At 43.8% G+C, this 122505-nt stretch overlaps 1 protein-coding gene across 2 annotated transcripts; it reads left to right on the top strand.

The window, feature by feature from the left end:
• The first annotated feature begins 25833 nt into the window (after nt 1–25833).
• ASMTL (acetylserotonin O-methyltransferase like) lies at nt 25834–120675 on the top strand. Of its 2 annotated transcripts, none has more exons than XM_029603637.1 (14): nt 25834–26099; nt 31465–31597; nt 40501–40632; nt 41837–41884; nt 42606–42670; nt 43607–43671; nt 46869–46977; nt 62225–62645; nt 77704–77866; nt 90193–90377; nt 104778–104904; nt 107701–107844; nt 112181–112303; nt 119686–120675. In XM_029603637.1, the coding sequence occupies exons 1-14, from the start codon at nt 26032–26034 to the stop codon at nt 119886–119888; spliced, it is 1986 nt and encodes a 661-aa protein (XP_029459497.1). In that variant the 5' UTR covers nt 25834–26031; the 3' UTR covers nt 119889–120675. The 2 variants fall into 2 exon arrangements, with proteins under 2 accessions (XP_029459497.1, XP_029459498.1); XM_029603638.1 differs by lacking the exon at nt 25834–26099 and adding an exon at nt 26124–26431.
• Nucleotides 120676–122505: the final 1830 nt, after the last annotated feature.

The following is a 122505-nucleotide window of genomic DNA, read 5'->3' as shown; positions in this document are numbered from 1 at the left end:
GGAAGGGCTTCTGGTGCGCGCGGCCCGCTTCAAAGGCTGCACTGGTGGCACCAAGAAGCAGGGCACTTTGGCAGCTTGGGGAAGGAGGAGGAGGGCGGGACTTAAAATGCTGCAGGTGCTGTGGCCTACACTGGCTTCCAGCAAAAGCCTGCAGCTCTGAGCTGCTCCTCAGTCTAATATTAGTGTGAAAATCGGTTTAAACCGATTGTCGCTTTTAGAGAATTCCGTGAATGTACGGGTGAAAATTGGTTTAAATGAAAACAAAGGACCTGTACCCATATCTTTTTCTGAGTTATTCAACAGTGCTTCAAGTGTTAAGGAAGGTCTTTATCAGTCTCACCACACATTATTATGAACAAAAGCAAAAAAAAAAAAAAAAAATTATATATATATATATATATATATATTTATATAGTGAAACCTAGGGATAGCATTGATTATGGGCTTGGTTAATGTGTGAGCCCACAGTTTTATGGTAACCTCTTTTTGGAGCAACATTCTTCAACACTGAAATAATGTGATGAACTTGGAAAGAAATATGGGATTACGAAATTGTTTTCAGAGTTACTTGCCTTAACAGCAGCAGCAGCAGGAAAGAAGAGGCAGCCAGTCAAAGTTAACCCTAATTGCAACATCTTAGGCACCCTGGAATTTTAGGTTTAGATTTTAAAATGGCTGCGTGCAAATGATTTCTTGTACTGTTACAAGCACCCGAAATGCAAGTGCTGAATCCATCAGCAACTGAAGAACTCAAAGAGGAGTGGAGTCCTTCTTCTGGTCATGTGACAAAATATGTTTTTCCGCAGCACCAGGAAAGATCTATAAAGGGCTCAGTCAGTTTTTCTCACGAATAGGCTTGACACCCTACTGAAAAGCATTTTCTCAATATACTTAAGGTTCAGGTACCAGCCCAGCCTCCCCAGTGCTGGTCTGCACTGTGGGCGGCTGGGCCAGGCTGGTGACTTCAGGTTTGAGTATGTAGAGTTTGTCAACTCACACCCTTTCATCTGGACAGCCTGAGCCAATCCAGGCGTTACACCCCCCCCACACACACACACACTTCATCTATGGCCCTGTCCTCGTGCTTTACCTGCAAGTTCATACATGGAGCACACTAACGCCAGGACTAGCTCATCTTGTTCAGGATGGCACGCAGCCAGGTAATAACCCTATCTGCTGGTAAAAATACACAGAGTCTGATTTGTCAGAGGCTTTCTCCTATTCTCTGCCTTGGGGGAAAGACCTTGGATGCATCAAATGTCTAGTGCAGCCCTGGGGATGCCAGGGACTATATCCTTCCACTCAGGTGTCCTGGAAGCTTACTCTGCTTGAAGGAAGAGGGAACTGTAATGCCCGCTGCATGATTCTGAATCATATTGGCAGAGGTTGAATCAGGCAGCCCCGAGTACTAATTTCATACAACCGCTTGTCCTCATTCTGGAGGGGACTGCTCTGGAAAGCACCTAGAATAATGAGTGCAGGGTGGGTGAAAATTTGATTAAAAGAAAGTTCTAGCCGGACCCCCTTGCGCTGCATCAGAGTAGGTCAAAGGGCAATTATGTCACAGTGACTAATGGATCTAGTCCGGCTGCATGGAGTATTAAACCAATTATCAGGACTTTTGAGTTTTGAGCTGCTAAACTAATTGTATCCTGTTTAAAACACACACTGCATGCCATGAGTACAATAGGATGTCGCCATGCTTTTATGGCTGTAAAACTGTACTCTGATGTTGTCAATAGTAGAAACCATGTTATTATTTTAATAAACATACAAGGAGAGCGGAGTAAAGAGCACTCACATGTAGAAATATAGCAACAAAGTATTAATGTGCGGCAAATAACTTAGGCTGAACAATACCACTTGAAACAACATGTTAAATATTTAATGTGTGCACGCAACAATAGTGCACCAAATTTAAATCAAACTATTAGGATGAGTAATCACAGAAAGCCCCGACACGGCCGTGTTTCGCATCAGGCTGCGTCAGGGGGATCAATTCCAAAAGTCTAAAAGCAATTTACATACAGTTATTGTACAGGGAGGCGGACACACTAATCTCCCCCTCCCCCCCTTTGCCCTACTCTTCACCCGCCGTTTACCCTTCATACCAGTACTTTTTTGAGCACCCTGCTTTGTTGAGTTCTCTTGGTTCCTCATGTTTTATGTTGTTTAAATACTTGCTGATTAGTGTGTCCGCCTCCCTGTACAATAACTGTATGTAAATTGCTTTTAGACTTTTGGAATTGATCCCCCTGACGCAGCCTGACGCGAAACACGGCCGTGTCGGGGCTTTCTGTGATTACTCATCCTAATAGTTTGATTTAAATTTGGTGCACTATTGTTGCGTGCACACATTAAATATTTAACATTTTGTTTCAAGTGGTATTGTTCAGCCCAAGTTATTTGCCGCACATTAATACTTTGTTGCTATTATTTTAATAAACCCAGAAAAATGTCGATTTCATGACTCCCATTTGCTTGAGTGTATTAGATAGCATATTTATTTCTAAAGTTAGCAATAATGAGCAGAAAGGTAAGTTGTGTGTGATGTGGTGAGGGATGTGTGTTCCTTTGTGCCCTAAAAACCTCAGGAGAAGCAGTAAAGCAGCTGCAGGGAGCGACTGCTTAGTATTGCAATGAGGCTACAGGGACAGGGCTTAACCCTGTGATTTCTCCTCCACCAGAAAGCTGCTGTATTGCTGGGTTCATAACATTTCAGTCACATGCGATTTCTGTATGCAAATACAGCCAGGGATTAAAGTTTTGTTCTCAAGGACATAGAAACATGATAGCAGGAAAGAAAAATCACAGGAAAAGCAATGAACATTTTGCTGCAGTTTTCATCTTACATGTGTACTGTTTTCTTAGAAACATGGCGGCAGAAAAAGACCATATGGCCCGTCCAGTCAGCCCATCCGTCCAATTTATCTAGCCTTAAGAATTCCCATCACTTCCTCAGAGATCCCCTGTATTTATCCCATGCTTTCCTGAACTCAGATACCGTTTATGTCTCCATTATCTCCATGGGGAGGCCGTTCCATGCATCCACCACTCTCTCTGTAAAGAAATATTTCCTCATATTACTTCTTTCACTCTCATCCCATGACCTCTTGTTCTAGAGCAGGGCTTCCCAAACCTGTCCTGGGGACCCAATAGCCAGTTGGGTTTTCAGAATATCCACAATAAATATGCATGAGATAAATTTGCATACCATGGAGGCTTAGTATATGCAAATTTATCTCATGCCTTACCTCTAGGGTGATGTATAAAGATTGACATTAAAGCTAAGTACCGGTCATTTTTGGCTCCTAGCTAGGGGCAAATATACTGCTTTACAAAGGTCTCCCTGCCCCGTTGACTTTTCAAAGTAAAAATTGGAAATAAATATACATTAAAAAAAATGATGTTTGACTCCGAGTGAGCATAATAATGAAATTAAAATAAAGTTGGACCAGAGGTCCATCAGCTTGGTGTGACTGGCAAGCTGAGGTCATGAAGGTCCTACAAATTACCTGTTAAAAAATTTAAAAAAGTACACTACTGGGGTTTTTTGTGATATTGGTTACCTCTAGAGTATACATTTTTAGATCTTTAAGTCTATCCCCATCTACTCTAGAACAAAGCCCACTGACCATTTTGGTAGCCACCCTCTGGAAAGTCTCCATCCTGTTTATATCCTTTTGAAGGTGCAGTCTCCAGAATTGTACAAAGTGAGCTCTAAAAAGGGACTTATACAGGGGCAGTGTATTACCTCCCTATGGGCCTGATTCAATAAGGCTTTTCTCCCATTTTGTGTCAATGGGAAAAACCCTTAGTGTATCAGGCACTATGTTTAGCTTTTTTTCAGAAAGATGCTTGGTTGCATAAGGAAAGGAATGGTCGGCAGAAAAAAAGGAGGTGATATTGCCCCTGTATAGGTCCCTGGTGAGAACTCATGATAAAAGCCATATATATATATTTTTTTTTGTTTGCTTGTTTTGTAATTAAAATATGCATTTACTGGTGCATGGTGTACCAAACCAAACTGATCAACTGCAACCTAATGATTATAAACCGTCAGCAATCATGGTCTTTTATTAATAGTTGCTTGTCAGGATGCATAATGTCCCATAATGTCAGCTCTCGGATGCCTTTCTAGCAGTCAGGAAGGCTTTTGCAACTTTCAGAAAGTTTGCATAACCGGATTTAGTTTCATACTGTTGGTAGGAAAATGTCCACAAAGTAGAGATGTGAATCGTGTCCTCGATCGTCTTAACGATCGATTTCGGCTGGGAGGGGGAGGGAATCGTATTGTTGCCGTTTGGGGGGGTAAAATATCGTGAAAAATCGTTAAATCGTGAGCCGGCACATTAAAACCTCCTAAAACCCACCCCTGACCCTTTAAATTAAATCTCCCACCCTCCCGAACCCCCCCCAAATGACTTAAATAACCTGGGTGTCCAGCGGCGGTCCGGAACGGGCTCCTGCTATTGAATCTTGTTGTCTTCAGCCGGCGCCATTTTCCAAAATGGCGCCGAAAAATGGCGGCGGCCATAGAACAACACGATTCCACGGCAGGAGGTCCTTCCGGACCCCCGCTGGACTTTTGGCAAGATGTTTAAAATCATGAGAGGTCTAGAACAGGTAGATGTGAATCGGTTATTTACGCTTTCAGATAATAGAAAGACTACGGGGCACTCCATGAAGTTAGCATGGGGCACATTTAAAACTAATCGGAGAATGTTCTTTTTCACTCAGTGCACAATTAAACTCTGGAATTTGTTGCCAGAGGATGTGGTTAGTGCAGTTAGTGTAGCTGTGTTTAAAAAAGGATTGGATAAGTTCTTGGAGGAGAAGTCCATTACCTGCTATTAATTAAGTTGACTTAGAAAATAGCCACTGCTATTACTAGCAACAGTAACATGGAATAGACTTGTTTTTGGGTACTTGCCAGGTTCTTATGGCCTGGATTGGCCACTGTTGGAAACGGGATGGTAGGCTTGATGGACCCTTGGCCTGACCCAGTTTGGCAATTTCTTATGTTCTTATGTTCTGGGTCAGGCCAAGGGTCCATCAAGCCCAGCATCCCATTTCCAACAATGGCCAATCCAGGTTACAAGTACCTGGCAAATACCCAATCATTAAACAGATCCCATGCTACTAATGCCGGTAATAAGCAGTGGCTATTCCTTAAGTCAACTTGAATAATAGCAGTTTATGGATTTCTCCAGGAACTTGTCCACATTTTTTTTTAACTAGCTAACACCAACTGGCTTAACTACATCCTCTGGCAATGAATTCCAGAGCAGAATTTTGCATTCAGTGAAAAATCATTTTTACCGATTTGTTTTAAATGTGTTGCTTGCTAATTCATGGAGTGTACCCTAGTCAGGGCCAGCGCATCCATTAGGCGAACTTCAGCGGTCGCCTAGGGCGCCGAGCCGTAGGGGACGCCGAAGAGCAGCCACATGGTGCCACAAGCAGGGCCTATCCCGCTCGCAGCAAAGAGAAATAGAGACTGTGTACTTTCTCAAATTCAGATTCTGCCCTTGTCTCCACTGCTTGTTCTTGCATCTACCACCCTTTCTGTAAAGACATATTTCCTACCTCCTTTCACCCTCATCCCATGACCCCTAGTTCCACAGCCTCCTTTCCATTGAAAGAGGTCTGCCTCCTGTGAGTTGATGTCTTGGGGGTATTTAGAGTTTTCTATCATATCTTCGCTGTCCTGGCATTCTTCTAGGGAAAGGATCTCTAAATTATGGCCCACGAGTCATGTCTGGCCTGCAAAGCAAGTTTTTCTGGTCCTCCACTGCCCAAAGTGCCCATGGCAGGGCAATCCTAACGTTAGCTGAATAAATCTTACAAAAGAAAACAAGGAGATGAGCTGGCCCTTCCTGGTCCTAACGTCATAATTCTTAAGAGTGGCAGCAGCCCCCTTCTGATGCCAATTTTAAAACTTAAACAGCGGCAATCAGCTCCACGCCCCATCTCAATACAAAAATAAGACCCTCCCCTCCAAATCCCAGCCCCCAACCAGGACCCCCCAGAGGTCACTAAAATGCAGAGCAGGAGGAGCACAGCCTCCTACCTCCTTCCATTCTCTTAATTCACAAACGCCCACAGCTCTGCTCCAGACACCTATCTATTAATTTTGCCTCAGTTGTTTTGTGATTGGCCCTTCATTGACAGCTGAAGGAGCAATCCCTGTTCAGAATTCAGTTCTGAATGGGGAGTAGTTCTTCACTGTCAGTTGACAGCATAGCTGCACACAGCCATTTCTAAATATTAAATTGGATTTATATTTCAAAAAAGTTGAAGAAAGACAAAATTTAGAGGTTACGTGGACTTCCTTCATTTTCAGGTCTGTTAGTTGATCTGCAGTGTGAATACATTATCAAAGAAGACACTTCCACCTACAAAACAAGGGCTGCAGCGGCAGCCAAATAGCAGACGGTAACTGAATAAATGGAAAAGTCTATACCTTGAGCTGTGTGGCTGGGAGGAACAGAGAAGCCTTTCTGCTATGATTAGACTCACGTAAGGTGTTGCTGACCAGATGCGAAGCACACCAAAAGCAGATTGCAATCGAGGCATTAGTGGGAAGTACCAGTACATACAGAGATAGATAAATAGTTACATTGATTGTCTTATAGTTAAAGGACTTTTGTCATTGAGACAGATTGGGAGAATCTATTCAAAACAGCATCTTTAGGGCTGGCCTGGCGGCTCAGTACGAGAGCTGCACACTGCCACATGGGAGACCTGGATCCAATTTCTGAGCTTAAGCTTATGCGGGCAGGGGCACAGGAGTGTCTCATCCTTGTTTAAATGGTGACACCAGTGGTCAGGCTGCAGGCATGCCAGGTTCTGGACGGAGTCAAGGTATTTGCCCGAGGACTCTTGCTGTGATGATACATGGGAGGAGAAGGGTTATGGAAAGAAATGGGGAAAATCCCCAGGTACTTGCAAATGAAGATTCATTGTACCTTAGCTCAGTAGAGATCAGTTCCAACTGAGCTAGAAGCTCAAAAGATTGGGAGGAAACTGCAGGATCGTTACAAAAGCCCTAAAACTTTAAGAAACAATGCGCGCTTTGTCTTCTTTGTATGGCTGTGATTTAATTTGCAACAATCTGTACATAGATCACTATCCAAGTTTGCGATCCAATTCATTGCATCAGCAAATAGTTGAATATCAGTAAGATTACCCTTAAACAAGGGCTTAGGGCTAAAGGACTATGTGCGATTTATGGTTTCAGCCAGTGGTCCGCAGTCACAAACTGGGCTGCTTCTCAGTTTCCATTGGAAGAGTTTCTGGGTGCATATGCCATACGCTGTATTGCTGTTTTTAAACAAACGTAGGGCCTGCTTTACTAAGGCTTTTTTCCCATTCTGTGTCTATGGGAAAAATGCTTAGTAAATGACTCCTCTTATATTGTAAGCCCTTCGGGTATAGGGAAATACCTATAATACCTGAATTTAATCTGCTTTGAAGTGTTAAAAATCGTAAATAAATAAAACATGCATGCACTCTTTTACTTAAAGGATATTTCTGCTTCTCTTCACACATTACTAATGCAAAGCCAAAACAAAAGTTAAGAAAATTGGAATAGTATAGAAGATTTATTTTTCTGCTTCAGGAGTTGCAATGCATTTATACAACAAGCCTTGCAAATTGGAGCCTGCATAATCATTTAAGTGAAGTCAAGTCATACACTGCCCTCATGTGGTGCAATGAATGAATGTTATAAACAGATTTATACCAATGAGCAGGGTATTGTATATAGCCAACAAGCAAAAGAAGAGCTGGCACATGCCAACAGGTTGCACTAACGGCCAAAATAGTGTTAATATTGTATGTGATATTATTCTAAACTATGAAAATGGTACTGCCACACAATTAGTCCCCAGTGATAGCTCAACAGAACTGTACCGATCCGGTTACTTCAGCAACACAATTTTGTCATAAAAGGGTTTATTTTTACTTATTTTATTTAAGCATTTTATATACCGCCGTTCCAAAATGAAGATCACAACAGTTTACAATATCATCATTCATATTCTTGGTCAATAATCACATACTGTGTGTTAACATTCACATTCTAGGTTAACACTGTAATAAATACATGTTCTGGCTCATATTCATACATATTCTAGGACTTCATGAACATAAGGAGTTAATCTAGTTCATATTTGTCCATTGTTGGTCAACCCAATGCTAAATATAGATTCTAGTTCTACTAACAGTACACTTTACAACGCTCATTGCTTATTGCACTCTCCACTAACATTGTTTCTGGTACCGACATTGAAATTATTCTTCCTTTGCATCCTTTGACCAGCCTCCATTGCCATAGCTGAAATAAAAAAAAAAATCTGTTGACACAGAATCTTTTCTTTTTAAATCTCTTTTACTAATAATAAACACACTTTTGAGATTAGTAAGTGAACGGAGAAAAAAAAACATACTGCAAATGGTTCAAAATCAAATCAATGTTTTCTTGCTGCAGAAACAAACTTGGTCTTCTCAGTGATGGCAATTGGCAGATTTAGTTCTTGCAACCATTCCCCCCGCCTCTCCCCGTAAGGGGGGGGTCACACTTCAGAGGCTGTGGAGCACTGATCCACTCAATTCAGCCCCTGGAAAACCAAGCACAGATTCCTGCTGCGGAGAGCAGGATCACCTATGGGGCTTAAGGGATCACCAACAAAAAAATATAGTCCACACAAAAAAATGTGTTCCGAACAACAAAAAGAAGAATTATTTAGAATTGAAATTCCAAAAGTTCAGAAAAAGGCTTGTAAGGATCAGCAAATGGTCCACAGTCCAAAAACTAAAATCACAACCTCTTACATAGTTCACAAAAGATTAAAAAGGCAGTTACTCACTTCTTATGTTGCTTAACATTCTTCACAGATTCTTCTTCTTGAGAGTCCCCCTTTCAGATTCCCATCAAAATTAGTATTTCATTTCAAGTCTCCATGAAACATGGAAAAAAACCCTTTTTGCCTTCACACATAACTCTGGCTGCAGGCTTCCACAGGCAGATGGTGACCCCGTTGGACAAGGGGGTTCATATTCATAATCCTCTTAGAGGGCCCTTAGCCCTCGCCAGCAGATCAGAAAAATCCAGCTCTGCAGTTACAGCTCCTCTCCCCTCTAGCTTCTCCAGAACGCAAGACTCCTGTAACATGTTCTCCTAGGATTCATTAAGCCATCTTTTATACACCTCCAAAACCCATCCTGTTTGGGGGAAGGACCCTCCTATCATTCACGCTCTCCTACACACCCCTTTGGGCCTCCCATTGCTGGAAAGTTCTTGTTAGATCCTAATAGTAAAGGCCAGACACCCTTACATGCTGCTATAAACATATTGAGCAGGCATGACCATCGCAACAAAATGTCATTCTTTTTCTCTTACTTGAAATAAATAGAGACTAAAAATATGAGTGCAGTGAAGTGCCTGAAAGAAAGTCAATGAAAAGGAAAACGGGATTTAAAATGAAGTTGTGGTTAGTTTTGTGCATTCAGCATACTCATACAATCTTTAACACGGGACGACTATGGACAGGTCAAGAGAGCTTGATCTTATTGGAGATTTGCAGTTCCCCCATCAGCTCCATAGCAGGACGTAACAAGTGCAAGGGATCCAGTCATTACATAAATATATACTGCTAAATATTTTTAGTTATATGATTTTAAGTATGTCATCAGTTAATTTCCTTATGTGATGGTGTTTCACCATTTTAAATGACAATGTACAGGTGCACTTTATTTCGCAAGCAGGCTCCAACATTTTCATGATTTCCTATTTTGAATTGAACGTGTCTCTCCGTAGCATCTGTCCTCAGGCTGCTGCTGCAGAGAACTAGAGCTCTTGCCAACCAGACCAGTCATAGCCGAGAGGGCAGTCATAGCAGTCTTCACACTTCTAAAAATAAATATCCTTCATTGCTGTGCTTCATAAACATAACTTTCAAAACTGCATAAACTGGGGGAAGTAACAGATTTGTACTTGAAATTTAAATTAGAAGAAAAATGGTCATTAATATCCTAAATTGTCAACTAAGATGTTGAATTGCAAAAAAAATGTGATAAAGCTTTTATTTATTTAGCTTGCTGGTAAGGCAAAGCAAGTTACATCTCATACCTGAGCGCATCTCCCTGCCTCAGAAGGCTTACAATCTAAGCTTGTACATGAGGAAGAGGTCACAAGCAGTGTCAAGCTTGTGTGGTTCTTAGCCTACTGCTCTAACCATTAGGCTAGTCCTCTGCCTATGGACAGCTTGCTCATTATCCAATGCTCCTCCACTTTGTACTGTCGCCCTGTTATTTTCATAACTGAAGGCAGACTTGCCCAAAAGTTGAACAGTTTCACCATCGATCTTGGGAAAGCTGATCTTTGACCGGGTCCTGCTCAGGTTGCTCCTGCACTGGTAACTGGCGGAGTCTGCGCTCTTTCCGGTCGGTCGTCAGCTCCATAGACTTAACATTAAGTATGAGAGCCCACAGTACAAGTTGGTCTTTATTTTTCTTACAGGAGAGACCTCTTGCTGATATCGTTAGTAACGATGTTACTGTAAATGCATGCTATGTTCACTTATAATAGGCAGTTGTGATTTTGCAGACAGCGTCTGTTTTAAAATCAGTCTTTCATGGACTGAAGGGATGACTTAGATTTATTAACGTGGTGCTGCAGTAATAGGAAACAGGCTTCTAATGGTATTGCAGGCACAAGATGCCCACAGTGACTTGGGGGTTGTTACAAATTAAAAGCCTCTAAACCTGCAAAATTCCTGGGCTGCATTCAAGTATCTGGAGATTGTTGACCTGCGATATTATTCCTCACACTGCAACACAACAAATGACAGCATAAAAAGACCATCCGCCTCATGTTGGAGTCATTTTTTGTTACTTTTGCTGAGGATGTATATAGAGGTTAGGCCGTATGGATTCAGAGTTCTCAGCCAGGCAAGGACTAGACTGAAGGCCACAGGCCAACCTCTGATTGAACTCCTATTTACTGTTTTGCACTGTGAAATGCTTATGAACAGGCAAGAGTCTGTTTATTTTAGTTATTCCAGTAGGTCTATGATAAGAAAGCAAGCAATTAACTTATACTAAAGCCTGTGAGAGAGTGAAAGCCACACAGCTGCACCTGAGATTGATAAGAACTTAGAGGGCAGGAACATCACTGCTTTTCCCCAACCATTTTAGTGTCTAAGTAAAAATAATAGTGAGAGAGGGAGTGCGAGCCTCCAGACGTGATAGCATAGGCTGATCCTTTGGAAACATGTAAGCTTTTTATATCTATGTAGCAATTGTTATTATCTATCATTACTTCTGAATGATCTGATTTTATTTGTTATATCCTCGCATTGCTCAAATATACCTACTTTTCTAAGTGTTGCGTCAGAGGTGGACCCTTGGGCCGAGATGGGGTTGATGCAACCCATAGGTAAGGACCTACAGGACCCCACCGTCATCAGGTAGAGTGGGCTGAAGCTAGAGGCTGCTGGAGCTTCACTTATACCAGCCTCATTCCCCTTGGGTTGAGCCTTTGGATGCTGCGAGTGGCACACGTAACACTAAGTACCTGGAACCATGATGTACTGAATCAAAGTTTGTGTAGGGGATAAGTTCTTGGGTTCAAGCCCCCAGGTATAATGCCAGTAATTGTGTGTGTTTATATTGGGTAAGTCCCCAAGGTAATCCTGTGTGCACACAGGCGATAAGCCCCTCAGGTATCCCCCAGTGTAGACCTCAGTGAGATTAGCCCCCCAGGTCAGAGCCCCTGGGCAGAATGCCAGTGCGCACGGTCTGAACCCGGAACAGCTCATCTCCTCTGCTTTCCTATCTGCACTGCTAAGGATACGTTCCAACTGCCAGCCACTGAGACTGACAACTTGCAAGATCTCTTTATCCAGGAGCATCTTTTTTTCTCTTCTTCCACTGAACTCCATAATATTGCGTAGAAGAGTACCTCATGGAGATGTGCATAATTTTTTGCACATGCAAACGTGCCACATCTACACCAGGGCATTCTAGCAGCTCGATTCATTTTCCCATTGTTTACACTTATGAACTCTTGAACCTTATCTGTATTGTAACCAAGAGGACTTTGGTCATGGATAGGTTAGCCATCAGCAAGAAATATTTTAGAAACAGTCTCAATATGTACAAATTTTCTGTAAAACATTTGCCATGAGTTCATATATGGACACTGGAAAAGTCATTTCATTTCCTTTACAGCTGGGCTTGCTTGCATCCTAAGCTCAAACAGTCAATATTCAATGGTGTGGCGAGTGTGAATTTACGCAAAATTAACCAGCTAACTTCAGTTGGGATACTCAATGCGACTTAACCAGGTAGGGGTACATCTCCTGCGGAATATACGCAGCTAAAGTTAACCAGATAAAAGTGACCTGGGTAACTTTGTCACTCATTGTGCTTTTGAATATTGGGGGGGAACAAACCCTAGCATGCCAAATGGGTGCTGATCTCCTGCCATCCCTTACCTTAAAAAAAGATGTTCTCCAAATCTCCACCTCTTGATCCGCTGGACCGAATCTTAAGTGCAATAGAGCTGACAACTCCTGGCACCTCAGTATTAATTCATTCCCTTCACTCCAGCTGAAAAGACCAATGATTGGTCCCTTTACTGACAGCTGGCAGTAAAGGGACCAATCCCCATTCAGAATGGAATAACTAACCGGCTAACTTTAGGCCATTAAAGTTGTCTTCCTAACTTTAGCCAGATAACTTTAACTGTCTAAAGTTAGCCAGGTCAATTTACTCAGTTTGAATTCCCTCCTACAACATGCAGCATTAGTCCATTGGATTCATTGAAATAAAGGTCAACAAATAAGTTGTAGGTGATAATTTTCTTATTGGACTGACATTGGTTTCGATGCAATAATATATACAGTAAAACTGTGCACCGAACTTCCGCACAAAGGTTTTTAAGCCATGTGGTAAAAAAACAATTTTAATTCTCGATGCAGTAAGCTAATAGTATGCTAATGCATCAGGAGTTTAAAAAGAGCAAGCTATCCTGAAAATGCACCTAAAAAAGGGCTTAGTGTGTGCAAAACTTGTTTTCTGTGCACAATAAATGATTTCTGCACAGCCTCGGGGGTTCCTTCTGCCTCCCCTCCACAATTCTGAAACAGCAGCCACGATCTGTGGCACAGAAAATAAGTTTCTTTCTTGGCTCTTGCATCTGCACTTCTTTAGGGTGCACAAGGGTGCTTCCATGCACAACAACCGTTCCCCATGGCAGGCGGGGGCCGGTTCTTGGACATGCACGGCGGGCAGTGGGGACACCAACGTCAAAGCTGTTCTAAACACAAGACAAAGTCATGAGCAGGAAAAGAAACAAGTGGAGAGGAAAGAGGAGGAGGAGGAAGTGATGCAAACTATAAATAAGGGAGAGAATAATAATAAAAAAAAAAAGCAGTGCAACCAGATGAGCTGCAATGGAGAGCAAAACATGGCAGAAAAAGGAAGATAAAAGGAACATGAAATGGCCAATAAAAAGAAAGTAAGAATGACACAGAAGGTGAATCAGCAGCTGCTCTGTCTTTCCTGGCAGAGCTCTGGATCCATGGAGAGGGGGTGGGAAGGGAGGCAGAAGAAACGCCATTCCGGTTGGTGGAAGAAACTCAGATCCAGTGGATCAAAGAAAAAAAAAATGCACACATAAAACAGATTGGTGCACATAAAACATCTTTTCATGATTTCAATTTAATCATTTCTAGGTTTAGAGATGTAACTCTGGTCAGAGATGGAGGTAAGCTAATTTTACTCCATATCTGAGACAGCCGGAGTTAAGCCTGTACACCTCCCTACATTAGGGGGTAGTAGCTACAAGGGTGCTAAACATTACCCATAGTTTTATGCACACATTTTTTTGTGTGGAAAACTCCTTGCTGCATCCGCAGTACAGTTTGCGCACCACAGCGAATTAAACTGTGCGCACAGCACCGTGCATCTTATCACGTTGGCCCCATAGTATATTTCTGTCTAGCTTTTGAGAGCCTTCTGCCCCTGTGGCATATGGAAACTACTGTGGCTAAATAACTTTAGAGCACGGCTGTGCTTACCCTTCTCAGGATCCAGGCAACTGCCAGATAAGCTGCAATGGCTAACAGTTAAAAGTGACAAGCTGGAAACCCAGAGACTTTGGTTCACATTCTGTTTCTCCTGCTGATGCTCCTGTTTACAGATTACAGTCAGCTGCTCAGCACTAAGATAAACCCGTGGAACTTTAGGCACATTTTCAAACGGAAAGTACCCAGGTGCACTTGCACCTGCTCTTTCTGCAGATGGATTTATGCTAGAGCTGGGGGAGACCAAGTCCAGGCCTCAGAAGCCACACACAGGCCAATATAATAAGCTGCACTAAAGCTACTGCGGGTTTTTGTGCATACTTGCGTGCGTTTTTCCCACACTAGTCTTACCTGTGTATGTAATAAGCCACTTAAAAACCGGCAGCTGGTTTTGCACTAGTGCATGCAACTGGCATGCGAAGGAGGCAATTAACGATTCACCGGCTATGCAGGGAGCCGCACATCAGTTAGTATGGGTGTTTGTACCCAGGTTTTTAGCACCCGGGTCAGGGCAGGAGTTAAGTTAACATGTGTGTCTGGATGCCAGTTTACTCCGTTGCTGGCATTAGTGTGGTTGTATGTCTGTACAGCTCTGAGGTAATCATGGATTACCTTCACTTTTTCTGGGTGTTATGGTACATTTTGCGGGTCAGCTGAAGAAATCTCTGCTGCATTTCCTGTCCTTACCGGTATCCGCCGGCACAGCTGCCATGTGGCTGGAGATGAAACATGAATGGGATGAACTTTGCTCTACCCATCTTCAGTCCCACTCTTGTGTGCTTGCTACTTCTAAACGTGCAATAGTTAGGACAGGAGAATGGAAGTGCTGCAAACAGGCCAGATTTCAATGGAGGTGGTGCAAGCAAATCTCTCTCATTCATTATGAACATCCTGAAAACCTGACCTATTTGCAGCACTTGAGGACTAGAATTACTGATTGGCCTAACTCACAGGCCGATACAGTACAGTGCGCTCTGGCGGAGCACACTGTTAACCCGCGGTTGGACGCGCGTTTTCGACACGCTAGCTTTACCCCTTATTCAGTAAGGGGTAATAGCGCGTTGAAAACGCACGTCCAACCCCCCCCCCCCCCGAAACTAATAGCGCCCGCAACATGCAAATGCATGTTGATGGCCCTATTAGTTATTCCTGCGCGATTCAGAAAGTAAAATGTGCAGCCAAGCCGCACATTTTACTTTCAGAAATTAGCGCCTACCCAAAGGTAGGCGTTAATTTCTCTCGACACCGGGAAAGTGTTTTTACTGCTTTTCTGTAAACCCTCCGACTTAATATCATGGCGATATTAAGTCGGAGGTCCCAAAAGTAAAAAATAATGAAAAATAAAAAAATTTAAATTTGCCGGCGTCCAGTTTCCAAACCCGTGGCTGTCAGCGGATCCGAGAACCGACGCCGGCAAAATTGAGCGTCAGCTGTCAAACCCGCTGACAGCCACCACTCCTTTTACCGCGGGCCCTAATTATCATAATTTTATTTACCGTATCGCGCGCACAGGACACTGGCCTGTGCGCGCTCCAGGAGAGCGGGCGCTCACCCACTCTCCCGCGTTTCTTCCTGTATCGGCCCGTCAGTGATATGCAACAATAAACATTTCAACAAAGAAAGGAATCGCAATTGTTCTGCCTCCACAGTATATGTATGTATATACCGGTATTTCTTTGTTACACTGCCATCTTGTGTCATCTTAAGATATTGCATAGCTTAAAGTCTGCAGGGTGAAGAAATCCTTTTCCTGATTTCGTTATTGTTTGAATCTTTCTGAGCTCCCTATTGCATATATTCCTGTTTTGCTCTCCCTCTTTGCCTGTGTTCTCATCTCTTCCTATTGGTCTATTATCCATAAGCAGCGTGGGGCTGACTCACTTCCTGTGGGGTTTTCAGTTGAAAAAAAAGCTCTTGGCAAATAAACAACTTCTCTTACGTGCTCTACAAGCTCCTAGAAGACTTGATCTTTCACCTCTTTATCTATTCGTTTCCTATAAAAACATGTTTAGCACTAGCACTGAAGGAGTTAGAAATATATCTAGATGCAATACAAAAATGGCTGCACCACAATATCATAAAAACGGAAATAATCCTATTATCCATACGGGATATGTTGGAGGAACTTCCTATCTTCCATTTTGAAAATCAAGAAGTTTTAATTTCCCCCGAGGTACGGGATCTAGGGGTTCTAACTGATACTAGACTTTCTATGAAAAATCACGTTAATCTAGTTAAGAGTGGATATTATAAGCTGAAAATCCTTAGAAGGCTGAAACCGTATCTTGAAATAAATGATTTTAGACTGGTTTTACAAATTATAATATCTGCAAGTCTAGACTGTTGTAATTCTTTATTTTGGGGAGTACCTGCTAGCACACAGACTCCTTCAAGTTCTGCAGAATTTGGCAGCAAGAGTTCACATGGGAAAACTGAAGTATGACCACATAACGCCTTTTTTAATAGATCTACAATGGTTACCAATACAGTTGTAACAATAATTCATACATTATTTTTAACAGTGATTCCTCTTGGAGGGGCACTAGACTATACCTACATATACCAATACACAATTTAAGATCTGCAAATAAAGGATTTCTAAATGTTCCTTCAATCCAACAGCCACACCTCGGCAAAGTGAGGGAAAGAGTGATCCCCATAGATGTGCAGGAGAAAAAAAAATCAGTTTTCATTTTCGGGAGGCTTTTTCCCCCACAAATTTTGGTTTGTGGATTATTTGTTTTCTGAAGGACTTCATCCCTGCCAGGCATATCAGCTCACTACTGCCGCCTCTGGTTTTTCTACTAACCTGTCTAATAAAAGAACTATCTGTGTCTGTCTCCATACCCAAGCCTAGCCGGTGGTCCCTCTCAGGATATCCTCCTGGGGGCGCTGTCATCTGCCATCAGCCCAAGGATTCACCTATTTACATTAGAGTGCTCACTCCTCCCACTTCAGGAGCTGAGCACAACAGACTGCTAACTCTCATCCACTTGCTCCTCTCAACAGCATAGCAGATCGTAACAGACTGCTAGCTCCTCCCCTCTGGAGGAGCAGTATCATAACAGATTGGTAACTCCTCCCTCTTTCAGGAGCCCACAACACAGATTCTAACATAAATGTTGTTTGACATTCAAGAACTCTGATATTTGGAAAATGAGAAAAAGAAGATTTAACGGACTGTTTAGCAATTAAAAGCAAAGGCAGACAATTTGTGAGAACAGTACATCAACAGATGAGTTTTTACTGATGCAATCAGATATACTAATGTGAAGAATATTTGCTTAAGTATGCCTGGATTAACACAACCACTGTCACAAAATATTATGTAAAACACTCTGCTATCACTGGATTATTTAAACAGGTGTGTGTGGGCACAAGGTATGCAAATGCAGTCCTGCTAAATGTAACATTGATTCCTTCAGGGTTGAATCTTTAAAGAGCCAGGGGATGGACAACTGCTGAGTCTTGCAGATTGGTTGCTTTATCAGGGTCTATCCACAGTCTTCAGTTCAGAACTCAGTTACCTTTGGAAGAGGTTTCCATTACAGTCTAATGCTTGGTCTGCTATGCAACTAACTCACAGACAGACAAGAGACCCCTAGTGACCACTGCAAGATGTGTGGAAGTCTTAAAGGGACATTGCTTTTATTCATGTGTCAGAGTGGGAATTCACAGTAAGGGTCACATATGTATAATTGAAAATTCTCTCTCTGTATAAAAATATATGCATAGTTTTCTCTTGCCAGCCTAAACATATGCCTGAGAATGCCTTTTTTTTTAGTACAAAAAGAATGTGCATATGTTTGTACTTATTAACTGTTATATGGGGGTAAACTTTCAGGAAGTCAAATCTAACTGAAAATATACCCCATCGGCCACTGCTTTTCACACCCAGACCTCAAGGGCCATACACAATTTGGGTTTTCAGGATATCTTTAATGAATATGCATGAGACAGATTTGTATGCACACTGCCTCAACTGTATGCAAATCTATCTGATGCATATTTATTAGGAATATTCTGAAAATGTGACCTGTTTGTGGCCCTTGAGGAACAGAAGTGAATACCAGGCTAAATATAAGGAGGTCCATATTCAGTGAATTTCTCCAGCTAAGTTTGCCACACAGTAGGACAAACTGCCAGTCTGACCGCCCCTGACATAGCTGGATAACTTCTTACCTGGCTATGTGGAGCACTGTTTCTTTGGTTAAGATAACAGGATAAATGCCGAATTTCAGCACTATCCAGCTAAGGTAGCCAGATAAATTTATCTGGCTAACTTTAGGACTGCTCTTCAGCTGCCCTAAAATTATCTGGCTAACTTTAAGGTAGTCAAGTATATTCAACAGTGCGCCTGTACCACTGAATATCCCAGCTAAGTTAGCCAGATAAGTTTGTCTATCCTAGCTGGCCAGCGGCCGAATATGGACCCAGGGCCGCCATCAGGGCAGTATTCTTGGGCCTGCAGTATGGGGCCCCAGGATCTACTGCCACATATGGGGGCCCGCAGCCGCCAGGCGGCAGGTGCGCTTGGGGGCCCAGACATTTTGGCTGTATGGGGCCTCAAAATTCCTGATGGCGGCCCTGTATGGACCTCATGATCTTTAGGTCAAGGACTTGTAATGCACCCTGGTGAAAAGGGATATGCTATATAAATGAGGCAATAAATAAAACAGGCATAAAATAATTTTTTAGAATCAGTATAACCATGGTAGAGAGCATGCTAAACTAACCTGGTACTCCAAACAAAAAGAAAAATAGTATTACATATTTTAATTACAAAGAAACTTTGCTCAAGGCATCATCTACTAGCTTGCCAGTTTGTAACAGTACATGAATGAACAATACAAATTGTTGACAGTGTTCCTTGGAGTTCATGAGCCATGAAAGGTAAAATTGATCTTTTTTATTCCCCCTGGGTCAATATTTCTTTCTTCAAGAAGTAAACATTGTGAAAAGACTGCTATCTAGGAATATTTGAACTGAAGAGGAGCCTAGATTTCCCTCTGTTTTAAAAGCCAGCACTCAACCAATTGACATAATCCAGTTTGATCCACTAACTATTAAATCTGACTGAAACAAGCTCTGAAAGACTACAACTAACCTCTAAAACAAAAACACCACGATCATCAATTGCCTTCAGGCAGCACTACAGAATATAAACTCCAACAGTTTTGGAGGCTTAGGGAGTTCTCCAGTTTTCACAGTGAAAAGGCTAGGGATGTGAATCGTTTTTCTAAGGAATTGAAATATCGTACGATAAAATTCGTTAGAAATCGGTTAAAAGAAAGAAACGATCAATTTTACCCCCAATTTTTTGTAAAAATCGTTTTTTGGGTTAGTGCGCGCTAACTCATATTAGTGCGCACTAACAAAAACCACTTATTTTTGTTACTTTTTATTTTTTGCTATTTTTGTTAGTACGCGCTAACATGAGTTAGCGAGCACTAACGGGGAGTTAATGCATGCATGAATTAGTGCGCACTAACCCGAAAAATGATTTTTCACTAAACAAAATGGGGAAACACGGGAAAATGATTTTTTCCCGCGGCCAGATGATCCCGAAAGCGGGAACGATCGGGCACCCGATTCACATCCCTAGAAAAGACAGTGTAATCAGGGCAAATGCACCTAATTTTTCCACTATAGTTCAGATCATTTTAATCAACACTACTCTTTTTAAAGACCTTTCCCTACAATCAGAGGCAGCGGAATGCCTTTTTAGTTGGAGAGGGCCAAGCCAACCAAGCTCTGCCCCCTCCCTCTATCCTCTTGTCCTCCCCCCCCCCATCTCTCTCTCTCACCCGCTGCTCCCACTCTCTCCCATCCTCTCCTCTCTCACCCCCACTCTCCTCCCTCTCTCTCTGCCCTTGCCCCATGCCTCTCTCTCTCTTCTACCTAGGATCCTGCTTCCTACCTTCCCATGCTGTTCAGAGGCTGCTCAGAGACTTTGGCGGTGCCTTAGGGTGTCCTCCTCTTTCTCTAGTACCTGGCCCAACTGCTGATTGAACTGTATATCTCTACAGAGCCCTGTGCATTGGTTGGGCTCAGAGCTGCAGAAGTGAAGGACACAGCCCACGCACTGCTGCTCTCCTCCTCCTGCCGCCAAACAGCTGTTGCCTATGCAACCCTGGATCTCCCGCAGCGATTCTGCAGAAGGGGCCAAATTTTGGTCAGAGCCATGGCCTCTGTAGCCCACCCTATTCCAATGCCTATGCCCAGCATAAAAGGTGCAGGTCTTCTCTTTTCATTCAACATTAAGGATGCAAGGAAGAGGGTGGGACCTGGAGATAAGCAGATGTAATTATTCCTGGGCTCAGTTCTGTGTTTCTGCTGCTACCATGCCCAGATTTAAGGCACCAGAGGCAATATAGGCAACTGCCTCTGGTGCCAGATTCTTATAGGCGCTGGAGCGTCACCATCAATGCCTAAGCCTAAATCCAAATCTTCTGTTGCAATATTTTTTTCCCCTCTTGTGGCTGAGCTTCAGTTAGTGGAAGATGAAGAAAAATCAGCATGGAGCCTTCCGCAGGCCTCTCAAGCTGATGGACCCTGCAGTGCCCCACCCCTTGCATGGGTTTTTCTGATAAAGCCTGTGCAGGAGGAGGGGACAGGATGCCAGAGGGCCCTGCTGATTTTTCTTTGTCTTCTGTTGCTGCAGAAGCTTTAAGGGGAGGCAGGAAGGGTGGGAGTGATACCCTGAGAAAAGGTTTTAGGCAGGAGGGATCATACACTCTTTCCCCTGCCGCCCCATTGTGTATGGGTGTATGCCCCGTTAATCTGTCCCTGGCTGCTGCTGCTGCTACCGCTTCCAGCAAGCACTGCCTACATCTACCTTCCTCCCATTTTTTCCAGGCCTGCAGCTGGCTAGTGGTAGTAGCCTGGCCTTCTTGCCCGCCTTCTCTAGTTGTCACATACCGAGGGGACGTTTTGGCGTCTCCAGGCCAGATCCAGCACCCTAAAGCAGAGCTTTCCAAACTTTTCATGTTGGGTGACACACTTTTTAGACAAACATAATTTCACGACACAGTAATTCAAAACGTATTTTGACAATTTATGTATGCTTCCTTAAATATATACATACATTTTTGTGGATTACACAATGTTACACCCACACTGACCCCCAGGCAGCTCCCATTCATTCTCACACAACTCCCTCCCCACCCCCCAGGCATGCACATATTCATTCTCTCACACACACACACACACACACACATCCCCAGGCAGGCACCAATTTATTCTCACACACACATACACCACACACAGGCAGGCACCTATTCTCACACAGACAGACCCCAGGAAGACACCCTTTCGTTCTCATACACACATATACACCCCCAGGCAGAGTCCTATTCATACACTTGCACACACTGAATCCAGACCCCCCCTCTCTTTCTTTTGCCAGCAACCTCAGAGCCTCTCTCATTCCTCTGCTACTGCTGTCACTGCTGCCATGTGGATATTTGGGGAGGTGCTGATTGCTGCTACTGGCACTGAAGCCCGTTCTGCTGCCTCCTCTGTGCAGGCCCCACGGTATTAAATATTTGCAGGCTTCCATTTCCTCCATGCTGATCTCATATATCGTGAGATCGGCATAAAGTGCTACTCTTGCACATTCCCAAAGGTAACATATGCCAATCACTATAAAGTAATTTTTTTTTACCTTTGCTGTCTGATCTTAGTTTTCTAATCGATTGTCACAGGCTTTTTTTTCCACCTTCCCTTTCTTGTCTTTTTTTTGCCAATTCCTTTTACAGAGTCTTTTTTCTATTTCTTTTCTTTCCATCTGTCTTCTTCCCTCAAACACACAATCAGGTTCTCATTCTCACAGCGGCCCTACTACCGGTTTTCCTCCTCTTTTCGGGCCACCACGATGTGGGATATGCGGCAGCCCATTAATGCTGCTCTTCTTTTGTACACGGCAGATGCTCCTCCTCCTTCCTGCCCTCGTGGCTCTGGCATCATTTTTCTTCCGGGACTGCGCAGGCAGGAAGGAGGAGGAGTGAACGTGACCCTTTTCTTCGGGCCGTGGTGTGGTAAGCTCCACCACGGCCCCACCGATCTTCCTGCTGTAGTTCCCTGCTTCCACCGGCCCTGCTGCTATGTGGACCGGGCAATACACCTTCACACTGCAGGCGACACACTAACGTGTCGCGACAGTTTGGAAAGCTCTGCCCTAAAGGAATTGCCAGGTCTCAAGGCCAACACCAGAAAACCCAGTGTGCAGTAGGGAAATGCTAATGTGGGTCCCAGAAGAGCAAGACACCTGGGTCCACACAGGTAGAAAGGAAGATCATTGGCCGTATAGGTAGGAAGGAATCCTGTTGATCATACAGGCCCAAAAGAGGAAGTTGCTGTCACTGGCAGGTTCAGAGTGAGAGAAAGAAAACCAGTGAGCAATGTGTATTGGGAGAGAAGTGAATTGGAGTAGATATGTGAGTATGTGGGTGTGAATGGGTATTTTTATTTTTTTTATTTTAGATATGCCATACTGGGTCAGACCAAGGGTCCGTCAAGCCCAGTATCCTGTTTCCAACAGTGGCCAATCCAAGTCACAAGTACCTGGCAAGTACCCAAACATTAAATAGATCACAAGCTACTATTGCTTATTAATTACCATCATAGCAGTTTATGGATTTTTCCTCTAGGAACTTATCTAAACCTTTTTTAAACCCATTTATACTAACTGCTGTAACCACATCCCCTGGCAATGAAGTGAGTGTAAGTGAGCATGTGTATCAGTGAGAACATAAGTGTATGCAAAAATGTGAGTAATATGTGTGTGTCTGAGAGGACCCTGTTAATCAACAACAGTCTCAGGGTGACTTGATATCACAAGTTCCTAGGTATGCCAGCTGAGGTACAAGTACTGCTATGGGTAGGAGGGAAGATATATGGCCATGCTACTGGCCTTCAATGCAGCTCACAATCACTGCTTTGAGGATCACTGTTATACTAGGAAATGTAGCTACTAATACTTGCATTCACTCAGTTGAAATAAACTTTGCATCAAACTGGTGGTGGTGAATCACTGTAGCTCTGAGGGAAATTTGGTGACTGTACCCAAGGAAGCAGCTATGTCATACTGCACTGAGGATAAATGGTTCAAGATTTTAAAAAAACAAAAACTTAGCTAAGATGTAGCTTCAGTAAGAACATATAAAAAGGATTGTTGATCTTTTAATATGGTTTGTGAGTGGTGTACTATTACTATTTATTAGGGATGTGAATCGGGCTTCGGACGATTGAAAATATGGTCGATATTTTCAAAATAGTACGATAAGAAAACCCCACGATATTGTTCGTGGGGGTTCTCTTATCGTTTTGGGGAGGGCGGGAAAAACGGCACACAAAAATAACCCCTAAACCCCCCCCCCCGACCCTTTAAAACTAATCCCTTAGCTTCCCCCACCCTCCCGACCCCCCCAAAAACTATTTACAGGTACCTGGTGGTCCAGTGGGGGTCCCGGGAGCGATCTCCCACTCCCGGGCCGTCGGCTGAGCAGGAGGCGACCAACAGACTTAAAAGGAAAAGTTAAATATATATAATTATCTAGACAACACATTGAGGAAGATGGCAGCAGCAAGATAATAGAGGCTAAAGAATAGGGGGAAGGGGTTAAAAAGAAGTTGTATTAAAACAACAAAGCAGGCAGTTATGGTATCAAAACAATTTATTGGAGCAACTGGAATAGTGGGGGGGGGGGGCACTTCCCCTTTTGGGGATACAGGTTTCCTAGCTTTTATAGCTCCCTTCCCCCACTACCATAGCCAGCCCTTAAATTAGTTTCTGGAAAGCTCTTATTTGCATAATGTCTGGTTCTTCTAGACATAGCTCTGTTGATAAACATGGTTCTACCTTCCCCTCCCCTCCTCCCTTTTTTCCTTCCAACCTATCCCTCCCACCTCCTTCTTCCCCTTCCACTCCCTCTTCCTCCCTTTTGTCTTTCCCCCTTTCCCCTTCCATTTTCCCCACCTCCACTGGCCCCTATCCATCCCAAAACCCCCATCCCACAACCTTCCCCCAGGCCTCTCTACTGTATCTCTTTTCCTAGTGGTACGTGACAACTCCTTTTGGCACGCTTTCTCTTTATTCTCCAGTAGGACTATACAGCTGTTTGCCACATCGCCTTCTTTTGTTTGGCCATCCAAACCTTGTCGGTCTTCAGTATTCTCACTATTTGTCTTCCTCGGCTCATCTCCCAGTCTCCATTTATTATGGGAAGCTTGCTGGGGAGAGTGGATGGACCATTTTGTCTTTTTCTGCCGACAATACTGTTACTATGAGATGAAAAAAGAATAATCTGTGTTGACTAGGATAACCTGCACAGAGCAACAGTTACCCAAAGTATAAAAGACAAAACTAAAGATTGCTGGGCAGACTGGATGGACCACTTGGAGCTTTTAAGTCAACATGTACAATGTTACCATATAACAGTACAGCAACAGCAACTGATTGGTGACTTGACTAGACGTGTATTGTTTTAATTTGCTAGGAGCAATTTAAGAGCATGATTCTAAGCTACCCTCCCTATTCCTGTAGCACACAGAATGCAATTGTACCTGTTTTACTTATTTAAAATACTTTAATAGCATCTTTCTTCCAAGACATTGAAATTTGAACATAGAGCTGTGATGCAGGGTTGCCAGGTCATCATGAAAGAACAAGCACTATTTACTGAAAAAAAAACAAGCCCAAAACATGAAATTAAAACTACTTTTATTAGAAGGTATTTATACACAGAAAACCCTTAAAAATATTTTTGTGAGTATAATGGAGGAAATACACTGGCTTGCAATATTATTTAACCCCCTAAAATGTCCATCATTATTATTTTATTTGGCACTTTTATATACCGATATTCATGTAACAAGTTACAAATCACCTCGGTTTACATTATAACAAAAACATTGCAAAAGGACGCATTACATTAAACAGGGGAGAACAAAACTTGGATCCAACGAAATGGGATTAAACAAAGAGAACTGGGATAGGGTATTGCAGAGGAAAAACATTTGATAGCTCGTCTGTACTCAGAGCGCCTTGCTAGTGAAAAGGTTCTACTAACAACGCTGCCTGAAATGTGGATTACATGACATTACACACATTCCTCCAGACAGTATGCACTAAAAGTAAATTTTCAAACTGCAGATCAATTGTATGGTTGACTGGTGCACCACCACTCCAGTCTCAGCCACTGAGCGCTGTAGCTCCTTGAAAGTGAAAAATAAAGAGGAACTGGCCCCTCACACATTCCCCCGCCCCCTTGCCAGCCCCCCTTACACCTCATTCCCCCTCCAAGTACATACTAGACCAGTCACACTCATTCATCCTCCCCCACCAAGCACATATCCGGCCCCTTCACATTAATTTTCCCAGCCCCTTTAAGCTCGACTAGCCCCCCCCCCCTTCACACTCATTCCTCCCCCTCCAGGTACCCCTTCTTTTTTATTGTTGCCAGCGCTCAAGCCTGCCATGCTGCATAAAATCTTCCTTGGTCACCAGACGCTGTAGTGCTTGCCGTGCCTGTCTGACCACGTGCTCCTCTGACGATGGACAGGCCCCAGCAGCAGCCAATCACAAGGACAGCTGGGTACAAGTGCCACCCACCAAGCCCCAAAAAACGCGATTGACAGTAGAAAACGCCCAATAATAAGCAACCCGCTAATTGGGGGAAAAAAAAAAAGGAATCGCTAGGAAATAAAGAGCCGAAATCCGAGGGAAATACGCGAGGTTGGCAACACTGCGTGACGTCAGAGGAAAAAACGTTTCAATGATTCAATTTCAGATAACTTTATTGGTATGACATTTTTACACGTGTTGGCAAAGAAATAAAGAAGGATATTCCCCCTCCTAGAGACTACGGGGTAGGAGGACTGTCCAATCAGAGCATGTCTGCTACCTGAGGACCAATAGGAGAGCACTTCCTAGATGGGAGGTTCTCCACCAGGATTTTTTGGGAAGAGAGAAAGAGTTCGCTTCGTGCTCTGCAGCAAACGGTATGTGGTTTCCCCTTATATACTGAGAAATATTGGGAGGAGAGCAGGAGCTGGATGGGCTCTCGCAGTTGCTTGGTAGACTTCTCTCACGCCTGGCTGAGGTGAAGAGAGAGAGAGAGAGAGAGAGAGAGAGAGAGACTCTAAAAAAAAGCTAAAGCACAAACTGCCTGCCAGAGCGGCCTTCAGGGCAGAGCTGAGAAGGAATTTCTCCTCCCCCCCCCCCCCCCCCCAAAAAAAAAAAAAGGTCTGGCCAGAGATAAGACAAGCACATAGAGAGAGTGCACCAGACTGGCAAGAGCACAGCCTGAACTAAAGGTTAAAGCAACGGATTGGTGAGTTATCCAAACAGTTTATTCACTGAGGGAGGGCCCGGGGAAACGACAGTGGTGCTGCAACCGCATAAGACTGCCGGGGTGTCGTTGCCTATAAGTAACAGACGCAAGTTGTTTTCCCCCCAACCAGATGTATCAGTACCCAGGACAGTCGGCCTGTATGGTCTGCACGTATGGGGGGGGGGCCTCCTCCTCCTCCTCCACCATCTATGCACAGCAGAAAGCTACTAAAGTCACGCACTAAAACCGCGTGGAGGAGAGCTTTCCCTGGCTCATAAACTGAACTGTGCCTGACTAACCTCAGCCACATCTTTTTTACGCTCTTCTATATTGTTTAGTTCATTGGGTGGTTTTTGGTGGTTTTTGGTGGTTTTTGAATATGCTTACTTGCTGAGTTTTACGTATTGGGGTTCAAGTGACAAATTATACATTTTATACTTATTCTATTGTGTGGCGTTGCCCCCCCCAATAAAAAAAATTTGGCAATTGTGTACAAACACCAACCAACCCCCCCCCCCCCCCCCCCCCACGACGAGATCCTCCTAATAATAAATATAATCACAAATAGCAAGCATGAGGATCCTAAGTATCCTATTAACTGAGGTTTGTCCGGTAGGAAATACACAGTAAGAGAACCTTTGAAATTTACTGGCTGAGTTGTATTCCCTCTGGGCCAGATTTTACAATCTACACATGGGTGTAGATTTGTTCGCGCAACCCAGCGCGAACAAATCTACGCCCAATTTTATAACATGCGCGCATGTTATAGAATCCAGGGTCAGCGCACGCAAGGGTGTGCACAATTGTGCAACTTGTGCGTGCCAAGCCGCGCAGTCTGCCTTCATTCCCTTCCCCCAGCCCTACCTAAATACCTCCCTACCTTTATTTGAGAATTTACGCCTGCCTCTGGGTAGGTGTAACTTGCGTGCGCCAGCCAGCTGCCGGCGTGCGGTCCCTCGGCACGGCGGCTGTTATGGAGGCCTCTGCCCTGCCCCTGGAATGCTCCTGGGCCGGCACCCCGTCCCGGAATGCCCCTTTTTCGAAGCCCCGGGACATATGCTCGTCCCGGGGCTTGCACGCGTTGCCGAGCCTATGCAAGATAGGCTCGGCGCACGCAAGGGCAGGTTGGGGCAGCTTTTCGGGGGTTACGCGCGTAACCCTTTGAAAATCTGCCCCTCTGTGTTTATTCTTTATTCAGAACATTGTTTTGTTTTTTATTAATTTTAAATCTTAAATTACTTCTGATGATTCTCCAAAAACATCTTTGAACATCTCTAAAATGAAACAACTCTCATGTTTCAATAAGTGTTTAATAAGTGTTCACTAGATTTATTGATCTTGATTATTGAAAAGGCTTAAACCGTTTCAATACAATTAAAGGAAGAAATAGATATATCTCTTAAATCATTGCAAGAAAAGAACCGGGAGATAATTACACACGTTCTTAAATCGAGTTTCAAATTCAAATGGATAAGTTTTAAAACAGACATTAAGCAAATGAAATTGGCTAAATTCCAAAGAGATGAGATGGACTATAAGAGAGGCAATATATATGAGTGGTCAACATCTTTTTCAAAAAACATGTCACTTTGATTCGTCTGATTCATCAGGTGAGGATCAACACACAACTCATCTGAAGAAAAGATCAGAAAGGGTTGATATACCAAATCAAGGCATCTCAAATATAGAAAGGCCTTTTTTATCTACAAACAGTGGATCCAAACACGACACAGGGATAACATGCATAGATCGAAGAACTCATGTACGCTAGCAGCAACCACAACACTAATTAGCCCTCAGGTAACAGAAGCCACATCATGTTCTCACTCCGGCACAAGAATCACTTTTGAATAAAGGGTTATTGTTTATTCCTGCTATTCCACATTCACCGTTTGAGGAAGAAATGTAGCTACAAAGATTCATCAGACAAATTAAATTGAAATTTTTTCTCACTACTGTTCTTGCGGGTGCAGAACATGTGGGTATCCCTGGGTCCCACTGATTCAGCAATAGCCACACGTACAAATTTAGTGCACAAGGAATGTATGGAATCCAAATTATAACTTTAAGGTATGAAATAATTTGACAAACGGTGAGATCCGAGCCGTGAACTAAGTAGCAATTCCTTGATAGTGATTAAACCAGCTGATAAAGGTGGATCTATAGTTATACAAGATGCAGCAGATTATGTATCAGAAGTTATGCAGCAGCTCTGTGATGATAATTTCTATCGTCGCTTGACACAAGACCCTACACCTGTCTTAAAAGAACAAATAGATCAGCTGATAAAAACAGTCCTAGAAGAAGGTTGGATTACCAATAAAGAAAGCAGGTTCCTTCAAGTTCAGAATCCAGTCTGTCCAGTAATTTATATGGTATCTAAAATTCATAAATCATTAATCTAATCTTCCTGGCCGTCCCATTGTCTCTGCAAAAGGTTCACTATTAGAACCGGTCTCCAAGTTCATTGATATTTTCTTACGTGAATACATTCCATCATTACCATCATACGTTAGAGACTCCGTGCATTTCATTTCTCTTTAGAACAATTTTGGGGGCCATTTCAAGATTTATACATGGTCACATAGATTATAACCTCACTTTATACGAACCTTCCTCAAAAAGAAGCATTAGATGTGATAAGAGACTCAGTCAAAGAGACCCCTTACATCATATTTCTAATTCTTTCATTATAGAGTTAGTTTCGATAGCCTTACAAGAGAACTTCTTTAGCTTTAATGGAATATTCTTCCAGCAAATAAAGGGTATATCTATGGGAACCTCGATGACCCCGGACATTGCCAATCTGTATGTAAGCGATTTTGAAAAGAAATATCTTGCTACTTCTCCATATCAACATCACATGAAGTTCTGGAAAAGATATTTTGATGACATCTTTATATTATGGCCAGGGGATATAACAACTTTACAAGAACATATGAGGTGGTTTAACACCTGTGATGGCAATCTTCAGTTCACATTTAATTTTGACCTCAAGCAGATCTCTTACCTTGACATACAAATTTGTTTAGCTGGAGGAGGATTTCATTTCACCACTTTCCGTAAAGATACGGACCAGAATACTTTATTACATTCTGACAGTTTTCATCCCAGACATCTTAAGGATAACTTTCCTATGGGACAATTCTTATGACTCAGACGTCTCTGTTCAACTGATGATGAGTTTAAAGCACAGTAGACATTATGAAGAAGCGTTTTATTGCATGAGGATACCCACGCCACATCATTAATAAAGCATACAAAAGGGCTCGGTGGGCTAATAGAGAACTTTAGTTAATGCCCAAAGTTCAAAACAATAGATGTAGTAACAATGAACAATTGAAAATTGTCTTTGTACTCATGTTTTCTTTACACACTTGAGTGTTGAAATCTAGTATTAAGAAATATTGGCCAGTGTTGAGTATATATCCAGTTTTCTGTCAAGTTCCTGCCTCTGCCCTTACTAGAACCAATAATGTAAGGGACCGATTAGTACATTCGGCTTTCTATTCAACAGAAACTAGTGAAGAGTTAAAAGATCAGACAGGATTTATTCCCTGTGGAGCCTGTAAAATTTGCAAAAATACCATATCAGGCACTGAGAAATATCTCAGACACAGATATTCAACATTTCTCTAATGTTATCCTGCAACACAGAGGGAATGATCTATTTGCTTCGGTGTCCATGTAACTTAATATATATTGGCAAATCTACACAACAGTTCAAGACATGCATTCAGGAACATCTTAGTTGCATTTGCAGACATAATTATGAAACACCCCTAGTGGAACATTGCAACTCACTTTGGAAGATCTAAAAGCAATAGCACTGATTCAGCCTCATAAAAACACCTCATGGTGGGGATTTTGACAGCAAATTAATATGTCTAGAACAATGCCTGATCTTCAAATGGGGCAGTATGGCCCCTAATGGACTCAATAAAGAAATTGAGTGGTCCCATTTTTATTAAAGTCACCAGCATATTTACAGATAACCCTCAGGGGGAATGTGTTTGTTTCCAGATTTGTTTAAACATTTGGATTTTTGACTATATGCCCCAATACACAAGTTCACGTTTGATAACTTGTTATGGAGATACTTCATATATTTTCATGAAACATCAAAAAACATTGAGTAAAGGAACTTTTTTGAGTAGACATAATGAATATCTCAAGTAGCTTTTTATTTATCTTATTTAGATTGCTTTCCATGGACATCTTCATACACACTTGGAACATCAGTACATTTTTTAAAAAAATGCTTTGGATCCTAGTAAAAGTAAATATTTTATTACCAACTTTGTTATTCTGCTAACCTCATCGGTTTCTGCAAATGTTGAATTCTCCCTAGCAACTAATGATGCTACTAAGTAAGTAATTATGTGATTGGACCCTGTCCCTCTAATAACCTGAGGAAGTCGGCAGCCACGTGCGATTTAAGACTACTTTCAGTTCAAAAAGTAAGTACCTTGGATGTCTCTTAATTATTTTTAATGTTGGAGAATAGATGGATTAAATGTTTACACACTATATTCCCAACACTTTCGAGCCCCTGACACAGGGGCAGCAACGTCCTCCGAAACGCTGTACGGCATCAATAAGCCGGCATAGTTGCACGAACAATGTACTCTGAGCTCCTCGCTTTAAACACGAGACTTGCTTCATTTTAGAGACGTTCAAAGACATTTTTGGAGAGCCATGAGAAGTAATTTGTTTAAGATTTAAAATTAATAAAACAAAAAACTAAAAAGTAAAAACATGTTCTGAATAAAAATGGAGGGAGTACGACTCGGCAAGGAAGTTTCAAAGGTTCTCTTGCTGTGTATTTTCCCACCGAAAAAACCTCAGTTAATAGAGTACTTAGGATCCTCATGCTTGCTATTTGTGATTGGATTTTGTACAATTACCCAACAGTGGGCTAAGTAAGATTTCTTATATAGCCTATAGACTTTAATAGTTTGAGAGCTTATTTAATGAAACATATTTCTGATGAACTCTAAACTAAAACTGTCCTTTTTCTGTCTGATTTTCAGAACATCTCTGAACCCGTGGGGGTCCTTATCCTTCGTAGCCATGTTGCTAAACCCAGTTATCTCCAAGCTGGTGGGAAAAAGAGTGGTGTTGGCTAGTGGATCGCCACGGAGGCAGGACATCCTTAGGAATATGGTCAGTTCTGGTATGATTATAGTGCAGGGTTAAGAACAAGCACTGCTTGGCTTGCTAAAGGACAGCAATCATGCCTTTCAAAGATAGAGCTGCTATCCAGCCACCTGGCATTTGCTCTTTGTGAATGTCCTAAATTGCTCTTGAGTATAAAACATGTGACCAGTAACTAAGGAATGCAGTTTTCATGGCAATTTATTGGCAGTCATTTTGTAAATAGCATCAGGTAAGGGAGACTCTTCATCTCACTATTTAAAGGACAGATTGTCTTAAAAAAAAAAAGTTAACACTTTTCTGTCTTTCCTTATTATCCATTCGATAATGTTTAGATATTTCCCGTTTTCGCAAAACATTGGTAATCACAAACCAGGTCTAGGTAGTAAATACAACAAAACATGCTAAATACACAACCTAAATGTTGCACAAAGTAGGAGAAGGGGAAATAGTTAAATGTTAACTATAAATGATGTTGCTTTTCTTTTAATGAATATCCCACTGAGTTATCATTTTTGCTTTGCCTTGTGTGTGTTTGATTTGAAAGCTTTTAGAGCCTTAATATGCAGCACTGTAGAGGCTCACTGTCTCACCTCAGTATGAATTTCTCCCCATACACTGTGCTGCAGAACTTTGCTTTGTTTGGTTAAGACTGAAGTGAAGGTAGATCTAGGGAGCCTGGTTCACACCTTGTGGACTGAGAGATGGCTCCCACATAAAAGTTGTATTTTGTAGAAGGGACTAAATAGACCAGTCTGGAAGATACGCGCTGACCTGCAAAATTTGAATTTTGGCTTTGGGAGATTATGATGGGAAAAGTGACATAAAAAAGCAATAGGAGTAATGTGAGTTATTTAACAAATTAGTATTTGATTTATATTTCACCTTTTTGTGACTGGTCAGTTACTTCAAAGCAGATTACATTCAGGTATTTGTAGGTGTTTCCCTGTCCCCAGAGGGCTTACAATCTAACGGGCTGATACAGTACAGTGTGTCCAGCCAAGTGCACTGTTTAACCTGCAGTTGGATGTGGGTTGTGTAGGTGCGTGCACAGCCCCTTATGCAATAAGAGGATTAGCACCTCTACAACGTGCGTCCAACACGCCAGGAAACTAATAGCGCTTATCACATGCAAATGCATGTGAATGAGGCTATTAGTTATTCACTCCCAATGCAAAAAAAAATAAATAGTGAATCCAATAGGCACATTTTTGCGCTCAGAAATTTAACGCCTGCCTGGAGTTAACCAGCGTTCGTTTCCCGAACCCGTGGCTGTGCCCCAATTAGGAAAACGGATGCCGATAAATTCAGCATCTGTTTTCTAAACTGGTGGACAGCCACGGACAGCTGGCTGCTCGCAGGCGTCAGTTGTCAAGGAAGTGCTAGGGGCATGCAATCAACCCTAGTGCCTCCTTGACAATGCAACTCCTAATTTAAATATTGCATGGCGCCCTCAGGAGAGGTGCCTGGGGGTGCGTTAGGAAAGCGGGCGCTGAACACTCAGCTCCCGCTTTCAACACCTTTTTTCTTTTTTTTGCATCGGCCCCTAAGAGCCTTATTTACTTACCTTTTTCCTATAGGGCATTTTCTCCCATTCTGTGTCTAATGGCAAGATTCATTAAGGTTTTTCAGCCATGGGAAAAACCCTATGTGAATCAGGCCCTAAGGTTGTACCTAAGGGAATGAAGGGTGAAGTGACTTGCCCAAGGTCACAAGGAGTGTCAGTGGGATTTGAACCGTGGCTGCTGTTTTAGCTATAGGCTCCTACAACACTCCATGTGTACTCATTTCACCAAATATTATGACTTGGAGTTGTTACGCATATATCCTTGTGTTTTAAGGCTAATATTGCCCAGGGATATAGGAAAGAAATAGCAATACTAGTGGGTAGTATAGTGGTGACACACAATGGGTGTTTGCTGTCCAACAGGGATCCAGTGCCCCATCTAGGCCATCACGAAGAATGATGGATCCTCAATGGCCATTGGGCCTTGTGATCATCAAGGCAGTGCTGAAATGAGATATTGTTGCACAAATAAGATCACTAGCTGAGTACCATTAGTAGAGTACATAAAAAAATGTGATTTTGATAAAGCCATGGATTCTGATAACTTTAAAAGCTATTTGGTTATATTCAAATATAGCTGGTTAGATTTTCAAGATAGCCTGATAGCTGTAGACAAGTATATTGAATGGGACATTTATCCTGCTGAATATCTGGGACAAGTAATCCGGCAAACTTTAGCTGGATAATTGGTCTGCTTGCCAGCTTACTGAATACTGGTTTTGCTATGACTACACAAGTGTCTGCAGTAATGTGTTCTCTTTTTGTTTGCAATAAAGTTTGCCAACTCTGATCATATTTAGAAAAGAGAGACTTGAACACTAATATGTTCATCACTTACCCATTATGTGGACTACTGCATTGCATTGTATTATGGATTACCAGAGACAGGTCTGAGACATCAACTATTCTAGAACACAGCTGCTAGGCTTCTTGTTTGTGGCAGAAGGTGTGATCTGTTCCCCCAATTGTGTTGGACTTACACTGTCTTCCGGCTGAAGCTGGGTAAAATTTTAAAGTTCTTGTTTTAATGCATGAATGCTTCTGTTTGTGTAATCTAGAGTATATGGTAGTTTATAAGCCTGTAAATACTCCGTTATAGCTGGCTACACAGTCTTTGTCCTACGCTAGTGTATCCTCGGGTAGAAACAAAGAAGCCAATATTCAGTTGCTATCCGCATCAACCTATCCGGCTAACAAGGCAGAGAGATTCAGCAGTGTGGCCTTGTCACTGAATATACTCTGCTGTCTTTTAGATAGCCCAGTGAACTTACCTGGCTAACTATAGGACAGCCAAATAGTTGTCCTAGACTTAATTGGCTAGCTGAGCTGGATAAGGCCCACTATAAACATTTAGCTGTATAAATAGCCCTTCCACACTCTTCACTTCACTTAACTGGCTGTTTAGCAGGATAAATAGTTAGCCATCTAAGTGGAGGCTGCTGGCTGTGCCCAAATATTTGAAACATAGCCACTTAGCTGGTTAAGTCCGAAGTTAATTGGCTATGTGGCGCCACCGAATATCAACCTCTTGTTTTCAGTTGTTCCGCCCCACAACTTTGGAAGTCTGTACCACGAGTTGTGGACTGAGAGTGATTCTTTGCATTTTTACAAAAAGGCAACGATTTGATTTTTCAACCAGACATTTTCTAGCTCTCAGACCCCTTAGATACTATTTTAGTGAAGAGAGAGCCAGGATGTGCAATGACTATGGAGTCTTCTCTTTACTTGTCTTTTAATTTTTAGGTCATGGACTTAGGTTCTAAGGTTTTTGTACTTGTATGAAACTATTTTTTTTATATGGTTGATGGTTACATTTTAATGTTGTATGTATTATTGCTGGTCTCAATTTTAATTGTATCCTGCTTTTGGGAGATGTATTTAAGGAGAAGTGGGCAAGTGTATTTTAATAAACTTTTCAATAAAGTCTAATTTGAAAAGAAGAGAGTGATGGCAGTACTGGCATCGGTCAGATGAAACCAGCAGGCACTCCAAAGCAAGCTTGCAAACTGGAAAGAACCAAGAAGAAAAAAAATACCCTGAACTGTCAGTCATTGTGCCTAATAAAGTAGAGGACAAGTAGTTATTTGTCTTGCTACATATATCTTCATGGCCCTACAACAGTACTATGTGCTCTGGTGGATGTGTTACTGGACTCCTCAAATCATTTCAGTAGCACTGTACAGTACTGTCTAGCCATTTTAAAGTTTCACCAGAATGGACCAGCAAATTGGAAGGAGTGGTTTCACTAGACTCCAGTAACGAATTTTAAATTAAGCAACGTGCCAGCCTTATCAGCAGGTGACCAGCGCCTGACAGAACAGTCATGGTCAATTGTCATTTATTTACATGGGGCACATGACCCCATTTGGACAGAGGCTGCTAGACTGCCAAGGCCACTGCAGGTTGTTACAACAGTGCAAACCTTTCATTAAGTGAGACATGGAGCTGCCTTCCCTGCAAAGCTGGGTACTAATGAGTAGCACTTGGGCCAGCACTGTGTTTGTCTGGCCTCAGTAAATCTGTTTATAGAGGGTTGTTATATTGATAAGAGGATCCTGCAGGATTTTTATCTGATCAAATAAAATACTTATTTTTAAATCATTGAACTATAAAACAAAAATGTTGTTTGAATGGGACTTCCTAGTTTTTGAGCCAGAGCCTCCACTTTGGATTATGGATGCTTAAGGGCCAAGGCATTATTATATTATTCTCTGCTAGGACAATTAGAAGACAAAGTGGATACATCCATATGAGATCACTATCAATTAGAAGTGGATGCTTTAATTTAGTGCACAAGTGTACACTTTCTCCATGCACTAAACTGAAAACAGGCTGTGTGACTTTATTGGATATTTTGTATCATGGAATGCAGTGGGAGAGGGTGTAAGCTTTTCACCTATCCTAAAATCTCTGCATCGACTCTCGGTACTCTACTGTCGCATGTGTGCAATCCTGGTTCTGGCCTTTTTTTTAAAGCTGTCAGAGGCATTGCACTATCCTACCTAGCAGTTATCGGAACTGTCACAATACCTACCTTAAGCCCGTTGGTGCTGGGAACTACACCTCACAAGTACCAGAGGGAGAATCTTCTCTGGTTCAGTTCCAACCCTGTAGAACTCCTTACCTCTTATCAGCCTTGCACCCAACCTCCTAACTTTAAGAAACTTATTAAAAACGTTGGCTCTTTGAGGCAGTTTTCAGAACAGAAGAAGACATGGCTTGCTTTCCACCAGGTACCCTCCCAACACCTAAACATAAGTGTTGATACGCGGCACAAACTTCCACAGTCTGTTCTACTGCTATACTCCTGCAGTGTTTCCCAGCCTCTTAACTCGCACTTCCTTATCCAGTTGAAACCCAGAAAATGACCTTGCACTTTATCCTGTTGTAATAACAAAAAGACTACTTGACAGAGCAGGATTGCTCTCAGTTGCCTTGAAATAGCTTCCACCTTACCCAAGACACCTGTTGCGATTAAAATAAATAAATAAAAGTGCCTTGAACCAGGATCTGTCCAGTTGGAACCGGGTACCCTGCTCATGAAGCAGAGTGACTGGCCTGAGCCTGCCTCAGTTATAATGTTAGCTGCAAATGTGGGACTGCCCAAGACCCAGTGTGGTCCTCAGAGATGGGGGGGAGGATTCAAAAGGGGCTGCCAGAAAATGCCCAGCCCTCTGGCACTTTGCCTTGTAAATAAAAGCCTAATCTGATATCATAACAAAAAGAAAAAACTACTTTTGGCACCCAGCGGAGCTGCTCTGTCAGGTAGAAATTAGCTTGCACCTTACCCAGTCATTACCTTAGGAGTATTTGGTATACACCAGAACTGCGCCAAGTCTTTCCTGTTTCCTTACTGATACCTCATTATGCCTCTCAAATGTTATCTTGTCAGTTATTTTAAATCCATCTACTATGCCTTATTTGCTGTCACCCTGGTATTGTCTACCTACCAAATCTTCCACACTGGGTGTGAGTCCCCCTACTTTGGGACTCCATCTCTTGTGCAAGAGTGGGAAATCCCACCTAAGTGCAAGAAACCATTGTTCCCTCAGCTGGTGCAGTACCCAGAGAGGAGGAGCAGCAGTAAGAGCTGATTGTGGGGCAGCCTGCTGCGGTTTCGTCTGTCTGCTGATACCCATGAGAAACTTAAACATTCGCAGACCGGCACTTCCTGCTGACCTCATGACATTAGCAGCAGGATGTGCTGGCTTGCGAGCTTTAAAGTTGCTTGTGATTCTGGCACACGGCAGAAAGAAGCATGATGGGCTGCTGTGCGATTGGCTCTCGCTGCTTATTTAATGCAGGAGACTGGGCAAGGAGACTGTGAGGGAGCAGAGGTGTGCTGAAAATTTACCCCTTAAAAAATTGTTCCACCTTGGCAGTTCTTTATTATCTTACTTGTCTATACTGGAAATGCTTACACACCACGTTGTAAATCTGAACTTGCTGTAACTCACTTTGAGCTCTTGGTGGACAAGTGTGGAATAAATAAACGATCATAATTTGAGGTTTGGCAGGAAAGTGAAGAGCAGGCTATTGTTTTAGGATGGCTGGCAGCAGTGGCGTAGCCAGAATTGATTTTTTGGGTGGGCACAAGGTTAACATGGGTGGGCTGTAGGCATGCAGGTCTACTAGTTGTTTTTTTACTGATAAATAATGCCAAATTATGCAGCATAGCATTCACATCTACGCCTAAGTATGAGGTTTACTTAATGATACAAACATAATTCACGGTGATTTGTGGTACTTTAGCCTTCTTATTATTACGATTTTATACACGGCTCCTACCTGTCCATAAATTTTGAGAGAGCGGTTGTGTTGCTTATATTTAAATTGCTAACATCTCAAAATATAGATATATATTTTTACCTTTGTTGTCTGATCTTTGTATTTTTCTAATCAGTTGGTCCTGGTCTCTTTTTCCCATTTTTTCCCTTATAGCTCATTTCCTAATTCCTTTTCAGTGTCTTTCTTCTATTATTGTCTTCTTCCCTTCCACACATACACGCTTTCTCTCACAGACTCCCTCTCACACACTCAAGCTCTCACACTCATATGCTCTCCCCCCCCCCCCCCCCAAGCTCACATTCAAGTTCTCACTTTCTCACCCCTCCCCAGGCTTATATTCTTATGCACACACAGACGCACATCCAGGCACCCATTCTCACCCACACACATAAACCCAGACTCCCATTCTCACCCACAAACCCATGCTCCCAGTCTCACCCACACATATTCAAGCTCCCATTCTCATCCATACATATACACATTTAAGGTACTATTCTCACCCACACATACACACATTCAAGCACCCATTCTTATCCACATATTCAAGCTTCCATTCTCACCCACCCACACAAACCCAGGCTCTCATTCTCACCCATATATACACACATTCAAGCTCCCATTCTCACCCACCCACAAACCCAGGCTCCCATTCTCAACCACACATACACACATTCGAGCTCCCATTCACCCACATATTCAAGCTTCCATTCTCACCCACATACACACCCAGGCTCCAGTTTTCACCCACACACACTCCCATTCTCATCCACACATACACATTCAAGCACGTGCACAGCTTCCGCTTTCTCCCCCAGAGCAGGAAGAACAGCTGCCTCTCCTGCTGCCACCGGACTCCTGCTATCTTCGGGCGTCCGAACTTCCTGTCGGGGGGGGGGGGGAGCGGAAGCGCAGCGCACAACGTCCGCTTCCTCCCTCCCCCAAGCAGGAAGATCGGCGGACCATACGGCCCGACGCCCGAAGATAGCAGGAGGCCGGTGGCAGCAGGAGAGGCAGCTGATCTTCCTGCTTTGGGGGAGAAAGCAGAAGCTGTGCGCGGCGCTTCCGCTCCCCCAAACAGGAAGTTCGGCAGGCCGTTTGGTCCGAAGATAGCAGAACGGGTGGCAGCAGGAGAGGCAGCTGATCTTCCTGCATTGGCGGGAGGAAGCGGAAGCTGCCCGCGGCGCTTCCGCTCCCCACCCCCAAACAGGAAGTTCGGCGGGCCCGAAGATAGCAGGAGAACGGGTGGCAGCAGGAGAGGCAGCTGATCTTCCTGCTTTGGGGGAGAAAGCGGAATCTGTGCGCAGCGCTTCCGCTCCCCCAAACAGGAAGTTCGGCGGGCCGTTTGACCCGAAGATAGCAGGAGAACGGGTGGCAGCAGGAGAGGCAGCTGATCTTCCTGCATTGGGGGGAGGAAGCGGAAGCTGCGCGCGGCGCTTCCGCTCCCCCCCCTCAACAGGAAGACCGGTTGGCCATACGGCTGCAGCAGCGCTTCCCCACGTGTGCCGTGATGGCGTGCGAGGCGTGGTTTCTCTTGTTCGCTGTCGCGGGGATGGGATCCCGCGACAGCCTTGCAGTTCCAGTGCCAGTTGGGTGGGCCTGGGTCTAAGTTGGGTGGGCACCTGCCCACCCAGGCCCACCCGTGGCTACGCCACTGGCTGGCAGGTATAGGCTTTTTTTAGTTTTGTTTGTTTTTGTATGCCTGAATGTTTATTTCCTGTTTTATTATGCTTATTGATTTTGCTTTTATGTCGCTTCTTTTTCCTTTGTGTATGTTTTGCCTTATTTGCATGGTACACCGTCTGGAGTAGACTGATAATGGTATAGAGATATTTTAAACAAATGAAACATCTCCCCCAGTAGGAAATGTTAAAAATGTTTGATATGTGATTCTAGAGTTTCATATTGGTATATATAATTTTGCAATGGATATGACATATATCAGCCAATGTCATGTCATGCAAAACTTAATCTCTGAAGAGGATATAGTTAATATATAACTCCCACAGAGCTCCAACACAAGATGCTAACATCATGTAGTCTCATGGCTGTGTACCTTTTAATCGATATTTACTCATAGGTTTTTCATGTTCTGGTAAGAATCATGTGCTCTATTCTATTTAATAGAAATTACTGTGATTGATTAATTTATAGGGGTTAGTAATTGATTTACAATGCAGTCATATTGTATTGTCCCTGGTTGAATTATGCCCTTTCATTAGCTCATTCCAACAACGAATGACGTCCCTTTGAGCCAATTTTTAAATAACAGTTTGAGATAGACAAGAGGTAGTATTCTGTCTCCTGTCAGCAGCAAACACATGATGAATAGACAGTTCTGTGCCACAGAGCTGGAGAGAGATTATCCACGTAGCAGGAAAAGATGTTATGGCAGCATGGGTTGCTGTTTTATGTTAAGCCATTTGTGGATCATTTATAAGAAGTGTGAAATAGTCATTGCATGCCATGCACTGCCAGTCTCTTTGTATCTCTATGGGTGGGAAATAAGGACTAAAAGGTGAAATTTGCTGAGCTGCTGTTTTGGTTTGTACATTTGTAGGGCCTCAGATTTGAGGTTGTCCCATCGTGGTTCAAAGAAACACTTGACAAGTCATCATTTTCAACACCTCATGATTATGCTATAGAAACCGCAAAACAGAAAGCACTTGAAGTGACAAGGAGAATGCACCTGGTAAGTTGAGTGCACACTATGGGAAAAGTGAAAATGTAGACATGGTTTCTCTCTGTTGGGAAAAGGTTGAATGTGATCTTCCAAGATGCCCTATCCGTATGTATTATCTGAATGTTGTAGCAATATTGTGATGCAGTGGTTTCCACCAACAGATCTGGTTGTCAGGATAGCCAGAATGAATATTCATGAACTATATTTGCATGCATTTAGTCTGACATAAGTGAATTTGCATGGTTTTATCATCTTCATACTCAGACCTGTTGGATATTACTGCTCTTACCAAAAAAAAAAAAAATTACATTGCAAATTCTAAAATAGCTGCCAACTGCTATTGTTTCTTTTCAAATGAATCTCTAAAGTAGTTTTATTAGAAATTTTGTAAGAAGAACCAAATTGAATTAAACGGCCTGTCAATACTGAAAGGTGAATTTTCAAAGGGGTTCTGTCGGTAAAAATAGCACGTATATTTTTATAAATGTCGAGAATAGATGTATTTTCGGTTTCACATTCACGTTTTACCAGGGTGGTCTGGGGCATTCGGGGACAGATTTGAGAAGTACATGCGCTACTGCTGTTTTGTAAATGATATATATGCATGTATTACTGAACTTATTTGCACCCTTTCACCCCTGTAAATTAATTCACGCAAGTGAAATTGAACTTGCATGTTTCTGCTTTTTGGGTAGTCTGTCTGGGTGAACCTGTGGGGGTTAGGGACTGGTGATTCCAAGTAATCATGCAAGTATTTTCAAAACAGTATACGTGCATACTTTATAAAATACCTGCTCCATTTAATTTTAGATGTTTATTTGTGCAGTGCCATGATTAATTTGTGTGTAAAATATATATGCATATGTATAAAATCGGTAGCGAAAGTATATTTTCTTGCACTGGAAATGTGTGTACTGAAACAAACATAAATACTGCATATTTCTGCTCTGGAAGTATTTTATAAATTGTGCAGCTTCTACCACACAATTTACAGAATACTAGCATTAATCTTTGCATGTCTATGCATGCAAATGCTGTACCACGAATAGGTTTGAAAGTTAGGCTGCCATTGTTATTTCTGTTGTACAAAGATACTGGATAAATGATTGGTTTATAACAGACCTAAAGAAGTTTCTTCTTTGCGTAATATTCCGAATAGCTAAGTAAATGTTTGGCAGCTTTTTTCCTTCTGAAAATCTATTATATTTTCCAGAAACATCGCAAAACACCAGATATTGTAATAGGAGCAGATACTATTGTGGTAAGCTGTAATATATAGAATTTTTAGGAATTTCTTCCTTATACTTTTCATAGAAAGACGTCTTATATCCAACATTTACCTCTTTTATAATGTGGCAGATTATTCTTCTTAGATTTGTATAGTGAAATAAATAACTGAAATCAGTTTGTTTTATCCTAATTTATAAGCTGTATGCTTATTTAATAAAAATATTTATAAAATATGTAAAAATGTCTGTCTGATCAGACAGCAAGAATGACCATGGCTTGCTAGGACTAATTTCATTGTTAACTTTGGGCTTGACAGTAAGTCACTTTTGTTGATTCAAAAAACCTTGATGTTGCCAGTATGAAATTCCAGCTGACTTCTGCACCTTTCACTGATTTAAAAATCAAATATTTACACAGTCAGCATTTGTAATGTCACTCTTTTTAGGATATTTTTTTTTTTAGTATAGACTATCTTTTCCCATAGTTATGGGAAGAATTTTTGGATTAAGTACAACACATAGCAAGGTAGTTAAGACATATATTTAACTGGGTCAAAAAATACTGCAGTTATATACCGTACTACTGGAAGTATACGGATATATCCCTAGGAGTAGAAATAAAGTAAATTTTAAATGGGTTTTTAATGTTGGTACCATGCCTTTTTTTTTTTTTTTTTTACAAGTTTAATCTATGAAGAGGCCCAAATGTTTGCATTTGTTTATTTTTTTAAAAATTCACTTTTTGTATTTTAGACTTTGGAAGATGCTATCCTTGAAAAGCCAGTCGACAAGCAGGATGCCTATAACATGCTGTCAAGGTTTGCAGTTTTAATGAAGTTGTTTGTGCAGCTGAACGTAGTTCTAAATCTTTTAGAATCCTGTTGACGTGTATGGATACATTGAAATGCAGAGTTCCCCAGTACCATCAAACCCTCTCACAGGATAGTCCCTGGATTATATGCAGTTTTTAGTGTAATTGTAGGTTCTGCTTTCTCAGCCCATCTCTGTAACAAAAATCTGCCTTGTTTGGGTTGAATTAGGATCTGTGCAATAATTGATAGGCATGAAAGAACTCTCAACTTTTTTTGTTTTTAAATTTACAATCCTCTAGATTCTTCCCTGACAGAGAAGAGCTCAGTTTGAAATGTATTGCTTTTCTCTTCCTGTTTCCATGTTTTTTTCAGAAGGGAGGGTTTAACAGATCCTCAGTAAAAGTAGCACACTGGCTCCTTCCTTCATTACTGGGTAGAATGCAGTGATGATGATGCCAGATGGATAGTGACACGCTAGTTTTATTTATAAAATGGAAGTGGAGGTCCAACCCGCTCTCTCCCTGCTCCTACTGAGATGCTCTGCTAGTAACATTGCGAACACTGGTGCCATGGCTTATTGGGTTTGCGTGAAATGAAGGTGCCACAGATATAAAAGGTGTCTTAGAAGCAGAAAACAAAGTGAATATTTGAGGTGAAAGTATTATAAGATGCTTTTTTGCCTCAGAAATTTTTTTTTTTTAACAAAAAAAAGAAGTTGGCAAATGTGCTTAATTCAGTGAATGAACACACAGCCTTTGGAATTCAGTTAAGGGAGGTTTTTCCTTATGCAAAGTGCTATAAGGAATTTAAAAAAAAATTATCTGGGAAGTTTACAAAAGCTTGCAACAGTTTATCAAGTTATTTTGATGCTTAGGATGAGAGAAACATTTACAGTATACAACCCTTTGTAAACTAATGTGGATTCTGTCTTTCATTTTGTAGGATGAGTGGAAAGGAACATAGCGTCTTTACTGGGGTTGCCATAGTTCACTGCAGAAGTAAAAATGGTAATTTCATGGGTTATTTTTTTAAACAAAATTTGAGATCCCTTTGCATTTTAAACAAATATATAAGTTGTTGCTGCTTTTGTTACCAGGGAAATGGACTCCTTGTGTGGGGGACTCTCCTGTGCACAGTACCTACATCTTCAATCTTTTTGTTCTGAGCACTGTTAGCAGTTTGCCCTCCCAGATCGATTATTTTTCCATCTTAGTGGCTGCTCATTAACTGGGACAACTTCTTCCTTTTTATTTTTTGAGTGGATAGTAAATGGCCACAGCCCTTTATTACAGACCTTCCAGAGGAACCTAATCTGGTAGCTGTAGCCAATTTAACACTTTCCTGCCCCTGGGGAGGTGCCCTCACAGCCCATACATCCATTACTTTCATGGCCTTCGAAGGCCTACCGTAAGCTGTTGAAGTCTTACGGGGGAGGGGGTTGCCAGGCTATAGGCAGTAAACCGCTCGCAGCAAGACTGCCAGGCATAAGCAGCAGTATGATCATCTAGGGTGCTGTCTTGGAAGAACCACACTGGTGGCCAAGGGATTGCTTCCATGCAACTTCCTTGCTCTCTGTTTGGAAGTGACGAGCTGCACCAGTGGTAACTCATGATGCAGGCCATAACTAGACCTGGTACTTGCCCCACAATCTCTGCTCCAAGAACCATGCGGATCTCCCAGCTTTCCTGGCCAGACCATCATATGGCTCACTATCTTGGAAAATCAAAGATGTGAAATCCACAAAATTAGTCAAGAATTCATACCACCACCACTGCTCATCACCACCACCACTTCACTAGTTATCCTGGAATGTGGACCTAAAAAAAAGCCATCAGTGCTATATAGTACCTGAGAAAATTTGCCAAATCAAAAACCCTACCCCCTTGCTTTACATCAGAACTAAAGGAACTGAAATAAGTGTGAAGAAGGCTAGAACAAAGGTTTGGCACGGAAATATGACAGAAATGAGGGCAGATGACATCACACTATTACATTTATTTAATATTTTAGGAAATTACATATACCATTAAAGTCCTCCTTTTTTATATTTGTGTGTATTAGCTTGGCTTTGGTTAATTTTGGCCAACTGTTGACCTGGGAATGATTTATAAACCTACTTGATAATTATTTCTAAAATAGGTTATATGCGAATATTGTAATACCCTCAGAAATCATTGTCTGCAATTCAGGTTTTTGTTTTTGTTTTTTTTTTCTTACACACTTGTTTCCTTTGCTTAAAAACAGATTGATAAAAAAAAATTGCTAGTAGCCAGTCAGGTGTCTTAGCCACAGAACGGAGAGCTGTATTGGACAAGATTCAGGTTAGGGTAATCCATCTGACAGGGTTAATGCACCAAATGCAAAGTTGATGTGCTTAGAGGTTGTGTTGAAATTAGCCTGGTCAGCCCCTACTAATACACAAGAAGCACTGAAGTGTTCCCATCTCTGGGAGCCAGGCCCCTGCTTACTGGGAGTTATAATTCTCCATTGCAGTTTTCAGAGGGAAATAGAAAACATGGGAATAAAATTGAATTGCTCGGCACAGATCTATGACTTAGGCCATAGTGTTATGTTGCAGGAGAGTCTGCATTAGATCTCTCATTTGCCAGGGCTGGTGCCACAGAGATGGATCTGGGTAGAGGGTTGGAACTATTATGATGGTCCCTGTTGACCAACAAGCAGGCTTGAGGATGTATTTTGAAGGAAGCATTCTCCAACCCAAGGGCCGGTAAGTATCCCTGAGGTTGTCTGGGCATGCTGTCTAGGAGGGAGGGGGTTTGAAGATGGAGGGTGAAAAGGAAAAAGATGGGAAAAATGAGCTCTTGAATTAGAACAAATCCTATTGAGGTGTTTTGGCATTGCCTTAAGTGTAGGAGCATCAGCATCTAATATTTCCACCGTCAATAGACCGCTAAAAATATCTGCTATGTTTTTAAGACTTTTGAAAGAAAACAGAACATTCAATGTGAAGAAATGTTAGACCTGTTTTAATTGATATTGCTATTTTGTGGACTTTTTGGGGGAGGAGAGTGCAGAAAAGCTTTGTGTGTGTGGGGGGGGGGGGGGTTTGTGTGTTTTGTTTGTTAAACGGCATAGTTCATATCTTGTTAGGATTGCTAAATTTGCCTGTCCATGGTCATGTATATGAGAGGCTCTGGTTGAAAGACTCTCATGACAACAGAACCTGGCAAAAAATGTGCCCAGGAGACATTTTTGCTGGGTCCAGTTTCCTTATAGATGCAGGGTTTCATTTGTTGGGAGATGCCCTTGAATGCAGTTCTGCCACATTTTTAGACTTAAGAGGTAGAGCAGCAGGGGTGTCCTGCACCAGCCCCACCTCTAGGCAGCCTGCAGGGAAGAGGGCGAGTCTGGAGTAAACAGAGCAGCTATACTCCACTCCCTAATCCAGTCTCTTCCCTCCCGTTCCCCCTCACCACCTCTTCTGCAGGAAACAGGAGCAGAAGGGGTGATACAGAAGCAGATGCTGCAGAGTAAAAAAAAAAAAAATGCCCAAAAAGGGCTAGGATTAGCCCACTTTTTTGAAACTTATGAGCAATAGTGCCAGTCAAAGTTTCATCCCTGGCCTTGATAAGCACTAGAGCTCACAAGTTTCAAACTTGTGCTAATTCAACCCCTTTTTGTGGCTGTTACCCAGGACTTAATTTCTGCTGGAACAACCCAGAATGGCATTCTGCCACTTTTTTTTTTTTTTTTTCCCAGGACCTAAGGAAACACAGAGCCGGCAGTGTAAATCAGTTCTGCCTCCCCCATTACCAGTTCCCTGCAGAATGCCCCAGCCCCATTCCACCTGCCTTCCGACCGCTCCGCAGTTCCACTTCCTTTTGTCTACAAATTTAAGCCCTGCATAGATGTAGTATAGAACATGCCTACTTTGTGTTATACTTCCAGTTCACATATTATCAGGGTGGAGTGGAGGAGTAGCCTAGTGGATAGAGCAGTGGGCCCTGAACCAGGTAAGTCAGGATTCAAATCCTGTTGCCACTCTTTGTGACCTTGGGCAAGTCACTTCAGCCTCCATTGTCTCAGGTACAAAATAAGATTGAGTTCTTTGGGGGATAGAAAAATTCCTACAACACATTCAGTAATCTGCTTCAAAGTGCCTGAAAACAATATAAATCAAATAACATTAAAAAAAAAAGTCTGTTTTACAGTTTTGTGGCTCACATTAGGATTCTATTTACAGATAATGAACTAGAGACTGACGTGATTGATTTTTATGAAGAGACAAAGGTCAAGTTTGCTGACTTGTCTGAGGACCTTTTGCGAGAATATGTTGACAGTGGTGAACCAATGTAGGTATTTAACTGAGCTCTCATTTAATAAGAGCAGTTAGCAGGATTTTTCTAAAGCCACCTTTTTGGAAGATGGAGTGTGCAGTGTATTTTTATTTTTTATTTTAAATCTTCCAGTGTGGGATCTGTTGGTGTCGTGTTTTCTCTGTTGCCGGTCATATGGTAGACCCAGGTTTAAGAAACTTCGGGCCCCTGCTGATCAGACTGACAAGGGCTGGGAGCATCACATAGATGTCCTCTTTGACCAGATGGGGTTGGGCTACAGTGTGACAACAGAGGTGAAAGTGAGAGGGAGTGGCTCTAGGGAGAAAAATAGGGAGCTAATGGTGGCTTCTTTCTACTATGTCCCACTTCTATGGAGAATCTGACTATGGGAAGGGTAATGAGGCAAGTGTGAAGTTTGGAAGAAATGTGACAAGCCAGCCTACCTGATTGGGGGGAAAATAGCTAAAAAATAAAATGTTCCTTTACAATCTTTTATTAAAGCCCTGTAAATACTGCTGTAGATAAGAACAACCCATAAGATACAACCTTAAAAGTGTGTCAGATGCAAGCCCTGAAGCCACAGTTCCCTGTTCGTACCCGTATCAGTCCAGACAGTGGCTATGTCCCCCTTCCAGCAGATGGAGTCGGAGAAAACGTCGAAGGGTGCTCCCTTATAAGCTAGTGCACCCTCTGTTACCCTTCAGTATCCTTCTCTCTCCAGCTGATGAGAGCGGCTGAACTTTAGTTCCCCACTAAGAATTCTGGAAAGCTAGATTTAGGGATCTTTCTCTAATTGCTTGGCTTCCTTCTTTTCTTGGATGGATCAAGGTTGACAGTCTAGTTTTTACAAAAAAAATAAAAATAGAGAGAGAGAGATAAGTTAGCTTCTTGACTTTGTGCTTTTACTACATAATGCTTATCTGGCCAGACTGGGGCAGCAGCAGGATTCAGCATCAGGGCCTTCTCCTAAGGTAAGCAGGATGGCTGATTCCCCCCCCCCCCCCCTCCAGGTCCTACGGGGGACCCCAGGAGTAGGGGTTCCCCCAAGGTACTTCTAGGGTCCGGGTGGTCCATCATCCTCCGGAGAGTTCGAATCCTCGTCCCGACCCAGACCTAGATGAGCCCTCTCCAATGGCTCAGATGGAAGGAGATGATCCTAGAGTACTGCATCTCTTCTAGAGGGATGAGTTGAACCCTCTCATCCCATATGTCCTGCAGGAATTGGATATTGAGGGCTCCACAGGATCCTCCAGGGCCTACTCCACCTGAGAAGGGGGACCCCATGCTGGCAGGTCTGTGTCCACAGACGAGGTCTTTTCCTTCTTATCTTGTGCTTCTTCAATTATTGTCCAGGGAATGGGATTCCCCTGAGGCATCCTTTAAGGTGGGTAGAGCTATGGATAAGTTATACCCTCTCCCAGACTATTTCCTGGAGCTCCTCAAGGTTCCCAAAGTGGACACAGCTATATCTGCTGTGACGAAAAGAACAACCATTCCGGTGACTGGAAGTGCCGCTCTGCGAGATCTGCAGGATAGAAAGCTCGAAGTTTATCTCAAGAGAGTTCGAGGTGACCGCTCTGGGTGTCAGAGCGGCGATCTGTAGCTCCCTCATGCAACAAGCAGGTCTCCAATGGGTCCAACAGCTGCTCAGTATGCAGGAGCTACCTCCTGAAGAAGCGCAACAGGCAGACCGCCTGGAGGCCGTGATAGCGTATGGAGCAGATGCTCTATATATTGGCTCTATATATTGGCATCTCAGAGACATGGTGGAAAGAGGATAACCAATGGGACAGTGCTATACCAGGGTACAAATTATATCGCAATGACAGAGAGGAGCACTCGGGAGGAGGTGTAGCGCTTTATGTCCGGGATGGCATAGAGTCCAACAGGATAAACATCCTGCATGAGACTAAATACAAAATTGAATCTTTATGGGTAGAAATCCCTTGTGTGTCGGGGAAGACTATAGTGATAGGGGTATACTACCGTCCACCTGGTCAAGATGGTGAGACTGACAGTGAAATGCTAAGAGAAATTAGGGAAGCTAACCAAATTGGTAGTGCAGTAATAATGGGAGACTTCAATTACCCCAATATTGACTGGGTAAATGTATCATCGTGTCACGCTAGAGAGATAACGTTCCTGGATGGAATAAATGATAGCTTTATGGAGCAATTGGTTCAGGAACCGACGAGAGAGGGATCAATTTTAGATCTAATTCTCAGTGGAGCACAGGACTTGGTGAGAGAGGTAACTGTGGTGGGGTCGCTTGGCAATAGTGATCATAATATGATCAAATTTGATTTAATGACAGGAAGAGGAACAGTGTGCAAATCCAAGGCTCTCGTGCTAAACTTTCAAAAGAGAAACTTTGATAAAATGAGAAAAATTGTTAGAAAAAAACTGAAAGGAGCAGCTACAAAAGTAAAAAATGTCCAAGAGGCGTGGTCATTGTTAAAAAAAATACCATTCTAGAAGCACAGTCCAGATGTATTCCACACATTAAGAAAGGTGGAAAGAAGGCAAAACGATTACCGGCATGGTTAAAAGGGGAGGTGAAAGAAGCTATTTTAGCCAAAAGATCTTCATTCAAAAATTGGAAGAAGGATCCAACAGAAGAAAATAGGATAAAGCATAAATGTTGGCAAGATAAATGTAAGACATTGATAAGACAGGCTAAGAGAGAATTTGAAAAGAAGTTGGCTGTAGAGGCAAAAACTCACAGTAAAAACTTTTTAAAATATATCCGAAGCAGAAAGCCTGTGAGGGAGTCAGTTGGACCGTTAGATGATCGAGGGGGTTAAAGGGGCACTTAGAGAAGATAAGGCCATCGCGGAAAGATTACATGATTTCTTTGCTTCAGTGTTTACTGAAGAGGATGTTGGGGAGGTACCCGTAATGGAGAAGGTTTTCATGGGTAATGATTCAGATGGACTGAATCAAATCATGGTGAACCTAGAAGATGTGGTAGGCCTGATTGACAAACTGAAGAGTAGTAAATCACCCGGACCGGATGGTATACACCCCAGAGTTCTGAAGGAACTAAAAAATGAAATTTCAGACCTATTAGTAAAAATTTGTAACTTATCATTAAAATCATCCATTGTACCTGAAGACTGGAGGATAACAAATGTAACCCCAATATTTAAAAAGGGCTCCAGGGGCGATCCGGGAAACTACAGACCGGTTAGCCTGACTTCAGTGCCAGGAAAAATAGTGGAAAGTCTTCTAAACATCAAAATCACAGAACATATATAGAAAGACATGGTTTAATGGAACAAAGTCAGCATGGCTTTACCCAGGGTAAGTCTTGCCTCACAAATCTGCTTCACTTTTTTGAAGGAGTTAATAAACATGTGGATAAAGGTGAACCGGTAGATATAGTATACTTGGATTTTCAGAAGGCGATTGACAAAATTCCTCATGAGAGGCTTCTAGGAAAAGTAAAAAGTCATGGGATAGGTGGCAATGTCCTTTCATGGATCGCAAACTGGCTAAAAGACAGGAAACAGAGAGTAGGATTAAATGGACAATTTTCTCAGTGGAAGGGAGTGGACAGTGGAGTGTCTCAGGGATCTGTATTGGGACCCTTACTGTTCAATATATTTATAAATGATCTGGAAAGAAATACGACGAGTGAGATAATCAAATTTGCAGATGACACAAAATTGTTCAGAGCAGTTAAATCACAAGCAGATTGTGATAAATTGCAGGAAGACCTTGTGAGACTGGAAAATTGGGCATCCAAATGGCAGATGAAATTTAATGTGGATAAGTGCAAGGTGATGCATATAGGGAAAAATAACCCATGCTATAATTACACAATGTTGGGTTCCATATTAGGTGCTACAACCCAAGAAAGAGATCTAGGTGTCATAGTGGATAACACATTGAAATCGGTTCAGTGTGCTGCGGCAGTCAAAAAAGCAAACAGAATGTTGGGAATTATTAGAAAGGTAATGGTGAATAAAACGGAAAATGTCATAATGCCTCTGTATCGCTCCATGGTGAGACCGCACCTTGAATACTGTGTACAATTCTGGTTGGCGCATCTCAAAAAAGATATAATTGCGATGGAGAAGGTATAGAGAAGGGCTACCAAAATGATAAGGGGAATGGAACAACTCCCCTATGAGGAAAGACTAAAGAGGTTAGGACTCTTCAGCTTGGAGAAGAGACGACTGAGGGGGGGATATGATAGAGGTGTTTAAAATCATGAGAGGTCTAGAATGGGTAGATGTGAATTGGTTATTTACTCTTTCGGATAGTTGAAAGACTAGGGGGCACTCCATGAACTTAGCATGGGGCACATTTAAAACTAATCGGAGAAAGTTCTTTTTTACTCAACACACAATTAAACTCTGGAATTTGTTGCCAGAGGATGTGGTTAGTGCAGTTAGTTTAGCTGTGTTTAAAAAAGAATTGGATAAGTTCTTGGAGAAGTCCATTACCTGCTATAAGTTCACCTAGAGAATAGTCACTGCCATTAGCAATGGTAACATGGAATAGACTTAGTTTTTGGGTACTTGCCAGGTTCTTATTGCCTGGATTGGCCACTGTTGGAAGCAGGATGCTGGGCTTGATGGACCCTTGGTCTGACCCAGTATGGCATTTTCTTATGTTCTTATATATGACCATCTCAGAGTTCTGGCCAGATTTATGATCTCAGCAGTCTCGGCCAGACGCCTCCTCTGTCTCTGCAACTGGTTGGCGGATTCCTCCTCCAAGACACAGTTGGGATCTCTACCCTTCAAAGGGAAATTACTCTGGAGATGATCTGGATTAGATTATCAAGTCCCTCGGAGAGAATAAGGTGCATAAGCTGCCGGAGGATCGGCCGTGGGCTACTAGGACATTCAGTTCCACCAGAAGCCGTTTCCGTATTCAACGATGTTTTCGTCAAACCAGACTGGCTGCACATCGTCCGCCTTCTTCACATTCTCAGTCCTGGTCTCATTCCTTTCGAGGCCAGAAGCCAGCCCGGGATAGTCTTGTCCAGGGGGCAGCTTCCGAATCTTTACAATGAAGCCATGCCAGCCCACTCCTCGATCCCCAGGATAGGGGGATGGCTCTCCCTCTTCTACGAGGAGTGGGTCAAGATTACCTCAGATCAGTGGGTCCTGGATATTCTAAGGCACGGCTACATGTTAGAATTTGCCCGACCTCTAAGAGACAGATTCCTCTTCTCTCCCTGTGGACTGCTATGGAAACAACACATAGTACGTCAGACACTCGGCAGGCTTCTGGCCCTTGAAGCAATTCTACCGGTACCTGCGACGGAAGAGGGGTCCGGCCATTATTCTGTCTACTTTGTAGTCCCCAAGAAGGAGGGCTCCTTCCACCCGATCTTGGATTTCAAGATGGTCAACAAAGCCCTCAGGGTTCCACACTTCAGGATGGAAACCTTGCACTCAGTGATAGTGGCGGTGCACTGCAGAGAATTTCTGGCCTCCTTGGATCTGACGGAGGATTATCTTCACATTCCCATCCTCAAGGCACATCAGTGCTTCCTTCGCTTCAAGATTCTGGGACATCATTTTCAATTCCAGGCCCTGCCCTTTGGCCTGGCGACCGCTTCCCGTACTTTCACAAAAGTAATGGTAGTGATGGCGGCAGCCCTCAGAAGGGAGGGAATTCTGGTCCACCCCTATTTGGAAGACTGGCTCATTGGAGCAAAGTCCCTGGTCCAGTGTCAGCGGGCAATCGACAGAGTGTATCTCGTTCAATCCCTCGGATGGGTAGTCAATTTCTCCAGAAGCAGTCTTACTCTATCTCAGTCTCTGGACTTCCTGGGAGCACGCTTCGATACAGCTGCAGGCAAGGTACTCCTGGGCCCAGGCGCTCATCTCTCAGGTGCAGTGCTTCACTTGCCTCTCTCTTCCCACAGCTTGGGATTATCTCCAGGTTCTGGGCTCTATGGCTTCCACTATCGATCTGCTTTCTTGGGCTTTTGCGCATATGCGTCCTTTGCAGAGAGCCTCGCTCTCTCACTGGAAGCCGGTGTCTCGGGAGTTTCAGGCCATCCTACCACTTCCGGAGAGGACCAAGGACAGTCTGGCCTGGTGGCTCAACCCAGATCATTTGTTACAGTGGGTGATTGTCACTACAGATGCCAGTCTTTCTGGCTAGGGAGCTGTGTGTCAGACAAAATCGGCACAGGAGAAGTGGATGGCGTTACAAGCAACCTGGCCGATCAATCGCTTGGAGACCAGAGCGGTACGGCTGGCGTTGAAGCGTTTCCTCCCCCTCGTCCATCATCGGGCAGTTCGGATACTGTCAGACAACGCAACTACTGTCGCGTACATCAATCGTCAAGGGGGATAAGAGTCGTCACGTTTCTCAGGAGATGGACAGGTTGATGGCATGGGTGGAGATCCACCTCTTCCACCTAGCAGCTTCCCACATCTCAGGAGTGGACAACGTTCATGCCGACTTCTTGAGTCATCAACGCATAGATTCCGGGGAGTGGGAACTCTCCAAGGAAGCGGTGGCACTTCTATTCGGCCGATGGGAAACCCCCCCCCACCTGAACCTGATGGCCACCTCACGGAACGCGAAGGCACCGCGATTCTTCAGTTGCAGAAGAGAGCACCGCGCAGAGGGAGTGAATGCCTTAGTCCTTCCCTGGCCACAGCACCTTCTCATCTATATGTTCCCACCATGGCCCCTGGTGGGAAGAGTGCTCCAGAGAATAGAGATCCACCAAGGTCCGGTAATACTGGTGGCGCCAGAATGGCCACGTTGGCCGTGGTTCGCGGACTTGATCAACCTTGCAGTGGATGGTCCTCTTTGCCTGGGACATCTGCCATGCTTACCGCGCCAGGGTCCAATATTTTTCGACCAGGCAGATTGCTTCTGTCTTGCGGCCTGGCTTTTGAGAGGCACCGGCTGAGAAGGCGAGGATACCCGGAGACCGTGATTTCGACTCTCCTCAAGGCTAGGAAGACTTCTATGTCCATCTCCTATGTCTGGGTAAGGAAGGTTTTTGAGACCTGGTGTGGCTCCATAGCTGTCTCGCTGCAGAGCCACCTCAGTGGCTCAGATACTGTCTTTCGTACAGCAGGGCCTGCAGAAGGGATTGGCCTACAATTCCCTGAGGGTGCAGGTGGCTGCCCTTGAATCCTTGATCCATCACAGAGAGGGAGACCCTCTTTCCTCTCACCCGGACATTGTCCAATTTCTTAAGGGAGTGAAGTACGTAAAGCCTCTGGTACGTGCCCTGTGTCCCTCCTGGAGCCTCAACTTAGTTCTTCGGATTTTAGGCGGACCACCTTTGAACCGCTTCGCTCCGCTACCCTCAAGGATCTCACGCTCAAGACGGTCTTCCTAGTGGCTATTTGTTCTGCCTGCAGGATTTCGGAGCTTCAAGCACTATCTTGCAGGGAGCCCTACCTCCGTTTCATGGATTCAGGAGTTTCCTTGCGCACGGTGCCCTCTTTCCTACCCAAAGTTGTTTCCGCGTTCCATATGGATCAGTCTGTGGAACTCCCATCCTTCTCGGTTGATGATTCACGAGATCTACGCAAGTTTGATGTCAAGCGTATCCTCATTCGCTATCTGGAAGTCACTTATGATTTTTGCTTGTCGGATCATCTTTTTGGACCCAAAAAACAAAGCAGAAGCAGATTCAATATGGCTAGCAGCGATAAACACGAAGAGAAGGATTGGTAAAAAGGACTTTTATTGAATCTTGCCCGACTCTGGCCGAGTTTCGCTCTTCTAGGAGCTGCCTCGTCGTGGAGTATAGTAATGACTGTCATTACTATACTCCACAACGTGCCGCAGCTTTGCTGTTAACAAATGAGTATATATTGATGTTGAAACAATTGCTATATTAGTGAGGTTTCAAGCAATAAGTATACTTCTCATACATAGTTCCCATGTATGAAAAGATACAACTTTCAATACCTTATAATTCTTAAAAAAAAAAAATAGTGTGCCCGTGGAAGAGCCAACAGATGTGGCTGATAAGCCCCTGAGGCAGCTCCTAGAAGAGCAAAACTCGGCCAGAGTAGGGCAAGATTCAATAAAAGTCCTTTTTACCGATCCTTCTCTTCCTTGACCTTTGGAGTGGCCCAAAGAAGGGGTCCAAGGCTTCGAAAACCACAATTGCTCACTGGTTGAAAGAAGCTATCTCGGCAGCGTATATTCGTACTGGTCGACAGCCTCCGGTGGGCATCAAGGTCCATTCCAGTACGTACCCGGATCAGTCCAGACTCCTGGGTTCCCCCCCCCTAGCAGATGGAGACACAAGTTTAACAACAAAACTGTGCCTTATCTAGGATGGTGCCACCTACAGTCTGGCAGTATTCTTCTGTCTCCAGCAGGTGGAGGAGGTGCAAAACCTACAGTCTGTACTGAGACCTAGGATAGATTTAAAGACAGTGTTAGTTTAGGTTAAAATAAAATAGATAATTACAGGAGAGGGACCGCAGTGATTTGCCTGCAGGTCACAGTCTCCCACCTCCCAGGGGGTTGTGAGGTCCTGAGGGGACCATCCCCCCCCCTGATTTCAGAGGCAGCTGAAGTACAGGGTTGAGGACCCGATTGCCAGCTCTACTAACTACTGGGGGTGATACCGGGGAGCCCTGCTCACTCCCCCCCCCCAGTAGGTCCAGGACCCGGAGGCGACTGCAAGTATCTGTGTTAAACATCAGGTTTTTCTGTGTTCTTTTTTTTTCTGTGCCAGTTAAGCTCTCCCTTCCCTTCCAATCGCAGGGGGGTATTTTTGGTGCTGTTTCGCCGCGTTCCCAGGGGGCATCGATTTTATTTTTTCTTTTCCTGCCCGGTGCTAGCATGCCGAGGCGAGCTGCGTGTCGGGCCTGTGGCTCCGCGGGAGCGCGTTTGTTGCGCGACAATCTCTGCACCAGTTGCCTCTCTGAGGGAGAGGGGGCCTCCGTGGCACCAGGGAGGGTCATAGGTCGGGTCCAGTCGGTCACAGGCTTGTTCGGGGAGCTGCAGCCCCCGGTCCCTGATATTTTCCCGCGAAACGCGGGAATGGGCGCCATTTTGGGCTTGCTGGGGGCAGAGGTCAGCGGCCTCGGCAGTGCAGGGAGCAGAGGATCTCCCGCCGAGTTTATCACCGCAATGGAAGGTCCCTGAGGGGGACAATACCACGGATAAGGGCAGACAGGGTCCTGCGCCTGCCCCTGTAGAGGATATCGACGATTCGTCTTCTGAGTCTTCATTTTTGTCAGATTTTGTTCTATTAATGCATAAGGCCTTTAAGGCCTGGAAGGCGGGAAAAAAAGAGGTCTCATCATGGACTGTCAGGTCCCAGAAGCGGGCTAAGCCTGGCCCGGACGCGGGTCCGTCCTCGGGACAGCGGTTTCTCAACCTACGGACTCCTCGCCCGGATACGAATTCCTCCACGGACTCAGAGGGTCAGGAGGATGGGGATCTGCCTTCCCAGCCCCCGAGAGGGGTTGAGGGTGACACCAATCGGCGACAGGCCGGTCTGCGGGGGTCCCATGGGGCGGACGGAGATGATCGAAAGGTCGTCCGCCTCTTTCAACGAGACGAACTGGTCCGCTCATTCCAGCTATTATGGGGGAATTGGGTATTCCTCTCCCCCAGGAAGAATCTCTGTTAGGGGCTACGGACCCAGTGGTGTTGGGCCTGAGGGGTCCCCCCCCTCACCCTTCCCATTTCATTTTTCTGCCACAGATTTGCTCTTCAAGGAGTGGGACACTCCGGATTTGGGACTTAAGGTGGCAAAAGCGATGGATAAGCTCTATCCTCTACCGGAGGAAGCGTTGGAGCTTTTAAGAGTTACTAAGGTGGATGCCGCGGTGGCAGCGGTCACGAAAAAGGCCACCATTCCGGTTACTGGAGGTACGGCCCTTTAAGACCTCCAGGATCGCAAACTGGAGATCCAGCTGAAGAAGATATTTGAGGTCTCTGTGCTTGGCATCCGTGCGGCGATGTGCAGGAATTTTTCGTTGAGGGCAGGTCTGCGTTGGATGCAGCAGCTCCTGACGAATAATTCGCTCTCTCAAGAGGAAACATTACAGGCGGGGCAACTTGAGGCAGTGATTGCCTATAGTGCGGATGCCTTCTATGATCTATTTCGTACATCCACCAGAACCATGGTGTCGGCTGTGTCAGCGAGGCGGCTGCTGTGGTTACGCAACTGGGCAGCGAATGTGTCCTCTAAATCTCAATTGGGCTCTTTACCATTTAAGTGCAAGCTGCTCTTCGGAAAAGGACTGGAGGACCTAATACAGTCCTTGGGCGAGAACAAAGTGCATAGGTTGCCCGAGGATAGGCCGAAGTCCAGAGGAGGTCCTCTCGGGGGTCTGGTTCGTCCTTTAGAGACAATGCCAACAGACATATTCTCAGTCCTTTCGGGGGCGACGTTTCGGTCGGTCTGGCACAGGCCAGGGCACATCGGCCGGGAAGCCTTCCCAATGATGGGCGAACGGTCCATTCCTCAGTTCCTGTAGTGGGGGGCAGGCTGCTCTGTTTCACGAGGAGTGGGCCAAAATCACTTCGGATCAGTGGGTCCTATCCATGATGAGACACGGTTACACATTAGATTTTGTATGCCGTCCCCGACAATGGTTCCTGATCTCTCCATGCGGTCATGCAACAAAGCGCCGGGCAGTACAAAAGAGACGCAATGTTTCCTTGACCTCGGCGCCATCATTCCGGTTCCTCCGGCGGAGCTTCGAGGAGGTCGTTACTCCATTTACTTCGTGGTGCTGAAGAAAGAAGGGACCTTTCGGCCTATTCTCGATCTCAAGCGGGTGAACAAGTGTCTGCGGATTCCCCGCTTCCGCATGGAGACACTTCGGTCATTCATTGCGTCTGTTCGTCAGGGGGAATTTCTGTCCTCCCTGGATCTGACGGAGGCGTACTTACACATCAGGATTCGGACCGATCATCAGAGATTCTTGCGGTTTTCCGTCTTGGGGCATCACTACCAGTTTCAGGCTCTGCCGTTTGGTCTGGCTACCGCACCCAGGACGTTCACCAAAGTGATGGTGTTGGTAGCAGCGCAACTCCGCAGGGAAGGATTGTTAGTACATCTGTACCTGGACGATTGGCTGATTCGGGCGAAATCGGAGTTGCTTTGCCAGGAGGCAATAGATTTGGTACTTCAATTGCTGAAAACCCTCGGCTGGGTAGGCAACATATCCAAGAGTCGACTTGTTCCCTCCCAGTCCTTGGAGTTTTTGGGAGCTGTGTTCGACACTCGTCAGGGTACAGTGACCCTGATGGAGGAATGTATGGTCAAGGTCAAGTGTGCGCCTTGCTGGCCAGACCAGCTCCGAGAGTATGGGATTACTTGCAAGTCCTCTGTTCTATGACCTCGACCTTGGAATTAGTTCCCTGGGCATTCGCCCATATGCGTCCTTTACAATCGGCTTTGCTTTCCCTTTGGAACCCGGTTTCAGAGCAGTTTCATCTTTGTTTACCTGTGACAGAGTCAGCTCAGTCGAGTCTGGATTGGTGGCTACTGCCGGGCAACTTAAGGCGTGCAGTTCCTCTGGTGGTTCCGGACTTGGACGGTGGTCACTACGGATGCCAGCCTCTACGGCTGGGGAGGCGGTATGCCAACGGAAATCGGTACAGGGTCGGTGGTCCCAAGTGGAGGCCTAATGGTCCATCAACCGCCTGGAGACACGAGCAGTACGGTTGGCACTGCAAGCGTTCCTTCTGATTATCCGGGCCAGTCAGTCAGAATGCTGTCTGACAATGCGGCCACGGTGGCTTACATCAATCGTCAGGGCGGAACCAAGAGCAAACCGGTACTGTTGGAAGCTCGTCTATTAGTCACATGGGCGGAGCAGAACTTAGCCAGCATCGTGGCCGCGCACATTGCCAGCGTGGGGAACGTCCACGCGGACTTCCTCAGTAGACATTGTCTAGATCCCGGAGAATGGGAGCTTGCAGACGAAGCATTTCAGATCATTTGTGCCCAGTGGGGCACGCCCTGCATGGATTTGATGGCAACGTTCAAAAATGCCAAGGTTCCGCGGTTCTTCGCTCGTCGCAGTGACACAGGAGCGGAAGGTGTGGACGCTCTTGTACTTCCCTCGCCGAGGGATGTTCTGCTTTATGTGTTTCCACCTTGGCCCCTCATAGGCTGGACCCTTCGCTGAATAGAGTTACATCCGACGGAGGTGATTCTGGTAGCTCCCGAGTGGCCGAGGCGTCCTTGGTTTGCGGACCTGATCAATCTGGCCATAGAGGGTCCCTTGAGGTTTCCAGTACTGCCGCACTTGCTTCATCAGGGGTCCGTTTGTTTCGACCAGGTCGAACGCTTTTGTCTAGCGGCATGGCTTTTGAGAGGCAGCGGCTAAAGGCCAGAGGGTACTCAGATGCTATGGTGACGACGTTATTGCGGTCACATAAAGTCTCTACTTGTTTATCTTATGTACAAGTCTGGAAGGTCTTTGAGGCCTGGTATCATGCCAGAGATATTGCGCCTACCTGTGAGTTTCCTTCAGGCAGGATTGACAAAGGGATTATGTTGCAGTTCTTTACATGTTCAGGTTGCAGCGCTCTGTTCGTTATGGGGTAACATTCATGGTGTGGGCTTGGCTGCCCATCCCGATGTATCTCGTTTTCTTAAGGGAGCGAAGCAGTTGCGTCTGCCGGCGAGGCAACCGTGTCCTTCTTGGAATCTAAATTTGATCCTAAAAGCTTTGTGTGCGGCGCCCTTTGAACCATTGCACAGGGCGACTTTGAAGGAACTCATGTTGAAAGTGGTGTTCCTGGTGGCAATTGCGTCTGCACGCAGGCTATCGGAGATTCAGGCCTTTTCGTGCAGAGTCTGGTGTTTCCCTCCAGATGGTTCCTTCCTTTCTACCTAAGGTGGTGTCCTCATTCCATTTAAATCAGTCAGTGGAACTTCCCTCCTTTTCTGATTTGGATAGGTCGGATCCCATTGCTAAGGACCTGCGGAAGTTGGATGTGCTTAGGGTGTTGCTACACTATTTGGAAGTTACCAATGGTTTTCGGGTCTCGGATCATCTTTTTGTGCTCTGGAGTGGCCCGAGACGGGGTAACATGGCGTCTACGACAATAGCTCAATAGCTGAAGGAGACCATAAATTTTGCTTATTTATTGGGCGGTCGGTCTTTGCTGGAAGGTCTTTGGGCTCATTCTATGCCTTCTCAAGCCGCGTCCTGGGCGGAATGTCAACAGATATCTCTAGAGGAGATTTGTAGGGCAGCTACCTGGAAGTACTTGCATACCTTTGCCAGACATTATCGGCTGGATGTTCAGGCGCCAGGGACAGGTGGATTTGGAGAAGGTGTGCTGAGAGCGGGCCTCTCCGGATCCCATCCCAAGTAAGTAAAGCTCTGGTACATCACAGGAGTCTGAACTGATCCGGGTACGTATTGGAAAAGAAAATTGGTTCTTACCTGATAATTTTCGTTCCTGTAGTACCACGGAGCAGTCCAGAGTCCCACCCATTCGTGGGCGCTTGAAGGTAATGGAGAGTCCGTGCTATTTTTCAATTTTTATCTTCTTTTATCTGGAGATCACTCAAGTCTACTTTCAAGTAGCAGAGGTTCTGTACCCATTTGGGGGTCAATGAGCCAATTTTCCGTTTGTTAGGTTATTGTATATAGTTAGTTTGGGTTTTTGGAATCCATTCTGCTTTGACATTAAGTAATACTGCCAGACTGTAGGTGGCACCATCCTAGATAAGACGGAGTTTTGTTGTTAAACTTCTGTCTCCATCTGCTAGATGGGGGGCAAAACTCAGGAGTCTGGACTGATCCGTGGTACTACAGGAACGAAAATTATCAGGTAAGAACTAATTTTCTTTTCTTTTCGAGCTCAAGCAGCTTCCTGGGTGGAGAGCCATTCTGTCTCGTCTCAGGAGATATGCTGAGCAGCCAGCTGGAAGTCGTTACATACCTTTGCGCGGCACTGTCATTTGAATCTACAGCCACTGGTCTTTGGCTCCTTTGGCAATCGGGTCATTCAAGCAGGACTATCCGGGGCCCACCCTACGGAGGGAAGCTTTGGTACATCCCACTGTCTGGACTGATCCGGGTACGTACATGGAAAAGAAAATTATTCCTTACCTGCTAATTTTCGTTCCTGTAGTACCATGGATCAGTCCAGATGCCCTCCCTAAGGATTTATGGGATTGGGATTGTCTCTCTGCTCAAATAGTTTCTTCAGCGCCTTTTTCTGGCTGTTTAATGGTTCATTTTGCAAGTTTTGTTGATTGTCAAAGTTTGGTTCACAATATACACTTTTTCAAGTTGAAGAGGTTTGTTTCCTTGATCCATCCATCTTTCTTCTTCAGGCTTTGATATTCTTAATACTGAAGGGTAACAGAGGGTGCACTAGCTTATAAGGGAGCACCCTTCGAAGTTTTCTCTGACTCCATCTGCTGGAAGGGGAACATAACCACTATCTGGACTGATCAACTACAGGAACGAAAATTAGCAGGTAAGGAATAATTTTCTTTTCAGCAGAAGTGTTCCCACCCTGAATTTTGGAGACTGCTGAAATATATTTAATTTAAATACTCTGCATTTGAAGTATGACCTTTGAGGGGAAATTATTCAGTATTTTATAAATGGAATGAGAGACCTAGATCTTTGACAGTAAACAAAAGATATGCTATTTAGTTTTTAGAGATGCATTTGTGCAATAGCTGTTAACTTGCTTGTTTATGCAATTTTAGGTTTTGTTTTTTTTTGGTGTTGGCTTTGTAGATTTATCAGTACAGACTCCTTACTCAATCTTAAACTAATCATGCCTATGGGTGCAAAGTTTACCCAAGAAGAGTTTTCATCCAGAAAACATTTTGCTGCTATCTTATAAGTGTGTGCATCACATCAAGGTGACCAGCCATTCCTGGTAATGTCACCCTTCATTAGCAGGAAATATCTAATAATTATGCAATAGCTTTGTATTGTATAAAATGCTTGAGGTTTTTATTTTGTAGTTATTCATTGATATTTTTATTCATTGATGGAGATATTTTATTTTCTCAGATAAAATATTGCTTACTGTCAGTGCTTAATGTACAGTATGACCTATGGCTGTAAATGAAAATAAGACCAAACATTTTTTAAATGTCTTTTCCTGCTAAAATAGAATCGTAGCTAACATAGGGGTCTAGTTACTAACCTGCAACATGTGGTAATTGGTGTTTAGCATGGCTCCCAATATTGGCAGTGGGACCTGTTTGGTTAAAAACATGCATAACTGCATCAGAGGTTAGCAAATAGTAGTCATTACTGAAGTACCAGTAGTCTGTTTGTTTGTTTTGCTTTCTGTGCAGGGACAAAGCCGGTGGATATGGCATTCAGGCCCTGGGAGGAATGCTGGTGGAATACATTCATGGTGACTTCCTGAATGTGGTTGGGTTTCCTTTGAATCACTTCTGCAAGAAGTTAGTGGAATTGTACTATCCTCCCTCTAAGCACACCATACAGCGCATAAAGCATGACTCCATACCTTATGTGGAAACGTTTGAAAACCTCAGCGATATAGAGAATGAGAGCTCCACTTGCACCCAATGTCCTAAAGCTACTAACACACCGGAGATGAACGGTGTTCTTCCTCCAGAGGCTGAAACCAGCAGGGAAATTGGCTCCATTGCTCCACAAACCTACGGGCAGATGATCATGGAGAGCTCTGGCAATGCATTAGCTTTTCCATCTAAAATGATAAAACTTCTGGATGGCTTTAAAGCCTCAAAGGTAATAAAATTCTTAATGTTTCTTCTCTTTCTGTGTCTTTTTTTTTTTTTTCCTCTCTGTTCTGCTTTGGTTCTCTCCTATTGCTCTTTTCTTTCTCGTGCAGTATGTGTTCTTTCTTTCCCATACTTTGTCTCTTTTTTTTTTTTTTCTCACACACAGCCTCCATCTACTTTCCTCCACCCTTTGCGACAACTGATTAAAAATATTTTCCTGGACTCAGGACCAGTGGATTATGCACCTCTGCCAGCAGTTGGAGACTGAGCAAGCTGACCTCACAGTATATATACTCTTGCAGCAACATCAGCCCGCCAGTATTCTCCGTCTCCAGTAGATGGTAAATGTGCATCTCCCTATGGGGATTGCTTCAGATTTTAGAAGGAGAATTTTATTTTAAAAAAATCCACCCCCCCCTCCCATCCTGCGGTGATACCAGATGGTCCCTCTCCCAGTTGAGAATTCCTGAGGTGATTTCCGTGGTCACTCAGATGTGTTCCTTGGTCTGGTAGTTGGTTTTCCCGGTGTGGACTTAGCTGATGGTACAGCTTAAAGGCAGCGGGTGCAAGAAGCCGAGTGTGCCGGTGAAGGCAGATGCACTCTCTCCCCCCGCAACCGGAGATCGTCTCTGTACTCAGCCAAGAAGGCTGAGCTCAGGTAAGTTTAAAAAAAAAAAAAAAAAAAAAGGTCAGACAGCTTAGAGGGGTTTTGTAGGACTTCCTCCGGTCTCCATGCTCAGCGCGCCGTTCCGATGTTCATTTCTGCTCCTGTGGGGCTTAAGGGAACTGGGCAACCTGGCGGGTTGAGCAGCCTGGGTAGGCTAGGCCCCACTGTTAGGTTTTTTTTCCTGTGCACCGTGTGGTAGGCCACAGTGGTGTTCTCGTGCACTTCTGTGTGTGTTCTCCCTGTACCCTCTAACGTGTCAGCACTGCTTAGAGGCTAAGGGAGAATTATCTTCATCTGATTTTATTAAGCCTGGTTCTTCCCAGCCTGTTGATGATCTGGCTAAGGACTTGTCTGGAGGAACGCTGCACCTTGGAACTCCCTTGATTGGTTCCTCCACAGGAGATGAAGCTCAGTGGGCCCTGCTCCAGTACCTTCTGGTTTTGGCCTGCATCCTTCTGCCTCTTCTTGGGTAAAGTTTTTTTTTTCAAGGATTACAATCCTATCTTCAGGCACAGTCCTCAGCTTCGACCAATCCTGTCAGATCGGATCCTCAGCCAGTGGCCCCTCTTTTTCCAATCCTATGTTTAAGCTCTGAAGCATACCTCGGTTAGCTGCGGGTATTCCCATCAGGAACCTGGATGGCACTGATAAGGCAGATCCTGAATCCCTGGAAGATGGGGAAATTCCTCTGAGACTGGAACCGTATCTGACCATGTTACGGTTCTTTCATAGAGATGAACTGCTGGCCCAGATTTCCCAGACCTTGAAGATGCTGGGAGTACCTGGGGCAGATTCCATATCTGAGCTAAAGAAGAATCCCATTTTGGTTTCTTTGCATAAAGCCTCTTTTTTATTTTTTTTTTTCTCCCCCCTGTTATGAAAGCTATTAAAGAATTGACTGATCTTGATTGGGATGCTCTGGAGGTAAATTTCAAAGGGGGTCAGACACTGAAAGGCCTGTACCCCCTGGATTCAGCAGTGAGAGACCATTTGCGTTTTCCAAAAGTGGATGCGCTGGTTTGTGCGATCTCGAAGTCTATGACTATTCTCATGGAGGGAGTAGCAGTCTTAAAGGATGTTCTTAGGCATGATAGGAGAATTGAGGCAGTCCTCAAACAAGCATTTGAAGCAGTGGTAATAACATTGCAGATAGCTTCCTGTTGTGCCCTGATGACTCGCTCTTGTCTGCTTCTCTCTCAGGAGGTTGATGATTCTGAGTTGAATTCCAGACGGGGTTGACGCTCTGGTTCTACCATGGCTTCAGGGAGTTCTACTATATGTTTTTCCTCCGTGGCTGCTGGTGGGCAAGGTATACGTTGCGTAGAAAATCATTGTGATTCTAGTGGCTCCGGAGTGGCCTTGGCATCCGTGGTTTGCGGATCTGGTCAACCTGGCGGTGGACTGCCTGCTTTGCTTCGGCCACCTGACGCGTCTTCTTTGACAGGGTCCTATATTTTTTGACCAGGCTGCCCGCTTTTGTCTAATGGCATGGCTTTTGAGAGGAGGCATTTGAAAAGGAAAGGTTACCCGGACTTGGTAGTCACCACATTGTTACAGTTTAGAAGGAAGTCTACTAACTTCTCTTATGTTCGGGTATGAAAGATTTTTGAGTCCTGGTGTTCCATCAGGGGAATTCGCCCTCTTAGGGCCTTAATTCCTGAAATATTATCTATCTTACAGGATGGCTTCACCAAGGGCTTCTTAGTTCTCTTAAAGTGCAGGTAGCAGCATTGGGCTCTCTCCGTGGCAAAATTGAAGGTTCCTCTCTTTCGTCTCATCTGGATGTGGTTTGTTTTCTTAGAGGTATGATGAATCTACGTCCTCCAGTTCTGAAATCTTGTCCATCCTGGAACCTTAATCTAGTTCTTAAAGCTCTGTGTGAACCTCCCTTCGAGCCACTCTGATGGGCTACATTAAAGGATTGGACACTTAAGGTAATTTTTCCTGTCTCCATTTGTTCGGCTAGAAGAATTTCTGAGTTACAGGCATCTTGTCGAGATCCTTTCCTTCAGATTCCGGAGTTTCTTTACGGATGGTACCTTCCTTTTTACCAAAGGTGGTGATGAGTGTGCCTGAACAGAAAACCAACATGGAGAAAGGCAAATGCCCCAGAATTCTCTGCTTAGCCTGCCTTGGCTGTATGAGCTCTAAGTGACTTATTGAGAATGACTTGCAGAATTCCCAGGATATCTGGACAGGCAGTCAAGCTGGCTCCATACGGTGATGACTAATCATAGGGTCACAGAAAGCAGAAACCAACGGCGGGAACTTCAGGCTATACAGACGCTACAGAGGCAATCTTTCTCAGGAGTTTCTATAAACACAGCCACAGATGTGTTAATTATCCTGACCAGCAAGATTCTAACAGAACAAAAGACTACCTAAAAAGTGATGGTAAATGGGCCCCACCTTGGAGAAATATTCAGGGATAGCTAGGGTTGATCTTATCATGCTGTTGACATGAAAACCAATGTAAATTATTCTCTAAGGCAGTCACGCACACTAGAATCTTCTAACCTAGTACAATATTGAATGTTATCTATAAAAGAAGGATTACTTCCTGTATACAATGAGATGCTGATCTGTTTGTCAGAGACATGGCATCAGCATCTCCCAAGAATACTTATCTTGTTCAATAAAAAATTATACTTTCAATAAAAATGTGTTCTTGTCTCCCTGGCCATAAGCATAATAAAAAATGGCGTGGCACTTAACAGTGGTTTCAGCATTCCATGTCAATCAGTCAGTGGAACTTCCGGCCTTTCCTAACTTTTCGGCGTCTGATTCTAATGTGGGGAAGCTCAAACATCTAGATGTTTGGAGAGCTTTATTGCATGACCTCGAGATTACCAATGACTTTAGGAGGTCCCATCACCTCTTCGTGCTGTGGAGTGGTCCTAATAGAGGCTTCAAGGCTTCTAAAGCCTCTATTGCATGATGGTTGAAGGAGGCTATTTCTTCCGTGTATATTACATGGGGTTGTCCAGTTCCGGAAGGCTTGTGTGCTCACTCCACATGTTCGCAAGCAGCCTCGTGGGCGGAATCTCAATTTGGTTCCCCACAGGATATTTGCAGAGCGGTGACTTGGAAGTCGCTGCATTTGCAAGACACTATCGCTTAGATGTCGGGCTCCGGCAAACCCTTCCTTTGGCGAGAGTGTTTTGCGAGCGGGACTCTCCAGATCCCACCCTGGGTAAGAGCTTTGGTACATCCCAGGTGTCTGGACTGATCCGGGTATGTACAGGGAAAGGAAAATTGGTTCTTACCTGCTAATTTTCGTTCTTGTAGGACAACGGATCAGTCCAGAGCCTACCCAATTAGAAGGGGGTTATATTAAGGGGAGAGTCGTCCGCTCAGCTGTAAGATTGTTCTCTGTTGCATTCCATGTTCTTGTTATTTGTTGTTTAATGGTTCCATACTTTTTGCTATTATCTGCTTTGATATAGATATATATACTGATGAACTGCAGGTGGCAAGGTTGCTTAGATACAGTGTCAGTGAGGGTGTCTCCATCTGCTGTTAGGGGGAGATGAACCCAGGTGTCTGGACTGATCCATGGTGGTACAGGAATGAAAATTAGCAGGTAAGAACCAATTTTACTTTCTATATGCTCTGTGATTTTGATCTTTAGAATAGTTTCCACTATTTTATCTGGCACTGAAGTCAGGCTCACCGGTCTATAGTTTCCCAGATCACCCCTGGAGTCCTTTTTAAATATTGGGGTTACATTGGCCACCCTCCAGTCTTCAGGTACAATGGATAATTTTAATGATAGGTTACAAATTTTAACTAATCTGAAATTTTATTTTTTAGTTCCTTCATAATCCTGGGGTATATACCATCCGGTCCAGATGATTTGCTACTCTTTTAGTTTGTCAATCTGGCCTACTACATCTTCCAGGTTCACTGTAATATGGTTCAGTTTATCTGACTCTCCACCCTTAAACCATCTCCAGAACAGGTATCTCCCCAACGTCCTCATTAGTAAACACAGAAGCAAAGAATTAATTTAGTCTTTCTGCAATGGCCTTATCTTCCCTAAGATCCCCTTTAACCTCTCGATCATCTAACTGTGCAACCGACTCCCTCACAGGTTTTATTATGAGTTTTTACTTCTGTGGCCAACTTCATTTCAAATTCTCTCTTAACCTGTCTTATCAATGTTTTACACTTAGGAAAAAGCATAAGCATTGTCAGCTTATTTTCTTCAGATGGATCCTCCTTCCAATTTTTGAAGGATTTTTTTTGGCTGAAATAGCCTCTGTCACCTCACCTTTTAACCATGCTGGTAATCATTTGGCCTTCCTTCCACCTTTCTTAATGCGTGGAATACATCTGGACTGTGCTTCTAGGATTGTTTAAAATACCATGTCTGTGCTTGCACGCTTTTAACCTTTGCAGCTGCACCTTTCAGTTTTTTTCTATTTTCCTCATTTTATCAAAGTTTCCCTTTTGAAAATTTAGTGTTAAAGCTGTAGATTTACTTATTGTCCCTCTTCCAGTTATTAGTTTAAATCTGATCATGTTATGATCACTATTGCCACGTGGCCCCACCACCATTACCTCTCTCACCAAATCCTGTGTTCCACTGAAAATTAGATCTAAAATAGCTCCCTCTCTTGTCTGTTCCTGAACCAATTGCTCCATGAAGCAGTCATTTATTCCATCCAGGAACTTTGTCTCTTTACATCCTGATGTTACATTTATCCAGTCATAATTGGGGTAATTGAAATCTCCCATTATTACTGCACTACCAAATTGGTTAGCTTCCCTGATTTCTCTTAGCATTTCATCGTCCGGCCATCATTTTGGCCAGGTGGACAGTAGTATACTCCTAAAACTATACTCTTACCCAACATAATGGGATTTCTACCCATATAGATTCTACTGTGCATTTAGTCTCTTGTATGATCTTTAACCTGTTGGACTCTATTCCCTCATGGACATAAAGCACCACACCCCACCAAGTTGATCCTCCCTTTCATTGCAGTATAATTTGTACTCTGATATAGCACTATCCCATTGGTTATCCTCCTTCCACCAGGTCTCTGAGATGCCAATTAAGTCTGTCATTCACTGCTATACACTCTAACTCTCCCATCTTACTTCTTAGACTTCTGGCATTGGCATACAAAAATTTCAAAAGGCATTTTTTGTTTGTATTAACAGTCTGCTTTTCAGTTGATAGGGATAATTTGGAATTATTTAGCTCAGCTGATTCTTTACTTAAGGCACATGGACTATGTTTGCTTTGATTGGAACCTCTGTGCTGGGATGCCCTAACTCTCCTGTTTCATTAGTATGCTTCAAAGACACATTCCTCCAAACCGTGCACCGCTGAGTGACTGTTGACTTCCCCCTTGTTCTAGTTTAAAAGCTGCTCTATCTCCTCCTTACTGTCAGTATTAATGAAGTTGTAATAGATATATTATAAAAATGGACATGCTACAGAAATCAGATTGCCAGTGCTGCTTTTTGCTTACAGCATTTCATCATTAGCTTTGCACAAAAGAGCTATTATGCTCTAAATTTGCTAGACTGTTTATGTAAGCATTTTAGTTTGTCTAATTCTAAATGTAAGCAAATATTTGAGGTCCTTCCCCTTCATGTGCTAAAATCATTGTATACTCATAAAGAGAGAAAATAGTTTTTGACAAAGATTTTCTTATTTTTATGTTACTTTCTTGTGGGTGCATGAATGACAGTTATTCTCTCACCACCCCCAATATGATTGGATTACAAACTGGCTAAAAGACAGGAAACAGTAGGATTAATTGGACAATTTTCTCAGTGGAAGGGTGTGGGCAGTGGAGTGCCTCAGGGATCTGTATTGGGACCCTTACTTTTCAATATACATATAAATGATCTGGAAAGAAATACGACAAGTGAGGTAATCAAATTTGCAGATGATACAAAATTGTTCAGAGTAGTTAAATCACAAGCAGATTGTGATAAATTGCAGGAAGACCTTGTGAGGCTGAAAAATTGGGCATCAAAATGGCAGATGAAATTTAATGTGGACAAGTGCAAGGTGATGCATATAGGGAAAAATAACCCATGCTATAGTTACACATTAGGTGCTACTACCCAAGAAAGAGATCTAGGCGTCATAGTGGATAACACATTGAAATCGTCTGTTCAGTGTGCTGCGGCAGTCAAAAAAGCAAACAGAATGTTGGGAATTATTAGAAAGGGAATGGTGAATAAAACGGAAAATGTCATAATGCCTCTGTATCGCTCCATGGTGAGACCGCACCTTGAATACTGTGTACAATTCTGGTCGGCGCATCTCAAAAAAGATATAATTGCGATGGAGAAGGTACAGAGAAGGGCGACCAAAATGATAAGGGGAATGGAACAGCTCCCCTATGAGGAAAGACTAAAGAGGTTAGGACTTTTCAGCTTGGAGAAGAGACAGCTGAGGGGGGATATGATAGAGGTGTTTAAAGTCATGAGAGGTCTAGATTGGGTAGATGTGAATCGGTTTTTTACTCTTTCGGATAATAGAAAGACTAGGGGGCACTCCATGAAGTTAGCATGTGGCACATTTAAAACTAATCGGAGAGAATTCTTTTTCACTCAACGCACAATTAAACTCTGGAATTTGTTGCCAGAAGATGTGGTTAGTGCAGTTAGTATAGCTGTGTTTAAAAAAGGATTGGATAAGTTCTTGGAGAAGAAGTCCATTACCTGCTATTAATTAAATTGACTTACATAATAACCACTGCCATGGAACCATGGTAACATGGAATAGACTTAGTTTTTGGGTACTTGCCAAGTTCTTATGGCCTGGATTGGCCACTGTTGGAAACAGGATGCTGGGCTTGATGGACCCTTGGTCTGACCCAGTATGGCATGTTATGTTCTTATGAGCTTATTTGGCACTCGAAAAATAAACTTGTACAAAATCTTGGGGCATACAAGTACCATAGAAGCTAAGTTAATTCACCAAGATATGTCTTGGCTTATTTGATACTGCCAAAAATCTTCTTCTTTAGAGTGTTTGAAAGACATATTGAATAGACCATCCGAGTTTATTTAGAATTTTCAGTAACCTGATCAATAGCTCTTAGACATGTTCTGCTTGTGATCTAGATCCTGAGACCTTAATTCATTTCTTCTTAGGATATAAAATTTCAAAAATATACAGATGAGGTACAGATTACCACAGTGTATCCCAATATGTGTTGGGACCGGTCCTGTTCAATATCTTTGTGAGAGACATCGCGGACAGGATAGAAGGTAAGGTTTGTCTATTTGCGGATGATACTAAGATCTGTATCAGAGTGGACTCGCCGGAAGGAGTGGAGAGAATGAGACAGGATTTAAGGAAGCTAGAAGACTGGTCGAAGATATGGCAGCTGAGATTCAATGCCAAGAAGTGCAGAGTCATGCATATGGGGTGTGGAAATGCGAAAGAAATGTATTCGATTGGGGGTGAAGGACTGATGTGCACGGAGCAGGAGAAACCTTGGGGTGATAGTGTCTAACAATGTGACAAGGCGATAGCTAAAGCCAGAAGAATGCTGGGCTGCATAGAGAGAGGAATATCGAGCAAGAAAAGGGAAGTGATTATCCCCTTGTACCAGGTCCTTGGTGAGGCCTTACCTGGAGTACTGTGCTCAGTTCTGGAGACCGTATCTCCGAAGGGGCAGACAGGATGGAGGCGGTCCAGAGAAGGGCGACCAAAAAGGTGGATGGTCTTCATCGAATGACTTATGAGGAGAGATTGAAGAATCTAAATATGTATACCCTGGAGGAAAGGAAGAGCAAGAGTGATATGATACAGACTTTCAGATACTTGAAAGGTTTTAATGATCCAAAGACAACGACAAACCTTTTCTGTTGGGAAAAAAATCAGCAGAACCAGGGGTCACAATTTAAAACTCCAAGGAGGAAGACTCAGAACCAATGTCAGGAAGTATTTCTTCACTGAAAGGGTGGTGGATGCCTGGATCACCCTTCCAGAGGAAGTGGTGAAGACCAAAACTGTGAAGGATTTCAAAGGAGCATGGGATAAACACTGTGGATCCATAAAGTCTAGAGGATGTGAATGAAGAGAAGAGGCATGGGGGTGGCTTGCGGGAATGACAGCTACTACCTGGTGATTAATACCCTTATTCAATAAACATACACACGGTTAATGCAGCTCCAACAATGCTCTATGCTTGGGAGTAGCTTGCTTGTTGCGGCGGTTACTACCCCTAACCAAATAAGCCTGATACTTCACTTTCAATGCATATCCAGCGTAGCTCTCTGCTTCATTGGCAGGGGGGAATGAAGATAAGATGATTTACATTGACAACTACCAACAAGGATTAAATTGCACAGGCTGGGTAAACAAGTGTGGGAGTAGCTTGCTTATTGCGACGGTTACTACCCCTAACCAATTGGGCTTGATACTTCACTTTGATACAGCTCCAGCACTGCTCTCTACATCAATGGCAGGGGTGGAAGGAAATTAGAACCAAAAAGTTACAAATAAGGGCCCTGACCTCAGTAGTCAGAGTAATAGATAAGTATGAGAAAAATAAGTGTGAAAGCTTGCTGGGCAGACTGGATGGGCCATCTTTTCTATGTTTCTATGTCTAGCACTCTTGCATGACTGGCATCTTGTGTCAATGCAGTATTTCTTGATTAATCGCAATATCTTAGAATTGTAAATCAGTGCTATGTACAGTTAATATAAAATGAAAACCTAATACAGTGTTGCTCTTGGGACCTAATATAAATCAGTCTAATATTATAAAATAAAAATCACTGTAACAAGGTGTACTTATACAGAAAACTGATGCAAGAAAATGTTAATTTTAAATGTGTAAAGGACTGAAATATATTGGCTTAGCCTCAGAGGCAACACCTAATGCTTGTTGACTCAAACTTGTTGGATCTTTGATTTCTTTTTCAGATAAGGTTCACGACCTTGGTATTATCATTGATTCAAATTTTTTAATGCTGCCAAAGAGTAATACAGTTTTGAAAGCCCCTGATGCAGTGCATACAAAATGTGATATCACAGCCCCAAGGTCAGAAAGCTGCAATAGATATTTCAAATGCCACATAATTTCAGTTTTGTAGAATGATTTCTGTGCCATCACCGTGAACTGCACTCTCATTGTCAGCTTGGAATCAAAAGTGACTGACTTCAAGATTTCTAATCTCACTTGAAAGGGGCAAAATATAATCACTCAGTGTTGTTGTGCTGATGGATCTGAGTCCAATGTGTGGCTGACGTATAAGAGATTTTTTTTTTTTTTTAATTCAGGACTAACTTCTCTTCTCTTGTTCCATCTACTCACTGACCTGCTTGAAGGCAGTCAAGTGATGGCGCTCAATGCTTGAATTCTGGTGGGACGGGGAATAAGCATAGATGTGGCATGATGCTCCCTAAGAATTAACTACCTGCCCTATAGAACAGAGGTATCTATGAAAAGAAATGGAGAAAGTGAGGATCCTTGGAGTACTTCTGAGTTGATGGATTTCCCAATCCTGACTTATCCGGGAATATTACTAGAATGACGCCCACCCTGCACCCCCCCATCCAGTTGTAGCAACAGATTATCCAGCAGTGAAAGCAATACTTTTTCTTATCAGTAGAATTGATTTGCTTTATATGCTGAGGTGTGTTCATGAAACCCACTTATAAACGTAAACTTCTTATGCTAACTTTTCTTCTGTACCTGTTTTCAATGTTTTAAACTGTTTTTGTCCTGAATTGCTGTGAATGTGATGCTGTAAACTTCTCCAATCAACATTGTTTGAAAGGTGCGGTATATAAAAGCTTTTAAATAAATAATGTCTCCATTCCGTGTTCCCTATAAAAACCAGCCTGGAAATGTTCAAGGATTTCAGAGTCATCTGGAGTTTAGACCATTTTTAATTTTCCAAGAAAAGGCAAATATGAAACAGGCCTATAGTTTACAGATAGCAAGGCATCCATTGAGGGCTTTTTAAACGCTGTCTGTACTATCATGTTTTTTTAATGGGGTAGGAAAAGCATTCTTTCTGAGCAAGGTATTGATGATTTTAGTCAAGGGATCAATTAAGGTAATCTTGGCTGCCTTGATTATCTGTGCAAGGGTCAATCAGTCAATTTATTGACTTACTATTGAATAGAAATTGATGACCCAATTCTTATCAACGGTTGGAAACCATCCCAGGGGAAAGTCGATAGGTCAGTTGCAGCCTCTAGGCTGATCAATTCATTGCCCACAAAGCAGTCTGAGAAAGTTCTGACTCTACAAAAAAGTCCATCATGGCCTCAAAGCCTTCTTCATTTGGTACAGCCGTATGGTCTGAAGAAGCAACTTAAGGAGGATTGAATCTTTGAGAGAAATCTTTTTGTTTTTGTCTATACATTTCAGTAGGAATTCCGTGGGAGCTGGTGCAGGACTTATCAGCTGGGGACTTAAGTATTTAATCGTTTTTTTGGCCCTAGGTTTATTTATCATAGGGGCAGGATTCCAAAATGTTAAACAGCACCTGGTTCCAGGAGTCAAACCACAGCTGTACTGCTAACATTACTCAATTTATTGGCCTGTTGCTGGCATAAAACTTTGAATTCTAAGATCTCTATCTTTTTCCCCTTACCTGATTCACCGACCTGGCCTGGGAGCTCTTCAGGTTAACATGGTTTAAAAGAGTCAGCTGCCGTAAATAAGAAAATGGTCTGTCCATTAAATATCTTTTAAGGTCAAATTATTGATTAGCTTGGCATCAGTTAATGACTTAGAATATGACACTAAGTCAAGGGTATGACTGGCAGCATGGGTTGGAGAGGCAACTACCTATAAGAGACCTACAAATTGACATGGCAGGCATGAATTATTATAGGAGAGGTAACTGAGGTTTCTTAGGGTTCTTACCCCATCCATATAATTTTCCATCTGAACTTTGAGCATCTGACAGCTATGATGGAGCTATAATTTCCTGGCTGGGTTGCTTGCATTCCAGCAATAATTTTATAAATTTAGGTTTCTGGGTATGTTAGTCTTTGGAAATCTGTTATAATAGTAATAGCTTTCTACTGCTACTAGATGAATTTAGAAAGAAACATGCCCTCATTCATAAACACTTAAGAAAATAAGAAGTTGCCAAACTGGGTCAGACTTGAGGGTCCATCAAACCCAGCAGCTGTTTCCAGCGGTGGCCAATCTAGGTTATAAGAATCTAGCTAGCACCCAAACATTAAATCGATCCCATGCTACTGATGCTGGTAATAAGCAGTGGCTGTTCCCAAAGTCAACATGATTAATAGCAGTTTATGGACATCTCCAGGAACTTGTCCAAATATTTCTTTTTTTTTTTTTAAACCCAGCTATGCTAACTGCCTTAAACACATCCTCTGGCAATGAATTCCAGAGCTTTATTGTGCATTGAGTGTGAGAATTTTCTCTGATTTATTTTCAATGTGCCTTTGCTAACTTCATGGAGTGCCCCCTAGTCCTTGCATTATCTGAGAGTAAATAACTGATTCACACAAGTCCCTGTTTTAAGTCATTTCATGATTTTATAGACCTCTATCATATCCCCCCTCAGCCGTCTCTTCTCCAAGATGTACAGCCCTAACCTTTTCAGCCTTTCCTCATAGGGGAACCATTCCATCCCCTCTATCGTTTTGGTCGCCCTTCTCTGCACTTTGTCCAGTGCATCTATATCTTTTTTGAGATGCTCAACCAGAATTGCACTGTACTCAAGGTGCGGTCTCACCATGGAGTGTTAGAGGCATTATGACATTCACTGTTTTATTCACCATTCCCTTCCTAATGTTCTGTTTGCATTTTGGACTGCCAATACCAATTTCAATGTATTATTCACTGTGACGCCTAGATCTCTTTCCTGGGTGGTAGCTCCTAATATGGAACCTAACATTGTGTAACTACAGCATGGATTATTTTTCCCTATATGCATCACCTTGCACTTGTCCACATTAGATTTCATCTGCCATTTGGATGCCCAATCTTCCAGTCTTGCAAGGTTGTCCTGCAATTTATCACAAGCCCCTTCTGATGTAACTACTCTGAATAATTTTGTATTATCTGCAAATTTGATCACCTCACTCATTTTGCCCCTTTCCAGATATATAAAAGCACTGGTTCAAGTACAGATCCATGAGGCACTCCATGGTTTACATTTTTCCACTGAGAAAACAGACCATTTAATCCTACTGTTTCCTGTCTTAACCAGTTTGCAAGCCAGAAAAGGACATTGCCTCCTGTCCCCTAGTTTTCTTAGAAGCCTCTCATGAGGGATTTTTGTCAAACAATTTCTGAAAATCCACATACATTACATCTACTGGCTCACCTTTATCCACATGTTTTTTATCTCCTTCAAAAAAATGAAGCAGATTTGTGAGGCAAGATTTTCCTTGGGTAAATCCAGGCTAGCTGTGTCCCATTAAACCATGTCTAGCTATATGTTCTGTGATTTTGCTCTTTAGAATAGTTTCCACTATTTTTCCCATGACTGAAGTCAGGCTCAAGAGTCTATAGTTTCCCAGATCACTCCTGTTCTCATATGGAATTCTGCCACTAAGGACCTTGTACAGGTCCTTGGTGAGGCCTCACCTGAAGTACTGTGCTCAGTTCTGAAGACTGTATCTCAAAGGAGACAGAGACAAGATGGAGGCAGACCAGAGAAGGGCAACCAAAATGGTGGTTGGGGTGGGGGTCTCCATCAAATTAATTATGAGGAGAGGTTGAAGGACCTAAATATGTATATCCTGGAGGAGAGGAGGTGCAGGAGAGATATGATACAGACCTTCAGATACCTGAAAGGTTTTAGTGATGCACAATCGACAAACCTTTTCTGTTGGAAAGAAATCAGTAGAACTAGGGGTCATGAAATGAAACTCCAGGGAGGATGACTCAGAACCAATATCAGGAAATATTTCTTTCTTTCTTTATTTTTATTTGAGTTACTATCGCTTTGAAATATTACTTCTTCATGGAGAAGGGTGGTAGATGCCTGGAATGCCCTGCCAGAGGAGGTGGTGAAGACAAAAACAGTGAAATAATTCAAAGGGGCATGGGATAAACACTGTGGATCCCTAAAGGCTAGAAGATGGAAATGAAGAAAAAAGTGCATTGGGGTAACCTGCTGGTGCAGCAGTTACTACACTTAACCAATAAACTTTTATTCTGTTGATGCACCTCCAACATTGCTGACTACTTCAACAGCAGGGGGAAAAGGGGAATTGGAATCTGACAACAACCAACAAGAACCCAGATTTTTATGGTCTGGGGAACCAAGCATGGGAGTAACTTACTGATGTGGCTGTTACTACCCTTAACCAATAAGCCTTTATACTGTTGATGCAACTCCAGCATTGCTGTCTGCTTCAACACAAGAGATAACAGGGAGTTGGACTCAGACAGCAATAAACAAGGGCCCTGACTTTTACAGTTTGGGAAACTAAGAATGGGGATGATCTGTACGGCGTGGCAGATTACATTACCATAAGCTTGCTGGGCAGTCTGGATGGACTGTTTTGGTCTATTTCTGCTATCATTTATATGTTTCTGTGCCATTGGAAGGCTCTCACTTGGAGGGTAATTTTCAAAGCATTTTAAATGGATAAACACATTTACTTGCATAACATGGGCTTTTGAAAATTGCCTATTCTGTGCAGATAAAATAAAAAAAAAGTCTACTTTTATCCCTGGGAGCAGGAGGAGGTCAGGGGAGTGAAAGTACTTATGGAGACTTTGATTTTCAAATCTCCATGCATACTTTTTACCTGCAGACCTGACCTGTGCAAACAGCAGGCACAGACATTGTGGGTCAAATTTTAAAAAGAATTCCCCGGAGAGTTTCCCTTTTGAAAATAAGCTTGCTTTGTACCCACAGGCCCTGCAGCCTCTGCAGGGAGCCTAATATGGTCTCCAGTATATGTATAAATACTGTATAATTTTTGCTTCAGAACACTTTCATCCTCTGCTCATGTTTCTGGTTGCTACTAGTTGGATTCTACTTACATGGCTGAGGTGTTGAACTAGACGTTATTACCAGACACCCCGACTAGGAGAAAATACAACTTTTTTTGATCTGAAATCCTGTGGCAGTGATGCTTTAGCCTATGGCGTGGGAGTGATGCGTGGCACCCTGTCATAACTCTTTCGCACTGCATCATTTTGAAATTATAGAGACCGGGAAGGTGCTAGAGCTGAAAACTTCTGGGGTTGACAGTCATGGAATATAGTTCTTTGCAGGCTCTGTTCATCTGAATGGCAAAGTTTAAGCATGGCTGTTCCCTGCAGGGCTATATGGAAGTAACCTGTCTGCTTTGTTTCACCAGGAACCCAAAACCAGTCTGCTTTGATGAATCTTTACAAAGATTTTCATTTCATTCATGTAGCATCTGTTCTCTCTCCCCCCCCCCCCACCCCTGTCTGTGCAGGCATTGTTTGTAGCATGCAAGCTAAAAATATTCGATCAGCTGAAAGAGAGAGGCCCACTGAGAGCTGTGGATATCGCAAACGAAGGAAATGTCTCCATGGTGGGAGCAGAGAGACTTCTTGATACCTGTGTTGCCCTTGGACTGTTGGAAAAAATGCACCAAGGTGACTTGCACCATTAATGTCTTATAATGAAATGCTGCCTCAGAGGGAGATATAGAGTAGTAAATAGCTCCAGTTCAGTCTTATTAGCCAGCTACTGCAGGGCATTTTGTTATAGTGCTCGGTCTGTCCTGTTGCTCTTTATTTCTCTACAAGCCGTTAAGCCCGTTTAAAACAGGCGAGATGCTTGTTCCAAATGCCAGCTAAGCGTGGTGTGTGGAGGTGTCAGGATGTGTACTCTTTCCCCCTCCACCCTCTCTCCCTTTGCACTCCCCCCTTGCACCCAATGCTCCCTCCTCCAGCTCCCCTCCCCTCTTACTGTCCTGCTGCCCCATCTCCCCAACCCCCTCTCCCTCTCACTTTCCCACTGATCCTCCTCCTCATCTCTCATTCTACCAATGTTCCTCCTTTCTTCCACAGGTCCGCCCCTGCAGCCCCCTCTCCCCTCATTCTTCCATTACACTCCCCTTGCACTCACTGCACCTCACCTGCCCAGCACCCTTATTTTCCCTTTCCTCCTCCTCCACCTACTGTGGCCCTCCCCTTTCCTCTTAATATCCTCCTCCTTCTAGTCCCTTTACTGTGAGGCCGACGTGCTCTATCGCCCACCCATGTGCGGCACGTCTGTGTCAGAGCCGCTTTGTACTGCACATTGAGCTCTGACCGACGTGCTCTGCGGGTCTCTCTCGTGCGCGCGCACCTCACTGAAGCCCTCACACGACTCCATTTCCTCCCGGCGCCTCTCCGCTCTGACCGATGTGCGCTCTCGCCCACGCATGCGCGGCATGTTGGGCAGAGCCCATTTATATTGTAGATTTAATAACATCCCTGTCTCTTCTCAAGTGCCTGGGGAAACACTAAGGTGTCAATTTTCAAAGGGTTTGGGCTCCCAGCTGTTGGAGTTAGGCTCCTAAATTGGCCCTTGTGAAAATTTACTGGGCCTGAGTTCCTAAATTTAAGCTCCTAGTTTCATTAGGATCCTAAAAAGTGAGTGGCTATAGGGGCAGGGAGACAAGGTTAGGAGCTAGTCACTTAATTTAGGAGCCTAAATGTAGGCAAATGAATCGCAGGCCTATATTTAGGAACATAACTTTAAATGTATGAATTTTCAGCTGAAAACTTAGGATCCTAAATTCAGTTGAAAATAGGAGACTAAATTAGGTACCTAACTTAGGCTCCTAAATTTAGGTGCCCTGCTTTTTTTTTTTTTTTTTAATATCTGCCCCTTAGTAAACTTTTCTCTTTGTGCACTAATTCTGTAAGCAAGTAGTTTAGAGGTGTCTGGTTTTTTTTTGCTTTCTGACTGCATATGAACACCACAGTTCCTATACTTTAAAATTCTTTGAGGAAACTTTGTTTCTGAAAAGAAAATGGATGCGTGCTAAACCTTTAAATTTTTTCCATAAAGCAAATGTAAGGGTTAGCAAGTTTGCTTACCGTAAACAGTGTTTTCCGTTCATAGCAGAATGAATTAGCCATTGTATGTGGTGATGTCATCCGTCCTCTTTCTTGGCTAGTAGAGCTTTTACTGTACTGAGCATGTGGGAATTCCCATTTGGGCATTTCCTCGTGAGCTTCCTCTCAATCTGAGAGCTAATTCTAGCCAGGTAGTCTACTCTCTAGGAAGGCGTGCAGATATTTCGTATGGCTAATTCATCCTGCTATCTATGCAAAACACCTTTTACAGTAAGCAAACTTGCTTTTTCCATCGATAAGCTGGGCTGAATTAGATATTACATGTGGAAGTCCCAAGCTGAGGGTTGCAACGGAGCATTTACTGAGTAAGCACCCCAAACCCCACTATGGAGAATAGTCTGCTGGGGTGAACAGGCTATGTAAAACTGCCTCTCCGAATTTACTGTCACTCTTTAAGAGATTGTCCAGACAATAAGGTGATGCAAAGGTGTGCACTGATGACCCTATTGCAGCTTTGCAGATGTCTTCATGTGGTACAGCTTGCAGATAAACCATTGATGCAGCCATGGTTATAATTTGATGAGCCTTAATCTTTTCTGTAATTTTGAAGGCCTGCTAGCCTATAACACTGAGTGTTGCAGACGCTGGACAGTGCCTAGTTTAAGATGGTAGGAGACAAATAGCTTCAAAGCCTGACAATGTGGCTGAGTTCTTCTGTTGTAGTAAGACAAGGCTCATTTACAAAGCTCGTTTACAAACTCATAGTAATGTTAATTTTATTCCGTTGAGAAACTGTCATACCAAATTGATTAGCTCACTTAAACTTTTAGCTTATTGCACTATATTGTTACCGAACTATGTCGGCACATACTCAAGTTGTAATCTATACCACTCATAGTTGTTATCGTGCCTATATGTAAACCGTTGTGATGGTTCTCCAACTTAACGACGGTATAGAAGAGTTTTTAAATAAATAAATAAATAAGCTTTCTTGCCTTCATGTATGTGGCCTCGTTGAGCATAGCATAATGACTTGATTAATTAAATCAAATTAAAAATTAAAAATCCAGTAATGTGAAATATAATCAATTAATATACACTCTTTAAAAGAAAACATTTAAAACATTATAAAATAAGATTACAATTAATATGGAAAACAGTCATAACTTTAGGTAGAAAGTTCGGGTAGATGCAGAGCACCACTCTATTGTGAAAGAATTGCATACAAGGAGGATATTTATTATTTATTTATTTATTGTTTTTTATATACCGACATTCGATCTGAGATATCACATCGGTTTACATTCAGGTACTGTAGATATTTTCTCTATCCCCAGAGGTCTTACAATCTAAGTTTTTGTACCTGAGGCAATGGAGGGTAAAGTGACTTGCCCAAGGTCACAAGGAGCGACAGCAGGACTTGAACCCTGGTCTCCTGGTTCATAGCCCAGGATAGTGAACTAAAATATGAAGTTTGCTGACTCTTCTGGTTCAGGGTACTGCTACATGGAATATTACTTTCCATGTAAGAATTTTGAGAGAAGCTGATGTCAAAGGTTCAAATGGCAACTTCATCAGTTGTACCAGAACCATGTTGGGATTCCATGGTAGTTTAATATACCACAAGCTTTTCATGAATTTGGATACTAATGGAGATAGGATTACCCTCAGATTGAACACAGTAAGTGGCTATGGCACTAGATTGTTGTTACTGATGAAGTGGCAAGACCTGAATTAGAAAGAGAGAGGAAATAATTTAACTATTTGGGTTAACTATTGATACCATGTGGAAAACCTCTTCCATGTAAAATTGTAAGCCCTTCTAGTTGATGGTTTTCTATCCCATACTATTATATCCTGTGATGAGAAAGACAGAAAGAAAGAAAAAAAAAAAAAAAGGTGAAAGAATCCATCTGGAACTGAGAGGGGAGGTGTGTGATCCTTGATTGGGAGACCCGCCCCCTCTGATGTCACTGAGGACTGTGACGGACGTTAAACGGCGCCATAACACCATGCTGCACAAAGGGGAGTGCTGAAGGGGCACTCCCCTTTGTGCATCCCTTTGTGCATCCCGTAGTGTTAGCCTTTCCTCATGTTCTTTTATATCCCTTGTTAACAATCCCCATATTTAAATGTTTAATGTATTTGACAAAGGTAACGCATAAGTTCCTGCAAATTTTGTTTAAATGTAAACCGATGTGATATGTAAAATCGAACACCGGTATATAAAAGCAAATAAATAAATAAAATAAATAAAATAAATATCCTCGACTTCTTTGGATAAGGACAATTCTTTTATGGTTTTCAGCATTCAAGCTCTTCGGTTAGTAAAGATGGAGCTAACCTGAGATGTACCAGAGGATAGCTAGAAAGCTGAACTAGAATACAGTACATGAACCAGACTTGTCTGGGTTACACTGGAGCTGTGAGGGTGAGATGGGCTCAGTCTTTGAGCACTTTTTATACCGTTCTGGCTATGAGTGGAATTACTAAAAACGTGGCTCTTTAAGGAAGCTTTTGAAATTGGCTCTTAGGAAAAGACGTGGCTGTTCTGATATTTGACGTAAGATGAATATATTAGGATCAGACTTTGGAGGCAATAAACTGTTGTTCTGGTACATGAGTGACAGTTAACTTGTTTTTGTCTTTTTTAATTTGTTTTTATGTAATAAGTATGTTTTAATTCTGTGAACCACTCTAACTTTTTAGAGCATGCGACATATAAAAAATTTGTAAATAAAATATATTGGTGGAAAAGCATAAATTCTTTTCTGCTAAACTGGAATGCAGATCTCATCCTGAGCTGATCTGAATTTGCTGGGAAGAATGCAGCAAAACTTCTCGAGTTTTTTCTGCTGTAACACAAAACTGGTCAATTGCTGGAAATTCCCATAGATTGAACAGTCTTGTCACCTCTTGATTGCTGAAGAGACCATTTGTGAGGTTGAAAAATTCTGTTGTGGTGATTTGCCAATGTACTGCAGGTCCCTGGAGGATGTAACTTGCACGATAGCTTGATGTTTGAATGCTTATTCCCATATCTTTATTGTTTTTATTAGGAGTCCATCACCCTGTGCCCCATTGCTTGTTCACATAGAACATGGTGACTTGATTGTCTATTTGAACGTGAATGCTCTTTCCTTGGAGAAGGCGAATGAAAGTCAATAGCGTGTACCTGATTGCTCTCAGCTCGAGAAAATTGATCTGAAATTTTCTCTCTGCATGTCCATGTTCCTTGAGTTTGAAATGGGCCCATGTGGACCCCTCAACCCCTTGTGGAGGCATCTGTTACCAACATTATTCAGTGAGGAGGTAGACATAGGGCTCTTTCCTGAAGAATGAAGGGGTCTAGCCACTAGTGTAAATTTTTATTTCTGTTGAGATTTCCATAAATATAAATAATATAAAATATTAAATATTAAAAAAGATAAAAGATAAAGAATGTTCTATGTAATGCTCCTAAGCAAATTTTTTTGTAGTTACATTGTAAACCGGTGTGATTTGTATTCTTACAGGAACATCGATATAGAAAAATTAAAAATAAATAAATATTGCTTGTTAAGGGCTGAGTTAGTTGGTCCCATTGGACAAAAAGGCCCCACTGCAGGACATGCATTTAAAGGTGGGTTACTGACATTGCATACATTACTGCCATCATGTGTCTGAGAACAATTAGTACATCCCTGACTGGGGACAAATTTGTGTTCAGCTGCTTCAGCAGTCTATAAACTAGAAACTGGGGTATAAGGCTTATAAGCCGAAATGTCTCAAAACAGTTCACCAGCTTTTTATGGGAAACTCTGTTACACAATTATCGGGATTTACAACCCATATTCCAACTTTCACATAAAGATTTCTATGCAAATTTACAAAAACATTGTGTATTGAACCTGATTAAAATGAACACAATATTCGGTAAAAATGGGGTGTTAAAGGAAGCATTCTTGGGTAGTACACAAGAAAAACCATCACACGCTATGTTTAATAAACAACTGCTTACTATTCAGTCAGGTGAAGCTCTCTCAAATACTTAAAAAAAAAAAAAATGGAAAAAATGGGCAGAGTTTACTTTGCCAATGCAAGAATTCTGACTGGTTTTTAAAAAATATAGAGAAAATGATTGAAAATGTGATACTAAAAGAAACACTATCCAGATTTCTCTGTCAAGCCTGTGTGTCGCAGGATAAAGTGTTTCAAGCTACGTTATGCGAGACGACTCCTTGTCAGAAGTGTGTTCCCTGTACATACCAGGATCAGTCCAGACGGTGGGTTATGTCCCCCGTCCAGCAGATGGAGTCAGAACAAAGCTTCGGATGGCGCTAGCACATAAACCAGTGTTCCCTCAGAGAAGCCCCAGTATCTTTCTGACTCCAGCAGATAGGAGTAGGGGAGCCTGAGCTCCCTTTAGGAGGGTGTAGAGTTTTGTTTTTTCTTCTCTCTTGCTCTCCTTCTATTCTTTGATTACTCTTTGTCTCTCTGGGCATGGATCAAGTTTGTTTAAAAAAAAAAAAAAAAAAAAAGTTTCACAGGGCTTAACAGCCTATGGACAGGCACTTCCTCCCTGGGCTTGCAAACAGTTCTGTGGTTGGGGCTAGCCTGTCTCTCCCTTCTCTCCTACTCGGCCTGCGGGGTAAGTTTTGGTTGTTTCTTATGGGTTGCAGATTTTAGCTGCTCCGCACTTCTCCAGGGGTGATTGCTGCGGTGTTCAGTCTCTTCCCCCCCCCCCCCCCCCCCCCCCCGCCATGTTCCGACCTGCGGCCCCGGGACGCGCATTCCTCAGGGCTGCCTCCTGCTTACAGCATCTTTGCTCTGCTCAGGGTTGAAGTTGCAGCAGACGTGTTTGGATTCAGAGCTGATGTTGCCCACACCGGAGGGGGAGGAATTGGATGATGAATTTCCCTGCCAGCCACCGGTTCTTACTCCGTTTCAGCCTCTGGACCCTGTGGGTCAGCCCAGGTCTCTTCCTACACTGCCCCCCCCCCCCCGGGACCACCTCCTTTCTCTACGACTTCGTGCTCTTGATGCATAATGCCTATATGGCACGCATGGGCCAGCTCCCTGACCCCTTGACAGGCCCTCTACCCGTCAAGGCCCCCAGGACCGCGGATGTCCCTGGGGGCGGGCCCTCAGGGACTTCACAGGAGCCCTCCCGGGTGCGCCTGGCATTACCCCCGGTACAGGGTGTTTTCCCAGCCCCGGATCCTATACCTGTCGATCCATTAACTGGTGCGGATGACTCGCTGCCCAGCTTGAATGTGACGATCCTAGGGTACAGAGGATTTTTCAGCGGGAGTAGCTGGACAATCTTATTCCGCATATTCTACAGGAACTTGATCTTGATGCTCCCCAGGATCCGGGACCCTCCACCTCGCAATAGAAGGGAGACCCAGTGCTCGTGGGCCTCCGACCTCTGGCGAAGGCCTTTCCTACACATCCCACTTTCATGCAATTGTTAGCTAGGGAATGGGAAGCGCCCGAATCCTCCCTTAGGGTCAGCAGGGCAATGGAGAAGTTCTATCCTCTTCCCGAGGACTTCCTGGATCTTCTCAAGGTTCCGAAGGTAGACTCCGCAGTGACGGCATTCGCAAAACGTACAACGATTCCGGTCACAGGAGGAACAGCACTACGGGATCTTCAGGACCGCAAGCTGGAGGTGTACCTCGAGGGTCTTCGAGGTCTCTGCCCTCGGAGTCCAAGCGGCCATCTGTAGTTCTCTTGCTCAAAGGGCGGGTCTCCGCTGGGTGCAGCAACTTTTGACCTCTCAGGCATTGCCGCCGGAGGAAGCTGCTCAGACGGATCGCCTGGAGGCGGTCATCGCCTACGGCGCAGATGCCTTGTACGACCTCCTGCGAGTGCTGGCAAGGGCAATGGTGTCAGTAGTCTCGGCTTGCCGCCTCCTGTGGCTGCGTAATTGGTCAGCGGACTTGTCCTCCAAGGCACGTCTGGGCTTCCTGCCATTTAAGTGGAAGTTCCTCTTTGGGGAGGATTTAGATCAGATCATCAAGCTCCTTGGTGAGAATGTGGTACACCGTCTACCTGAGGACTCACCCAGGTCTGCCAGATCCTTTAATTCCTCCAGAAGTCTGTTCCGGGTACAGCGTCGCTCCCGTACCACCAGGCAACAGACACCGAGGGCTCCCTCCTACAGGTCTCAGTCATGGACACACTCCTTTCACGGGCGCAGACCAACCAAGGACGGGGGGACCCAGGGAACCTCCGCCAAGCCCGCTGAATGATGCCAGGCTGATCCACTCCTCGAGCCCCAGGATTGGGGGACACACCTCTCTCTCTTACGAGGAGTGGGTCCACATCACCTCGGATCAGTGGATCTTAGACATCCTAAGGCGTGGCTACGCATTGGAATTTGTAAGGCATCCCAGAAACAGGTTTCTCTTCTCTCCATGCGGAACCCCACACAAGCAATTGGCGGTCTGCCAGACACTCGACAGGCTGTTGACCATAGGGGCTATTGTCCCAGTACCCCCTGGGGAGGTGGGTCTCGGTTACTATTCCATATACTTTGAGGTCTCCAAAAAGGACGGTTCATTCCGGCCGATACTGGATCTCAAGATGGTCAACAAGTCCCTCAAGGTGCTCCACTTTCGGATGGAATCACTACAGTCGGTAATAGTGGCAGTCCACAAAGGAGAATTCCTGGCCCCGAACATTCTCAAAAGTGATGGTGGTAGTGGCGGCAGCTCTCAGACGGGAAGGAATCCTGGTGCACCCATACCTCGAGGATTGGCTCATCCGGGCCAAAACATTGGCACAGGGGAACGCAGCGGTCTAGCGGGTGATCCACCTCCTGCAGTCCCTCGGATGGGTCATCAACTTCGCCAAAAGCAGTCTCCTGCCGACTCAGTCCTTGAATTTCCTGGGGGCACGCTTCGACACAGCCAGAGGCGAGGTCTCCCTGCGTCCGGATCGGGCGACTTCACTCCGAGAACAGGTGCATTGCTTCTCTCCCCGAACCCATGGCCTGGGACTACCTACAGCTACTGGGATCAATGGCATCTATCATCGACCTTGTACCTTGGGCCTTTGCACATCTGCACCCCCTGCAGAGGGCACTTCTCTCTCGTTGGAAACCGGTGTCTCAGGATTACCAGCTTGTTCTTCCGATTCCCCAGTTCGCCAGGGACAGCTTCGGGTGGTGGCTAGAACCGCTTCACCTGGCGCGGGACATGTCCCTCGAGTGCCAGACTGGGTGGTGGTCACCACGGATGCCAGTCTGACTGGCTGGGGGGCAGTCTGTCAGACAAAATCTGTCCAAGGTCAGTGAATGTGAAGGCCCAAGCCATGTGGCCCATCAATCGCCTAGAGACGAGGGCAGTTCGACTGGCACTGGAACACTTTCTACCTCTCGTGCGACATTGGGCGGTCAGGATCCTTTCGGACAATGCCACCACCGTAGCGTATATCAACCGTCAAGGGGGCACGAGAAGTCGACACGTCTCTCTGGAAACGGATCTACTGATGGCTTGGGCGGAGATTCATCTCTCCCATCTTGCAGCCTCCTATATTGTGGGTGTGGACAATATCCAAGCAGATTTTCTGAGTCTCCAACGGTTGGATCCAGGGGAGTGAGAGCTTTCCGAGGACGCGGTGCGACTACTCGTCCGCCGCTGGGGCACACCTTGTCTAGACCTCATGGCCACCTCGAGCAACGCCAAAGCACCTCACTTCTTCAGTCGCAGAAGGGATTACGGCGCAGAGGGGGTAGACGCGCTGGTTCTCCCTTGGCCTCGGGACCTTCTACTCTACGCGTTCCCTCCATGGCCACTGGTGGGCAAGGTCCTTCGCAGAATAGAGGTTCACCAGGGACCGGTGATTCTGGTGGCGCCAGAATGGCCACGCCGGCCGTGGTTCGCGGATCTGATCAACCTGTCGGTGGACGGTCCACTATGCCTGGGACACTTACCACGTCTCCTGCATCAGGGTCCAGTATTTTTCGACCAGACAGAATGCTTCTGTCTTGCGGCATGGCTTTTAAAAGGAGGAGGCTCCGGCAACAGGGGTACCCGGACGCCATAGTCACGACTCTGCTAAAGGCCAGGAAGACGTCAGTCAGTCGCTTATGTGAGAGTCTGGAAGGTCTTCGAGGTCTGGTGCGGCTCTCATTCCACACGTCCGAGATCGGCTTCCGTTCCTCAGATACTAGAGTTCCTCCGGGACGGCATAGACAAAGGTCTTGCTTACAATTCCCTGCGTGTTCAAGTCTCGGCCCTAGGGTCCTTGGTTGGTTTGCAGGACCGTTTGCCTCTGTCTTCTCATCCTGACATAGTTCGTTTCCTTCGAGGAGTGAAGCACCTGCGGCCTCCAAGCCAGCCGCCTTGTCCTTCCTGGAGCCTCAGCCTAGTCCTTCGCTCCCTAATCCAACCTCCCTTCGAACCTCTGCGCTCCTCCACCCTTAAAGATCTCACACTCAAGACAGTTTTCCTGGTGGCCATTGCCTCTGCCCGTCGGGTTTCAGAGCTACAAGCACTGTCATGCAGGGAGCCCTATCTTCGTCTCACAGACTTCGGCGTGACCTTGCGCACGGTTCCTTCCTTCCTGTCCAAGGTGGTTTCGGCTTTTCATTTGGACCAGACAGTGGAATTGCCATCCTTCACTACGGAGGACTCCAGAGATCTTCGCAGACTGGATGTCAAGCGCATATTTATTCGCTACCTCAAAGTCACCAATGAATTTCAGCGCTCCGACCTCTTTTTGTCCTCTGGTCCGGACCAAAGAAGGGTTTTAAAGCGACAAAGACAACCATCGCTCGCTGGATCAAGGAAGCGATCGTAGTAGCTTATATAGGGACAGGCAAAAAGGTCCCTCTGGGACTGAAGGCCCATTCTCTCCGTTCTCAGGCTGCGTCCTGAGCGGAAAGCCAGTCTGTCTCCGCTCAGGAAATTTGTCGTGCAGCGACTTGGAAATCGCTACATACATTCGCTAGGCACTATCGTCTACACTTATAGTCGCTAGTTTCTGGTCAGTTTGGCGATAGCGTCATTCGAGCAGGGCTTTTAGGGGCCCACCCTCTGTAGGGAGGCTTGGGTACATCCCACTGTCTGGACTGATCCTGGTACGTACAGGGAAAAGAAAATTATTTCTTACCTGCTAATTTTCGTTCCTGTAGTACCAAGGATCAGTCCAGACGCCCTCCCTCAGGTATCTGGTTTTTTGTGGGTTTTACTGCTCGACTGCCCTTATTCTGGGGTTTCTCTGTCTTCATTCTTCCTCTGTTAACCACTAGGTTACGGGGTGGTGTTTCTGAGTTCTCTTAAGTTTCACTGTTGACACCAGCCTTGCGTGTGTCGTATTTCAGGTTAATCTTTTTATTCATGTTTGTTCATGATGCATAACTTGATCCATCCTTGGCTTCCTAAGGCTTTGATATTCTTGATACTGAGGCTTCTCTGAGGGAACACTGGTTTATGTGCTAGCGCCCTACGAAGCTTTGTTGTGACTCCATCTGCTGGACGGGGGACATAACCCACCATCTGGACTGATCCATGGTACTATAGGAACGAAAATTAGCAGGTAAGGAATAATTTTCTTTTGGTGCTAAATGGCATTATATTCATAGTTTCTGGCAATGCCATTTGATTCAGAAATTCTGGTGCGAAATACAGATTTATGTAGGATTGCTTTTCAAAATTCCTGTGCCCTTGGAGCCCATGTTCTGGCTTTTTGGAAGTTAAGAAAGTATATCTTCTCAGTTGGTGTCAAGTAACGAATTATTCTTGGATAAAGTCTCTTTGGTAGCAAAGAAAACTGTTTTACACAGTTGGGTAGGGGCAGACTGCCATATCTTATTGTAATAGAAATCTAGAACGACAAAAGCTCTTAACGTTGCAATACCTAACTGCAAAAATGACATCAGAGAAACGTTTAGATATGGTGATGCAAGTATGGCAAGCCTATTTAGAGTTGCTACCCCTGACGGGAAGAAATAATATATTTAATTTGTGAAAGTTACTTTATCAGAAGCCTTGGTAATGTAAGGAACTAATAAACAGATCGGGACATACGAATTTGGAAGACTCAAGTGATGTGAGAGACTTTTTTCAATATAAGATGTTTTTAAAACTTTTATAAAGCTTTGTTTTAGAGGTTCTTTATGGGGGGGATGGGAGAGGGAAGAAAACTGAGACATTGAGTCTGTGGTTAACAGGGAGATGATTCTAATGTTAAACCACTTGGCTAATTGCCAGGTTCTTGTGGCCTGGTTTGGCCTCTGTTGGAAATAGGATGCTGGGCTTGATGGACCCTTGGTCTGACCCAGCATGGCAATTTCTTATGTTTTTATGGTTTGTTTGTTTTTCTGAGAGAGATTGATGTGGCTTGTTCTTTACTACAGTTGCATAACATATCTCATTTGTTTCTGAAAACTAATAAACATGTTGTGAGGAGGGGAAAAAAGAGAGAGGTCCTTTCGCTGCCGCTGGTTGATGTCAATACATGTAATGGCTAATTTCACTTCTGCTTATCGATGGAAAATGTAAGGTTTCAGAGCCTATAGACTTGAAATAAATAATGCTGGTATCTGTTAAATAAGCTGGGAGACAGAAAATATTGAAATTTTCATATGCAAGAATAAAACAACTAGTCAGTGGATAGATAGCAGTAGGGAGCACAAAACCCATTTTCCCCCTCTGAACAGAGGATTAAGTGGGAGAAAGACTGGTTTGGGCTTTCACTAGAAGTGCGGGGAAGTCTGCTGATGTGTGAGCAGGATGATGTAGTGCTGTAGACACAATGGTAGCTGGGGGGGGGGGGAATAGGAAAAAATATTGTAATGGAAAATGATAAATTACTCTTAGGAATTTATGTACAGAATGAGAGGATTATGACAGTTATTACAAGGAATCATTTATCCCTGAGTTACACATATGTGTATATGTATATAATTTTTTCTTTTTAAGTTTATAGTAATACAGATATTGCAAATATGCATCTGGTGACCGACAGCAAATATTCACTTCATGATTACATTATGTACTGTAATGACCATCTTTGGCCACTATTCACGCATCTGGAATCTGCTGTTAAAGAAGGAACTACTCGACACTGTTGGACTTCTGGGAAAAATCATGAGCACTTGCTTCAGGTAATGCAGATATTACAGAGTGCACTCTTTACAATGTAAACTGCTAGCAGGCTCTACAGACTACCTATATCTTTAGTTCTGTGGGAATTCTGCACAAGCAGGGCAATTCCCACAGAATTCTCCTGCACAGTTGCGCAGAATTTGGCAGGCCCCGGTGTGTAGCGAGTAGGCCGGCCTCCGCTAGAGGCATGCCGGGGCCTGCTCCTTCTTTGCCACGAGTGGAGGCTGTCCCGCTCACGGCAAAAATGAAACAGGCCTAGGTGTGCTGCGAGCGGGACTGCCTCCACTCGTGGCTAAGAAGGAGCAGGCCCAGGCATGCTGTGAGTGAAGGCCATCCCACTGGTGGCAAAGGAGGAGCAGGCCTGGGCATGCCATGGGTGGGATTGCCTCCGCTCACAGCAAAGGAGCAGGCCCAGGTGTGCCACGAGTGGAGGCTGTCCCGCTTGTGGCGAAGAAGGAGCAGGCCTCGATGAGAGTGAGTGAGGGTGTAATACTGTGAGCCTGGGAGGTGAAAGAGAGCATGTGAGAGGGGGTGTGGGTGCCAGCGAGGGAGGCTATGTGAGGAGGTTATGAAGGAGTGTGTTGTGTGTGAGAGACTGGGAGCTGGTATGTGTAAAAAAGGGATTGTGTGAATGTGAGGGTGCATGTTTGTGAGAGAGGGAACCTGTGTGAGGGTGCTCTTTTGTTTGTGAGAGAGAGAGCCTATGTGAGAGTATGCGTATATGTGAAAGAGAGGGAGCCTGTGTGATGGTGAGAGAGACAGTTTCTTAGCATCCAGTCAGATGAATCCAGAACAAGTGGGTTATGCATCTATGCCAGCAGATGTAGACAGAGCAAACTGACGGCACTCATGAAGTTAGTATGTGGCACATTTAAAACTAATCAGAGAAAGTTCTTTTTTATTCAACGCACAATTAAACTCTGGAATTTGTTGCCAGAGGATGTGGTTAGTGCAGTTAGTATAGCTGTGTTTAAAAAAGGATTGGATAATTTCTTGGAGGAGAAGTCCATTACCTGCTATTAATTAAGTTGACTTGAAAATAGCCACTGCTATTACTAGCAAAAGTAACATGGAATAGACTTAGTTTTTGGGTACTTGCCAGGTTCTTATGGCCTGGATTGGCCACTGTTGGAAACAGGATGCTGGGCTTGATGGACCCTTGGTCTGACTCAGTATGGCATGTTCTTATATTCTTCTTATATCTACTCCTGCAGTGACATCAGCCTGCCAGTATTCTCAGTCTCCAGCAGATGATGAACGTGCATCTCCCCACTGGGGATTGCTTCTTTTTTAAGAAAAGGAGAATTAAGAAAATTCGCTCCGCTCTCCTGTGGTGATACCAAATGGCTCCTCCCATAGTTGAGAATTCCTAAGGTGATTTCCGTGGTGTCTCAGATGAGTGCCTTGATCCATTAGCTGATTTTTCAGCTGGCGTGGACTTAGCTGCTCAAGCAGCTGAAAGGCAGTGGGTGAGGGAAGCTGAGCGCTGCGGTGACGGCACATTCCCTCTCCCCCTGTAGTAGGAGACCATCTCTGTATTCAGCCAGGTAAAGCTGAGCTCCGGTAAGTCTTAAAGAGAGAAAAAAAAGATTATACAGAGACTTAGGAGGTTTGTTGTTGTGCAGGGCTTCTCCCGGTCTCTGTGCTCGGCGTGCCGGTCAGACATTCGTCCCGCTCCGTGGGAGGTCGAGGGACATGTGCAACCTGGCGGGTTGAGCAGCCTCCTTAAGCAAGACCTCGCTTCAAGGCTTTCACTGTGCGCTACATGGTAGATCGCAACAGCATTTCGCTCGCTTTCTAAGGCTGCCCTCTGCAGGATTGTCGGTCCGGCATCTAGCTGTGATTCCAGGTTGTGCGCCCAGTTTTTGGATGCACAGTCGGGCCTTGTAATCTGTGCATCCACGCTAAGTGACACCGTAGTAGCCGCATGCTTACCTTAGTGCACAAGTGGTACTGTGCGCTTAAGATTTTTGTGTGCTTAATTTTTTGGGTGCCTAGGTGTGTGCAGCTAAGTGTTAGACATACAATTTTTGGGCACCTAGGATGAACGCACATTAAAAAAACAAAAAAACAGTAAAACAGCTAGACGCATGCCTCAGTCACCACTCAGTGCTCTGTCAGCTGAAATGGCGCCAGTACTTAAGAAACCTAAGCATCTTTCTCTTTGCCCTGCTTGTCTTATTCGGGCGTCTCAGCTAGAAGTGCCCGCTAATTTGTGGCCATGCTGTTTGGAGGCTCAGGGAGAATTATCTTCCTCTGACTTCAATAAGCCTGGTTCTTCCCAGGGGATGTGGGTCTGGGTAAAGACAGCTTAGGTGGGGCACCTGATTTAGGAGCTACCCTAACTGTTTCCTCAACAGGGGAAGGTAGCTCAGTGTGTACACCTCAGGTACCTGCTTTTCATGGGTAGAATATTTTCAGTGGTTGCAAACCTTTCTTTAGGTGCAGTTCTCTGCCTTGTCCAATGCTCCTAGAACAGAGGTGCAGGTAAGAGCCTTGCCTGGACTTTCTGTTAAGCGCCAGAGTACTCCTAGAGCAGCAGCGGGACCTCTGGATAGAGATCCAGATGGTGGCACTGATGACTCCGATCCTGCCTCTCCTGAGGATGCTGAAATTCCCCCCCCCCCCCTCCCCCCAAAAAACCAAGATTAGAAGTGTATAGAACTATGTTATGGTTCTTTCACAGAGATGAACTACCAGCTCTGATTTCCCAGCCCTTGAAAATGCTTGGAGTTCCTGGGGCAGATTCAGTTTCTGAGCCAAAGAGAAATCCCATTTTGGTTTCCTTACGTAAATCCTCTTGTGTTTCCCCCGTGGTGGAGGCCATTCAAGAATTGATTTAACTTGAGAGGGGTGCCCCAGAGGCTAATTTCAAAGGGGGTTGGGTTTTAAAAGGCCTGTACCCTCTAGATCCAATGGTAAGAGAGCACTTATGTTTTCTGAAAGTAGATGCACTTGTTTGCGCAGTCTCCAAGTGGACCACTATTCCCGTTGAAGAAGGAACGTCATTGAAGGATGCTCATGATAAAAAGATTGAGACTATCCTTAAGCAAGCATTTGAAGCAGTGGCGATGACCTTGCAGATTTTCCTTGGTGGCTCACTCTTGTTTGCTTCTCTCCCAGGAGGTTGATGACCCTAGGGTAAACTCCAGGACAGTTATGGAACCAGCTGCTGCCTTCTTGGCAGATGTGGGCAGTGATTTGTGGGGTGACTTTGATAGTAGCAGCTAGGTGTTTTGATTATGGTTGAGAAATTGGTAGACTGATGTGACCTCCAAGGCTAACCTCACCATACCACCCTTTAACGGCTCACGTTTGTTTGGCAGTGAGTTGGAGATACTGGCCAGTAAGTGGGGCAAATCTCCATTTCATTTGTCTTAAACCTTGAGTCAAATATATTGGAACAATTCGATTGATAGATGTCAATGCCTATTTATGAATACTACCTCTGTTACCCGTTAGTGCTTATTGAATTATAACTATGAATGTTACTTTTATAAACTCTTGTGATCTTTTACATGGAACGACGGTATATAAAATGTCTAAATAAATAAAAAGCAGGCGCAGCGCTCCTTTAGCATGAGAAGTCATGCTAGAGGATCCAAGTGTTTTCGATCTTATAGAGGAGCAACCTTTCAGAGGACTCAACTCTTCGTTAGGTCTCAGTCCTTTCATCACCACGAACCAGAAGAGGTGCAGGCTCAGGTAGTGGAATCTCCCGAGCCTCCCAATGAAGGTTTGCAGACTCCCCTCCGGGAACAGGAGATAGGGGGCCGCCTCTCTCTCTTTATCAGAAGTGGTTCGAAATCACATTGGATCAGTGGGTCCTAGAGGTGATACGAGAAGGATATGTGATGGAGTTTTGCAGTGTTCCTCGGGACGTGTTCATGGAGTCTCCCTGCCACTTCCCGCAGAAGAAGAAGAAGCAGGCAGTGGAGGATACATTGGCAAGGCTCCTCAATCTGAATGCTGTGGTCTCATTGCCCACATATCATGAAAATACAGGGCGATATTCCATTTATTTTGTTGCGCCAAAGAAGGAGGGCTCTTTTTTTGTCCCATTCTTAATTTCAAAGGTGTCAACCGTCATCTGCGAATGAAGCATTTTCACATGGAAACATTGCGATTAGTGATAATGGCCATGCAGTCGGGGGAATTTCTGACCTCTCTGGATCTGTCTGAGGCGTATCTGACTAGAACATCAACACTTCCGGTGGTTCGCAGTTCTGGGTCGCCACTTTCAGTTTCGGGCACTGCCCTTTGGTCTGGCCACAGCTCCCAGAACCTTTTCCAAGGTAATGGTGGTAGTTGTGGCAGAGTTGAGAGAGGATAGAATCCTAGTACATCCGTATTTGGACAACTGGCTGATTCGCACCAAGTTGTTGGAAGAGAGCCGCCTGGTGACTCGCAAGGTGATTTCCCCATTGCAGGAGCTCAGCTGGGTGGTGAAACTTGCCAAGAGCAGTCTTCAACCTACTCGGTTGCTAGAATACCTGGGGGTTTGGTTTTGACACAAAGCAGGGCAAGGTGTTCATACCGGAAGTTCGACTGCATTTGATGTTGAACACACTGCACCCAACCGTATGGTCTTACTGCAGGTCCTTGGCTTAATGGCGGCAACTCTGGAAGTGGTACCGTGGGCAAGAGAGCATATGTGTCCTCTTCAGTGCTCTCTGCTGTCTCAGTGGAATCCTTAGTCTAGGGACTATTTGATTCAGCTCCACCTGCTGATGGAGGTCTCCTCCCAGCTGCAGTGGTGGCTGCAGGCAGATCTACAGAAAGGTGTTTCCCTATCCCCACCGGAGTGCCTAGTACTGACAATGGACGCGAGTCTCCTTGGTTGGGGAGCTCACTGTCAGGAGCTGACAGCGCAAGGGTACTGAAGTGCAGAAGAATCTCTTTGGAATATCAATTGGTTGGAAGCCAGGGCAGTCCAGTTGGCATGTTTACAGATCGGCAACAAGGCTTTAGGGTCGATCAGTCCGAGTAATGTTGGACAGTGCAATGACTGTGGCTCACATTAATTGGCAGGGAGGTACCAAGAGCCAACAAGTGTCGCAGAAAATAGATCAACTTATGGAATGGGCCAAGGAGCATCTCCGATGATCTCAGCACCACACGTTGTAGGCAAAGACAACGCAAGAGCAGACTTTCTCAGCAGGGAGAGTTTGGACCCAGGAGAGTGGGCATCCTCAGACGAGGCGTTTCAGTTGATTCGGGATCGCTGGGGTCTCCCGTTCCTAGACCTGTTGGCGACTTTGTACATTATAAAAGTTCTGTGATTCTTCAGCCGCAGAAGAGATACGAAGTCATTGGAGATTGATGCCCTAGTGCAGAAGTGGCCAGAAGACAAGATGCTGTGTGCCTTTCCTCCATGGCCCATGTTGGGCCGATTGATTTGAAGGATCGAACGACACAGAGGGGTGGTGCTCTTGGTCACTCCAGATTGGCCCAGGAGATAATGATATGCAGATCTGCGGAGGCTCTTGGTGGACTCACCTCTTCAACCTCCAGTGCACAGGAACCTGTTGCAGGGTTCTGTTTTTCACGAAGATCCGACTCAATTTTGTCTTATGGTATGGCCCTTGAAAGGGTTCGCTTGCTGAAATGTGGATACTCTATGGTAGTGATTTCTACCTTGTGAAAAGCTAGAAAGTTTTCCACTTCCTTGGCCTACATGCGGGTTTGGAGAGTGTTTGAGGCCTGGTGTGAGGATCAAGGAACCCTTCCTTGTCAAGATTCCGCTCATTTTGGAATCTTTGCAGGATGACTTGAATAAAGGCTTGGCTCTTAATTCCTTAAAGATACAAGTAGTGGCTCTCGCCTGTTTCAGGGGTAAGGTAAAAGGTGGATCCTTGTCGGCTCAGCCTGATGTGGCCCATTTTCTGAAAGGAGTGAAACTTTGTCCTCCTTTGTGGATTCTGGTGAACATAAGAAATTAAAAAAAAATGTTTTCAATGTATGAGGGGAAACTGTAAAATACAGTCTTAAATTCTTATTTAATTATTAAAATATCGGGAATTGGTATCAGAGGATTGGTGCTGCAATCTCCTGAGCTCTTGCCCACAAAGGGCTACAACCTGTCTCATATACATGCACTCGTTGTTACGTCATTTACTTCATCCCGTTTATTTTTGTTTTTTACTTCATTAGAGAAATCAACTCTAAATAGTACCCTTTTAAAAAAAAAACAAAAAACCCTTACGTGAACTCTCTCACTATTTCAATGCAACTTATCTCATTTTATTTTTTGACTAATATCTCTGATGTCGCCCTCTGCGTTGCTTCTTATTGTTAAGATAAGTCGCATTGACATAGTGAGAGAGTTCACATTTTTCTTGTTTGTTGGCACACTTGAGCCTGATATTCATAAAGGTTGAGAGAGAAGCAATCCGCCCTGAGGAAGCTTTAGGCGAAACGTTAACGTTGGCGGTGGTGTGTGCACTGACTTGTTATAGCGAAGAACAAAAGAAAAATGCAACAAGTTTCAGATAAGTGCCTTGGTGATTTTTTGTAGCACAGACTTGTTGATAACATAGCAATTTTGCAACAAGTTTAGAATTTTGCTACTTTGTCATGTCGGGCAAGTTTCAGTATTAAACAATTCTGAGACTACAATACATTCCTTCAGAAGCCAGAAGATACAAGATTCAGGGCTTATAATCCGAACATAAGTTGCCAGATTCGATTTTGTTCCACAACAATGGAGAAACAAAGTGTATTATAATCTTGTTACAACTCGCCAGGACACTGGTGGTTCATATAATAACGGAGAAACATCTGTGGATGTCATAAAGCGTTACATAACTCGCCGAGATACCGGCGGTTTTCTCAGATGGGACATTTTGCATTACAAAGACTTAAAAATAGTCTGGAGCAAGTCTATTTTATTATAATTTAAAAAAATAGGAGACAATAAAGGTCAGTGATTGAACTTACTGGTTTGACAATTAGAGGTCTTTGGACCCCTTTGATACCAGTTCTGAGGTCTTTGTCTCTCAATTATAAATACTCTTAAAATCTACAAATAAAAAATTTACAATTAAAAATTAATATTTATATGTATTTTGAATAAAGTTAAAGTTAAAAATTTTTTTTAACAGCGATTAAAAAATAGGGTAACTTATGATCTTTCAGACAGCTTTTACATGTATTTGAACTGGACTCTAACTGTTCCCTCTACATATTGGTAAATGTATCATCGGGACATGCTCTAGAGAGAGAGTTCCCTGGATGGAATAAATGACAGTTTTATGGAGCAATTGGTTCAGGAACCGAAGAGAGAGGGAGCACTTTTAGTTCTAATTCTCAGTGGAGCACAGGATTTGGTGAGAGAGATAATGGTGGTGGGCTGCTTGGCAATAATCATAATATGATCAAATTTGAATTAATGACTGGAAGGGGAACAGTAAGCAAATCAATAGCTCTAGTGCTAAACTTTCAAAAGGGAAACTTTGATAAAATGAGAAAAATAGTTAGAAAAAACTGAAAGAAGCAGCTACAAAGGTAAAAAGTGTGCAAGAGGCGTGGACATTGTTAAAAAAAAAAATAAAAATCCTAGAAGGTCAGTCCAGATGTATTCCACACATTAAACAAGGTGGAAGGAAGGCAAAACAGTTACCGGCATGGTTAAAAGGTGAGGTGAAAGAGGCTATTTTAGCCAAAAGATCTTCATTCAAAAATTGGAAAATGGATCCAACATAAGAAAATAGGAAAAAGCATAAGCGTTGGCAAGTTAAATGTAAGACAATGATAAGACAGGCTGAGAGAGAATTTGAAAAGAAGTTGGCCATAGAGGCAAAAAAAGTAAAAACTTTAAAAAATGTATCCAAAGCAGAAAGCCTGCGAGGGAGTCAGTTGAAACGTTAGATAATTTAGGGGTTAAAGGTGCACTTGGAGAAGATAAGGCCATTGCGGAAAGATTAAACTATTTCTTTGCCTCTGTGTTTACTGAAGAGGATGTTGAGGAGATACCCGTGAAGGTTTTCATGGGTAATAATTCAGATGGACTGAACCAAATCACAGTGAACCTAGAAGATGTGATAGGCTGGATTGACAAACTGAAGAGTAGTAAATCACCTGGACCGGATGGTATGCACCCCAGGGTTCTGAAGGAACTCAAAAATGAAATTTCAGATCTATTAGTAAAAATGTGTAACCTATCACTAAAATCATCCATTGTACCTGAAGACCGGAGGGTGGCTGATGAAACCCCAATATTTAAAAAGTGCTCCAGGGGTGATCTGGGAAACTACAGACCAATTAGTCTGACTTCAGTGCCAGGAAAAATGGCATTACTCAAGGCAAGTCTTGCCTCACAAATCTACTTCACTTTTTTGAAGGGTTAATAAACATGTAGATAAAGGTTAACCAGTAGATGTAATGTATTGGTTTTTCAGAAGGCATTTTACAAAGTTCCTCATGAGAAGCTTCTAGGAAAAGTAAAAAATCATGGGATAGGTGGTGATGTCCTTTCGTGGATTACAAACTGGTTAAAAGACAGGAAACAGAATAGGATTAAATGGACAATTTTTTCAGTGGAAGGGAGTGGGCAGTGGAATGCCTCAGGGATCTGTACTAGGACCCTTGTTTTTCAATATATATATATATATATATATATATATATATATGTTCTGAAAAGGAATACGACGAGTGAGGTAATCAAATTTGTAGATACAAAATTATTCAGAGTAGTTAAATCACAAGCAGATTGTGATAAATTGCAGGAAGACCTTGTGAGACTGGAAAATTGGGCATCCAAATGGCAGATGAAATTTAATGTGGATAAGTGTAAGGTGATGCATATAGGGAAAAATAACCCATGCTATAATTACACAATGTTGGGTTCCATATTAGGAACTACCACCCAAGAAAGAGATGTAGGTGTCATAGTGGATAACACATTGAAATCGTCGGTTCAGCGTGATGCAGCAGTCAAAAAAGCAAACAATGTTGGGAATTATTAGAAAGGGAATGGTGAGTAAAACGGAAAATGTCATAATGCCTCTGTACTGCTCCATGGTGAGACCGAATCTTGAATACTGTATACAATTATGGTCGCCGCATCTCAAAAAAATATAGTTGCGAATGGAGTAGGTACAGAGAAGGGCGACCAAAATCATAAAGGGGATGGAACAGCTCCCCTATGAGGAAAGACAGCTGAGGGGGGGATATGTTAGTGGTGTGTTATGGTTTTGAGGTGTTGGAGTGAATTCTTGGGTACTGCGGTGATGACCACTCCCAAGGGGAGGAGCCCCGTGAGGAACCGCAGTACTAGGCTAGACTCTATACACGCAGACAAAGAGAATTGTATTTATTATACAGCTCGGTGGACTGCCCAGGGAGCAGGCAGCAGTGAAGGTAATCCAGTAGAAGCAGTCCTTGGCAGAGGAGACCAGACTCGCGCTCAATTAGATGTAGACAGATCAGGGTAGCAGAGGCAGGTCCTGGATGTTGACTCTGAAGCTGAAGGGGAGACAGACTGAAAGGGTTAGTACTCACTGAAGTAGAAGCTGTATTGATGAAGGTCCTGGCAGGCAGAAGTAGTGAGTTGTAGGCACCAGAGTAGGGAGAGCAGGCCCTCGGAGTGAGTACCCGATATCCCAGATAGGTACCTGAAAGAGAGTATAAGGGCCCCCGAGGAGCGGGTATCCAGGTTAGCGATGAATTACCCTGAAGGGCAGAGAAAGAGCTTCCTGTGGCAGCAAGGAAGCGGCAGAGCAACATATACCGGAGGCAGTCCAATCCTTGCTAACTCAGTTTGTTAGCAAACGAAGGGCAGGCTAAATACCAGGATGTCGTGACATCACTCGGAGGGGACGCCCCCGAGGTTCCCGCCATGACGTGGATAAAAACGTGGGTGGCATGCACTAGGGCACCCTAGGAGGCCCTCAAGAGAATCATGGCGAACACCATCCCATTGCCATTCCAGGGACGCCGGAGAGAGCGGCATGAAGACGCGGCAGCAGCCATCTTCCCAAGGCTTGAGGAAAGAGAAGGAAGAAAGGTGAGGCACGGAGGTCGAAGCCATCTGAGACCGGACGCAACATGGTGTTTAAAATTATGAGAGGTCTAGAACGAGTAATTGTGAATCGGTTATTTACTCTTTCGATGATACAAGGTCTAGGGGGCACTCCATGAAGTTAGCATGTAGCACATTTAAAACTAATCAGAGAAAGTTCTTTCTCACTCAATGCACAATTAAACTCTGGAATTTGTTGCCAGAGAATGTGGGATGGGCTCCGAGAGAGGCATCATAACACAGGGGATGTGGTTAGTGCATTTAGTGTAGCTGTGTTTAAAAAAGGATTGGATAAGTTCTTGGAGTGAGAAGTCCATTACCTGCTATTAATTAAGTTGACTTAGAAAATAGCCACTGCTATTACTAGCAACAGTAGCATGGGATAGACTTAGTTTTTGGGTACTTGCCAGGTTCTTATGGCCTGGATTGGCCACTCTTGGAAACAGGATGCTGGGCTTGATGGACCCTTGGTCTGACCTAGTATTGCATGTTCGTATGTTATTGGGAGAGGGGTCAAACTCTGGGAGTGGAAATAGAGTGGAAGGGATTGAGTCTAGAGGGGGAGGGGAGAGATTTGTGGCAGGTGGAAGAGCTGGGACCTGAGAGGGCAAAGTGAAAGAAGACTGGCTGGGGAGAGGGTAGAAGGGACACTCTCTTACAGTGAACTTCTAGGGAAATTGTGCTCAAAATATTTACAATTCTGCATCTTTATTTTTTTTTTCTGTATTACATTTTAAATTAGCTACTTAGATTGTCACATATGTTGTTGTTTTGACCAATATAAAGTATGCAGAATTTTGGAAAATTTTGTTTTTTTGCACAGAATTTCCCGAGGAGTACTCTTACATAAAGCACTGCCTAGCCAGTAGAAATATATTATGCTTGACCAGTGGCCTGTTTGGCAGCACTGTGTCCTGTGCTGCTTGAAATTTGCAAGCCTTCTGGTTGGGTACAGAAGGATGTTGGAGCATAATGATACTTTACCAAGGTGTAAGGGTGTCTCTCCCTATATCAGGGGTATATATAGTCCTCCAGAGAAATTGGGTTTTCAGGATATTGCTAGTGAGTATGCATGAGTTAAATTTGCCTACAGTGGAGGTGCAAATGTATATCATTCATTATCAGTAGAGATATCCAGAAAATCTGACCAGTGTATGGACCTTGAAGACTGAAGTTTCTCCATCACCTCTGTGTATCTTAAGCACTCCTGATGTGGTTTTGGGGGCAACATTAAGAGTTAGCTTTGAAGGGCCTCCCCCGCTATGAGGGTATTTTTAAAATCCAGCTGCTGGAACTGAGAATGATGGATGGATAGGAAATAAAATGAGGCATACCCTTCTATGCCGCTTCCCTCTCAAAAAGGTCAGTTTAAAAAAAAATGATGTAAGTTGATTTCTTTCTATTGGACTAACTTAACATATTTCTTGACTAGCTTTTAGGAGCTAACACTCTTCCTCAAGTCCAAATGGAATGAGCAGGTCAGAACAAAATATGATATATCGTATTACAATAGTAATGTGAAGGGAGTGGGGCCGTTGTGTTAGAGTAGGCCAGATGTGGCCCACCAAATGTTTGTGTGGCTCGTGAACTGCTGAAAAAAAAGCCGGCTAATCCTTATTGTAAATCTCCTCCTCTGCAATGGGTCGGCTCCTGTTTCTCAGCCTGAACCTAATCTGTTTTGTGCTACGGTGCACATTTTAAAATATCTTCCTCTTTGGTTTGTTTCCGTATGGTTCCCCTTTAAATACGGCGCTATTTCTGTCTCCCTGAGAGCAGCCCCAATATTTGCGCTGCTTTTCTTTCTCCCCATTGGACAGCAGTTACTGGGCTCCTCTCCTCCCATACAGTCAAGTGCTGCACTGACTTGATCTGAGGAGAGATGGAAAGGAAGAGAAAATGGCAGAACACAGCTCCTCTGGGTGATATAAAAACTGTGCTGCCTAGGGCGACTGCTGCAAACATCTTAATTCCTCCTAATGGGACAGCACTCTGGCACCAATGCTGGGGCTTGTACCCAACAACTACCCTTGATTACAATATTCTCCTCGGCACATTTTTGAAACCTGTGAGCTGGCCCTTCTAATCTTTCTTGATGCATGAGGTCAGCAGTACCAGTTTCCACCTGCAGGTGAGGAACTGTTCCTGGTTGTTTTGCCAGTGACTAGATGAGAGCAGGCAATTGTGGCAAGACCTCTGCCGCCTTGCCCCACTCCCTTTCCCTCCCATGGAAGGAGCAGGAAGAAGGAATAATCGCAGCTCCAATCGACAGAAATATATTTTCCTAAGCTTTACTCGGTGGCCTGTTTGGGAGCTGTGTCTCATAAGAGACAATCTGTAGGACATTTTTACAATAGAAAGTTGTACAAATACGGAATAAAGAAAGGGAGAGGTTACAGATGTTAACTTGTAGGTTAATGCCACCTTGTGGCTGATTATTATATTTTACTATTTTCTATTTCTTGTTGCTATTGATACTTTGAGCTTGTATGTTTCTTGCTGGGTAATATAATACAGCATAGTACCCATTCATAGCAGCTTTCAGTTGTCTTTATTTCTACATAAAAAGCAACTAAGTGGTAGTTTGGTTGCCTAGTGCTTGTAAACCAGATGGCGAGTACATTTTGATACCTGGCCAGGAATTGATGATGTGTGTGTAAGGAGGGGGAGCACAGCTTGGGAATGGGAAAACCAACCAACTATATGAATAGAAGGGATCCACAGTGTTGAAAAGGTGCTTACCTCATGTTACATTAGATATCTCATTAAAAGAGTGTTCAGTATACTAACAAACTGCAATCGGTATACAAAAACCTTTAAAATAAATAAAATAAAAATGTAAGCTCATTAGTCAAGGTTGGTGTGGGTTGGTTTGTTTTTGTTTGGGTTTTTTTTAATAAAAATGCACATTTTTTTGTGGTGGTAATATCTTTGCAAAAATTGCTCATCGGCTCCCCAAGTAAGAAAAAATTGTTGAATAACACTGTTAGAATGATAGAGATGAGAGAGGGTTATATCTTATAGTGAGTTGAAAAGCCTAAGTCTCTGTTAAGTCCTTTTATGTTAGTATGAAAGTGTTTTGATCATTTTGGTTTTAACAAAAAAAAAAAAAAAACCCTTGTCTTTGAAACCTTTTAATTTGCCACCAGACATAGCCCTCTGTCACCTCTAACGCATCAACTACTCATAAGAACATAAGAAATTGCCATACTGGGTTGGAACAAGGGTCCATCAAGCCCAGCATCCTGTTTCCAACAGAGGCCAAACCAGGCCACAAGAACCTGGCAATTACCAAACACCAAGAAGATCCCATGCTACTGATGCAATTAATAGCAGTGGCTATTCCCTAAGTAAACTTGATTAATAGCCGTTAAGGTCTTGGAGGAGAAGTCCATTATCCAAACCTTTTTTGAATTCAGCTACACTAACTGCACTAACCACATCCTCTGGCAACAAATTCCAGAGCTTTATTGTGCGTTGAGTGAAAAAGAAAGCTCCTAATATGGAGCCTAACATCGTGTAACTCCTGCATGGGTTATTTTTTCCTATATGCAACACCTTGCACTTGTCCACATTAGATTTCATCTGCCATTTGGATGCCCAATATTACTCCCCTTCTGTCCCTCCATACTACCTTTGTAATATAATCTATAGTTCACAAGTATGTTCAGGTAATGTCATCTTTCTCTGATCTGCTTGTTATGTTTAGCCCTGAGGTAGGGAGTGTTGGTGCCTGAAAGCTAGTCAAGAAATGTATTACATTAGTCAAATTTATGTAAGGTGATTACTAGTTTGTTTAATCTTTATTTGTGTGTATTCAAGTGGACTAACATGGCAACCATACTACTTTATTTTTATATCAAAGCTTGCAAGAGTAAACTTTTTTTTGTTTTGTTTTGTTTTGTTTTTTTGAAGACTAAACATTTTGGTGGTAATTTTCAAAGGAACTTCTAAAAATAAATCTAAATCAGGTGAACAGTGCTCTGTCAACTTAAAGCATATAAGAACTGTTAACCACAGCGCAATGAATAGTTTCATCACTTTAGTGATGTGTAGTGTCTGCAACGTTGCAGTTATTTCATTAGATAAGAATCTGCAAGAAAAGTAACCTTGAAGACCTGGAAGTTGATTTGAAAAAAAAAAGTGAGAAGAAAACAATTCTAAACAACTTTTTGGTCAGCAAATTGAATTTCATCATTTACTTTTTGTGCCGTTTTTTTTTCCCGTATGTCATCTCCCTCACAAGTCTGAAAGAAAATAATTTGCAGTATCATAGGCATAATAATTCCTACTGTAAGGTTTGTAGATAGTTTTAAATTGGACTAGAGGTTCTTCCTACTTTACTACACAGCATATTAATGCTACCTCTTTGAATTCTAAGGACTCCCATTGCAATGTGCCAGTGAAGCATCGACTGAGCGCCATGCACAGCAGTCTCAAAGTGACAGCAAGAGCCATAGTGACGGCCTTTGACCTTTCCCAGGTCAAATCTGCCTGTGACTTGGGAGGTAAGATGAACAGAATAATTTGCATATAGTTCGTTTTGCTTGTTAAAAAAAAAAAAAAAAAAAAAAAAAAAAGGATTTAAATTTGATTCTGGTCAGAAAGGGACCAGAAAATGTATGACCAAGAAAGCTGTGCCCCAGAGTGTACCCACCTGTATCCGCCCTCACTTCAAGGAGATCTTCAGATGGCACCCACAGCAGCAGTAATTGGAAGAGAATTCAGCTCCGCGCCTATTAGATGGCACACGCTCATAGACCCTGGGGCAGCCCTACTCCCTCCTCTTGTTACCAAGGAAACCTGTAAAAGGGGGGGGGGGACTGCTGTAGGGCCTGTGAGTGCATGCTGGCTCACAAGCCCCTCACAGACTACTACTGCTTTCTGTTGTTGTTGCTGTGGGTGGTGCCTGAAGGTCTCAGGCAGTTGGGGTTTGTTTGTTTTTTTCTGGGGGGGGGGATGTTTTGTTTTCAGCTCCATGCCAGCGGCAGGGCCAGATGGGCAGCATGGTGCCTTCTGATTTTGGTGCCATTTGCAGTTGCCTGTACCAAAATTGAGGTCTGAACAGAAACCCATTCCAGTTGTCCAGCTGTTATCTGTCCCCTCTCTCCCCTGCCCGGGGGAGGAGGACTCTATGTGCTATAAAGAATTATTGAAGTTACAAAGGTTATGACCTTTTTGAGATGCTTCATCCTAGAAATCTTTCCCTCTTCTTTTATTCATATCAAGATGTTAGTACCAATGTGTGCCTGCCTACTTTCTCTTTCCTCTCTCCCAGCTGTCTGCTACCACCATTGAAAATCTCAATTAGTCTTCAGCTTCAGTGGTTTTTGTCCTGAATTGGAACTTTCGTTTGATATTTTTATTCCTTATTACAGTGCTCCACATGGCTAAAAATTGGTGAACCCTTTCTTATATTCTTACATTATTTCTGCCTAAGAGTTATTAGTGATGGCAAAAATGATTGCAGTTGCAAACAGGATTAGAGTTTCAGAGTTTAAATTTGCCATTTGCCCATAGGTGGGATTTATTCGATTCCAATAATATACATTTAGTAAAATGGGAGAGAGAATGAAGTTTCCTGTTACCACTAACTCCACCTATAAACCAATACTAACATAACAGGCAGGGGTTATGAATTCAGTTATTTTGCCATCTTGGCTTTTCCTTAACTGCTGTAGTACCTTGCTTTGATATCCATCTGGGGAGGATGGTTTGCCAAGCCCTTTACACAGGTAAAAAGTGGTGTACGATTAGAGATCTGTGGCACAATGGAGGTTTAGGTAAGAGAATGCCTTCTAAAAAGAGAAACAACCAAGCCAGTGAGGTTTTTTTCTGTGCAAGAGATCTAAAATAGCACTGCTTTTATTAACCAGTTAAAGGAAGCAAGTAAGCGCACATAAAGAGCAGTACCGAAGCCCTAGTAGCTCAAAACAGTTCCATACTTTCTCAGTCCAGCCCAGCACAGTGACATGAAACGCCTTTCCAGCGTTTTACCCGTTTAAATCAGCTGTCTGGAATTGCCTTCCCCCAATGCAGCTAAAAGATTGCACATTCTCCCATGATGAGTGTACTTTAGCCACATTTAGGGGCCGATGCAATAAATTTGCATAGAAAGTGCCCACTTTCTTAACGCACCCAGGCGCCCGGTGGGGGCACCATGCAATATTTAAATTAGGGGGTCGCATTAGCAAGGAGGCGTTAGGGTCGCTTGTGTGCCCCTAACGCCTCCTTGCTAATGCGATCCAGATTGGTTTCCCTAACTCAGCCGTCTGTGGGTTAGGAAAAAAAACAAACCAGATGCCGAGTTTAATGGCGTTTGTTTTCTTAACTTGGCAGTCTGCTGGTTAGGAAAACAGATACCGGGGGGGTTCAGGAGATGGACGCTTGTCAGTTGAGCGTCCGTTTCCTGCACCCGACTTTCAAGTGGGTTTTTTTTTTTAGGCTTGTTTCTTTTTAATTAAATTTCTTTAGGCATTTAAAACAAGTACAGAAAAGCATTTTTTTTCTGCTTTTCTGTACTTGTTTTAAATGTGCTCAGCTATTAACGCCTGCTTCAGGCAGGCATTAATTGCTGAGCATTAAATGTGCGTACTAGATACACGTTTTCTTTTCTTTTTTTTTTTTTGCATCTGGAGTGAATGCTAATAGCCTCAATCACATGCATTTTCATGTGATTAGCACTATAAGACTCACTCCGCGTCCACGCGTTGAATAGGTGCTAATCCCCTTATTGCATTCGGGGATTCATTAGAGCCTATTCAACCCGCGTCCGAATGCGGGTTATATAGTGCACTTGGCTGAGCGCACTGTATTGCATCGGCCCCTTAGAGTAGGTATTTCCTAGAGTGTGTTTAGTTCAGGGAAGAAAAGTATGTGCATGTCTACTTTTCCAGCTCTTTTTTTTTTTACCCACACGAATGCAGCAAGTTTCAAAGCTAAAAGTGCATGCATAGTTTTGCTTGGAAACTTGGGGCAGGGTCTGTGGGTGAAAAAGTACCTGTGCACTTTGTCCTAAAATAGCAGAACATTTTCAAACTGTCTATATGAATCATTACCACTGTGTTTCAGCCATCCTAGTAGCCAGCTGTTTGAAGAAAAAAGAATATTAATAGTAGAAAAACAGAGGAAGGACTTTGAAGGAAGAAAACCGACCCTGAACCTCTCTAGTTAGATACATCTTCGTTTCTTGTAATGCAACTCTGATACAGTGGGAGATAACTATGCATTGCTTTTCTGTATGATTAATATGTAGAATCTAATTTTAGTTTTTCTTTCTGCAATGTAATTTTTGTTCCCCATAGGTTGTACTGGAGCTCTAGCACATGAGTTGGTCCAGATATACCCAAACGTAAAGGTCACTGTGTTTGACCTTCCAGATGTCATTGAAAATATTTCTTCCTTTCAACCTCTGGGACAGTGTTCTGCTCGGGTGACATTAGCAAAAGGTGTGTGTAATATGTGTATATATGTTTATATGACTTGCATGCTTTCAGCAAGTGAAATAAAATATGATGGCAGGGAAATTTAACAAGGTCCTTCCCTGTACGTACCCGGATCAATCCAGACTGTGGGTTGAGCCTCCTTTCCAGCAAGTGGAGACAGACTAAAACTGAAAGGATATCCTATATGAGGACAGAGCCTATCCTGTAACCCTTCAGTATTTGTCTGTCTCCAGCAGGTGGATCAGCTCACCCTTCAGTCTCCTGATTTCGGCTACTTAGCCGTCCCTTCTTCTCCTTCTTTTCTTGGATCAAGCAAGTACTTATTCCTTAGGTTTTCGTTTGGCTCTTTTTTTTTTTTTTTTTCCAAAAAAAAAAAAGTGTTTTTAAAAACAGTAGCTAGATTTTTGTCTGTGCAGGAGATGCCACCGTCTCCTGGCTCTTGCCGGACTCAGGGGGACTTCGCCCCTTGTGCGGAGCATAGCCTGAGTCCGTGGGGACAGAGTTTGGTGGCCCAGTTCTCGTCTCCCCATCCTCTGGCTGCCTGAGGGGCTTAGAACTCCACTGCTGTGCTCAGTCTATAAAAAAATAATAATATATAAAGCATAATAATAAGTGTTTAAAGTCCAGTCTTTAACCTTTTTTTACAGCAGTAGAACCTTTTTTTCTCCTTCAGGCTCTTTAGGGGGATTGAACCAGCAGCCAGAGAGGCAGGAGTCAGCAGGTTTCCCCCCTGCTTCACTCCAGGCCTGCAGGCTGTCAATCAAATCTTTTTTTTTTCAACTTATTTTCCTCAGAGCGGCTCTCCTATGCCGCGGCAGGCAGCCTGCCTTGCCTGTGAGCAGTCCTTGTTTTGATTTTCGCGTGAGGGACTCTGCTCAGCCTGCCTGCCTGCTGGATGGGGAAGGCCCCTCCTTGGCAGGGCAGGCAAATTTAGCCCGGGGATCGCATCCCCAGAGCATGGCCAGGCCGTTCCCGGGTTGGCAAAGCCTGGGAACGGCGGCCATCTTGGATTTTTCAGCGGCTCTGTTTTTGGAGCTGTCTGGGGCTGGGGGGGGGCTGTTTTTTTTTTTCACAGTCTCCACCCGATTTGAGCACCGCGACCCCCAGGATGAGATCCCTGGCCCCCCCCCCCCCACCCAGGAAAATCCAGGGCCCGTTTTTCTGCAGATTTCATCGTCGTCCTGCACAAATCTTATTTGGCTAGCCTGCAGGAGGAGGAGGAAGGTCCCGTTCCCCCCCCCCCCCCGCAAAAATTCCCCGCTTCGGGTGCGGGTGGTGTGTCCCCCCCCCCAGTGGACCCGATACTCCCGGCTCCTGACACCATTCCGGATGCAGAGGATACCCTTCCACCCCTGGAGGGGGACAATCCCAGAGTCCTCCGTATGTTCCACAGGGAAGAGTTGGAGCCCCTCATCCCCTTTGTCCTCCAGGAATTGGGGTTGGAGGGGCCCCCTGCGGACACACGGCCTCTTTGCCCAAAGATATGGACCCGGTCCTGGCAGGACTTAAGGCTCTGGCAAGCGCTTTCCCTTTTCATCCCATGCACAAGCTGTTACTCCTGCGGGAATGGGAGGCTCCCGAGGCAGCACTCTGGGGTGGGGCGTGCCATGCACAAGCTCTACCCCCCTCCCGAAGGAATCTTTGGAAATATTAAAAAATCGCTCCATGGACTCCTTCGTCTCTGCGGTCACCAAGCATACCACTATCCCGGTGGAGGGATCAACTGCTCTGAAGGATGGACAGGACCGCAAGCTCGAGGCACACATGAAATGCATTTTAAGTCCTGGCTCTGGGGGTCCGGGCAACTATCTACAGTAGTCCCATGCTGCGGGCAGGTCTCAGGTGGGTTCAACAGTTACTCTGCACCCAGGACCTCCCGTAGGCGGAGCAAGCTGAACGTCTGGAAGCCGTCATTGCATATGGAGCGGATGCGCTCTACGACCTCCTCCGCGTCCAGGCGAAAGCGATGGCCTCGGCGGTGTCCGCCAGAAGAATCCTCTGGCTGCGCGATTGGTCGGCCGACCCATCCTCCAAAGCCCGGTTAGGCACGTTGCCTTTCAAAGGTAAGCTGCTATTTGGTGAGGACCTTGAGAAGCTTATGGAATCCTTGGGGGAAAATAAGGTCCATAAGCTTCCGGAGGACCGTCCAAAACCATCCCGCTCTTTCACACCCTCTCATCCTTGTTTTCGGGGTCAGAGACGGTATATCCAACGCGGACGGGGTGACTCCTCGAGGGGTTATTCTTCTCGGTCTCGGTCTCAGTCTTGGTCGCAGTCCTTTTGTGGGCGTCGCCCCTTTCACGAGGGCCCGCCCGCGCGCTCCACCCCCAAGCCTGCCACACAATGAAATTCAGTTGACTCATTCCTCCGTCCCTTTCTAGGTGGCCGCCTCTCCCATTTTTTCGAGGAATGGGTCAAAATCATGTCTGACCAGTGGGTCCTCGACATTCAGAGATGGGTACGCCTTCGAACTTGTCCGCGACCTGCCGGATCTTTTTCTATTCTCCCCATGCGGGCGTTCCAAGAGGGAGGCGGTGGAGCAATCTCTCGCCAGGCTACTGAGCCTGGGCGCAGTAGACCCGGCTCCAGAGAAGGAGCTCGGCGCAGGCCAGTATTCTATCTGCTTCATGGTCCCCAAGAAGGACGGATCCTTTTGCCCGATCTTAGACCTCAAAAGGGTCAACCGGGCCCTCAAGATCCCACATTTCTGCATGGAAACCTTGCGAGCGGTCATCACGGCGGTTCGCCCCGGAGAGTTCCTTGCCTTGCTCGATCTGACAGAGGCGTACTTCCATATTCCGATTCACTGCGATTACCAGAAGTATCTTCACTTCCACATCCTCAACCGGGACTTCCAGTTTTGGGCGCTTCCCTTTGGCCTCGCAACCACGCCTTGCACCTTTACCAAGGTCTTGATGGTGGTGGCGGTGGCCCTCCCCCTCTAATAGCGATCGGTTTTGCTGATAATGCGTGGCTACTGTGAGGAGAGTGTTTGTTTAAATATTGCCCTGGTGATGACCTGAGGCAGTTTTCTTACCCCGGCATATCAGCGCAAAGATTGGAGGGCCTGGACCATGAAAAGCTTCTTGCTAGCTTGGAGTTGGAAGCTGAAAATGAAATAGTAATAGCGGATGTGGGAGAGGCTCCCTCCTGAAGGGAATTCCAACAATGGTTTTGGGAGCTACGAGGGGACATGCTTGCAATAAAGGAAGAAATCGTTGGCTCTGTAGCTGAGCTTAAAAACAATTACTGGACTTGGGGTAATGCATGAAGGAGGCAGAGTCTAGGCTGGATGACTGCACTGCAGAGATGACAGTTCCATGCAATACATGATAAAATGAAGCTACGCAGGTAGAGCTCCAAGATTGTCTTGAAGATTTGGAAAACTGAATGAGGAGAGTTAACCTAGGATTCATGGGGATTCCTGAGAGTATGGAATATGAGAACTGTTTCAAGGTGATGGAAGGTATTCGCATGTTGATTCTGGACATGGAAGAACCGACTGTTGAATCTTTAAGGGCATCTGGAGAGAGCTCACAGGACCTTGGGAATGCCCCATGGTAACTTGCCAAGAGAGACTGTGGCCTGCTTTCACGAATTCCCAGTGAAAGAAAAAATATTCATGATGGTGAGGCAACATGATCTTTTGACTTGGAAAGGACAAAATTGAGATTTGTTTTCAAGATCTCTCCTGTATCACCATTCATAAGAGGAGGGCATTTAAGGTAATTATCTCTGAGCTGCATACATGGAATCTACGCTATTGGTGGATTTTTCCATTTGCACTCAGCTTTACTATTGGAGTCACCTCTAAGGTGCGAATAGTACTTAGCGAAGAGAGAGCCTAATCACCAAAACAGACAAGTGTGTGTGAGAATTATGAATTTTTAATGTTGTTATACCAAATAATAATAATTCTCAACATATTACAATATATAAATCCACACACTAACCAAACAAAACAAACTCAGAAACATAAAATTATAAAAATTAAAATTCCAGAAGATTTAAAGTCCCAACATGTTTCGCTCAACAAAGCTGCTTCAGGAGGTTTGCAGCAAACTTAATAGAATGTCGTCTTAAACTCTTCACCATCACAGAGATGATGATCAATAAATTTGGAGTGGAGTAGCAATCTAATAATTGATATTGTTTTTGTATTAAATATCTTCTTTGTTTGATTTGTGTTTTAAATGATACAGTAATTAGCCATTATGTTTTGTATGGCTATAAAACTCCTTAACAGTATTGTTTGTTTGATTTGGAAGGAAGGTCAGAGGAGTTGATTTAAAGTATGTTTTCTGGAAATCTTACATTGTAAATGGCATTTTTCTGGCAGGTGACTTTTTCAAAGACAATCTTCCTGAAGCAGATCTCTATATTCTTTCAAGAATTCTCCATGACTGTTCTGATGAGAAGCTCCAAACCTTGTTAACCAAAGTATCTAATAGTTGTAAACCAGGTAAGAAATGTTCCTTTGTCTAATGTAACTCTAGATGGAAAACTATATGTTGTCATGCATACTGTATCTCCAGATCTTGCGCATTTGGAGAAAAGTTGGCATTTCACTGTCTAAAATCTTTGATATGGAATTATACCAGAATTGTGAAAGTACAATTTATCAAAAGAAAACTTGAATAAAGTAATGTGATTGCTATGTTAGTCCACTTGGATGCATAGAAATAAAGGTAAACAAGTGATAACTTTTTTTTGATTGGGCTAACTTTAATATATCTAGGACTAGTTTTCAAGTCGCACTGCCGCCTTCATGTCAATACAAAATGAGCAAATGAAGTTGCCCAAAAAAACAAGTTAAGGCTACATTACAATAAATTTATTAAATTATTCCAATAAAAATATACCACCTCAACTTTTTTTGAACTTTTTCATAAAACTTTGCCTTAAAAAAAACAAACATGCGAACAGTGGTCCAGGTTCCACATTTCTTATCCAAATTGTCAAAATGTACTAAGTACTGGGTAACAAAACCATACAGTGTGTGGTAGAAACAGTGACTGCAAGCACATAAATCCATAATTGAAGAGTACACTAGCGTTCAGATAGTTAAAAGGACAAACCTTCATTTCATCATATGTTAATATTGATGAAGTGAAATATGGGGTGTGGCATAAACTTTCGGGTATGTCCTGAGCACACAGAATAATTTAGTAGCCCATTAAGCACATTTTGTATGAAATAGCTTTAGGGTAAATTCTCTTGCTGGATTAAGTCCTGGGCCTTGCTTGATTATTTTACCACCTTGTTTTTATGGGGTGGATTTAAGATTTTTGCATTCTGGATGATCAGGCTCAAACCTGAATTTGTTTATTTCATAAGGTACTATCATGATACACAGATGCTTCTAGATTCCTAATTCAACAATACACAAATATAATCACAAAAGGAATCAAAATTTTAAGAACATAAGAACATGCCATACTGGGTCAGACTAAGAGTCCATCAAGCCCAGCATCCTGTTTCCAACAGTGGCCAATCCAGGTTTACAAGTACCTGGCAAGAACCCAAACACTAAGTAGATCTCATGCTACTGATGCCAGTAATAGCAGTGGCTATTCCCTAAGTCAACTTGATTCATAGCAGGTAATGGGACTTCTCCTTCAAGAACTTATCCAAACCTTTTTTTAAACCCAGCTACGCTAACTGCACTAACCACATCCCCTGGCAACAAATTCCAAAGTTTGTGCGTTGAGTGCAAAAGAATTTTCTCTAAATAGTTTTAAATGTGCTACTTTCTAATTTCATGGAGTGCCCGCTAGTCCTATTATCTGAAAGAGTAAATAACCGATTTCACATTTACCCATTCTAGACCCCATGATTTTAAAGACCTCTATTCATATCCCCCCCTTCAGCCGTCTTCTCCAAGCTGAACAGCCCTCAACCTCTAAGCCTTGCTCGTAGGGAAGCTGTTCCATACCCTTATCATTTTGGTCTCCCTTCTCTGTACCTTCCCCAGTGCAACTATTATCTTTTTTGAGCTGCAGCAACCAGAATTGTACACAGTTCTCAAAGTGAGGTCTCACCATGGAGCGATACAGAGGCATTATGACATTTTCCATTTTATTCACCATTCCTTTCCTAATAATTCCTGTTTTCTTTTTTGACAGCCACAGCACATTGAGCAGATGGTTTTTTAATGTATTATCCATTCCTGTACATACCCAGATCAGTCCAGACCAGTGGGGTTATGCACTCCCACCAGCAGATGGAGTTAGAGAGCAAAGCTTCGAAACACTGGTATCCCAAGTGTGCCACCTGCAGCTCATTAGTATTTCTCTGACTCCAGCAGATGGTGGTCGTGTATACCTGCAGCTCTGTGTGAGATGGATTTTTCTTGCTCCCTGAGGTGCTAGGTTCAGTGTCTGGGCCATCCCTCTGGTAAAGCCGGGCAAACGGGGTTGGTTACCCCTGGCGGTGCTAGCCTGTGTGGTTCCAGGTCCCCTGATAACCAGGGGACTGGCTCCCTCAACGACCCGAAGGCTCCCCCTCATTGTCTGCGGTACAGGGAAGTAGCCCCTTTGGGGATTTTTTTCTATTATTCTTAGCTTAGGCTTTATTTTTTTCTGTTACTAGAAGTTAGTTTTTCTGTAAAAAAAAACAAAAAAAAAAAAACTCCAAGTTCCCTGTTCACCGCGGCTCCTGGGGTAAATCAGTCTGCCCGGTGATGCAGAGCCAGGCAGACCCCTGAAGAGGAGGGGAGAATGTTTCAGCCCTAGTAAAAAACCTCTGAGGATGTTTTTAGTCTCCCTGCCTCATTTTTACTGCTGGCTCCGGAGCTATTTTTACCCTGATGGCCATTTTGGGGTTTTTTTCGACCTCCCATGCGGTTCCCCAGTGTTCCTGGGGTCGATTTTCGTGGCGTTTTTGGTGGGAGTCACCAGTGCTGGGTGGCAGCACCTGTTTTCTTCCAGTGGGGGGAGTTATGCCCCTTTTTGCAGGAGGAACATGGCAGAAACTCCTCTGGTGGAACCCTGTAAGACTTGCAGGGTATGGTCAACTTATTTAGACCCCCTGTCACTGGGCACGGACTGTGCACTAGGTGGGGAAGGGGCCTCAGACAAGAGGACCAAACCTAAAAAGTCTGCACACAGGTCAGGCTCAGTGGCTGGGTCTAATGGAAGGAGCCCAACCCCCACTGCGCACCCTGTGGAAAAGGTTTCCCAGGAAGTCCCTCCCCTGCTGTCCCCCACTGCGTGGACTCTGAGACCAGAGGAATCGAGAGACACAGACACTGATTCTAGCAGTGACAAGACAGGACCAGGGGGGATTTTTCACCGGCATTTGTTGCTGCTTATGCATTAAAGCATTTCTGGCTCGGACAGAAGCTCATGAAGCGCAGGAGCCCAGGATGGAAGGCGTGGGAGGTTCCCAAGCATCCCCATCTGTGAACTGACGGTCATCCGTCCCAGGCAACTTTGGTTCAGGAGAGAATCTAGCGGGTGCAGTCGACTAGCAGGGGAATGACTCCACTCTGCCCCCAAGGGACACTGCTACAGATTCAAGGTGAGGTCCCTCAGATGTAGCTACAGGTGACGATGATCAGGATCTGGTAGAACCTAGTGTGGAGGGGGACGTCCCCCGCATAGTCCGGCTGTTTAAGAGGGAGGAATTGCGCCCCCTTAATCCCCAGGTGCTTGAGGAATTGGTGGTGAGACCATCGCTGGAAGATTCCGACAGTGAGGGAGTGAACCCAGTCCCAGACGATCTCAGGGGTCCACCTAGTGCTTTTCCTATCATGAAGCAGATTCAAAAGCTCATCAGCTGAGAATGGGAATCCCCGGAGGCGGGGCTTAAGGTCGGCCAGGCGATGCAAAAACTGTACCCGCTAATGGATGAACATTTAGAACGCCTTAGGGTACCTAAGGTAGATGCGGCTGTATTAGCTGTGACCAAGAAGACGACCATTCCAGTGGCGGGAGCGGCTGCTCTGAGATGTGCAGGACCGCAAGCTGGAACTTACATAGAAACATAGAAATGACGGCAGAAGAAGACCAAACTGCCCATCCAGTCTGCCCAGCAAGCTTCGCACCTTTTTTTTTTTTTTCATACTTATCTGTTACTCTTGGCTCTTAGTAACCTTTTGGTTCTATTTCCCTTCCACCCCCCTTCCACCCCCACCATTAATGTAGAGAGCAGTGTTGGAACTGCATCTAAGTGAAATATCTAGCTTAATTAGTTAGGGGTAGTAACTGCCGCAATAAGCAAGCTACACTCATGCTTATTTGTTTACCCAGACTATGTAATTCAGTCCTTGTTGGTTGTTGTCTGTATATAGATCCACTTTTCTTCATTCCCCCTGCCGTTGAAGCAGAGAGCTTTGCTGGATATGCATTGAAAGTGAAGTATCAGGCTTATTTGGTTTGGGGGTAGTAACCACCGTAACAAGCAAGCTACTCCCCACTTTTTTGTGAATGCAAATCCTTTTTTCCACATTTCCTCTTGCCGTTGAAGCTTAGAACAATGTTGGAGTCGTATTAACAATGAGTATGTTTATTGAATAAGGGTTTTATCTCCAGGCAGTAGCCGTCATTCCTGCGAGTCACCCACTCTTAATTCACGTCCTCTTGACTTTATGGATCCACAGTGTTTATCCCACGCCCCTTTGAAGTCCTTCACAGTTCTGGTCTTCACTTCCTCTGGAAGGGCATTCCAGGCATCCAACACCCTCTCCGTGAAGAAATACTTCCTGATAATCGTTCTGAGTCTTCCTCCCTGGAGCTTCAACTCGTGACCCCTGGTTCTGCTGATTTTTTTCTGACGGAAAAGGTTTGTCGTTGTCTTTGGATCATTAAAACCTTTCAAGTATCTGGTTGGGCCATCTGAAGCGGGGGTTCGGGGTCTCCTGCTTAGGACTTCGTGCGGCGGTGTGTGCCAGCATGAATCAAAGAGCGTGTTTATGTTGGATTCAAAAACCGTAGGACCCATCATCTTCTGGGACTTTGTCAGCTTCTCAGGCAGCTCGTCTGGAGGCGGCGGTAGCATATGTGGCAGATGCCTTATATGACTTGGTGCGTTCGGTGGCCTGGACTATGGTCTCCTCGGCGGCTCGGCAACTCCTATGGCTCCGCAGTTGGGCAGCAGATATATTTTTTATGAAAATAAAATCAATTGAAGAACATTAACAAAGCACTTATCTTTTATTCTTCAGAATGTAGATATCAAAAAAGCAAAGCATATGGATACTTTGACTTCAGTTAGTCAATTTTATTTTTTTTTTTTACTTTTGTTAGATCCACAACACTGTGCATGGTAAACACCTGCTGGCTTCTTTCAACACCTAACATTGCAATGTTTTGGCACAAATGGTTGTGTCAGGGGCTTCTTAGTTAGCTGTTAGAATAGAAGTATTATCTAATCTTCTAGCATATGGGGATCAGATAACTTCTGAAACATATGACTTACTGAAATCGGATGAACATGTCACAGCCTGAAAATGGCAAGCATTACCCCACATCAAAATAACAGCAGTTTAAAACTGTAATTGACCGATTGCAGAGTACACACCCACTCATGAGATTTCAAGGGCCCAACCAGATGCAGTATATTGAGATCTTTCAAATGGTGATCGGGAAGGTAATTCAGCTAATGTTTTATTAAGATAACAAAATTCAATAGGTATCACCAGATAAGGTATTCTTGTGTTGTCTATCACTACCAAAACACTCATCCTGAAAATATCATCCACAGGGCAAGTACAAATCTAATTAAACATATGAGGTACTACAAAATAATGAAAAAAAAATGTGAAACATTTTTTAAAGTATTTTTAGAAAAATCAATGTCTTTATTTAACCCATACAGGGAAATAGTGTTCCCAGGTTTAGATGTACTTTTGTTCTTTCTGTATTAAAAGTTGTGAAAAATCACCACCATGGAATTTAATCCATGGTTGTTCCAGTGATGAATTCATCAAATCCTCTTCAGAATGATGGGCTGCAGTCCAAATGTGCCACCAAAAGCACTTCTATGCTCAAACAGCGGATACAGCTAAGGTGTTCTGGTATCCTGGTCTTCAGTTTTCTTATGGTTTTACCTATAGAGAAGGTTACAAGGACATTAGATGACTCCGGAAGGGGTACAGGTTGTTTTCTGTCTTAAAGCAATTGGGGGGGGGGGGGGTGATTAGGACCTTGAAATCTCAAGAGATTGGGATGTGTATTCTGGTCAATTAGAGTTTTTTTAAACTGCTGCTGTTTTGATGTGTGGAAATGCTTGCCATTTTCAAGCTGTGAGATACTCATTCAATTTCTGTAAGTCATATGTTTCAGAATTTATCTGATCCTTATATGCTAGAAGACTAAAGCTTTTCTATTCTAATAGATAACTAAGAAGCTCCTGACATAGCATTGCAATGTTGTGCATTGACAGAAGCCAGCGAGTGTTGTGGATCTAACAGTCAGAAAATTGCACAATTGAACTCTTGAAGTATCCACATGCTTTGCTTTTTTTGATTTCTACATTCTGAAGAATACAAGATAGTGCTTTTGTTAATGTTCTTCAATTGATTTTATTGCATAAAAAATATGAAAATTCAAGCATAGATATGACACACTACTCTGGTCAAATTGGGAGTAGTGAATGGACTGGTAGATGATTTTATCTTATGGCTAATAATCCTGTTTAATGGCGAATAAGCAATTTTATGAAACCAGCTTTCACAAGATGAAGATACATTGTTGGGTGTGATATTTTAGTGCTGTTCCTCTTAGAAAAAAAGAAAAACAGGCTCTATTACAAAAAATAGCTGCAGCTCCAGAAAAATCACAGCTGTAGCTGTGAGGGAGACAGCAATGCTGAATACTGTGACCACATAGCTCTGTGGGAAAAAAGACTGACGAGCTCTGCCTAAGGGGGACAGGAAGATGACTGCAGCTGCACATGCTCAGTAGAGCATGCTGAAAGCTCTAGAATCTGAGATCAAAGTTCAGTGATTGGCTCCATAGGATGATGTCACTCATGCTGTCCTCAGAGACCTCCTAAGCAATTCTACTTATTTTTCCTTTGAAAATTGCCCCAGGAAAAATATCCACATTCTTGCTATAGGTATGCGGGTAGTTTTTTGGGAGAAATTTAGGTGCATACTTATTTTTTTTTAAATTGAAAAGTATTGTGTAAATGCTAAGCCTATCCAAACCTCGCCCCATGGAGCACTTCTTTTATATGCAGGTAAAAATATGTTGTATACAGGGTGAATGTGTATTTTTACTTACAGATCAAGCAGGCAGTTTTACGAGAGTCTGTTTATGTTGATAAAGCACTGCTTTTACCCACATTAAATGCCTTTTAAAATTACTTTCTAAGAGACTACATAGGAAATTTGGTAAAAAAAAAAAAAAAAGACAACCCCGTTAAACCAGTTTTTAATGCAAACATGTGCATGCAAATCTGCTTAGAAAACTATGCCGTCAAAACTACCCCACACAAATTAAACCTGCAATTTGTTAGCATAGCTTTGCCAGTTTTACCTGCATAATTATTAAAATCAAAAAATATGCACACAAGTCCCACCCTCACCCAGACTCCATCCCCTGGAATGCCTTTCACCTGTGTGCACATACAGTGTGAATGCATGAGATTTTATGTGGATCAGTCACACTGTTTTCTAAAAGGACATTTTTGCAGGTAAAGCAGTGCCTTACTCATAGAAACAGCCTTTTGGAAAATTATTCCCCTGTGACCTATGGTGACACAACATGAGTAGATAAGCGAATTGAACCAGTGTCTTTATATGTTACAGTTCTGAGCTCCATTGTCATTATAAAATACCTTTATATGATATTTGGAATTCTAACCAATTTTTTCCTTAATTTTGTTTTTGGCATATAGGCAGTTTCGTGCTTGTGGCAGAAATTGTTCTTGATGAAGACAAAAGAAACCCAAGAGCATTGTTGCAGTCTCTAAGCATGACAGAAGGCAAGCAGAGGAGTGGATCCGAATACAAACGCCTTTTACAAAAATATGGATTCACAAACATTCAAATTAAAATCACAGGAAATATTTTAGATGTTATTTTGGCTGTTAAAGGATAAGCCATTTTTGTACCATTATGTATTAAAGATGACCTAGAAGTGCTGACTTTTATAGTTTAATTTTGTAGTATATTGTGCAAACCATAAAGCTGCAGCCATATGGATATGTCTGGCTGGTTTTGGTTTCCATAACCTTGTTGGGCTGCCTAGATATTGTGCCGACACAATTTGTGGAATACTTTATCACAAATTGCAGAAAATTTTTAAATGATATTCTTTGCACCCAAATGTTCAAGAAAATTTCCAAATATTTCTGTAATAATAGTATTTATATAAGACCTGGCTCTTTTTTTTTTTTTTTGTGGTAAGAGCTGGAAGTGCATTTTCCACTATTGGTTTTGCCTGCTATTTGAGTCTGTCTGTCATGTGTTCTGGTGTTCAAAAAATGAAGCTAAATTTTAAACAGCATTAAACTTGTGTAACTATAAAACAAGTGTGCATGTTAACTCTAATATTTGGAGCCTTTATAAAATCAGATAGAGATGATGATAAAAGCATCTACAGATTATGTATGTGATTTTAATGCTGGAAGGTTTCATGTACCGGCTAGTGACTGTTGCCAGGCACTTCAGCGTGTGATACTTGATCAAAAGACAAATGAGCAACTGCAACAGTTACTCATGTCAAAAATGTGCAACAAGTGAGTATCCGGAAACTGAAAAGATTGTCATAAACATGCAATATTGTATGTAAAAACATGTATCTTATTCATTTATACATGGGACAGTTACAAGATTTATTAAGTTACTGTGACAGTGTAACATTATAAAAACTTACTTGACACAGAGTAATATTGTAAAAACTTGTTACATGAGAGCATGATTACATTTATTTATTCAATGTGACAACATATGCAATGTGAGTTAAAAAGGTTTTTTGATCAATATTCCCAAGGGAGTAATCATTAACGTGGTTGATAATTTGTGTATTTAGCCTTTGGATTTTTGTAGAATTGTTGTTTTCCGATTGACCTCCATAGACTTATGTAGACAATGCATATTGAAATCCTTTACACTGAAGAGCGGCAAGAAATCTAAGAAGGGTGGGTGCTGTCAACTTGTGTTTGAAATGCCCGGAGCCATCCTTCTAGCTTATTTGTTCTTGGTTTCCCTTCAATTGTTCTTTCGTATACTGTTCACATATGGCGAGAAACATGGTCTTCTCACAGGACAAGCAGGATGGTAGTCCTCTCATATGGGTGACATCATCAGGATGGAGCCCAATCACTGAAAACTTCTGTCAAGGTTTCCAGAACTTTGACTGGCCCCTACTGGGCATGCCCAGCATGGCACTAACCCTGCAGCCAGCAGGGGTCCCCCTTCAGTCTTCTTTTTTCCACGCACTGGTAGCCTCGCGATAAAGAAGCTCTGAAGAGATTCCTGACAGGAATTTTCCTCACGGAATTACTTAAACTTAAATTGCCCCATAGGGGTCCCTCCCCTAACTTTTCTCAGTCTGCGGTACTCCGGTAGGTTTTTACCCGATTACCGTCGAGTTTGGCCCTCGTGGCCTACTGGCCATCGACCTACCGAGGCTCGATTTTTTTATTTTTCCATGGCCATGGCGTCGGGCTTTTGTCGGTGCCCGGACTATACCTGCACAATGTCTATCACAGACCCCCATACAGACTGTGTAATGTATCTAGGACGCAAGCTCGATGTCTTGACCTACACCAAATGTTCCCTAATGACACCGAAGGATCGCAAGGCCAGAATGGAGAAGATGGAACTTCTCTTCTGTGCTCAAACCCCGACTCCATACCTTGCATCGACGTCGTCAGAACCGGCACAGTCAACTTTGCGCCAGCATCAACCACCGACCGGCATTGATGACTTCTCGGCCATCGACAACCTCTACTCCCCCTCAGGATCAAGGGGATTGCAGGGAGAAACATCGCCATCGACACCGTAAGACTCAGACCATCGAGGGAGAGAAATCATCGACCTCGTCATCGTCCGAGCCGCTGTTGAAGAAACCCCGTCCAGGAAAGGCACCCACCATTCCTGCGACCGGGTCATCGAGGCAAACCTCACCCAATCGGGGATCAGGAGCCACGACTCCGCCTTTAACAGTGGTCCCTCCGGCTATGCCGCTGCCTCCTTCTGTTGCGGAGCCGGGGCTGCTTGCTCCAGGTCTCCGAGAAGAACTGGACCGGATGGTTCAGGAGGCTATCGACAAGGCGACGTCTTCAGGTTCTTCCGGCACCGCCTGTGGAACCGATCATCGACCTGATTCCGGCAGCGTTGGCACCGCTGCTATCCAGGATGGAAGCGTTTATGGCCACTTTTCCACCGATGGATCCCTGGTCTCCAATGGCTCCGATGCCCTCCCCACTGACTGCATCATTGGGAGGAGAAACACAGTTCCGCATCCCTCCATCAGTTCTGCCTCAGCCATCGATGCCAATATGTCCCTCGCCACTGACCCATCCATCGGTGCCGATACGTCCGGCGCCACTGAGTCATCCATCGATGCCTGCGCACCGGTGCCTTTGCCATCATCGGTGCCTCCGATAATTCCTCCAATTCCTTCGGAGCCTAGACCGGGACCTTCAGGTATCCAACCACCCTGTCCCCCTCTAGTTCCTAGAGGGACGGGTGCTGATCCTTATGATACC

The sequence above is a fragment of the Rhinatrema bivittatum genome, chromosome 5, assembly GCF_901001135.1.
Source record: "Rhinatrema bivittatum chromosome 5, aRhiBiv1.1, whole genome shotgun sequence".
In the NCBI taxonomy this organism is placed as follows: domain Eukaryota; kingdom Metazoa; phylum Chordata; class Amphibia; order Gymnophiona; family Rhinatrematidae; genus Rhinatrema; species Rhinatrema bivittatum.
Note: the sequence above shows the minus strand (reverse complement) of the source record. Positions and strands in the feature narration are given on the sequence as shown.

Bases quoted from the DNA above. Each gene is read 5' to 3' on its own strand.
- ASMTL (XM_029603637.1), top strand. From the start codon at position 26,032: ATGGGAGGTTCTCCACCAGGATTTTTTGGGAAGAGAGAAAGAGTTCGC. The intron at 43,672-46,868 runs GTAATTTCATGG...TTCTATTTACAG, and splicing joins TCACTGCAGAAGTAAAAATG to ATAATGAACTAGAGACTGAC. The intron at 62,646-77,703 runs GTAATAAAATTC...CTGTCTGTGCAG, and splicing joins ATGGCTTTAAAGCCTCAAAG to GCATTGTTTGTAGCATGCAA.